This window comes from Leptosomus discolor, chromosome 2 (assembly GCF_034619465.1).
Source record: "Leptosomus discolor isolate bLepDis1 chromosome 2, bLepDis1.hap2, whole genome shotgun sequence".
NCBI lineage: Eukaryota > Metazoa > Chordata > Aves > Leptosomiformes > Leptosomidae > Leptosomus > Leptosomus discolor.
The window spans coordinates 237,043-381,221 of NC_141392.1; the positions used below are offsets into that span (position 1 = coordinate 237,043).

Sequence of the window (144,179 nt, forward strand, 5' to 3'; positions counted from 1 at the left end):
CCAAAGCCAGCTGCAGGGGCTCCCAGGCTTTCCATGCCAGAAAAAGGGCACACATCTTCATCTAAACCCCTGCTGAATCAAGTGACAAGCAGGCAGCTTGTAACCCCTTCCTGACTGTTTAACCCTGCCACAACAGGGTTTGCTGTTGTAAATGTTTTATTCCAGGGCTGGAGCAGACAGTTTTACACTCTTTCAGGTTTTTGAGTGCACAACACTTTTAAGGATTTGTTTTGTGCATCAGTACTTATAGCAACATTAGATAATTCTGCTAAACTTATTTAAAAATCAGGCTATGGAGTGCTATATGTGATGATTCTTTTTTTTTTAAAAAAAAAAAAAATAAAATAAAAAAATGGAAGCCTTTCTTCCTCAGAACAAGCCTGCACATACATTTTAGCTTTCAGAAATAATACTGACCAGAGGAAGACCGTTTAAGAGTTCACAACCTCTGAGAAGCTGCTATCAGATCTGAGTTTTCTCCACTCAGTGAAAGTATCAAGACAAGTGGGGAAGAATAACAGTGAAGATATGCAAAAGTGTTGTGTATTTTGGATGCTTAGAACTGAAAAACATGACGGTAAACAGTAAACTAATAAGGAAAAGAAGAGTTTTTTAAACAAAACCAATTCCTCAAAAGGTCAGATAAGCTGCAGGGTTGCAATCAGGAAGCAAGAAATAGCAGAGCAGAAAGGAGAAAAGCAAAAGGATTTATTTTCAAGGGTGCTTCAGATAAATGCCTTTCACAAGCAGGCTGCCTGCTGTACTATGGGTTTGTGAAGATGGAAGGTAATGTTGATTTGTTTCACTTAAAAACAAGAGTAAAATCTCAGTCTTTCAATCGCTATCCTGCAAATTTAAACATCATTTTCCTGGATGCTGGCTGTGCAAGGTCTATCTTAACAAGCTAAAGAACAGTGAAACGGATACTGGGCAGATCCACATACTATTATCACTCCAAATTTTACGGGGAAGCTGAGGCACAGAAAAGATTAAATGTCATTATGTCCAGAAACATAAACTTACACGGCACTCTTGTAACAATAGGTCCACCTTGTCTTCTGTTATTTTATCATTTTGTGGTGTCCTCATTTGTAAGAGTAGCACTTGACTCTCTGTACCTTATCCCACTGTTTCTGAGGGAAGTGTGGGTAGCAAAGTCTGTCCCGTAAGTCTCATAAAACTGCATTTAACTCATGTTGTTTTCACTTCCCTGGAGATAAGAGGAGGTTCTGAGAATGAACAAGATCCTTTCCCTTTCCTGAACTTCCAAACAAAATGTATAATTAATTCCTTTGGTAAAGACTTTAACACTGGGTTAAGACTCATACCAGAAATAAAAACACTCAAGTTTCAGACCTCAAGGTTAGTTTACTTGCCTGGCAGATAAAAGCACTTCCTTTCTGCTTGAAGACCTAGATAATTTGATGTGGAATCACTGAAATGATTTTTTAAAGAAATGTCACTAGGCTTTCTCTGTGGTTCCTTTCAAGGTTGAGCAAGTCAGCGTGTGGCCTCGGCACTGGACCCCACGTCTCCTTGCAGTCTTCTGCTGTAACTAACAGACTAACTACTCTCTCTTCCTCTCCTGCAGGACCAGAAGACCCATGACTGGTGGATATTCTTTCAATCTGGCTAAGGGAGGCTAGCTCAAATGAACTCTCCAAGCAGTGTAGGAGGCAGAGACCCATGCAACAAAATGTGGATCCCCTCTCCATCACAGGCCCCCATGCCTCAGTAGTGCTGCATCCCTGCACACTCAGCGCTGACTCGGTTGCCACGAATCACCTCATTTGTAGCTTCTTCCTCCACCTCCAATCTTCTCTCTGCCATGCCAGGGTATGTACAAACAGGGAGGTGTAAATATCCTACCTGCCTTTTTGCCTAATTTTCATAAAGCTTTCATGAGATCAGGCGCAGGAGCAGCCATGAACAAACTACAGCCTAGATAACATGATCACACATTCCTCGCCTAAAGAAAGGGCAAGACTTGGGCTCTACGTAAAATTGCAAGATGGCCTTTACATAACTGGTGGATTAAGTAGGAACCAAATCAGGTTCTGTCACTTTAAAACTTTCCTCCACCCTCCATCACCTCCATCCATCAGTGCCTGCAGCATGTATATTGAGGAATCGCGTGCAAACCTTACCATAACCCAAGGCTTAATATAAACTACACTCTTTCAGGTCATTGGCAAATAACAGGTATATCCGGTTGTGCCTTTGTACTTGCCTGCACGCAAATTAAAAGAGCATGTAAAGTTACAATAATCAAAGTCAGTCAGGGGGAAGGGGAGGAGAGCAGGGGGATAATAACCGGGGGATCAGGTTATTTATCTTCACAGGGAAGCCACAGAGAGGAGCCTGCTTGCATGCCATTTGCACCTCAAAAGACAGACACGGGCAAACCTGGCTTTTGGCCAAAGCCATCCCCCACAGCGCCCCAAGCTGTGCCTAATCCTGCCTTCCCCCTGCATCTGGTGAAGCACCCTCTTACCTCCACTGCTGCTACCTCTTCCTCACTTGCCGCACCTCATCCTTGACTGCAGGGTGAGTGCGTTTCTATGGGAGAGGACAGCAGCCAAGACGGACTTCGGGCTGTCTTCCTTGGGAGACCTTTGCTCTCATGGTCTCAGCTACCGCTGCTTTCACCTTTGCCATGAGTGTACACCTCCAGTGGGATGCTGCTTCTGCAGCTGCTTCATCCCCTATTCCCTGACAGAGCCAGCACCCCACAGGGTAAGCCCAGATCTGCCCGGCTGCCCTAGGGTGGGCACAGGCTCCTGCACTGCTCTCCCTTCCAGAGGCAGCCAGCAAGCTTTCGTGCAGCCACCCTGAGCCTGGGTGTGGGCTGCTTGGGAAAGGGAAGAATTTATGGCAATTTTTTCTGTCTTTCTCCCTTGGCGTGCCATGAGATGAACAGACATCAGCAAATGCCTCTTCCCAGAGTGCTGTGACAAGATGAAACCTGCCCTGACTGGCACCTGCAGTCTGTTTCTCACATGGTCTTTGATCTGCCATTGCTGAAGGTTAGAAGACCTGAATGGCTCAGAAACAGACACTTCCTTGGGTTTGCTTCCAAACGCCAGGAGCAATCTGTATGTGTCAAGAGTATTTTCTCTCCCCGACTTATTTACTGAGGCTAGAGGAAATCTTTATTATTTGTCTTACAAGAGAAGTCAACTGTCCTGATCAAGATTGCAGCCCTTACATGGAATGCTGTAAAAATCTCGTAAGCTCAATTTTCCATCATTGACCACAGACACCACAAAGGGAGTTTCCCTTATCCCTCTGGTTTGAATATACTTTCTCCAAGTCTTTCTTCAAATTAAAAAATGTGCAAATAAACAACTCCCATTTCCCATACCCCAGGGAAGAGCATGAATAATTTAATAGGCTAGAGTATCACCTGCATACATCCCAGTCCCTACTATTTGAGTCATTTCATTTACCACTGAAATGCAGTTACTGCTGGAGGCAAATACACCAAACCCTTGCACGTCAGAGCAGAGGAAGCCAAGAACACCCTGCTGCAGAGGGATGTGCAAATGTTTCCTCAGCTGAGCTTCAGTAGCCAAATCACTCAAAGTCTTGGTTTGAATTCATGCATTACCATCTGATGGGATACTTCAGTAAAGCAAACGTAGCCAGAACCACTCTTTCTGGTGGAAAATCTATCACTCTGCAGCTTCTTCACAAATACTATTCAACATTTTATTGACCTGCAGTAATGGAAGGGAGAAGGAGGGTGAGCATGATCCCTGGCTCATTTGTGCAGAGCTATCTAAGGGGTGACATTTACAAGCAACTCCCTGACTGACGTGAAATTGCTTCAGTCTGTGACATGAATCTTCTTTGGGAAATCCCAGCTAAAGGCCTGTCTCTTCATGATTAAAACCGAGGGAAAGCCCTCATGATGCACAAATTATTGTGTTCCTGCGTGGTTCAGCTGCCATCTCGACAATCAGTTTGCACCTAGCAGCACCTCCTCTCTCAGAGCACCTGAGAACCTGAAAGGGGCAGTACTAAGGATAATATTTTTTTAAAAAGCACTGAAAACTTCGCATTATAAAATTTCAATCTTTTGGACAAGAAATCACCTCAGACTCTATGGAGTCCATGCTTAACAGTGCAACTGAGTTTGGTATATCCACTTGAATGTGCAGGTAAGCAGAACAGGCTTTTGAGAAGCTAGAACTGAAGGTCAGAAAAGGGAGGCACACACTGCCAGCCCCCTGGAAACACCAGATGAGCACAGGTAGCCAAGACCTGACTTTTGCACTTGACTTTACGCTTCAGCAACAGTCCTAGTTTGACTCCAAAAGAGAAAGTATATATATATCCTTGTCAGTGCTAGGTTAATGGTTGGACTTGATGATCTTAAAGGTCTTTTCTAACCTAAATGGTTCTATGATTCTATGATATGTACACATACTATACTAAACACCTGGCATCACCTTCTGAGTACTCTTAGATGTTTGCAGCCCAGTCCAAGAACACCCTTAAGCAGCAAGATTGGCGGTATCATAGCAGGGGACAAAGTAATGCTCACAGCTCTGTGCAACTCCCTTACCTAGATCAGACCTGTATCCCTCACTACAAAACCAAGTTTATTTTCGGAAGGAAGCAGAATTCTGAAATTCAACTTGGATTGTTCTTCAAACTGCGCTGCCTATTTTAACGTTCTGACAAGTTGTTCTGCTGTCAAGGCACCAAAGAATGGTATACACCCAATACAAACCGAAGAACCCAGAAGACACATATTTGTATCATGGGAAATTACTCCTTGGGAACTGGTGAGCTGAACATTCACAGGCTGGGCTAGTCAATGGCTAGGACACCTATGACACAAGATAGGAAAACCCATTTCTCACCTAAGAACTCTAAGTTCCTTCATTCCATGTGTGCTTCACTATCTTCTCTCTCTGTGCAGAAGTCATGGTGTCTACTTGCACAGAGTTCCCTTAGCTGGAAATTCCAGGTCCTCCATTACTTACAACGTTGTCCAGCTTTAATCATCTGGTCTGAAATTTTCTATCCCCCAAAAAATCCATGTTTTACATTGTAATTATTAGAAATGTTCAGTCCAAACCCAGTTGAATCCATTTCATATCCATCTGGGTAATGTCTTTTCTCCCACATTTGTGCCTTCTGCCCTTCCCCTGACAATTCACTCAAATTTGGACAAATTTCCAAACTCTGAAAAATCATATTTTGCACATCTATAATAAAGACTTGTAGAACTTCCCAGGTAAATCTTTGAAACACTCACCCCTACAGAATACACTTCTGCCTGTGAGTGAAGTAGACTTTGCTTTCAGCTGTAGGCCAGGGCCGTTTTGAGCTAGCATCCATCACCACGCTCAGCATACAAGTGCACTGGCATTTTCTAAAATAGCAAATACTAAAATATTAGAGTTAATAAACTCTACACTTTGCATCTAATAAACACCATCTAATAAACACTACAAACTTTGCATCACCACTACTAATACAACACCCAACAAAGCCTGGAAAACAAATGAGAAATACTGTATTACTGCTTGTTAACATGTTAACAATATTGGCCCTAAGCAATGTTATAATTTCTAAGCTTTGGAGGGACCTAGCACATCATACAGGCTATAAGGTTTCTATACTTCAAGAAAAAGATAGACCTTGGCAGCACAGCTCTTGGTTCCACAAGCCTCAGAAGCAGTGCAAGGATGCAAAGCTGCCAGATGCCCCAGGGAGCTCCTTTGCTAAAGAGGAGAGTGAGCAGGCACAGCAGTTTGCCCACACATCGCATATTGAGGACAGATACAGCAATGCACATCTTGAGCAGTGTGTAAACTTTCCCAGTCACTCCGTCTGTATTCTTTAGAGTACTTCTTTCAGAGCATTTGTAATAAAGAGCATTTGTACAGTATAAATACAAAGACACACAAAAATGCCACAGATGAGTGCCCAACAGTGTGTAAATAGATTTTGCTCTTTTGCCTCATAGCAGAAGGCAGTGAAAAAAGGCTTCTCAAGTGGTAGCCACAAAGGGATCAGCTCTGTGTTTTCCTCTCAAGAAAGACTTACCTATGTGGTTCCATCTAATACTGTCAAGAAAAGACAGCAAACTTTGGAAAGAAATATTGTAGGAATTCGGCAATGCAAAATTAAACCAGTCTCATGATCAAGTTTGATGCCTGAATTAAGTACAATGCTATGTCCTCCTTTCTGTAACCATACCTGTGTGTTACCTGTGTGGAAGCAGACCACAAGGTACGCCTTTAATATGCAAATAACATGGAAAATGCAAACAGATGGAGAGGCTACAATTCAGGCTAGCACTGAGCTGAGCTGCAGCAAGTACTGGGAGGTTTCTTGCCTTCCCGCAGCAGCTGGGGAACCGGGCTCAGAATTAAGAGCCCAATTTAGGCTTTTCAATAGCAAGGGAGAATTGAAAATGTAAGCAGAGAAGTCAGTGTGAATGCAAGGAAAAGTGAAAGTCCAAAGAAATCTGCCAACAGCATCCTGGCCTGTGTCAGCCATGGTGTGGCCAGCAGGAGCAGGGAGGGGATCGTGCCCCTGGACTGGGCACTGGTGAGGCCGCCCCTCAAACCCCCTGGGCAGTTTTGGGCCCCTCGCTGCAAGAAGGACATGGAGGTGCTGGAGCGTGTCCAGAGAAGGGCAGCGGAGCTGGTGAAGGGTCTGGAGAACAGGTCTGGTGAGGAGCGGCTGAGGGACCTGGGGGTGTTTAGTCTGGAGAAGAGGAGGCTGAGGGGAGACCTTATGGCTCTACAGCTACCTGGAAGGAGGGTGTAGTGAGGTGGGGTTGGTCTCTTCTCCCCAGTAACAAGCGACAGGACAAGAGGAAATGGCTTCAAGTTGCACCAGGGAAGGTTTAGATTGGACATGAGGAAAAATTTCTTTGCTGAAAGAGTGGTCAAACATCGGAACAGGCTGCTCAGGGAGGTGGTGGAGTCACCGTCGCTGCAGATGTGCAAAAGATGTGTAGATGTGGCACTTTGGAACATGGTTTAGTGAGCATGGTGGTATTAGGTCAATGGTTGGACTCGACGATCTTAGAAGTCTTTTCCAACCTTAATGATACTATGATATCGTGATTCTTTAAGTTAATGAAGTTTAAGAATGTGATATGCAACCACAAATGTATAGGCTCTAAAAAGCGTACCACACATTTTATTTTAGGCCACAGTGAGTGACCTAAATAACTAACCCTGAATTGTGGAGCTGCCGGTGGCTCTTATGCATGCCTGGCACTCTGGGTAGCACTGAGGATGTGGCTCCTTGTATTTTGCTTACATCTCATGCTCAGCATGACAGGAAAGCTGCCAAACCAAGCAAAACCAGGAACCTGCATCAGACATGGTCTCATTACCATCCACACTTGTGGTGCCCCAGTCTCAGGTTAGTTTTAGCACTGAGCAGCTCAGTATCGTGTGGATAAGGCTGAGTAAGAAGGCACAGCCATATGATGCAGAGCAGCAAGCACAGATCGTGGCTGCGGAGCTGGCTGCCCTGGGGCGGCACTGTGTTTGGACTGAGTGGCTGGTGCAGATCTTCTGCTCCTGGATCTGAAACTACTTGAACCGTAGTGGTAACTCCGCATCGTGCTGGATTGCAGTGTAAACATAATCTGAGCAAGCTGTTGTAAACGTGGAGGCTTACAGGTTCTAACTCTGATTGTGATCTGATTGATTTAATGGTGATTTTCCTGACTTACAGCAGTACTACTGAGACTAGAGTCAAACTCCAGAGGTACATAAGAACGCCTGTACAATATTAAGCAGCCTCAAACAATAGGATATTGCATTTGTTTAAGTTTCCAAGTGATTTGTGTTTTACAGTTAGCTACTTGTTTCTTCATCTTATATAGTATTGTGCAACACTCAGAAACAGACAATCAGAAACAGTATTTCCAAGGCATTATTTAGTGAAGAATGGCTTGGATCACTCTATAAACTGTAAACAATTTGTACAAGCTCTGTACTGAAGCAATCCCAGGATAAAACATTGCTCAACTGTCATATAATCCACCTTGAGAGTTTGTAAAATTAAGAGAGGAGGAAAAGATACATAGTCCCAGGTATGGGAAAGAGACAGAGAAACCCAGTGTGGGAGGGCTCTCCATGGAAAGCTGCAAAAGCAAGAGGTAAGGAAAGAAAAAGGGACAAGGTCAAGTCCTTGAGAAATTCCAGTTGCTGCTCATAAGAATTTATGAGCACCTTGCCAGCATCCAAAAGGGAAGCCAACGGCTGCCATAGCTAGAAGAAAAACTGAGAACTGAGTCTGTAAACCCTTATTTAGGTAAGTAATTCTTAACACTTGTAAAAAATCTCTTAGCAGTTAAGAGGTTTTATTGGAAAAGGAAGGACTGTGGCAGAGAGATAAAAAATTTCCTCTTAAAGGGCAGGTGAAGACTCTCCAGGTTGTGTAATTCCTCCTTCTTTATCAAACTCTTACTTCCACAGCAAGGACTTTTGTCCACATATATAAAGCACTTTCATTCAGAGTCCCAGAGGTACTGATGTCCCCACAGACTCTGCCAGCCCCCTGCGTCTGGCATTACTGTCAAATCAATCAGGATTTTTAACAGATTAGGCCTGAATTCCTTTCCCTTAATCCCTAACCTACCCCCTTCTGCCCCTTCAACTCCTTTGTCTTTCACATCTTACATCAAGCAGGGTTTTCTAGGCCTCAGAAATAATTCACTTTAGGTGGCGTACATTTTCAGTGATTCAGTCTTCAATGCAAAACAAAACTAACTTTGACTGAGGAAACTGGGACTGGCTTCAGTAGGACCTGTGTCTGAACTAAGTCTCCAGAACTGGGGAAACAACAAACATGCATTATCTGAGAGAAATTCTGAACTTCTATGCTTCCAGAAACAAAAGAAGTCAGAAGAGTAAGCAAAGAGGTAGGCAGGAGGGCAGTTTGTGAAACATAACACAGACCAAGGGCTTGATCATCCATGGCCTGCATTTTGTACCACATGGATTCATTGGTGAGATAAAATGTTTCACCCAAACTATGCTTGATTGTCAAGGACTATTCAATGACACATAGAATCAGAGCCTAGAAAACTGGGTGAACATTCATTGCATACAGTCAAAATAATACTTAGGCTGTAACAGAAGCATTAGTAAGCCAAGCCTGTAAATACCCTGGTTGTACAGCATGTAGTACAGGGGAACCAACTGGTACTACCACAACAGAACAAAACATCTAAAACAGATTTTTTCTTTCTCTCCTGTCTAATAGCAACAGAACAACTGAAGACCAGAAAGAAGTGAAAAAAAATTTAATAAATTCATGTTTTCTTAAAGCATAAAAAATATGTACCAGGACTTGTAATTCCTGGGCTCATGCCTTAAACAGTGAACCTGCAGCTCACGTGAGGAAATGTGTTCCTTCCTCTGTACTGCCTGCTAGCAGCCAGGAAGCAACTCCACTTGCAGTATGGCGCTGAGAAAAATGTCAGCAGGATGCAAAATGTCGGACTCACGCTCACTCACTGAACAGGTGAGAAACAGTGAGGTGGGTGCAGGGCCACTTGCAGCAGGGGTAAGAAATGGCACAGTCACCTCCGGCAGTCCCAGGCTGAGGTGTTCTTCCTCTTGCCTATTGCAACAAGAGTTTGGCCAACTTAAGGACACTGCCTTTATAAATTCAGATTTACATGGGAGCTGGAATGGAATCTGTTCTGCTAGCTCCCAAGTAAATGGCAATCTCTCACTTTGACTGCAATACAACTAGCCTAAGTGCTGCATCGAAGAAGGGATTTAGGGACTTACTGATGAGAGCTGTAATGCCTGGGTTTTAGGCAACTGATTACCACAGTCATCAGGAAAAAGGCAAATTTACCTGCTGGCAATGGCAAATGCCCAGCGCTCTAATCCAGAGCTCAGGTAACCGATCCAAGTGAGTCCTTACCACCCAGATCCAGTACCAGAACACTTTTTGCAAGGAGAAGCCTGTATCTCTTCTTTGACACGTGACCAATGAAGGAGGGAAGGGTGGCCATCAGGGTAGGACAGGCCACTTCGCCACAGCTGAGTGGTTACAGCATGTGAAATTTGGTTTCACCCTTCTGATGGTGATGGAGAGATCAAACCACCTAGTCTCTCTCCAAGCTTGCCCTAACCTTATGCCATGGTGGTGGGTCTACCTTTGCTCCTCTTTGAAGCTGGGCCATGTGCTGGGCTGGACTGCAGGATTCTTCCAGTCCACCCCACAGATGGGGCTGGGAAGAGGGAAGCTCACTTTTTCTGTCACCACTTGGAAAAAGTGGTTTTGACACTGTCAGTGTCACTTGGCAACGGCAGGAAGAAGTACAGTGCGCTCTGAGGCACAGAGAGAGAGATGGCTGATGCCAGTCTGAGGAAGAGGTAGTATCGCTGACTGGAAGAGCCCGGGACAGTGACAGCAGCCAGGATTGAGCTTCTCAGCAAAGACAGAAGCAGCAGCCTGGCCAGGCCTGGGTTCACACCCTGAGCTGGGCTGACTGAGGAACGGTTTCCTTAATGCCTGGGGCTTTTGCAGCGCCGGTTCACCCGGGACTCCGGAAAGCCCGAGGGGGGTTTGGAGCGCCGCACCCGCACGCCCCTCGCCTGCCCTCCCGGGGCGAGCGGAGGTGCCAGACTGAAGAACAACAAAGTGTTGTTCTTCGCCGGGCGAGAAGGGAGCGCGGGGCGGGGGCGAGGTGGAGGGCAGCGGAGCCGGCCGGGGTGCGAGCTGCCCGGCGCTTCCCTGCCTCCTTCCCCCCTGAGCCGGCGTCAGGTATTGCGAGGAGGGGCAGGGGCCCGCGGAGGAGATGGCTGGAGGCTTTCCAGCCCCGGCTCACGCAATGCAAACTCCGCACGCAACGGGGAGGCGACAGGCGGAGGAGGGGAAGCTCTCCGGCTCCCTCAGCCCCCAAGATGCAGGCGAGACGTCGCCTCCCGGCAGAGAGGGCTGCGAGCCCGCCCGCCACTCCGCTCCCCTCCCGGCACCTCCTCCGCGAAAACTTTTGGCCCCGACCATAAAAGCCTCCGCGGCTCCGCTTGGCGAGAGCCCAAGGGCAGCTGGCAAATAGCTGCGACCCCTCAAGCCAGGGGAAGGGCCAAGGCAACGGCGATTTGTCAGCGGGGCTAACGGCGGCACGCCCGCACCGCGCCGCGCACCGCGGGTGCCGGCGGATTTAAAGCCGCGAGTACCGATGCCAGGCGCCCAGAGGCGGCTGCTCCGGCTCCGGCTCCGGCTCCACCTGGGGGCAGCGGGCCGTCCTCCCCGCGCCCTCTGAGCCGCTCGCCTTCACTCCCTGCAGCGGGCTGGGGTGGCCCCGTCCTGCCCCCACAGCCCAGCCGGCGGCAGCAGCCCCCTCGCCCCCGCTCCGCGGGGCTGCACCGGGCAGGTGGCCGCCAGCGGGGCGAGTTCCGAAGGGTTACAGCGCTGGGAAGGTGATAACCCTGCGCTGGGATCGGGTGCAACTGGCATTTGCCTGCACATGACCTGCCAAGCCCCGGGTGACAGCAACTGGGGCTCCTAATGAGTTTCCCAGAGGCTGGGATCTGAAAGCCGCCGTCGCCGCTCTCCTCCGGGGGCTGCCCGTTAGAGCCGCCGCCGGCTGACCGGCTCCTCTCCATCCTCCCCGAGGTCTCGGATGGAAGCAGCGTGCAACAGGTCAGTTCCGCTACAGGCGCCCGAGGCAGCCTGTCTGTTTCACCCCTTCTTCCCTCGCCGCTTCAGAAAGGCTGGAGCAAACGGTAGGAGCGGGTGGTCCCCGGGCACGGGGGTGGGAAGCAGGGCCAGTCAGATCTGCCGCGACAGGACCTCAGGAACCCTCCATAGCCCGTCCCCGGGGCCGCCGGCCGCCAGCCTGCGCTGCCGCGACGGGCACGAAGGTGCAGGGAGGGACGGGCTCGGGACGGTGGGGGCTCCGCGTCCGTGCGCGGAGGTTTCCTCTCCGGAGCAGCGGGGAGCTCCGACGGCGGAGCGGGGAGCCCGTTTTCCGCAGGGGCTCTTTGGGCGGCAGGAGCGACGTGCAGCGCCGGGGTGAACCTGTCTTTGGCGCACGGCGGCTGCCAGCATCTGCGGAGCCTCGTCAGGCTAGAGCATCCTCCTGCCTCCCTTCCCGCCTATCTCGGCCGTGACCTCCTGGGCCCCCCGCCGCAAACCTTCCCTGCCGGGGGGGGGGTGGGGGGAGAAAGCAGCGGCCCCGCCGCCCGATATGATTTTGACCCCTTGTCGAGCGCTTGCCAATTGGCTATCGGTTCGGTTATCCCCCGTTTTTCGCGCAGGATCCCGGCGGGCTTTCGGCACACGAGGAGCTCATAGCAATGACGCACCCCGGCTGGGAACGCCGAGCCGGCTGCCGACGGCTCCCCGTCCCCTCGCCTGCCCGGCCTTTCCGCGGGGCCGCCGCCCGCTGACCCTTTTCCCTCTCCCTTGCAGCATGGCCCTCGAGAGGCTCGGGGAAGCCCTGCGCGGCATACCCCCCTTGCAAAGCTCCCTCCTGCTCCTCCTCTGCCTGCTCGCCGCCATCCACCTGGGCAAGCTCCTCCTGCAGCGGCAGCGGCGGCGGCGGCAGGGCCAGCGCCGGGCTCCGCCGGGCCCCTTCCCCTGGCCCTTGATCGGCAACGCGGCGCAGCTGGGCAGCGCCCCGCACCTCTCCTTCGCCCGCCTGGCCAGCACCTACGGCGCCGTCTTCCAGCTGCGCCTGGGGCGCTGGCCCGTGGTGGTGCTGAACGGGGAGCGCGCCATCCGCCAGGCCCTCGTCCGCCAGGGGGCTGCCTTCGCCGGCCGCCCGCCCTTCCCCTCCTTCCGCCTGGTGTCGGGCGGGCGCAGCCTGGCCTTCGGCGGATACTCGGAGCTGTGGAAGCTGCGCCGCCGGGCGGCGCACGCCACGGTGCGCGCCTTCTCCACCGGCAGCCCCGCCACCCGCCGCCTGCTGGAGCGGCACCTGCTGGGCGAGGCGCGGGCGCTGGTGGCGCTGCTGGTGCGCGGCAGCGCCGGCGGCGCCTTCCTCGACCCGTCCCGCGTCCTGGTGGTGGCCGTGGCCAACGTGATGAGCGCCCTGTGCTTCGGCCGCCGCTACAGCCACGGCGACGGCGAGTTCCTGCGCCTGGTGGGGCGCAACGAGCAGTTCGGGCGGGCGGTGGGCGCCGGCAGCCTGGTGGACGCGCTGCCCTGGCTCCAACGCTTCCCCAGCCCCGTCCGCGCCGCCTACCGCGCTTTCCGCGACCTCAACCGCGACTTCTACGGCTTCGTCCGCGGCAAGTTCCTGCAGCACCAGCGCAGCCTGCGCCCGGGGGCCGCCCCCCGCGACATGATGGACGCCTTCATCCGCCTGCAGCGGGAGCAGCCGCGGCTGCAGCTCGAGCACGTGCCCGCCACCGTCACCGACATCTTCGGCGCCAGCCAGGACACCCTCTCCACCGCCCTGCAGTGGCTCCTCATCTTCCTCATCAGGTCGGTGCCGGCGGGGCGGGTGACCGGGGTGCCCCACCTGCCCTGGGGAGGGGCGCGAGAGCCGGCGCGGAGCGAGCGCCGGCCTTGGGAGGGTGGCGGGGGTGGGGGGATCCCCGTGGCCTGCGCGGGCAGAGTCGCCCAGGGGAAAAGCTCCCTCGGTGGTGGAAGCCGGCCCGAACCAGCGCCTGCACCGCCCGGTGCGGGCGGAGCCGGGGGAGCGGCGCCGCCGGGGCGGGGGTTCGAGGGACCGGCCAGCCCGGTGGTGCCGGGGCACCTCAGTGGCTTCCCCTTGACTAACACGGGAGCTCTAGGAAACCTGCCAGGAAAACATAAGAAAGGATAAAAAAAGCCCCAAACCCTGCTCCGGCGGCCGGGCAGTGGTTCGTTAAGGGAGGCTGGCAAAAAGGCAGCCGAATAAAACGCGAAAGTAACAGCTTTTACCAGATCAAGACCAAGGAGACCATAGGAACAGGATAACAACTGCTTAGGCGAGATAAAGAGTCCGCGCACCGGTTTACAAACCCGCTATTATGTCCATTTCCCAGTAGCGTGTGCCGCTGTCGCCACGGCGGGACTGCGGGAAAGGCAGACCCCCGGGGCGGCCGGCAGGGCGAGCGCACCCCTTCCTGCGCCGTGCCCTGGCACCAGCTCTGCGAGGGGGGAAATCTCAGCTAGGGGCAGTGGTTTAGCAGAAGGCGGCATAACGCTGATTTTCGTGCCTGTCCCGGCTTTTTCTGTCATCATCTGCACAACCTGTAGGCTCACGCAAACACTCCCTGCTCAGCCGCCTCCTGAAAAACGGGCAAATATTTAATGCTCAGAGCGAAGGGTATTGCCCAGTGTTCACATAACCTCTCCCCGTTTCTCACATTTGCTCAGCATTCGACACGTAGATCTGCTGTAGGAGCAACAGGCGAGGACAGAGAAGCCAAACTTGAGTATTTAAAGCAAATAAAGGCACCGGGGGGGAATGCGCGTTTTTAGACAAGGAGAAGAAAATAAGCAAAATTTATTAGTTTTTCGATCATTTGGTTACTGTGTAGTCTTCCAAACTATCCAGATTTCGAGACAGTCATCTTAAAATACATTATAAAGAAAACATATTTTGATATTAATTAGAAAAACTATGTGTAAACTAAGAGCGGGATGTGCATAAAGTTATTTTGACAATTATTAGCAGGGATTTTTTCCAGTTTAAAAGCCTGCAGACTTTCATACGTATACAGTGTGTCTAGTGATACCGAAGTCCATGCTAACTTTTAAAAATCACACAGAGCTGGAAAACCAAGTTCTTATTCCTGCGGAAAGCCCATTATTTAGAACAGACAAGCAATTTTACTTCTAGAATAAATTTTCAGAATTGGATCAGAGTATTCCGTTTCACCAGATTTTAAGTTAGTTTCATTTTTTATGCTGGGAATCAGTTACATGGGATACTAAAGTGAAAACTGAGCATATCTAAAATGACACCATTATTGCATGGGAAGTATAGATTTTTCTCTCATGAAGTTTTCCATCAAGGTCTACATGTTCCTGCAATATATTTAAACTTTGCTGAAACTGCATTATGTAGGGCAGGGGTAAGGTTTTGTGAGAAACGCTTACAGCGAGCATTATTTTTAAGAAAATCTTTCAAAAGCGTGATGTACATACATACATCTTACTTCAAATGACAGGTATCCGAATGTGCAGGCTAAAATGCAAGAAGAAGTGGACAGGATTGTTGGAAGAGACCGCCTGCCCTGTGCTGATGATCAGCCTCACTTGCCCTACATCATGGCTTTCCTGTATGAATCCATGCGTTTCAGCAGCTTTGTGCCTGTTACTATCCCGCACGCCACCACCACCAACACCTTCATAATGGGCTACCTCATCCCCAAGGACACAGTGATTTTTGTTAATCAGTGGTCAGTGAATCATGATCCAGCAAAATGGTCCAACCCAGAGGATTTTGATCCAACAAGATTCCTGGATGAGAATGGATTCATCAATAAAGATCTTACTAGTAGTGTGATGATTTTCTCATTGGGAAAACGTCGGTGTATTGGAGAGGAGTTATCCAAGGTGCAGCTGTTTCTCTTTACCTCCATACTGGTGCACCAGTGCAATTTTACTGCTAATCCAAATGAGGACCCCAAAATGGATTTTACCTATGGGTTGACCATTAAACCTAAGCCATTTACCTTGAATGTTACGCTTAGAGATTCTATGGATCTGCTCGATCAGGCTGTCCAAAGACTGCAAGCAGAAAAAGCAGCCAATGAAAATCAGCTGTCAGCAAACATCTGAGCAACAAACCTTGCATCTAAAGATAATCCCTCCCTCTCCTTCTCTTTTTAGACTTAAATATGTTATAGTTTGTTCTGGTGACCTTTTTGGAAAATAGCCGATATTACAAGTTACAAGAGCAGGAAGGAAAACTGCGCATGGTATAATTCAGTCCTCTTTTTAATTCTAGAAGGAGAGCCAGGGCAACAACTTAATATATTACATTGTAAAACATACACAATTTGAAAGTAAGCATTTTCTTTTCTAGCTTGTTCAGAGAAGTCGCCACTTTAAAGTGCTTTTTATCCACTGACTGGTTGGAGCATCTCCATGAACTGTTTGCACAGTCCTTCCCATGTCTCCATGCACTATGCCTTAACTCCAAATTTGCCTTCAGTGACTCCACATCCCAAAGGGAAATCTCTTATTTAAAAAAAAAAAAAAAAAAAGGGTTGCTCAGAATAGTGCAGCCTGCCTCTGAATTCACCTTATTGGAAGCTGCCATAGGCACATGGCAGCTCCTGTGTTGTGACCGCTGAGATGTACATTGATGCCTCAATAATAAATGTTCAAATGATTTTGGGTAAAATAACCATGTAAAGTCTTGCCTTTAGCATTCCAAAGTGTTTACATAAATGACTAAAAAGACTTATAAGCACATTTGAAAGTAAAATTCATGTTTTAGATGAGAATGTCCTAATATAGTACCTTTTTGTTAAGTTTTAAAAGATCATATTTGATATGTCACCAAATGGCAAGGGTGATACAAACCGTATGCTAATCTGTTCGCTAGCATATTCATGAACAAAATAGATATTTTAATTAGAAAATTTTATAAAGGTGTAGCTGAAATTTGTATTTCTTTAGTAAAGAATTAATATTCCTGTCCCTAGGCACATAGGTATGTCCAGTAAAATCCACATGGGCCCAGGTATTTAAAAGTGAGAATTCAGGGGTTTTAATATAAAACTTCCATGCTGCAAGCCTCAAGTGAAGGGTACAGCAAATACACCCCTGCTCCCTAGGCATTCTGTTAGGCTGAGTTAAATGGTTTATCCAAAAATCAACTATGTGCTTTTAGTACAATTTGCTTGGAACAAGGTCTCGGAAAACTAACATTACATGTCCTAATTAATGCACCCATTAACTGAAGAAAAAGTACTTTTAACATTTTTGTGAGGGAAAGGACGTAAAATTAAAAAGAAAATCCCCCAAACTGTATTTTTAAAGTAAAAATCACATGGCCTTGAACCTCTGGCTAATGTTTCTGTACACAAAGCTGCATGTGTTTCTCTAAAAAGCAAACAACCCTATTGAAAATGCCTGATTTTCAAGAGTGTTGGGCGCTTCTTTGGAGCTGCAGATCACCTTCAATTACATATGAAATCCATCAGAAGCGAGAGTACCTCGTGTGACTGGCTGTGTTCAGCCTAGTACTAAATAAAGTATTAGTAGAGCTAGAAAAATTAGGGTGAAATGCTACACAGCAAAGTACCCCTGCTGAGACCTAAGCCAGTAACGATTTGCACTGGGCCTTCCGATCGATGGCCAGGTGTGGTCATGCTGAGGTCATGCTGACAGCAGCAGCAGAACTCATACTGACATTGGGAAGAGCTGGGTTAACGGCACAGCCCTGATCTTAAGTAGAAGCTTCGCTGCTGATTTGAAAAACCTGAATCAAGCCTAAAAGTACTGCTCTGTAACCGCACATGGTAGTAATATACCTGTTTAAAGTCTCTGGCTTCGTATGGCATATATTTTCTGTTGTAGAGCTAAAAAAAGCTTTCTGTTACATACACAAGGAGTAACCTCAGGTGTTTTTCTGAATTATGTACAAGTTTGTGATATCCCAGAACTTAGCCTATACCTGTGAAAAGCTTTATAAGACACTCAGCATTTTCATATGGAGATCTACGTTAGATCAAATGCTAGCAAGACAGTTTTCCTTGTACCTTTGTAAGTATTGTTATTAAAAAACATATATAAAGGATGTAACCTACAATCGAATAGTTACTCTAATGCAAGGATCACCGATTTGTATTTTAATAACAACCGCTTTTGCAATTTTGTACTCTTCCAAAAGCTTTAACTATGCATTGGCTACTAATGCAACATCCATTCACACTGCTCATGTCTGTCAGGGGACCACCAATATCTAGCTGTGGGTCACATAATGCCTCATATAATCTGTGAAGTTACTCAAATTTAGTAGCACCCATTTAGAATGTATGCTGTTGTTCAGCGAGCTAACTTTTATGGTCACGTGTATCATTGTGTCACCAAAATACTAAATAAAATTGTTCTCACACTGCCTTTGCTTAGTTTATGTATAGCTTTCTAACATCAAGATAAACAAACTATTATTTCTGATTTGGAAAGCATTGTTATTTTAGATATTTGTTCATATACTTTTCAACTTCTTCCCCTTTCTGTATTTTAAGGTTTTTCTCCATTCTGCCCTCACAGATTCTCGGGTCTGCCTGCTTGTTTACACCTTGCCGTCTGTGTTCAATTTTCTCATGCTCCTTGCTAAGAATATTCCCTGCTGCTCATCTCAGCACTGATCTGAAGTCTCTCATGTCTTTTGCTTTCTTCTGATGCCTGTTCATCTCATCTCAGCCTGCACAATTGCCTATGCTATGTTCTTCCCTCTGGCATTTCAGTTTGCTTCCATCTCCCCTTATTTCAAACCCACAAACCGATTTTCCTTCCTCTTTTTTTCTCCTGTATCTAGTGCTGGCATCTATATACTCCTGATACTGGATCCCCACCACTGTCCTTGGAACCAATTGGTGCTGTTTTGGCCTTGGAGGGTGTATAGTCAGGATGCCAGGAAGGAAATCTCAGGGCCAAGTAGGCCTTAATGTGCCCTTGCAGTGCAGCCTCCCACAAAACCAGGCAATCCTGTGGTGAAGGGTGGCTCTTATTGCATGTATAAACCATTACCTCATGATCCAGCACCACCTCTACCCCCCTTTGTCGTCTTTTCCCCAGTCTGCTAGACAGGCCTGCTTACTTCAGAGCCATCTTAGAAAAGATCTTCACATTTTCCCTAACCCCAAGGAAGTGGAACAAAAGCTGGGTGGGACAGAAGCCTAGGCAGACTGACTAGCAGTAGTTCCCTCTTCATGTGGGATATTTTTAGCTGGAGTTTCTCCCAAGGGGACAGGATTCTAAGTACAGGCTGAGTTGGCGAAATCAGAAGGAGCGCAAACAGAAGACACAAAGACTCCCAAGAAGTAGTGTAGGACTTGTGGAGTACGTGTAGTGTCCAAAGATAGCCTGTGCTGTGCGTACCTGGCTGGGGCTGACCAGTGGGCCACAGCACAGACACGGAGCAGGTGTCCTCCCTGGGTAAAAGCCAAGAGCAACTTCATACAGTCAAGAGATGCTGCCACACTGTCCCTGCTTCCCGTTAATTTCTAGGCATTTTTCTTCTTTACCAGCTGTCTACAGCTGAAGTCTAGACTCCCTCTTTAGTGTTGACAGGCACGTTTTTATAGCAAAACCTGCTACCGTAGTGCTGAAAGATGTAGTGCTGATGCAGCCAGAAGTTGGCATGAAGAAGGCATTCTTTGAGAGATTCTTGGAGATGACTACAAATACTATTTATAGCAGTTGAGTAGGGAACCAAAAGTTTCTGATTGCCCACTGTAAGCCAGTACCAAGTGTTAAGGAAATAGAATAAGACTAATTCAGCAAATTGCCTTGATATATTTTTCTTTTTGAATTGTGTGTTTCCATTTTCCATCTGTCTCATTGGAACAGTTGGTAGAAAAACTGTAATTTTCAAAACTAGGCAAGGTCACATTTAACAGCAAGTCATGCACATCTCATGAGATTTTGTTTGTAGTGTCACTGCCTCCCTCACCAACCTGTGACTAGACGTCACCATATCAATAGTAGACAAATGCGTGTTGCTCTTCCTTCATGAAATAAAGCACAAAGTTAAGCAGCTGTATTCAGGACAAGATTTTTGCTTTAAAATCTTCATGCTCAGTTTGTGGTGATTTCAGTGGGTCAGGAAAGCCACATGGCTTCTCATGCTTTCTCTGTGAATGTGCACGTGCACACACTTGGTCCATCTCCCAGAATTTTAGTAACATCTTTCATTCAAGTTGAGATAAGGGATTAAAAAAAACCCCAAAACATCAAAACCCCCACAAATCAGTAAGTACAGGGAGAATTTAGGACAAGTGTACGTTTCTTGGCAAACCAGTAGCTGTCAGACCGCCCCACTCCGTAACAAGGAGGGGAAGCAAGTAGGCTGAGCTGGCAGAGTGGATGCGGAACACACTTATACTATTCAAGTGTACCATTACATTCCTTGTGAGGCCAATAGCTAAACTTGCTGGCTTCAGGGGGCGTCAGTTCAGAGCTGCTGAAATAAATAGCAATGATGTAACAATAAGGAACAAGGCTCATCAGAACCTGAGAAACAACGGCCGCTAGAAAGAGGAGAGGGGGGTCAGTCCAGGATCTGTGCAACAGCTACTGGTACCAGCACAGTCACGGCAATATGACTAAATGCAAATTCACCACAAATTCCAGCTCATTTTGCATCAGACCCAGTACGTTTCTGTGAGTGGCAGGGACTGACGTGCAGGTCTGTCTGTAGGAAACTGGTACAGATTTTTCCAGGCAAAGCAACCAGAGACTGGGAAACCGGAAGGTTACATTTTACCTAAGAAAAGTTGAGGAAATAGCTATGGAAAGTGAATAGTTAATATTTGCCTTTTCTGCATCTTTACCTTGGTTAAATTTTACTCATGTCTCGTTTGCTCACACGATGAATTCAACTTGAGATAACACTGAAGGTGGATCTGGCTTTTCCATGGGTGAAAAAGAGGGCTAGATTCTGAATGGTGCCATTATTTTGGCATAGAGCGCAATATATACAGCGACTCAGCTGAGTTTTTTCATGTTTCAGTCACTTGTACCCAGACCAGGCCAACTCACTTAATTGTCAGGTGAAAACAAGCTCGGTGTTAAGCACAAACAGCCTGGAGCATTTAAGATGGCTGTAATCAATGCTCTGATAGCTCTCCTTTGGGGCCTTCTGCCGACTCTTCAGACAGCTCCACTAACCAGAAAATCGTTCTGTTAGTGTTGCCTTGTCCTTCAATCCTTAGAGCAGATCTTGCTCCAGCCTGAAAGGACAAAGCTAGAGCTAACCAAAACAAACAAGAGACTCTCAGTTCCCTACACTCTTCATCTGTGCTGGATGTCTGGGGACACTGATCCATCAACACAGTAACCCAGAAGATACAGGATGCTGAGGTATTTCAGCTGCAAATGTGGGGAGGGGGGGGGGGAGGGAGCAAATGCACAGGGGACTTAGTAAAGGTGCATAAACTGACTGCTGGAGTGGCTGAGAGCTGGCAGAGGAAATCTTTGTGAAGTGTAGGAAGATTCTAGCTAGGGAGGAACTGTGCACAGAGTCTCTGATTTCCATGGAAAGGGAGGTGGTGATTTTACATTGCTTGTACAGACGGCGTATGAAGATTAGAGTGGTAAGAATCCACACAGTGTTAAAGAGGTTCACTCGCACCTGCAGTGGGGAACAGCAAACTGAGAGCATCTGGACCAAACCTTACCTTCACATCAGGCTGAAAGCAGAATGAGCAATTATTTTCCTGTAAACTTTGGACAAAGGATGTCCAAATATTAACTCCTCACTGTCTGTTAACTCAAGTAATAGATTGGAGAGGTAGCAAACATGGAAACGAGCTGAGGAACTAAACCTGAGGGATTGTGCTGTGCCATACAGGCTGCAAGATTTAATAACAAAGCCCATCTACAACAGAAAGCCATGGAAAGTCTGACGTTCTCCCCCTTGCCTCGGCATCCCCAGTGCCTGGGGACAACAGGGAGAAAAAGACAGCCCAACTGCACGAGTCTAAACACCTTGTGGGGAAATTTTCCTCTCGATATTGAGATAGAATGGTGGAAGGAGCTGGCACTACAACAGACAAAACCGCTACTGGTCTAGAGGATTTATTCAGAGCAGGTCAGTGTCATTTATTTAAGCAAGCTGAGCAGGGAGAGGTTTGTATCACAGTTGGCTATACAGTTATGTCTTCAGTTCTATCTAGGATTGCTCAAAGTCCCCTCAGGAAAGAACGGTGTGTATATTGCAGGATGCTCCAGAACTGCTTTTATCCTCTGATATTATTGGTATATTGTCAGTGATGGATCACCTTCTGTTGGCAAGGACAGTTCTACAAGAGTAGACTTTATTTCCACAATCTCCCTTCTCCTAACCTGAGCTCTGGTAAGAGCACAACAGTCATGATGCAGAAACAGGCTTCTAATCCTCTCATGATAACAAAAGGGATTTCACATCTTCATGTTTTCTGTGCTAAGAATAACAGAACACTTTCTATTCGACTCATGGTAATTGAAGTGGAGATGTGATGTGAGACACACTCCTTCCCAATAAGAAAGCACGGTATAAGACAAATTTTGACTTCACAAAGCAAGTATGATTTGCCATCATCTGCAGAACAGTATGAAGCAATATTCCATCCTTCTTTTATGCTTTGTGCTCTGTGAAAAACTTCCAAGCTGCAGTTCAAAAATTTAATTCTACTGTGTATCTTATAATTTTTAATTCTACTTTTTCACTCTACAGAAAAAAAACCTAAATTGTGAAGTTATTAATCTTTTGTGGTTCAGGAAATCTAAATAACTCTATTCAAGAAAAAAAAAAAGTGCCACCAGAAATTGAACTCAGACTTCACAATAATTACTCTAATGAAAAATGAGATTCCTAAATGAACCTTTGTCTCACTGGAACAAAACTCCTTTTCCTTCCCTTCTTTCATGTATATAGCTGCTGGGACACGGTGTCATGCTGCAACTTGTTCCAAGACCTAACTACATTTATCTTGCTGTTTCTGGCAGAAGCGAGGAAGAGCTGTGCCTCCTACACTCCAGAACAATACGCCCTGCAGGGAAGCTTTCTGGGCAGCCCTTCCAGGTGGCACAGGAACAGAAAGGAATTGTTTTCCATGAGCTTTCTCTGGATGAGCATTCTTTCTCTCAGGTGCCTAACATCCTGCCCAGCCTGCATTTTCCAAGTATGTGACAAGCAGTTGTGCCACAGTGAGCAGAGGGCAGATCAGCTGGTGGGCTTTGGTTAGAAACACCACAGAAAATGTTTAATAAAATTAAACAAGGATGAATTCCCATAAAGGAGGGGACAAAAAAAAATCTGGTTTAGATAAATATTTAAATTAAGAAGGTTCCCCAGACAATTACAAGGCAGATCCTCCAGTGACGTTATACTTGAACTGAAACCTTGTACAAAAAAATCCTACTCCTGGCTGGCACTAAGACTAGATACTTAGCATCTGTGCACGCAGATCTACAGCACACTGACAATACTGCCCTCAGCATTTCAAGAATAAAGTACTGATTTCCTTGGGGTCATCAGCAGAGCCAGAATTCAAAGTATTTGGCTGACAAGGCATTCACTGTACAACACTGTTTCAAATATCTTCATGCCTTACTGAAAGACAGAAAGACTCCTTTCTTATCTTCACAAGCTATCTCTTACCCTAATGGGATACTTTCTTGCTGGGGTAAATAGCTCTAACCTGTTCCCAGAGTTAAGCCCATACAGTAGTTTTCATCTGGTATAAAACCATAAAACTATACAACAGAACAGAAACCTTTAGGGAGGCTTCTGGAACAAACAGATGCCCCATCAATTGTCTGAATGGCTGAAATTGTGAAAGCAGAACAGATACATAAGGATCAGATACTAAAGATAAAGGTTGCTCTCAAGAGAACAGGTGCTTTCTTCTAGGGTTTATGAAAAGTCAATTAATGAAGCAACTGGACCTCTTTAGCCTTCCTTATAGCCCCAAACTCTATCCTGATTAGACTGCAACATTTTCCCTAGCAAAGATCCAGTTAGCATGGCTTTCTGCATCCTTACGTTCATATACAGTCAAGGTCTTCAAGCAATTATGAACAAGTTCCTCCTGAGGATTTGTCATCCCTCTCTTTTCTTCAAGTAAGGCCCTGAAATGCACACAACTTTAGCTGGCAAAAGAATTCTAGTCAGTTATTTCACTGAACTCAAGTCATATGCATTTATTTTTATTTTTCTAAATTGGTACCTTCCTGCCTTTGGGGGAAATCCAGCAAGGATTGAGCATACGCTAATAGAAGCAGTAGTTCTCCAGTCTCAATAGCAAAGAAAATTCTATACATATGGAAGAATCAGTATAGGGAAAATTGGGGCAGTTGAGAAGTGAGAGGGAGAACACAGCAGGGAGGGAGAAACATCAAAATAACAGGCCAGATAAAACAGAAATAAATGTTTCATCACATGGAGGAAAATGAAAATGAGGAAAAAGAATGTGAGCAGCTGCCACTGCTAGTTTGCCCCATCCCCAGGTACAATAGCTCCCCAGGGTACCCTAGGGACCACAGGCTGCAACTGGCCCTGCAGAGGGCAATTCATCCCACCTGTCCTTTTATCTCCACAGCTTATACTGAACATCTACTGTTTAGGTTATGGATGCACCATGTCCCTCCCTTACTACTCACCATATGCTAGAGACAGATATTTGGTTCTGTCCTACTTAGAAACAGACACATGAAGTTACAGAACATCTTCAGTGAGATGTGCAGTGAGATTAGCAAAAACAATACTTGTACGCTGGTGGGGAACTCCTTAGGCACTGAGGAAATAAGCCACACTGACGTACCCAGGCCATGTTGCAGAGTGTAACCCAATTTAACTACCTCGTATCACAGAATCACAGACTGGCTGAGATGGGAAGGGACCTCTGGAGGTAATCTAGTCCAACCCCCTGCGCAAACAGGGCCTTCTGGAGCCAGTCTAGTCATTCTACCTTCATAATAATAATAACTACCCACCACACTATAAGCTATTTCCTTCAAATTTTTTTACAGTGAACACATAGCAAATAATATGTTCACCACCGGTTCACTTTCCTTTCCTCTTGAAGATGAACCTGTGTGGGCATCACCCTGGGAAACCCACTGCTGTCCCTAGGAAGTGCTTTTCTTCAGCACTGCCCCACTCCCACTGGATGAGAAAAGCCTTCCCTTCACCTTCCGTTAGGAAGCATCCCCAGAGGCAGGAAGAGAGAAAGACCACGCAAGGCAGCCATTACTGCCCATCTCCTGCTGTTTTGAGCTGGATTTTATGTGATTTTATGTACACTTGCGCCCTGCTTCAGCATGTAATGGCGAGGATCTATCTGCCCAGAACAATCTGTCCCAGGCTTTTCTGCTGCTGAAGCAAGCCAGTAAAGCCTTTCACACCTTCCCTAGGTGTTTCTGTGTTCTGAACTAATAGGAACCGCACGTACTGCCGGCTCTCCCCGAAGACCCCGGCCGGCACAAACAGCGAGGGGGCGAATTCCACTCCAGGAACCAGGCGCTTGCTCACCTGCAGGAGCAGAGTTGGTTCAGGATACTTCACAAGTGGAGGCTCTAACAAAGAACCACTCCTGAACCACTGGGACAAACACACACCTGTATGACCCACTGGTGAAAATCCCCCACACCTTTCAAAGGTTTTAATACTTTTGAAGTTCTAAACAGTACTACAGGGTCTTTGATACCTGAAGTAACAATTAAGCACTACATGCAGCAACCTTACCTAGAGCAGTAAGTGAAGTAGCCATGCGATTTAAGACATGAGTAATCAACAGTGCCCTCTTTGCTCACAGAGTTCTAGCACAGAAGGTAGTGTTTATTGTAATGGTGATAAATCAAAGAATCCAAGCTTTCTCCTCAGTATTTTAAAATAAACTCCCTGAAAAGTACTGTCATCTAGTCTCATATGTTTCCAAATATCAAGACAACAATGGTAAATGCATGGAATGTCTTCATCCAAATTTTATGGCCAGGATTTAAGAGAGGGAAAGCTATACAGCAGTATGTTTGCAAACACCTAAGTCCCTGATCTGGTCATTACATTTTACTGCATGTTTTTTAATTTACTACATACTGAAAATCAAATTTTAAAGACAGGAAACAAATTAAAATTTATGTCAATTCAAATCTGGACAGGGGAATTCAGACCACTGAACCAAGCACTTCAAAAATAACTAGAAATTAGAACTCTACCTTTTTCTTTCCAGTGTTTGGTTCATGGGTTTGTTGGGTTTTTTCTTTGCTCTCTCATTCTTGCTCAGATATTGGTCAAAACCATTTGCAGAAGGCTTGTTTCCCCAGTCTCCAGAAACATTCTGTTCAGTTATCAAAAAGATGTATCAAAACTGTACTTCAGATTTTTAAGAGACTTCCTTTTTATCCAATGCACAGAAACATTTGTTTATAGATGTTCACTAAAACAAGCTTTATTAAACTGCGCCACAGAAACTGCCTCCAAATTTATTAGGAAGTACAACATCTTTTCAGCTTAAATTCATGTGGTTTATTGCCTTTTTAGTTTTGACTGCTAAATAACAGCACTGTTTGAAGACAGACTTCAGTGAAATACGACTCTTGGGGAAATAGGTTTCAGTAGTAGCATAGGCTTACATAGTCAACATTAAGAAAAAAGGCCCAATGTTCTTCTAGAGTATTTTTTTCATTTGTCCAGGTCTGGCCAGGCTAGATTTTTTATAATGCTTCTTTCAAGGGACTGGCCCTCAACCTGTGCTCAGTAACTAGCTTGCACTCCTGCAGAGTCCTATCAAGTTCTCTATTTAACTCCCAAGTCAGTCTGAGCCCATTCTTCACAAAAGCGCTCAGACACGATTAAATAACAAATTAGAGACAATCAGCACATCCCTGTACTGGTCTAAAAAATTAGACCACCCTCATTGTAAGTCTGCACTTGCAGTTGTCAACTTTCGACATACAACCCCAGGATCCTTTTATACACACTACCAGAAAACTTCTCTGCCAGTAGCCTGCAAGGCACAAAGCAGCCACTTATTTTGTCCAGGAACAAACTAAAACACGGGCTTAAAGTTCATAATTAACTAAAGTTCCATTCCAAGTCCAGTGATCTTGATGAATACCAGTAAATTTCAGAGATTGTCAGGTTACTTTCCCAGACAAGCAAAAGGGCTTCCAGGAGACAAAAAGAGCTTGATCTCTGCCTCCATGCCCCCGAGAATTATTATTATTTTTAATGAAACACATTGAGGGCCCACACTGCTGTCAGCTGTCTGCAACTTGGTTTATTTTTAGCTTGTAATATAGCTAATAAAAAACAGGTACAACGCCGTACTGCTTTAGAAGCACATCTTGGAAACTGGACAGCTCTGATAAAAGTCAGCATAGAACAAGATTTTAAGATGCATCAAGAGAGCCATAAACCAAACTGTTCTTAGTATGCCATGAAAGCATTGTTTATCCATGTGCATGCATTGAAACATCCGATGCTGCACTTTCCCAAACACAGGGAAAGCCAACCCTGCTCAGGGAGACCACACATTATGCCACATTTAGCACCTGTTCAGAAAGTTTCAATATGATTTTAATTATTTCCAAGCTCAGTAAACACCCTCTGCCTCCCTGCTGGAAGGGTTTATACCAATTAAAATGATGTATCACATAAACTGTTTAAGCCCCTAGAAAGCTTCAATTTGCACCTGAGCTGGCAAATTCACTCTCCAGCCACAGCCTTGGTCATGACAGAATATGAAGTGTAGTTTCACAGGTAGCATAACACCCAGAATTTCATCCAGAAGTCCCTATATTGCTGCCACTACCTGTGATGAATTGTTTGGGTTATCTATAGAGCTATCCTGCACTGACAGGGAAACCAAGCAAGAGCAGATGGGCTACTTGGCTGCAGTGACACGACTCCAGGCTCTTTCAGCATTTGTATCTAAAGAGTAAACAAATGTCTAGAGAAGCTTGGAACATGAACTTGGTATCTACATCGACAGCTGCGAATCTGCTGAGAAGCTTGCACATCCAAAACCAAACAGCTTCATTTATCTCAGGGTACCATCACCAGGAGCCAACATTACCTGGGATCCTGCCCACCTGAACCCCCAGGGAAGAGCACAGACAAGGAAGAGACAGGCACAGAGACTACACAGGAGGGAGCACCAATGTCTTTGGAATTGATATGGGCATATCAGTGGCAAGAGAGGCCTCACACTCCATCTTTGGCTCCAAGTTCAGTCAACCTTGAGACACTGACATATCATACCCTGTTAATCAAGGACCAAGGCACAGATGAAATATCTCCCCATATTCCCTACTCACAACATTAGAGCCTATGGGCGCTTTTTTTTTTCCCCCCCGAGCAGGAATACACAACCAGATGAAAAGCAATAACCCTGTAGTCATGCTTGCGCTTTCAGGTTTAAAAAGCCCAGCATTAGAGGTTTCCACATGCAGTCACCCCTGCAGAGGGAAAAATTGAGTCATAAACAGCAGAAGTAATTCTGCTGTTAAAAGCAAGTGTGGGGTTGGAGTCCACCAATTTGCCCCCTCACACCTTGCTAAGCCAGGAACAGAGGGCAGCAAAAGGCAGCTACAGGAATATATAATTAACAGTCTCTTGGTCTCCTTCCAAAGAGACCTCGGCATCTCCTAACAAAGGGCATTCTTTACCTGCAGTCAGACATCTCCCCGCTGTTCAATCTGGTTAGCAAGATGGAAGCTGAGAGCTCAATCTGTGGTCAATGAAAGCACCATTATATGTTTTCGTTATTAATAAGAGCATTCCAAGGAGTAGCAGAGTTTGTCCAGATAAGCTGGCTGGGAGAAAAACATTAAAGAACATTCTTGCATGTCATACTTCCCAGCTGGGATGCTCACTTATTCTGACAGAACTTGTTCTGGTGGCACAAGCTTTCTTCTTATTCATCAATTAAAAAAAAAAAAAAAAAAAAAAAAAGGAATAATAAGATTAACACTGTTCTTTTTCTATAGAGTTTTTTTCCTCAGCAGAAAAAAAAAAAGACCAGATTTATGTTCTATTTTACACTTCACTCCGTTTGGAAAAAAGACACACAGGTCTTACTAAGCAGCTTGCTGCTGCAGTGGAACTGAACGGTGCTGTCCCAGAACAAGCCACACACAGAGATTTTGATTCTACAGAAGCAGGTCATCTGAAGTTTCCTTAGTTCTGAATGTTTGCAAATAAGCCTAAGCTTCCTGGGAGCAGAGGAAGGGTATTTGTTAGCAAGGAAGTTCAACTGGTCCATATATTAACTGAAGATGGATTACACTAGGAGGGCAAAACTTCAGGATTATGCCCAAGCACAACAAATATCAGATGCTTCCAATATATTTCTGCTACAAGTCAGGGCGGAGTTCTCGAGTTTTCAAGACCATATCCCCTAGCAGTCATTTAGGCACCTAACTCCCCTGTACTCAAAAATGTGGATGTAAGTAACTTTGCAATTCTCCAGCACTTCTTAAGGGGAAAAAAATAAACAAACAAACAAAACCAAACCAACCAACCAAATACAACAACAAAACCCACCCAACCTGTCCATAATCTTTCTGTTAAAGTTCTCATATAAAGAGATACAAGTACTGTAGTTGAGTTTCATATTTTTGGAGGAAGAAGCTGAAAGAATTTGGACATAGGCCTGGCAATAATCATTCAACCACAAGGAGTTATCCCAGAAAAACATTATATTGCCAAACATCTTCCACACAGATGCATGTTTGTATTGTTCCTCCCTTGCATTTCAGGAAACAGTAAATAATGCTGCGGCCAACACACAAAATCAAGGTGATTTTAGTAGACCATCTTGTTTGGGACCAACCCACAGTCACCAACAGTTAAATACAATCCCTTCAACTACACACTATTGGTAACGTCCAACAAAATGCAAACACGTAAAACAGCTCAGGGTAGGACCCGTACACCTAAGCCAAGGGCAACAGCGGGATTTAGAGGCAGACAAGTCTCTTCATTCACTAATGGCAGCTATGTTGGTTTCTCCAGTAAATGGGCTTGTTGCCAGGGTTAGAGCACGGACCAAGAAAACATAACACCACAAGATGCAGACATACACGCTATGTGTTTTAACAGGGAAGGCTGAAGCCCCCTTGGAAAACCACACGTTGCTGCTATGCTGTGAGATGCCTTAATCTGCCCTGTTCATTGTAGGGGCTGGGATCCCAAGCAGGCTCATGGATTTCACTCCCCAACCTAGAAACAGAAAAGCTAATCGTAACAGCAGCACATCAACACGGTCAAGCCCTTCGCCAAAACTCTTGCTAGGGTTTCCTGTAACCATGAAACCTACGTGCACATTTCAAGCCACGGCCCTCACAGCAAGCCCACCCCTACCCTAAGGAAAGAGATGGGTGTTAAGGAGGAGATCCTAGGAAAGTGCTTTGCTAATCCAACTTTCAACTCCAGGAAAGCGTTCACGTCCCAGGGCAATCTTTTCATCAAAATTTGGTCTGAATGCCGAAAATTAAGGAAATGAAAAATGAGTAAATAGCAAATTAAAATCCCATAGCAATTAATTGTGGAATCAACAAAAAGCGGTGTTCCTGGAACAGACGCTGTGCCCCAGGCACCTCCCGACCCCTCAGCGTCCCTCTGTCCCAGCCGAACAGCAGCTGTGAACCGCCGAGAGTCAAAGCAGAAATCCCGGCACGCGTCAGGGTTTCTCATTTGTCTCTTTAAATGTTTGCACTGCTGTCTCCAATGTGACTAACGAGAGCTCCAACAACTGAAGCAATGGATGGGGCTTCCACAAAGTGGCACGTTGTCAGAGAGGGAACTGCACGGCTGCACAGCAGCCCAGCATCGCTGTTTCCCCAACATGTGTCCTTACAAGGTTATCTGCTTATTAGGGCAGAACTACGGACTGACGTGTGGCCTCTGTTCACAGGACGAATAGTCATGATGCATTTATATATTTTTTTTAAATTTAATTGATGGACATGTCTCTTTGCAAATCAATACCAGGGAAACATTGAAGCTATGTTCATCAAGGGAAAAAATGGATTAATCAATAAGAAAAATATAGTTCAGAGCTAACATATTCAATCTGGTTTTATTATGATTTTTGTAAGTTCTTTACTGAATTGTCACTGTAGTAACATTGCAGTGGAAACATACTGTTTTCTTTCCTACACCACAACACCCGCTGTTTCCTCCTATCCCTTAAGTTTACAGTCAGTTTAGAAATTGTGGCCTTTGTGATACGCAGTGTTCTCTGAACAGTTTCACTGGATGGCTTTATTTCAGGGCATTAATCTGTTGTCACTTTATCCTTTCAGGCAGCGACAAAAACCCTGAAGATAATTGCAGTTCATTTCATGGCATCCTACTCACTATCACATCTGAGAACGCATCACTTCAAATCAGCAGGAAAATCCCTACTGAACTCCAGGGCACCTGGATCCTTCTCCAGATCAGTTAGAGACTGGGTTGAAGGTTTTGTTGTTTGTTTTTAAACCTAGAACATGAAGGATGAGGAATGCAGAGCAATTTGCAAGTGGCGAGTGTCAACTATAGGAGAAATGTTTTAGAAGACTTATGCAATATTTCTCAAAATAGAAGAGATCGGGGAAATACTGTGTCTGAAAAGATTGCTTCAAAGGCTCAAGGCTCACAAACACTGGCGTAAAGTGCTTGACATGAAGCGATCCTCAGAGGGGTATCCTTTCCCACCAGAAGTCTTCTAAACTATTCTGCAAAATTTAACAGAGAATTCCATCCATGCTGAAAGACAACGCGTCTCTCTAAGGGTGCTCTGATGCCTGCAATATCAAGAATTAATCAGCCTGTCTCTGAACATGAGATATACCCTTTTGAAATCTGTCAATAACAACTGAAAAGTCTATTATGTCACTGGAAAAAAGAAAACATGAACTTGGGCAATTGGGCTGCTTCAGACCCAAGTTTCCACATCAGCTGCATTTTATCATAATTATATTGAGTGAAATACTACCTGACTGCAAAGTTTCACAGGTATCCAGTGCAAGAAATTTTTTTTTGGTAGCCTTTAGGAGACTCAGAAAAAAAGAGATGCTCCACTCAGTTGCAAAAGTTTATGCTAGAGATGAGACAGGACCCCGTCTGAGAGAATAGGTAAGTAATTATAAGTAGTTTGGTAAAATGATTGAGTAACTCAGTAAATACAGCGTTACATCCCCTCAGTTGTACATACTGTATGCAATAAGCATTAAATATATTGGAGCCAGTACGTAGTAATGATGATACCAATGCAGAAAGCAAATGCTGAACTAAGGTTCCAAACTTGTCTGTTTCTGATTGCCATGCGTCAGAAAAACTGGAATAAAAATCAAAGCCAAGTCCAGCGAGAAGGAGTCACACAAGATCAACGACAAACAGAGTCTGCCAAAACCCTTGGAAACTGAAGTCCTGGAGACGTACACAGCTCTGTTGAGGACTTAATTTTTATGGACACCTTCCCTTCTGGCTATGGGGCCCCAATTGTCTCAGGTCAAACTTACTGACAGGCCTGTGGTTCCTGCTGAATGCCCCGCCTGTCTGCTTGGCAGAAAAAGCACTTCACAGCCCCTGCAACACTGGCTGTAAAACTCACTGGTTTAAGGTTACATTTTGACTTCTTCTTACTTGGAGTACAACTGAAAATACCACTTGTTTTGGCAAGAAAACTAGAAGAGAATCAGTGTAATACGGGGGAGCGGACCAGCTATTAGCGTCTCAGCAGGACCCGTTCAGGGATATGCTTCAGTCTCCTCATACTTAATATCCAAGATTGCTTCAATATTGCCTGAAATTTCTCTCCCTTCCCACTCCCACAGGAGTTTACTTTTCAATGAATGAGTACTGAGTTCAGGAAATCAAAGAAAGTCAAACATACCACAGATGTGTATTAAGCAAGCCTCCTTGAGCATTTCTCTGCAAGCCATAATCATCACTTACAAAAAAGCACACTCAAAAGACAAAACCCCACCTCCAGACACACAAGGCTCTCCCCCCCTCATCCCTCACCTTCATCCACAGGCTCCCTAGACACAGCTATGATGGTTTGGGGATACTGATTACAACCCTGTTTCTCAGAGACAGGGATGACAGACTATGAGGTTGATTCCCATTGACTCAGTAAACCTTTAGAGTTCATAAGCTCACAGTTCAAGAAGCCAAGGCAAGGAAAGTGAATACATTTATTTACATCATCTTCTACCTTTTGCTTTACCACCTGCCTGCCCTGAGTCTAACACATAAGGAGCTTCCAACAGGAACTGATGGCTCTATATCAAGATGAGCCTGCAGTCTTGAGTAGAGTTATCACCTAGCACTCCCTCTCTAGCATACAAGGGGTCTAGTAACACTTTGTATTCAACACATATTTTTCCTGTTGTTCCTCTCAGAGGGAGGCCCAGTTAAGCGCTGAACTGGGGCAATTCCTTTCATTTTTAACTCTGCTCTTAGGATATAAAATGATGTGCAGGCAGAATCTTCCTCTCCGACTTCTTAAGTTTTCACTTCACACGTTATGGACAGAAATTTCAAAAGGTTAGGAAAGTAATTGAGTTGCTTATTGTATCTACAATACGCAGATCATATCTATTTTAATTCCTCTATTAAACTTAAAAATATACACTCATGCAAATAGTTCTATATGTATATACACACACACACAGAGAAGCTGTGGTCCCCATTCAATTTCTGCACATGTAATTACAGTCTGACATTCAAAATAAGACAGGATAAAATCCCAAATCCATATGAGATAGCCATATAAAAATAAATCCAGTGCAACAGACAGAAATCAGGATCTGCATTACAGATTAACCCAATCAGCCTGTTTGCCTTTATCTGATACCACTGTAGATATACTGAACATTTGCTTCTGTTGCCATTTGATGTAAGAAAAGCGCCTTCATTCAAGTTCCTTCTCTAGCCTAAACTTAAAGATTACTTTTCAACAACCCCCCAAAAATTTAAGAAAAGCACAGCACCCCTTAGCTTTCATTTAAGGCTGCCAATTGACAAAGCTGCTGGAATCTCAGCTGCTGGGAATCAGCATTAACTCCCCTTGCAGAGCTCTGTGATGGAGCCCAGCTCATTCACAGCAGCTGCTGACTGCCTCACACCCACCGCAAGGCTTCCATGCAGGTCAGTCAGGGAGGATTTTAACTGAGTGCTGTAAACAGTTATGGAGGAAACTGAATAAAATACTGGCAGTTAAAATATATCCCACAAAACCAACCTACAGCAATGTTGCTCTACCTTCATTTTAGCACTCGTTTGCTCACCAGTGACAAGCTCTTCCTACAAGAAGATGGCGGGTCGTAGGCAAGAAGAAGGAGGCAGAAGAAGGGTGTGGAGCGTCCCCCCAAGTCTCACTGCAGGGGAGTCAAAGCCCTGCCCAGAGCAGTCTTGCATGTAGGTAGTTAGAGGCTCAAGACTTAACATACCTGCTTGCCAGAAGTCACCAAACCCTGCCTCCCTTTGGTTAACTTTCCCAGGAACAGCTTCCAGGCTTTCTCCTTTAACTGAACACCAGCAGATGCCACAAGCAGACAGGCAGGCTTGTGAAATGCCCACCATTACTGTACCCATCGCGCGTGCCACACACCCTCTCTTTCCAGTACAGACACAGCACAGTAAAGCACGTACTCACCCCTCCTTCACCCCCAGGCCAGCAGCAGCCAGAGCCTCAGCCCATCTTCCAGCAAACTCCCGCAGCAACACAGCTCCCGAGTGACCAGCACGCAGCCCCCAGCGGCGGGAAGCAGCCAGATTCGTGAGCCCGACACCATCCACAAGCTCTCTGGGAAGCTTCAGTCTGACCACGGGCACTGAACTGTCGACTTTCCACCGGCAGAGCCCATCTGAACCCCAGCTCCCAGCCCGCCCTGCTCGACCAGGTGTGCCCGCCTCTGCCCAGCCTCGCTAGGCCGCGGCCCTCAGCTGCGGGGAGAGCTGCTGCAGCCCCGCCGCTCACCAGCTGGGGCAGCCGCTCCTGCAGGTAGGCCTCTGCAGCTGGGTGGAGAGCTGTGTCGCCGACAGCTCCTCAGGGGCTGATGCAAAGAGTAAAAGAGGCCTGAAGAGCGAAGCCTATTTTACTGCTTACTGCTGTGTGTTACTCCAACCAGTTTACCTCGGCTGAGCCTTGGCTTGGCTCTAGCAGTTACCGAAAAACCACAGGTCGGCCTTCCCCTTTTGCAAGGCCGGCCCGGCAATGGGGGCGCTGCTGCCAGCTGCAGTGGGGAGCAGATGGTCCGTTCAACCACTGCGACGGCCTCCACTGGGGAGAACTGCGCCTTGCTGCCTGGCATGTTTTCCTTCAAATTGTCCGCATGGGTGAAAGAAGCACTATCAGCCCCATTTTTTTCAGATGGGGAAGTAAGTCGGGGAGGGGCAAATAAATATTACCATGTAAAGGCTGGAGAAAAATTCTGTGGTGTGCAATAGGCTAAACTGGTCATAAAACTCTCCCTCTTAGAAAATAAACTAATGCCTTTTACAGAAATCATGGCTGGTGGACAACTCGTTAAAAGTATTGCTCAAATGACCATACAGGTCCAGGCCCAGTTGTTTAGGTTTTTTTCCCCCCTAATCTATTGTTCTGACTGTATTCCGTGACAGCTGAAGAGACCTACCTGCCTTCTCATTTCCTGAAGCAACATGTTTGGTCATGTAGGAATGGCTGCAACAGTGGCTGAAAGCAGCGTGCTGCTGGAACAAACTGAACCAAGTATCAGGATATACAGAAGCAAATGTCACACAAGGCCAAGCAGGTGCTTTTAAAAAATCTCATCCTAGCACAAAGCCTGAGTCTCACAGATGTCCAGAGGCTGCTTTGCCATGTTCTCAATGGCACAAAAATGTCACAGGTAGGTTTTACAGGGACAAACAAAGTGAAATTACTCTTTAGTAAGACAAACACTTCTAAAACAAAGAAGATGTCAAATGACTGTGGGGTCACACACTCAATTATGGTGTCAGTGCCAGTGTGCACTGGTAATTCTTGCTCAGGGATTCAGGATGAACACTGTTTTGCTTCAAACTGCCAACACCCATATACTGGTGGTATCAAAACCACCACACAGACCGGCAAAGCTTCTGTATGAACCCCTTGCTGCACTTAAAGCTCTGCTGTAGAAGCATTCTTCTCTTTTATTTTGAAAAATGTACATTTTATTACTGCTTGAAGACTTCATATACAATTTTATAGGGCACTATATAAGCTGCCCGTGCATTCCGAAAAACAGCAATCCTTAACCCAGAGCCACAGTCAGGAGCTTTATAAATTGTCTTCATAAATTATCCTCTTCCAAGACTGGGAAAACACAAGTAAATAGCTGAATCCACTTTGCTGATTTGCCACATTTTTCTGCACAACCCACAAGAACATTTCTCTCACCTGGGGGCTAAAATTTCAGCAGCCATTTGATTATCTTTATCCATGAATTAGAAGCCTGAACTTGAGTTTGGTAGGTTAAAAAGTACATCCACTCATGCCCATATCCTTAGGACATGTTTAGGTTACAGTATTCCCAGTCAATATTGTGTGTCTGCTTTTTTGGCTCATACGGGTAGGCAACTCAAACCAGCTCATAGTCTTAATAAACAAGGTACATGAGGAGTGGATACACTGTGTTTGCAAGCGTGTAACCTGCGTATGTAGCTAAGTAGCTTACCCTAGTCACATCCATAGGTCAGTAGCATCACCGAGCACAGAACTCAGATTGTTCATATTCAAGTTCACACTGGAAACTGCTCCCACAGACACTGCTAGAATGACTGGTTGTTTATTTTAATGAAATGAGTAAAGTATTTCCTCAAAAAAAAAATTATTAACATTTCACATTCTTAGTTCTAGTGCTCCATTTACCAGTGTCACACATGCATGGGTTACACAAACATAGATGGGGTCAGAAAAGCTTACTTCTTTTTGTATTGTCAAGACAGTTTGATTTGTTTCTTCTCCAAGGAACTTGGGAGTCTGTAAGAAGGAAAAGTGCTGTAAAAGAAGAATATAACCTTATGTACAGAAGGGGAAAAAAAAAAAGCAAACAATAATGTTGGCCCTTCAGTCAGAATTACTCCTTCTTGAGTTTGCACTGGGTGAATGCTGCAATACAATTCTAATTGTCACATTACTGCAGGATTTTCTGAGTAGGAGTAACGTATACATCAAGATTATTGTGCCTACTGAAAGAAAACACTACAAGACTACCCCCCCTGCCAGGGTGTCCAGGAAAATCCCCGAAAACCCATGGACCTTGCTGGAATCCACAGTACCTCCCTACAGTTCTAGGTGCTTCAGGTGGAAAGCCTTCAGATAGTGATGGCTGAAGATAAGTAGATCCAGATAAGCTGATGTGTTTGGGCTGAACATAGTGGGATCTCTGGTAGCCACTTTGTTGTGGGTTTGTTGTTGTTGGGGCTGTGGTTTGTTTTTTTTTCTTTTCTTTCTTTTTTTTTTTTTTTTTTTTCATTAGTTCAGGCTTTTACTATTATAACACGGTTGCAGGCATGGATTAACTTGTGGGTTTTTTATGTAACTGGACACATGAATTGTCACTTTCCTTCCTAAATCGTCAGCTACTCGCCACTGTTGGACATAGGAAGTTGTCCAGCATTCATTCCAGAAGTTAGTTTATTGATATTACTACATAAAGATGAGTAAATCACCCTAAGACTCTGCAAAAGGAAAGCCAGTACTTTAAACAAAGTAATATAAGAGTGTATCACTGTAACAGTTTCCAAAATGTGCTGGTGGCAAATTGCCTCCAAAAAATATATAACTGAGTTCATGATTACCTGCCATTTCAGGAGGACAATCCCAAAGCGATCAGGATCCCATGACAGAGTGCTTAGCTTCACCCCAAGAAATAAAATTATCTCAATTATCCAGGAAGGCAGAACTAGTAATTTCAACTGTAATGAAGCACAAGAATCCTAGTAGAAGATCAAGGCCCCCTGAACTCAACCTTTTGCAAACATGTAAAGAGAAAAATTCCCCTGGAGAATTTACAGGGTAGGCACTGGAGCCAAGACCAAACAAGTGATGCCACAGTGGAAGAGCTGAAGGAGCTAGAGGCCAAGGCACAGTGGCTTCAGGCAGCCTGCAGCCCCATATGGCTTGAAGGCCCGCAGGGGTTAATACAGTTAACTTCTAGCTCCTCCACGGAGACAAAACTACGGAAGTGAATGTCTGCTTGCGGATATTTTAAACAAAAAAGAAAACATATGGCCCTCTGGAACTATGTTTGCTGTTTCTCCTGCTGATATGACACAGAGAGCAGATAGCCTAGGCCTAGAACTAAATGCAAAAGCTTTATTCCAAGGAGCAACTAGAAAACAATTCAGCGAACATGCTTCAATTTTAAAAATTCTCAGATTAGCAAAGCAGAAACACAAAAAAGTTGTGCCAGGTACACTAACTAGTAAAAAATGTGAAAAGCACAAATATCTTAGCTGTATAAACCAGCAGTTTCCTACCCATGTGAGGAATACTTCTGCGAACTATGAAAGACAACTTAGAATGAATAATTAAAACCAGCCTTTTCTCTCCTAGATCTTATTTTGTGATTCTACCCATAGACTAGTAATGAGAAAAAATTAAAACAGAAGAATGGGCTTAATCCAGAAGGCTGAAAAGAAGATGAGTAGTTTCATTTATCAAAACAGAAATTTAATTTAAAAACATAATCACCTGGATTAAAACCACAGGTGTGATAAATAAACAGTTGAGGACAGCCATGATGTGCATGTTTAAATGCATGCCTTCAAACATGCTGGTAAACACTTCACAGAACAAATTCATTAGGGAGTTTGGGCCCGAAGGCAGAGCCAGTGTGTGCAGACACCATCCTGCCGACCATGGCAACCCAGCAGGAGCACCCGTGGCTCGTAAGGGGCTGGAATTGTGCACTCCCCAGGGACAGCAAGGCCTGGAGGGATCTTAGGAAGTTATCTAGTCCAACCTCTGCCAGAGGATGAACTGTGCCTTAAACGCTGCCAATGTTTAAAGTCATCTTTGTTTTTCACTTCAAAACTTGTGTAAATGATTTTATAATGTTCTCAGGAAATGTATTGCAGGGCTTTGCAAAATTAACATCAGGATTATTCTCTCCTAATGCCTAATCTAAAGTTAGGCAATTACTACTTGTCCTATGAACAGAGGATTTTGAGAACAAGGTTTTGGGTATTTTTTTTGCTGTCTTCTCTGCAATAGCTTTTTACGAATGTGAGTACTCCTTTAGTCGTTGCTCCTGCAGACTAAACAAACCAAATTCTTTCAGTTTTTACACACAAAATGATGTTGCCTAGCACTCTCATCTTTCTTGTCTCTCTCCGCTGGACTCTTTCCAATTAGCCCCCAACCTTCTTGAAGTGTGGTGCCTGAAACTGGATATAGTATTCCAGCTCAGACCTCATTAGACGTTATTAAGCCTAATTAGAGTAAAAGGTTATTTCATGTGAATTTAATGGGGAATGCTTATTTATTCAGTCTAGTATGAAATTTGCTTTTTCACAAAAACACAACATTATTGACCCATGGTTATCTTGCCATTCACTGGAATCTGCATGACCTTTTCCACAGAGTTACTACAACTAGCCAGTTCTCCTCCATCCTCTGTTACTTATTTGCCCTTAATGAAGAATTCTACTTACTTCACCTAATTTCAGCAATTAATTTAAGTAACTTCTTGTTCTAATCTATTCCTCTGATACACTTTCAGCCTTTATTGGCAATAATTGCTTGTAAATTAAATATTATTGCATAATCCAATCTATTCTATAAAATATATCAATTAGCACAAAATTCATCTAACTAAAGGCCTCCTTATTACACCCTCCCAGGCGACAGTGAATTGCTAACAACTCAACACAAATTCCTTTTGTAGATCCATTTAAATGATGCTTCCTGCAACCGGCTGTGAAAACATCAAAACCAGCCTTTATCAAAAGCCCCTTACCAAAACCAAGATGCATCACTTTTGCAGCTTCTCTGTTCACAAGTCAGTGCTTCTGTCACAGAAGGAATTATTTGATAGGATTTATCTCACGTGGTGTTTCCCCTTTTCTCTGAAATTGTATGTGAAAGAAAGAGAACTCTGGAATTGACAAAGTAGTATAGGAGCTATTTTCCCTCAGAACAAATATTATAAACAACTAAAATGCGTATTTTGATTTGTGAGGATCTTCAGGATAACGAAAAATAGGAGGATAACAGCAAGAACTCAGAACCAGTTCTCAACTTACACATTTTGTTCAGGGATATCACACAGTAACGCCTGCATGTCTGAAAACATATTTTCAAAGAAAATATTTGAAAAAATGGACAGCCCTACTTTACAAAAAGAAGTCTCCGTACTTGATGAGGAGTCAGGCTGAATTCAAATGTAACTCCACACATTTGCCTTCTTCCAGGCTACTGCATCTATTGCCTTCTGTTGTTAGTAGTTAAAGCTAACTTTTACTATGAGACGCTGCAGTCATATCTATACCTACTCCTTCACACCTGTCCAATTTCTAAATCTTTGTTGAAGTGACTGTAGTTCCCACTTGCCTATAAGCTAACGTCACTGTCCCCCATTGTCCAAAATCCCCCAACAGTTAGTTCAAGATATTGGTGCCACGTGAGTCTTCCTTGTCGTAGCCATAAACTGGTCCATGTTATCTTACACATCAAGTCAGCCAAGGGAACGTGCAGTTGTCCTTATCCAATTGTATTTCCTTTAACAGAAATGCTTACTTCTTCCAGACACACTCCCTGCATGTAGATTAAGATCCTACATTGAAAGCAAATGAAAACTGTCCGTTATTTTTCTACAGACTTTGGTGAATTCTGGATCAGTCCATTGGTGAACAAAATTCTTTCCCTACCTGCTACATTTTATTGAAAACATTGCTGTCCTATACACTCAGACAGAAGTAGTAGGTCTTTAGTTAGTCTATTTTTACTTACAGGTTATGTTATATATAAAAGGTTAGTGATGGCCACATGCTGGACTAGGTTCTCCAAAGATGCCACACTGTTGCCACCATGCTAGGCAACTGTTCAAAGAGAAAGAGCCAAGATTCACAAACTTGACGGAGGTCCTGTAACAAATCCATTAAACATCACAGCTGTAACAGATTAATCTAAACCACTTAATTTAATTGGTCTGATTTTTAATATTGTACTTGATGTTACAAATAAAATATAACTTTAATATTTCATTTATAAATTTTTCACATCTCCATGTAAAACCAACAACAGGCTTGAAGTAAAAAGAGCTTTCTGGAGGCAACAGCTTTTTCTTTAACTTCAACGAGATTCTAATTTTATAAGAGTAAATGTGTAAACATAAACATTAATGATTTTCTTTTGTACACAACTGTGCAAAGTAGTTGATGCAAATATAATTTACTATAGAAACATTTTGTTTGTTTGTTTTTGCTACACCCAGTTCTGTGCTGGCATCACATACTAGTCAACTAATCTTTCAAAGATGGAGATTTATGCATTTCACGTTCTAACTCCCAGGATGTCCAGGGATGTCCAGGATCTTCCTGTTTAGAGATCAGACTCACAGCGTCAGCAATCTAAAATTAAACTTCAGTACAAGATTATAAATAATCAAAAATTAATGCATCATTTTAATATCATAATTGCCAGACGCTTAAAGGCCACGATCCAAGCCAAGCAAAATCAATGACAGTTTTCCCACTGACTTAGCTGGAATTCACACGCAGTTCCCAGTCGCTATAGATTTTCATTTTAGTTTTGCAGTTTTATCACAGCATGAAGAGTTAAAAAGTGCATAGTATCACAGCTTCAGTGTAAGAAGTAAAGCCTCTAAGTCTTTCTGGGCCTCTTTATCCTGAAAGAAACAGACAATCATGCATCAACTTCGATAGGATAAATCTCTTCATTTGCCTAATACGTGCCGATCTGCATTTCTTTACTAACAACAGACATAACACACAACTGCAACAGCCCCAGAACGTACAAGACTGCAGGGTAAGTTCATTTATCAGTGGTCGCAAAAATAAAGTTTGAAGTGAAAACAAGAGCCAGATGGCAGCCCTCCCTTCACAGCTCTGTTCAAGCACTTACAACGTTAGCCACAAGCAGCCTGCTCAGCAGACCAGCAAGCCTTTCGGCTTAGGCCCTAACTTCTGTTGGTGTGCTTTGCATGAAGTGCTCCTTGCCTTATCCATCACGTAACCTCGCAACCTGACTGCACGCAGTCTTTCTAAAGAAATTTCCATGATGTTTGCTAATGATTTATCATGCAATTAACGAAAAAAACATTAGGAAATTTAATTAATGACATGGTTAGATTGGGGTTTCGGTGCATACAGCCATACCTACCTGTAATAACCACCATGGACTGACTACACCCTTGGTATCTTCCGTACTGGTGTGGGCGGGCTCTGCCTATGCTACTGGGCTCATAGCAGAGTGGAGCCAACGGGGGAGCAAGAGGCAAACAATCTGCTATGCTCAGAGCCAACACTATATAATACCTCCTAGGACAGAAGGAAAAGGCTCCTTTTAGGACAACGTATAAGTGTGCAGTTTGCACAGGGCTTCAAACCAAACCCAGCCCACAGACTCTTTCACAGGTAACCAGTGACATATGTTTTGGCTATTCCACCTAGAGTCTGTTTGGAAAGGGGTACAGGCACATGACCGTGTAACCACAGTACAAAACCTCCATTATTCTACTTATTTTTGAAATGTCTCCTGGATATAATCCACTTGCTTTACTTGCCACTGCAAAACTTCTAGCTTGCAAAACGCACCTTGGTTTAAAACCACGTTTCTAGAAAGTCAGCACCTCATATCTGCAGGCTGGAAAGGGTCCAAACGCCAAACACATGCACCCACGTGTACTTAGCAGTGCAAGTGAAAAGCACTTGCATATCACAAATTTTGTGCGAGCATTTCTAATGACAGAGACCAGTATTTTTTTCCCAGATAATGCCACAGGCAATTCTGAAAAAAAATACTGTAGACAGACAGTGAAGTAATCACTGAATTTCAGGATCACTTCATTATCCAATCAACCAAAGAGCTGGAACAAAATACAGGACATTTTAAAATAAATTTTATAAGTGAAGAAATTTCTGCTTCTCTTTATTTTGGTTAGTTGTCTATAATGTCATGGAGGAACAGAGAAGAATATTGAGATGATAGAAACCACATGCCAGACATGTCAAACTGCATTATATTATTGGTCTGGATTAAGGCATTAATACATTAGCTGGACACTTCTCTTGGAGTCGTTGCCTTGCTCCCACTGGCAAGAACAGGCTAAACTATCTGCCTAATCATTTATCAGAGGCCTTAAAAGGCACGCACTGCAAAGCCAGTAAGCTCTTGCCAAAATACTCTAACAGAAGGAAACATCACACTGAATCCAGCACCCCTTAAACTCCATGTCACTACAGGCTGCCTGCAGCACCAGCCCGTGGCTTTCAATAAAAATTGGAAAACTCAAAATTTGTGCCAGTATGTTGATTAATTCAGGGAAAATACACCCTTTTCTGTACTCACTGTAGTCAACTTGTGAAAATTATTCTAAACTCCATTAAAAAAGTAAAAAGCCAGATACTGTCCTGTTATTAAGAAAATTTCATTGTATCTGGTCCTACTCTTTTCACACTTTTCTAAGCCCAAAATGATAAAGATGCAAGTTTTCTCATATCTGAATGGTGCTCAGCATTTCATGGGATTCTTTACTCACTTTGCAGGATACAGCATTTTAAAAATATATCTCCAAATCACTTCGTATGATCGTCTCTCCTTAGAAGCAAAGGATTATATTGGGCAATGAGCTTGAAGGAGTTGCAAAAACATTGGGCAGTCTTCCCTGAAACTTCCTCTGGGCTTAGGAAAAAGGACGAAACAAACCCATGATTGTTCTAAGAACTAGCTGGAGAAGAAACTGCAAACGTGCTAAGCGTCCTACCTCTGGTTCCCAGTTCTAAACAAGACTATACCAGTAAAAGCAGGAGTTATTATTGGTGCAAACTACTTAACCGGCTATGTTAATTGAGCCAGTGGCTTCTTGTCAATAACAAGAACTCAGATGGCAAAAGCACTGAAAAAAATCAGTAATGGCATTAAAAACAAAGCTGAGGATGGTCAGTGAAGGGAACTATTATGTCACCTTTGGATAGAGTCCTTCCAGATCAAGAGGTATATTACGCTAAATGGAGAGAGAAGCCACAACTCTGTTCAGTGTACCAGGCTCCAGTTTTAAGGCTGAAAACTTCATTAATGCCCAAAGCTTGACTGTTAAGGAGAAGACAAAGCCATAAATCCTGTATTTGGCCAACTCTCTTCCTCATTGATTTCTGGTCTGTGGCTTTCTAAAAACAAACAATAAGGTCAGCTCCCCCACCACCAGCCCTCCCCGAAGTCAGGAAGGCTTTGATCTCCCTTTAGAGCACAGCAGGGAAAGGAAGAGGTGCTGGTTGCAGGAGGAATGCAATGTATTTGTGTCAGTCCCATTTGTTCACCCTGAGGCTTAGTTCAGGGCTGACTGAACACACAGCCATTTTCAACCTTGACTTTCTACTGTCAAGGCTTACATTTATTAAACACTTCTCATATCATTTGCAGAGTTGAATATGAGTTCAAAATGTTCTGCAAACTGCTACACAAAAGGTATTCAAGTATTCAAGTTACAGGGTCAGTGACTGTATTTTCCCCTCTTCCTACTCAGTTGCTTTTCTTTTCTGTTTCACCATCCACAGGGGATATGCACAGGAAAAAAAAGACCTGGGAGGCCAGTGACTGAACAAGGGAAGAGAGGGAGTTGAAAACAAGAGCAAGATGGAAAAGAGAGCTGGTGGGAAAAAGGGAATGTTGGCTTAACTGGAGGTAGTCCACATTTTGACAGTTAATTTCTGTTGAAAAATTTTACTGATAAATACATATATACACACATGCAGACATACACATATAAATGTGCATGTAAAAATTAAATGGCAATTAAAGCAGAGACAGAAAGACAATGATTTTACCTTCCATCTCTGATAATTATTTCCTTATGCACTAAACACACTCAACCCAGGCACTGCACATGTGTGCACTTGTTGACAAAGTTCCGATGTCAACAGAGAATGATACACCCCCATGACCACAACCAAAACGGTTACACCAGCCAACTATAACATAACTGAGTGCAACCACTGCCAAATCACAAGCTGACATGCATCCTGTAGGATTTCATTGAAGTCAGCGGGGCTGCATGGCGTATGGAATGAGCGGAGCGGCAAGGGTGGTCCGAAACTGTACTCTGACATGCAGTAACAGCAATGAGGTGCTGAGAGCCACTCCTGCTTTTGGGTACAGCTGTGTCATTCCTTCACAGCTCCAGGAGAAGTCCTGGGCTGTAACAGAAGGGACTCCCAAACATGCACAAGGATCATTAATTAGAGAGCAATAGCTCTTGTGGACAATACAAATCTATTTGCTAGCTATATGCTATCCCTTCTCAGTTTCACGATAAGACTCTCACTGATGGTATGACTGTAGTAGGCGTTAATTTGCATACAACTGTTTTTCCCCTTAGATATTTCAATAAACCAATGCAATCATCCACTTGCAACCTTCTACATGACTGCTATATGTCACAAGTTAAGGCACTTGACATTCTTTCCTATTTTTAGTATCTTCCTCTGGGGATGAACCATGACTTCTCAAGGCTTTTAGGATCAAGGCAAGCACAACTTTAACATACATAGCTGAAAACAATTCCACATTTTCTGATTATATTTCAAGTGGCGGGAAAAACACCCTTTCACACTCAGAAGACTGTGAATAAGCAGTTCAGCTAGTTCGAGGACTGCTGTTGAAAAACTACTAAATGGCAGAATTCAATTTAGAATGATTAAGTCAAGTAAAATTCTTACCCATCAGTTCTTTCCTAACTTAAAAGACCAAGCGTCACCTGTAATCTGCTTTCCTTTTACTATTGTACACAACACTGAGCTTTTGGTGTTCAAGATGTGCCCCTCTCTCTATCCAGCTGCTGCCCCCACATGACAGGACCTGCAGCACTTCTTTCTGTGCAGTCATCACTGAAACAGCGTGAACACAATCACACCAAGTTACAGCCTCTTCAGAAAAGACGCCTGTGGAGGCTTTCCTTCACCCTGTATATTGACTCTGAGACAATATATTTCAAACTCCTGGAAGCTTGACTTCCCCCGGCCACTCTACAAAACCAATTGCGAACCTCTTCAGCCCGCAGTGCACCGTCACCACCTCCATGAACGCTTCTCCCTCTCTGTCCCTGCCTCGTCAGCACGCCAGCCGAGGAGACAGGCTCCACGCTTTGAGGAATCATCTGTTGATCACTCTTGCTGCACTAATAACTATGCTAAAGCTTTGGTAGGATGTTGAAATGAATACTTGGTGATAAACTAGTCCATTTAATCATAAATATAATAAGCTCAGTATTTATCAGGACAGACTTTATCCTTATGTATGAAACTACTACACTACAAAAAATATCTTCACCAATCTTTGGAATCATTTTTGGAGGGGGAAAAAGAATAAGCAGACAATGCAAACAAACCTTTTGGCAAGAACTTCAAAAACATGCAGATGGCAAATCAGTCTGATCACTTGGAGCAAACAGACTGTATTCTCTGAAGTGCAAAATGTAAAATATAGGAGGTCTCAAAGCCTTTTAGCAGCTCTTTTACGAATAATCTCATTTTTACCAGCATTTTACAGTTTGAAATCTGATCTCTGTAATGAGTTTTTAAAAGGCCCATTCCCTGAGCTTGAAGCATTCATATTCAGTGCAATTGAGGAATAGTTTTTAAAAGTATACTCAAAAGATACTTTCATTTCGGGTTGGTGATAACTATTAGGTAATTCTTGTTCTACTCCACAAACAGTATTAGCAGGAAAGCCATAGTGTAGAATTCAGAATGAACACAAATCTGAATACTTCCATTATTTTGTAATTGAAACAACATGGATTTTTGCTCGGGATATGTAGAACAAATCTAAAGGAACAAACACCCTCTGAAAACAATGAGATTTCGTATTGATAATGTTGAGAAAAGAAAATATTCTGTTTGATGAGAAAACAAAAACATTTTTTGTAAGGCTAACCCAAATTATTCACCATTTCAACGGGTAGTTTTTTCACAAACAGGTCATAATTTGTACCCTTCACTTTAAAAGCAAAAGTAAATTACTTTTTTCTCCTCGAAATCTTACTTAGAAGGACGGATTACCACAGCAGCTTCAAATGAGATCTCAGCAAGGTCTGCTACATATGACCAATCTATGGTGGCTGGAGTAGGCATTTCTTGGAAAAGTGGTTGTGGAAAATTCAAGATACACAAATGGGTCTGTTGTAACAGGGACAACTGATGGGCGCTGAAGTTTATGCTCTGCCCTCTCCTCCATTCCTCTGTAATTCCCATTCCTTTCCTTACACACAATATTGAAATAGAAAATTAATGACCAAGGAGATCAATTATGGTGATGTAAAAAAATGTAAGAAAATCTTATGGGCATGATTTCTCTGCAGCAGCTGCATTCTTGTGTAAACATTCAGCCATGGCTCCTGTCAATCACTGCATTTACCTCCTCCTCCACATGGGCTTTTCTAGAGTTTCAAATGTCACTGAGGCCGAAGGCAGAGTCTTTAACAAGTCTCTGCTTCCTCCCGTTCTACACCTGTAAGAAGTGAACGCCATAACGATCAATTTCTGTAACATCTAAATCTCTCTTACTTGTTAATCTCAACTCTGAATTGCCTTCATTTGCCATTGCTGGGAAGGAGGGAGTGGTTTAAAAATTTAGATAATTTTTTTTTTTTTTAATCACCAATAATATTGTAAAATACATTCTCGGCTTCAGGGAAGTTTTTATCTGCATTTTAAGTAAGACTTTCAGGAACTCTCAGTGCAAATAGATTTGCTTTGCATTATTCCTGCTTTGCTGTCTTCAGCTCTTCCAAGACTACATTTTTTGTTATGTTAACTGCTACTTTCTCAATTAATTTTCAAAAAAGTCATAGAGATCAGAACCTCATTCTCTGCTAGGTTGTTAATCCCTTTGTGGTGAGCTTACCAGTCCTACAAGCACAGAGTTCACTCTAACACCCATGCTCATCTCCAGATATAAGAAAAAATAATTTCTTTACTATTATACTTCATAATCCTACATCGAAACTTTAATTTTCTACAAGTTCCAGCCTTGAAAATACCCAACAATCTTCGTTATAAACAAGAAATTAGCGTCTTATTGTCCTTACAGGCAAAGCACTATGTGTTTCATCAAGCACACTCCTTTTGTCTTTCTATATGCAAGACAAATGCTCATGTTTGTAAATTTAAATTACATTTTTCTCCTCAAATTTTACTAAATAATTTTCTTCCATCACAGTAGTCCACCACATCTGGTTTCAACAGCCCTTCATGTAGTCACACTCAGCCAGGCTTTGAGCGCACTACAAAGTAATGACTCTCAGCAAGGGTAATGCAACATCTACCAGATAAACAGAGCAGCTGTTATGCACTGTACAATAACTCACAGCAGCCCTCGGCATCAGGATCTCTTTTCCTGAAGGGGTGAATGTTTCCCAGGCCCCTGAGGTTATCCACCTGGACAGCAACCAGAGAAAAGCAGGACAACTTAATGTCCTGTGCACCTCCAGCAGTGACATGCCACTCTACAGTATGACAGTATTTATGGCCAAGGAAGGACCGTGTGATGCATTGGGGGTTTTTGTTTAGAGTAGAGAGGATAAAAAGAAAGGTCTCTAAAGTAGTACTGTAACATCAGTTTTGTTTTCCAGATGTAACTTGCACCAAATCTCCTGTATTTCCTTTTAAAATTTAAAAAAAAAAAAAAAATGCAGAGACTGATTAGTTAAAAATATGCCAAACTATTTTTAAAATCTGGTATTAGGACTCACGGGAGTCTTTCAATCAGAACTTGTCTCTTCTTTTACGATTTCTTTGGTATCCTTTTTTAGGTTCATAATACGGTTGAAACTGGCCATCTGATTATTTTTTTTCTTTAACAAGAATTAACTCTGTTTGGAAGTCCCTCTACTCGTTGAATTAAAAACATACTCTGTAAGTGGTAGAACGATACACAGAAGGGATATTTGGATGTGATACAACATTCAAGACAAAAATCGTCTCACTTAACTTGAAATGTTACATGAAATGAATCCTAGACAAAGTGTCAAAGAAGTGCCCTGAGTTAGACCAGCTGAGAATTTGACCCGAGCATTAAAATGAGCTATGGGCTATTTTACTGATGCTCAGCATCTCTGGTTCCCACTGAAGCCACTGGAAACTGTGGATGCTCAGAAGAAATAAAAAGTAAACCATTGTCTACTATTATTTTTCATACTTATGCTGCAGGATGATTTCTATCACGAAATAATATACATTTCCTCATGTGGCACCTTTCCAGCAGCTTTATCTCTCAGTCTGCTCCTGATTTTATGCCTTTATACATATATATGTTTCTCAGTAGAAGCCAACATTTAAAAATAATAAAGGAATTACCCTGCCTAAAGAAAGAGAAAACTCACATGAGAAACTATGATTACACTTGGGAATGATGGATTTCACATGACTGTGACAACATCCCATGCTGCTGACAACCTTGAAATCCTGTGCTGTGGCAAACTGAAAGAAATCATCAGGCTGCTGCTGACCTATGTTTTCTTTTTCAGACCATGAACCCCACCTTTTACAGGCCTGGAGTCAATTCAGGCACTTCATCAGCATCCGTTTTATTACTGTCTCCCCAGCGTCTCTCTAGTCTCATTACAGTCTCTTCTCTCCCTTACACTAACCTGACTAAATATTATTACTATGTACAGCTCCACGCCCTGAACCACTTCAGTTCCAACATGTTGCCCCCCAAAATCAGTAATAGTCTTTCTCTAACACAACAACCAAAACAACAAGTAATATTCTAACTCAGATGGGACTTGAGGTAACAGTTAGCATCAGCAGAGTTTGTGTTCCAGATCTCCATTTTATAGTAATTCCTTTCAGCATGCACTTGGTTTTACCTTGTGCTGACTCCTTTTTTTTCTTCCCCCCCTTTTTTATTTGTTTAAATTGAATTACACACTATTGCCCCAATGCCATATTTCCCTGGACTTTTTTCCTAAACTTAACCCAAAACATATCACAAGTAAACAAGACTAAGCAGACAAACCTGTGATATCTAGAGAACTAGACAAAACAGAAGAGGACAAATCATCCTGTCCTCTTCAGATGGACAGAAGATTTTTGGGGCCCATTTGTTGCTCTTTCTTCTGTTCACAAACCAGTATCATTCGTATTCTCATCAACACCCTACTGCCAGAGTACACCTACCCACCCCTCAGATTGCTCCCAAATTCCTGCTCTCACCTCAGGGTGCCCCCTCCTCAGGAATGTGATGGGGCGTTCCTTTTACCAGGGACTAAGCCCCTTCAGGTGGCCCCGGATGTTCTGAACTCCAGCTCACGTTTAGACTGATGACACCGGACTTTAGAGGCAGTCTTCGCCTCTCATTAACTGCACAGTCTAGGAGTCAGGTGTCCTACACCTATCTTTGCATCTAGCCATCAGGGGACAGAGAGAGGCAGGACCCCGGGGTACCTGGGTGCTCTGTCTCTCTCCACTGAGTGTAGAGGAAGCCTCAGCAACTACCTTCGGTCACCAAAATTTTGTCCAGCTATTGTCATCAAAGGTGAATCCCAGTCTACGTTATCTCTGTACTTTTTCAGGGAGTATTTATGAATATGTTGAATGACTCCCATTTCTGCCCACCAGAAATTTCTGTGATATATGCTTGTTTGCAATTTTACCAGATAGCTTCAGAGTTCATTCCAAGATTACCTGGCCTATAGTAAGTTGCATACAGGGGAAAACAAACAAACAAACAAAAAATCACCAGCACAGTCAGTGCAGATATATACAAAACAGGCTGAGTTCAAGCAATTTCAGCTGTACGCTCTCTCCCTTACACCACTGGTCCTACTTTTTATACAAAGACGTAAGGTACCAAATAACGGAAAATTTATAGCAGTCTTTCCTACGTTCTGTAATATGCAAGCTGAAGGTACATTTCAACAGTAAGCAAAGAATAAAGCAGAGTTAAGAGATTATTAATGTCACTATCTGTATCAACGTGTATTTAAAAAAACACTGAAGGTAAGCAATGACTGCTTAATTTATGATTGGCACATACCGTAATGGGTCAAAAATAAAGGCCACCCAGGAGCAGCTGCTGGTGAGGCACGCAGTGGTCTTTCGTCCCAGCAGGAACACTTACATAAACATGTTAGTGCTCCACACACAGCACATATTGTCCATCAAGTTACAGAGCTATCTAAGGGTCTTTTTCCTTAACTTCAAAGTATTAAATGGGATAGGGCCGATTCGTCCCTGGAATCACCTCTCTCCCTACCACATCTGTTGTGCTCAAACAGGGTCCCTTCGGGTGACAAAGCTCAGGTTTGAACTTGTCACACTCTAGGATGGTAAGACGTTTCCAGTAATAGGTTGGTAATTATGGAACTTGCTTCTACATGGGATCAGGGAGAGTGAACCTTCTTGCCATAACTTGGTTTATATTTGAGAAATTACATAACTTAAAATCTCTCAAATATCTGTAGAAATTTTTGTATCCATACACTAAAAATACTCTAAAGGGCCTAAAAGGGAATCTAACAGTCACTTAGAATAAACTACGTTCCAGCAGATTCAACTGGAAGAACTGTGCCTCCTTAACCGCACTGTGGCCGAAGACAAAGGCAATCCTTAATAACTCGTCTACCTCTGCTATAGCTGGAGGCTTTTAAAAGAATCACAAACCAGAGGCTTTCAGGAGCAAACACAGAGGCTGTGGGACAAAAATCCAGAATGCTTTCAACTGAGAAAAAGTAGGTCTGGGGCAAAATTTCAGCACAGCTAGAGTGACACACTCAGCTTACGCTTAAGATAGTCTAATGAAATGGGTTGAATTACAAAGAGTGCAATTCAATTTCTGACAGCCTCTGACACAGACAAGTCCTTGACAGTTCCCCAAACAAAGATTATTTATTTTTTTTAAAGCTGTTGATACAGACAACTGTAATACGCTAACTTTGAGCTAAGGAAAAAGGAAGGTTCTGTGTTCAGAGGAAAAAGTGAAACATTATGTTATTACCAACAGTGCCATAATGGGTGCCAAAGACAAAGACAACAGTCGCAAGAGAACAAGTTATCACTCTCAATACCCACCTCATTAGTAACTGAGAGAATCGACAGTGCAGAATCACAGTACTTCAGTGCATTGTTTTTCTGGCCAAGATCTTTATAACACTGAGAAGAAAAAACATTTTGTTTCCAATCAGACCACTGTAAGAATACCAGAGTCTACAAATCATTATTTTTAAAATAACATGGTTACCTTTGCCAAATAAACATAATTGTATTTGGAATATCCTGGACGCATTTCTTCTGCCTAAATAATAAAAAACAGGAAAGAAAATAGATACAAAACTTGTACGATGAGATTTATGTGGTCTGCATAACATTTTTAGTAATGCACTAAGCTTCCTCAAACATCAGACTGAATCATCCCTACTGTGTGCACTGCAATCTGCTTAGCACTTCAAAAAACCTCAAGAAAACAAGAAAAACCCCAAACTCAAACCGTAACCCAGGCACATGAGGTGCTGATACTGAACACACAAAAATGTTCTGACCTGCTTGCTCTCCCCTCTCCCTAAGTGCTTTGCAAAGATATCAGATTATTCTATAAAAAATCTATCGGATTCATTCACTTACACAGTGGGTTGGAAGACACTGCTCTCTCTAAATTATTAATATTAATTTCCTCATCAAGGAAATAAACAAGCAACCAACCATTCACACTTTGTGAAATGGGAGATGAACTGTATTCATTAACTTAATAATTATTTTCTTTCACAGACCCATCTCTTCTAGCTCTGGGTTCACCTTTCTTTTCACATTACCATCTTCTGAAAAGTTCAGGTTGTTAAAAAAGTTCAAGATTGTCTTCCCTTTAAAACACATCAAGGATGTAGAAGCTTTAAAGACGAGTAAAAACCTTACTAATTATCTACTAACCAAGAAAGTGCTTTAATCAACAAACAGCTTTTGGGAGAGAAGAATTACATCAGTGAAATTTATAGTAGCTATAACCCTTGGAAGAAAACAATGCTGCTTTCACCACAACCGTGTACCATCAAACAATTGAAAAAGAAACCCAAACAGTTGTCTTTTAGACAGTAATTTCATTTTTGTTGCAGAAGATTACTTAAAACCACCACAAAATGCCCTGAAGCCAAAGCGAACATTTCAAAATATTTCTACCAGCTTTGGAGTTTGACCTTAAAGATAAAATCTCTTAAACTGGGAAGATGGCAACGTATTGTATTGTCCAAAATTCAGAGACTATTCCATCTTTGGATAGACTAAGAACACAGAAAACAAGCAGCTTTTGTTAGTGAAGGAAATATGCTTGTCCAATTCCTCTGAGAAACTGTCTGAAAGTAATTGTAATGATGGAAGTTTATGCTTTCAATTTCGTCAAGTGAAACACTTGTATTTTTCAGCTCCAGAAGTAGAAATGATTCATATAAGACACTGAAAGATAGGTTTATTTTATTCATGCGGTGGTTTTTCAAGTAGAATGCCCAGGAACATGGACCTATAGGACAGAGCTTTCCTTTCTACTTCACTACAAAGGTAATTTCATCTCCACAAACAAGAAAGGCTTCTACTCAAATTCATACTGAGTTTCAATAATGAGAAGAGCTTCAGATCAGAAAAAGGGAGGTGTCACAACATCAAGGTTTTCCTTGCCTATGTTAACCCTCTGTCAGAAACGGGCAAATCATTAGTTATCGTTATGGTTGATTTGTTTCAGTGGCATATATAACTAATCTGTACCCATCTCACATTAAATCCAGTAACTATTAACCACGGCAAGTCATTGAACAATTCCCTAAAACTAAAGAAAGAGAATAAAGATGTTAGCCACTCATCTCCAAACTTATTTTAAAATAGAAAAAAAATCTTAGTAGAGAGCTCTGTGGTATTTAGAAGAGCCCTGGATTTACAGCTACTGAACATAATGTGTTGAGCTGACATCTTGACACCAGTCACATATAGCAGCTGGTAAAGTGTCACAGAGGAAAACCCTTCGATAGGACTTACCTTAAGGAAATTCTGCAGCGCTTCTTCTACTGTTGAAGTTGGTGGAGTCCCAAAGAGAGCAGCAGCTACCTTCTTTTCAATCCAAGACAACTGAGCTATCTATAATAATAAAAAAAAAAAAAAAAAAAAAGCAAAAGTCTTTAGGGTTGCTTCTCGGTTGTGGAGTAAATACTGCCCCATGCCACTGTTCTACCAATACAACCTATTTTGCAAAAGAATCTGTAAAGGAATGTTTTATACCGTTGTTTTGCGAGCTCAAACCTTTGGGATTTTCGATACACCAACATCATTGGTATGAGATTATTCCAATGTACAAATCTTAAAGTACAGTTCAGGTTTCATAAGACCTTGACACTTTTTAAAACCTAAGGCTACAAATAGTGCTTTAAACCTGTTAAGGTTTTCATGAGACAGACAGCTTAGCACGATAGTCCGTGTACTTGACTACTTTTCAACATTACGAAAACCTGTTGCTACAGTCAACATGTGAGTGCTTTTGGCACTTTATTCATTTATTATTGGTACTTTTGCTCATTTATTACACAGAAGGTGGTGACAACCACTGTCAGGAAATAGGCTTCAATTTTTCCTCTTCAAATCTGACAAAGAACACTTGTGAAAGACCCCTTCTCATTTCAGGAAGATGGGCTGCTGCAAAAGGACTTTACAGAACTGCCACATTGCCACATAATGTACATGACTTCCTCCCTTACATATCCTGACACCTGACAGAAACTGCTCTGGTTACTGCCATAAGGTATTTGGCTCCATCACCTAACCTGGCGAAACATATCACACCTCTCTGACGAAGGATGGAGCTGCTAAGAAATGCAATGTTCAAATGGAGCCTGTTTAAATGGAGAAGTGAAGCCACCCCCCTTTGGACACTTCTACTACATCTGTGAAGAAAAGTCAGGACTTTATTCCTTCACATCAGTATTTCAACCACAGCACTGATGGCTCCCATCACAGAGTACAGCTGAGTTTAAAAATGGTAAAAAACAAGGTTCTGTGTTTTCCTAGCAGTTTCTGGCCTGATCTATGCAGAGGCATCACAGAGAAGGGATACACACAAGTAAAGAAAGAGAGCCTTTCACCAGGGACCTGGAGGTGAAATATGAGTCACATAGGGTCATACCTTTTTCAGAGGGGGCTGCAATTCAAATAACAGAGTTGAGCCTTGAACTCAAGTCTGTCCTACTGCTGTAAAAATTAAAATTATTTTGGATAGCTTTAGATTATTCCCACCTCATTCCCCAGCTTCCCAGTCCCTTCAGAGCTGTTGCTTCTCCAGCTAAATCGAGCAATTATTCAGTAGATGTCAGTTAATTATGGTAAAACATCAGAATCCATCCACACCTAATTATCCACAGCCATCAGCCTTCTCTTTTGAACAGACATCAAGCTCTGTGCATTTCTTGTTGCAAACTGCCCCAAAAGACCATTGCAAAGAGCACAGATACAGGCCAGCATGCAACAGGAAAACGCATAGGACCACATTTTCTCATCTGGCCCCAATGACTCTACATACACAAGAGAAACATTGCCCGGAGACAGAAGACATCACGGTCAAGTCTTGCTGGTTGGCTGGCAGGGTCTAATGCCTTCTTTGTTAAATGCCATCAGTAAGTCTTTCACACAAACCCATTAAAAATTATATTCCAGAGAGAAACAATATGAAGAAAATAAACCTTTTTCCATTCTCTCTCGCTCACATATCCCACTCCTGAAGCCCCTTCTAAGGGGATAAAGTGTTTTTTTACAAAACCTCTTCAGCAATCCCAGAGTTCTTATTCACTGAGGCAACAAGATGTTTCCCCTCTCTGCACTGCAGTGCTTTTACACTGTGTTCAAACCGCAGCATGCGGGTTAAAACTTCAAATTGTAGGTATGTATATCATTCCCTCACATACTTCATTTCCCCAGCTACTCTAGTTTCCGAGACATATTCTGTGAGAGATACCAAAAGGATTTTGGCAAAAGTATTGTTTTCTTCACGCCAGTCTACTGCTGCAACGTTCTCTGCTCTTTTGGAAGGGGAAGGGGTTTTCTATATTTCTAGGTCCATCACATCAAGACAGAAGTAGCCTCCTAGACAGAGGAAGAGAGGTGAACAAATGAAGGGAATGTATACGCTTGCTCTCTGCAAGACCACACAATACCCTGGAGACACACAAACACTGCACCGATACGATTACCACACACACTTCTGTTGTTACACAACAGCAAGGAAACTGAATTGCAGTTTTTCCATGTAGAGTTATAATTACCTATTGAAAACACGAGTTCTTCTGGCAGTTGTTTTAGTTTCTTAAAAGATTTAATCAGAACTGATTCAGTGAGGTTTTAGTCCTTATTTTGTCTGGCTTGGATGCTGCTTTGCACTATTCAAACTTTAAAAAGCCCGAACACATGCACTTGGCCATTTTTATATTAAAAAAACCACCAACCTAAACCAATGTTTAAAAGTGAAATGCATGTCTGCACAAAAGTGAGTTTTCTTTAACGTGCACTGGCTCCAGCGTTGTACTTTGTGACTGTTACACAGATAATCTGAGAGCTCTGCAATGTTTTGAGCAGTCAGACTTACATGCCACTGGCCTGATGAATTCATCGCAGCTAACTCTAGCCATCCATAAACAAAGTGCCTAGTTTATACGAGCCGTCCAGGTTTGTGGCATGGCCAATACAGAAAGACGCACTTCCACTAGGCAATCCCACTTCACCTACATCAGCCTGAGATGAACACTCCTCTCTTTCTCTTCTTTCTTTCCTTCAACTACAAAAGGAGCACAGACAGTTATACCCTGTGGATGGATAAAGACAGGCGAGGTGAATGCCATCACAACAGCTTAACCACACCCCACCCGAGTCAGTCAGCACCTCCCTATGACTGAGGGGGGACAAACAGAAAAGATCTGTCTTATGTGAGACACAAAACTGTGTCCCGGAGAAATAATGATGAATGGGAAATTATACCCTTCCCCTAAACACAAACAAACACAGTCTTTAATTTGCAATAACTTTATTAGAATAAATCTTATGCCATGTTCAGTGAAATGGAAACATCATTCCTACTATACCAACTAACTTTATTAGGCATTCTCTGTGTGTGAGCTAGCACAGGCAACAGAAACCCTGGTGTAGCATGCTCTAGTGTAGTGCAAATTTGACTTCTACAGTGAAGGTTATTCCAAATAGCTCAAAGCATATCCGGAGGTCCACACAAAATCAAGTACAAAGAGACTGTAACTGTCATCAGCTTCAGTGGAACCAGGATTTCACTTAATGCATGTTCCAAGAATGGTATAGGACAGCAGGAAATAGTAAGAAAAACAGCTACAGCAGCAAGTAATAGCTACAACAACAACAAAATTGAAGAACTAAGATTGCCCTTGCCCTACAGACCATTTCCAAACCTTAAGTGAGTTGTGGTTTTCTGTGTCTCCCAAGCCCTGACATCAGTCCCCCCAGCAGCCTGAAAATTCACAAAAGCACTGCAAGGAGCACTGTGTATTCCACAGAATACCAGGTTTTAATGGACTGGGTCACTCCAGGAACATCACTCCCCAGCTGCCATACATGAGGAGAGCTAGTCCCACTAACTCAAGAGGACCATCAGCCAACTCCTGAACTTGCCTAGGGCTAGGAGGGAGTAGGTCACCATGACAGCCTGGCCTCTGCCAAGGAGAGGAGGCCACTCTTTAGTACCCCAAAGCTAACAGAGACTGTCTCCTGTAGATCTGTTGAACAGCAACCTCTCATCCATTTATTCTACCCAAATCTCTACTAGTACTGGAGATGGAAGAAAGCCACCCACAGAGCTAAACTGCAGCTGACCGTAAAGTTCGCACCCAGCACACTCCTACCAGGCCTCTTGTTCCTCTGAAGACCAAGACAGAAAATGTGGTTCTCCCCTAAATGCTGGGAGAAGGGATTTCCTAACATCCCTTTCTCTTCCTTAACCTAGGATCAGCAAAAAACACACATGGACTAAAAGACTGGCTGGAGTTTGTGGGTTTTTTTTGGTTTTGTCTTCCATTTGTTTTTTTATGAGATGCAAACCCTGCCCATTGACAGCTCTTCTCACATTCCAGGATGTTGGTACCAAGGAGACTAGCCCACTGGGATTGAAAATCCAGCCAGGATTGACTCGTGGCCCTGAAGGATTTCCTGCTCCGATATTCCCTTGCTAATAGCTCACTGAAGACAGATCACACAATTGTCTTCTGTAAAGCAAAATCATCCCATTGATCCAGCTTCAGTAAAATATTAATGGCACCTACTTAAATATCCCCAGAGAGTTTCTTTTTCTTTTTTATTACAACGCATCAATGCAAAATTGCATTAAACAATTTTGCAATGTTTTGACTTCTGGAAGAGATTAAGTAACTGGACAGCGATTTTAAAACACTGGCTTCCAACACAAATATTCTCTTTCTTGCCAGCTGAGGAACCAGGACAGTCTGCACAGGCATTTAGGCATTTATCCAACTTGAACTCCCTGGGCTTTTCACTTTCCGGTAAGGGGAGCAGACTTACAGAGCACACAGACAAAGGAACTGGGTCAATTTGTTCCCTGATGTAACCCAAACAGATCCTGGGATACACCAGAGATGAATTCTACACATGGCATGTAAGCTGCAAAAAGAAAACCCCAGGAGATCTGATTTTTAACACCCCACTAACATTCACCAGAGGCTCCAATGCAGTTTCACAAGCACACGCTTACTGTTCTGTCAGCCCTGTAACAGCAAGTAGCTGTAAGACTTAACTAGACACGTACTCCATTTTAAAAGGTATTCTAAACATTAAAATACTAAAAAATCCCACAAACATACAATTGCAAAGGATTATCGGATAACTGCACCCAAAACTCTAAGGAAAGAAAACCAATTCCTAAGCATTATGCACCATGGATCAATTCACTTCCAATAAATACTTCTTGCTGATCTGAAGAGCAAAGTAGTTTTCACCTTCCCTTTACAAAAACAAAGCTGAAACTTGAAAGGCTCTAACACTGCACTTATTTTAAATCATGTGAACTAACCCAAGCACATACTTAAAACATTAAACCTTGCCTAAAAGATAAATATGTAACAAAGCCTGTTTTTGTCACAGAAGGCCGAGAAGAAAAAGTTTCATCCATCACTAAAGACATTTTAAATTAAAATTATTTTGCTGCTGTTTTTCTTTGGAATAAGTAACATCGCTTTTACATACTAAACACTGGTTTGCTTTGCTTACTAGGTATTTTAAGTATCTTCATTACAATTATACGGCAATCATCTTTTCCTAGCATTATCACTAAAGCTAGCCTGGAAAAAATTACCCCTATGTAGAAGTTCTTATCAGCTCTGAAAAAAGGAATATTAAAATAACATTTGGTAGGGTTCTGCAGTTATCCATTACTAGTGGTGTTCAATTATTTTTGCTCAACGCATAAATAAATAGCTTGGGGGGGGGTTTACCCCTTGTCACCTCTGCGAAACAAAAATGGAACATTAGAGCTATACGTGGCTTCTGGTACACACAGCAGGTCTCACAGGCAAGATTTTGCCCATCAGGACACCTATGAAATGATTGGTGAAAATCTTGCCTATCCGATTGTGATACCAGAAGTAATTTTCTAACAAGCTGAGATGATACACACATCAGAACAGAATCTTCCTCTTTTGTGTAGATCCACTGGCTTTATAATGGTAAGAGAAATAAAAAACGGCAAAAATTGATTTTTAGACAAAGTGGCATACAACTGTCACTGGCTCTGCATCAGAGATGAACCCCCACTGCTGCAAGGCAGTGAAAACCCAGCTCAGCCCCCCTGCTCAAAGGTGCTGTGACACTTCACATCAGCTTCAGATCTGGCCCAGTGAGAATAATTGCTGAGTAAGAAACTTGGCATTGCCGTACCATTGCTCTTTGCAAACGACTGTGCTACACTGAGGAAGGTAAGAAATGGCACTCAGAGCCGAATTCTGGCAAAACTTAACAAATCAGATAGTTTTTACCAGTGCAGCATGCAGTCTCTGGATACAGATTTCAGCCTTCAGTAAATCTTCTCCATTTGCTTACTCTATTCTTTTTACCTAAAAGTCTGTTCAACTGATTGCCATTTTTGAAAATGAACTGGAATCCTGAGTTACAATACTTGAAGCACCCCCTTTTAGTTTTTTATGCTATACCTGTCTTTTTCAGTCTGTCAGGCCCCAAAACAGTGCTAGAAGACAGTCCTAAGATCCCCCAACATTAAATGAGTGAATTGGAAATGTCTGACTATACGAGGAAGACTTAAGTACATCAGGTTTCCCAAAAACATTACCAAAGCCTAGAAAGTATCGAACACCAGTTATCTTTTTTTAGCTACACTGCTTCAGTAAAAGAACATACGACTAAAACTGCACAAAAGCAGCCCTGGAAGCAACACTTATGAAAGAACAAATATTGTGTCCAATCCTAACTTGACCCCAAAGTCAGCTAGGCTACGTGTAAAAACTAACCTTCTTTCCTCAGTCATCCCTTCTTTAATTTCCTCGCATTGGACAACACAGCCTGCCCAGCTTCAGCCTCAGCTAGACTAAACAGAAAAAACAGAGGGTCTAAGAGGAGCATTATCACACTGTCAACAGGTACCAGTACAGAAAAGGAGTGATAAATGAATTTTTCAAGCACCCTATCATAATCCCTACGCTGCAGAAGTATTTGAAACCAATGCCACTGCCAACAGCCTGCTTTTGGGATAATTACTGCAGCGTGAAACATCACAGTCTGCAGAGCAGGACCAAGGAATTTGCCAGATGTTCCACAAGCTCCTACAGCTATCCACGTCACGTGCACGGCCAAAACCTGTGTTAGTGGCTCAGCACAGAAACCTACTCACACACTATAATGAGGCTATCACCAACTTCACTGGGCTAGAATTCAGACCTAGCTTCCATAGTAGAGCCTCAAAACTAATGCTCCCAAATGACGGCCTCATCCTGCTGCTGAACATGTGCAAATGACAGTGAGTTTTTAAGAGCTGACAGCCCCAGAAATTGAACCAAAATGTTATTCGGTCCTATACTTGCGTTTATTTGTACTACGAAAATCTGTTCTAAGTGTTTCAGATTACTATTTTGTCATGGCAGTCACAGAAGGCAAGAATTATCTAAACAAAAAGATAAATCAATCCTTAAGTATTTTAGTGGCTACATCTGTTTAGATGGATCGTTTCATTAAAATGCAGGTCAGGTCATACCCTAAAGCAAATGCTAATCTGTGGCTTCAATGTTCACTAAGGAAGCCCTGCATAGACGCTGAAAGTGTGGAACAAGTTCGTAACGATACAGAGCAACAAACCACGTGTATTAGTCAGTCAGGAAGTGGTGACTGTCAGTAAAACGCAACAAGAGTGAAAAAACAGTGCAATAAGAACAAAGTGAGGTATACTGAGATTACATGTAAAGCTTCCAAAAGCGATAGCTTGAGTTAGAAATAAGCCATGACAAACATCGGGGAGTGTTTGACACAAATGGAAGCTACAGTCAGCTGTTGGACACAGCCCGGTACAAAGTGCTTAAGGAACGACTGGTGAGAGAGATGCTCTTCAAAGGCAGGACAGCAAGCATACCACAGGACAGTCTTCAGCAACTCAGCACTGCACAGCTAATGCTGATATTCAAGAACACAGAGTGATGAAAAGCAAAATGAAAAGCTCTTTGAAAAAGTTGGGTGTCATTCCTTATTCAAATCAACTGAAAAAAATGTAGCTGCTGAAAGCTCTTTGAAAGTTAGAGATCTGAAAAAGCTGCTGAAAGATTACTTTGCATGAAGTCTTGCTGCAGATCAAGACAATGTCAAAGGCTACAATGTATGGCAGCAACTCCTTCGTTCCAGTTTGTAGGCACTGCATAGTCACTAGCATTGGCAGCAACTGGAGAAAAAAAGCAGGGCTGGAATTCACTGCATATTAGCAGTTGTTATTTGGAGAAGCTTCCCAGCGACCTTTAACAGCATAGACTATGCAGGAACATTATCTTCTGATGAAAGATTCCCCACAGCACTAAAGATGAAGCAATAAGGATAGCCATCTGAGCCATCAAAGACGTGGGCTTCGGAATAAGACAACTCCCATGTTACAAGCACTATTTTTCTAAAAAAAAATTAAAATTAATCAACAGCTAAGCTTGTAAAACAATTGCTTTATTTTTTCATATGTAAGTACCTATCACTATGTCATTAACACAATATTTAAAAGCACCTGTTGTGTTGGCATCACACAAATTGTATCTCTTGCAAAACTTTTTGGTGAATGACAGATTTTTATGTCTGCATCTTTACTGTGACTAGAATTTACCAAGCTGGTACGGTAGCCCTGCTGCCACAGGCGTACTCCCGCAGCATATAAATGCCTTTAACTTCAGTCATGGATGGGGAATAAAGTCACCAAAAGGCCATGCTACCAGCCCAAGGTCACCCAGAAAGTTTGTGGCAGAATAAAGAACCGAAATCAAGGCTTACAATACCAGAGGTCACCCTTCCTCCCTTCCAAATATCAGTTACTTTTCATTCATACATTCAGATAAGAAACCTGAACACAACAACGAGGGACATACAAGCACAGCTTAATTAATGTACACAACAAACGGTGAGCAGTTAGCATCATACATTCAGGAAATGTGAATGTACAGCTTCATTTAGCTCAAAACTTCCACTTCGAAAAACACCTACCTTGTCCTAAGTCCCACTATTTCATTTCAAATGCATTATCATTTTTCGGTATACTCAATTCATACGTTAGATAAAAAAACAACTTACTGAATAGCACCATCTTCCATTTAGGTAATATAAAAAAGGGTCTTGAGGCTTAAGTTCAATTGCTTTGTCTAGGTGCTCCTATTAGAAAGAAAATCGGTGTCACTTTAGATGTTTGTTTGACAAGCGTGTTAACATTCTAAGAAGTTTGCTGCAAAGCATAAACAAATTCAGAAATCCTCTTCTGCTGCAATTCTTTTCTAACATCCTAAAAATATTTTATCTAGCAAACCCCTTCCTCATGGAGGAAAACCATAAACAATATTATTCAGCAACTTTGCACACAATGGAAGAAGGCATGCTGTATTAGAACATGACTCAGCCGCTCTGAAGTTCAATCAAAGAACTCAAGAACTTCTGTCTTAAAAAGGCAACAACTTCCATTAAACTCCTTTTATTTACAGTTAGTATTAGAAAACTGTCACACACCAGATCAGTGAGAAAGCAACCAACTCTCTTTGACAGGTCCTACATGCCAGCACCCACCACTGAAGCATAGTCTCTTCCACCCTGGAACGTGACTGCCCGAATGAAGAGGTGCACAACACAACCAACTGTTACTATAATGTGAAATTCAGAAAATAAAATGGTTCTGTTTATAGTGAAACCATAAAACCTAGAAAGCACCTAATGAGGTGCTTTTTCCAAAACTGTTTTCATTACAGGTCATGAGTATCTTTTTTCACTCTTTAATTTACTAAAGAAAGTTCTTACTGCTCAACCCAAATGAAGATAAAAGAAATATGTTATTTCAGTCCTAACTACCATTTACCTCCCAAAATAAACTTCACTTCTAAGGTTTCCTTTTTTTCCCCTCAGATATCTATTTTTCTGATTAAGCTAGTCACTAAAATATCCAAGTTATAAAGATCTAAGATCTATCATTTTGTCCACAAACTATTCAGATAGGAGCTATGTTTTCATGCTGCTTTTTTCCCAAATCCTTGCACTTCCAAACTATTCACCTGTATTTCAGTAATTACTTCTGAAGATTAAAACCTCCCCGAAAAGGCTACTGCTAACCCTGCGGGCTCTTTTTAAACTCCATCCGTAAACAACTACAGCACTTGTGTTACTGGTCATTTTCCGTTCATTCCAAGCTTGTCCCAGCGCTCGGGGCTTAGCTCGCTTGGCAGAGCTCCGATGTCAGTAATGCTCTCTCACAGGAAACCTCCGCGACACTCCAAGCCCTCACATGGACATGATGTGGTGGAGACCCATCCCAGGCACCCCCCGGGAAGTGGAACACGTCTGCTGCCTCTCACTGACACCCCGAAATAGAGGACATCAGCTCAGAGGGCAAGGGATGGAAAGCACCTAAGCGAGGCCGAGGACAAGGAGGGGGAAGAGTACCACATGTAACATAAACCGCTAACTTTAAAAAACACGTTTACCTCTGAAGGGACAATGTTAAAACAAGTGTTACTTCTTAGGGGTGGCATGAAGGATGATTGCAGAACTGTGTTAGTTCATCACTTCATAATTTATGGTTTTATTTTCTAAACAGAATTGTTAGTCCCTTTTCCTTCCCCCTTTGACTGCAGAATAAAACTGAAATCTTAATGCTCTTCCCAGAATCCTACCTCCGTTCTTATATTTTGTAAGCACATCCTCTATTTGCCTATATAAAAAATAACTTTTTCACTTTAACATCGGCACCGAAATAGATCTCTGAGGCAGAATTACTGTGTTGGAAAAAATCTGTCTTAGACACTATATAAGGAAATAATTTAAAGGAATAGCTTAAAAAAAAAACAAAAAACAAAACCCTACAAAAACATACCTTAAAGAGATAACCATTCCTGATTTTGTTTTGTACACTTTCAAACTGAGACATATAGCCACACATAATTGCAAACCTGAGAGGGGAAAAGAAAAACACACACATACTTTTCATGATTTAAATACACCTTTGAATCAAATTACAAAATATTTCAATACCTAATTCACAGATTAACACCTGGTTTTCTTCCATTTTGATGGCTGGATAGAAGTTTGGCATGAGCTGTACATATTCAGGAGCAGAAAACAAAACAAAACAAAACAAAATAATGGAAACAATAAGTTTAAATGACACTGTTTGGGCTGTCAGTGAAGTGAAAAAACAGGGATCTCTCCTCCAAAATTTCCACCATTTAGATCAGAGTGTGACACTTCCAGACTCACTCCAGCACTGACAGCAGTTTAACTGGACACACTGCTCTGCACTGCCAGGCACTGGGAACATGAACACCAGCAGCCGTGGTACCTCATCCGGGAAGGCAAACCCGTGGGGTGTGCTCAGCAGGGAGCTGTGCAGACCTCAAAAATCATTCACAGTTGTCTTCTACCCTTTTCAAGCACCTTGGCCCACTCTGGCACATCTATCATTCTTTTAATATCTTTAACATTATTTAAAAACATGCACACATATTCTGCTCTAACAGCATCACTACTGCTACTACTAGCTGCCTATTGCTAAGATTATTATCACTATTATTTTTACAAATTGGGGACACTGACGGCAATAAAAGAAATATGACATCATTTCCATTAAAAAAATTGGATTGTTAAGCAAGTATAACTGAAAATCGTTTCAGAGGTCCCTACGGATCAAGGTTCAATTTCCCAAGCAACACTACTGCCTTACTGACACTCCACCTAAACTTCTGTTGCTTTTTCCTTATTACTTCAACAGCTATAGAGCCTACTGAGCATAAGAAATCTCTTGCACATATGTCAATTGTACTTCCCCCGGCCCTATTTCCATCAGTATTAAGACAACTTTGCATTTCTGTATGAAACTAACAGAACCACCAAAGATATATTTAAGCAGCATAAACTAATACAGACAATTTCTCTAAATTTTTCAGAATTTTACTTTTGTATTAAAATTTCTACAATGCAATATCAAATTAAAACAAGAATTAATCCTAAAAGAGGGAAATCAAGTTGAAGTCCAGAGTTATGCAAGAAACTTAGAGTTAATTACTGTAACACGCCAGCAATCTGTATGGCACGTCCAGTTTTTAAGCATTACTAAACCTCGGGTTTCTTGAATTTCTTTATATAACGTACTTATTCAAGCTCCAGTGAATCCTCATTAAAATGTCACTGCTAACATGACTAAAAAAAATACTTTATTGCTTAGAGCCCATGGTTTTAAGTTCGAAATACCCACGCCACAGGTTGCTGCCTTTCCAGTCAGTCAGTGTTCCCAGGTCAGCCCAACAGCGGCAGCTGAGCTCGCAGGAGCTCCAGCCCCGCTGTCAAACGCGGCTGAGCTGGATGTGTGCTGGGACCAGCGTGCACCGAGCAGAGCCCGGCTCAAGGCACGGCCACCCCGACGGCTGCGGCTGCGGGGGGAGCGCATTTCCTACGGACCGAGCGGCAGCGGAGGGAAAAGCAAGGGGTGGGGGTCAGGAAAGTTCAGGTATTTAGCAAGAGGGGGAAGGTACTGAAAACTTTATTAGGCTTAAGTAACTCAGGCAACATTTCCCCTATTCCCTTCACTCATTAAGTGCTAATCAGATAAACTCAGCATACCATAGCTAAACGGATTGCTGCTACAAAAGAAAACAATGAAAAGCGAACAAGCTAATCCAGCATCTTGCAGTATTTCCCTGTCTGTGCGTGACAAGAAAGAGGGCCTTAGTTTAAATCAGTTCAAAGGAAACACTTCTACTTACAGCTAAAATCTTTGGTGAAGGAAATCCCAGTAAAATTTTCAACAAAGGAAAAATAAGCTAATTTACTAACTTTAAATACATTTTACTTTTTCAAGGAAAAAATAAGAATATCTTTCACGTATCAGCCTATCTTTTGTTCTATTTTATACTTTCGAACTGGGCTAGGCAGGCAATTGGCATAAATCAATTATTGAATTTTTGGAGTTCTATGGCCATTCAGATTTTTTTTCATTTCTTAAAAAAAGGGATGTCTTTTTTTCCAGAAAAGAATTTTTAGGCGTTTCAATAATTTTCGAAGAGTTTAAAAAACAAAACGAACTTTATTTTCACTGATGCAGAGGGTAATCTTAAGCCAAAGGTCAGGGAAAACGACGGAGGAACCCACCAGACCCGCCGCCTGCCGGCCCGAGGCCAGGCTCCGCTCGCCCGCAGGCCCGGCCTCGCCTCCCCCGCCTTGTCCCCGGCCCCATCTCGCGGTGGCAGCGGGCACGGCAGGCGGCCCCGGGGCCTTGCACCGGTGGCATTCTACATTGCCACCTTCCACGTGGTTATAAAAATCAGGGGCGGGGGGGGGTGGGGTGTAAAAAAAAAAAATAATTAAAAAAAAAAATCACACAATAACGGGCAAAGATCCTGTGAAATGGGTAAAAAGCCCATCTCTTTTGTTAGAGCAAGTGACAGTGCTGTTCCTCACAACCACGGCCTTCCTTACGCCCTTTGAACACCAAGATTAAAACACCCATCGCTGCACCTTTGGAGAAAAATAAAAAGTGCTGCAAGGACATGACCTAACTGCTGAGCTAATGCTGCTCCTGGGCAATGTGAAAAACCAGCCCCAGGCATGTTCATCTAAACAAACAGAATGACATCAAGCTCATTAAGACAGACACAGTACTCCTGTTAACATACAAAACTGTTATTTCCAGGTGGAAGAAAAGTTGCTGAAAACAGCGTAGAAGCATAGAGATTCATTATCCACAATTAATACTCCTCTTCTAAGCACAAACACACTCAAACTAACTCAGTAATAAGTCAGCACCGCGTCCCTTTGCTACAAACGATGTCAGTGAAACTCAGACACACGAGACACCACAGCTGTCAGAGACGGATGCCAAGGGCCTACATGGCCCTCACACAGACGGGTCCAGACCAAGGTGAATTAACTTTTCCCCTGCTGGTGTTCCAGAATTTCTACATGTACTCTGACCAAGTAAAGCTGAGAGGGACATACCTTACCTGCTGCAAAAGGAAGAACAGCAAGTTGATGCAGTGAGTTTTACCACGCATGTTCACAAGCAACCTGAATTTTAATACCAAAAAAGTAGAGAGAGATGCTCCCAACACTAAGCCTCTGGGCAATCACAGCTTATCCCATACGAGACACATTTACAGAAAAGATTTAAAGTGCCAAATCAAGATTACCCACATTAGGACACTCAAATACAGCAAGTTTTACCTTTTCCCTGATATATTTCACATGGCCAAAATCAGAAATAACATGCATGTTCCTCGGTTTGTTCCTCCCTCTTCTATATCCCCTTCCATGTACCCCAACACCAAAAAAGCCTCTTATTTCATGTAGACTTTGGAAATGCGCGGGTGCAGGGCTTACATTTAGCAGTCTAGGTTCTCCCTTTTAGCAGCCTAGTATCGACACAAAGTTTTTCTTAACTGTAATTGAGATGACTTTGTGAACGCGAGGAGAGTTTGTGATATTTACTAGTACCAAAGAATTTCATTCATCTGTTTCATACCTATTTTTCACTCCCTCCTCTCCACCTGAGATCATCTGACATGTAACGTAGTGTGAGTAAAGGCTAATGTGTGGGTAACACAAGAGGCCCAGCGAAAAGCAAGTTCATCATTTCCATCCCAGTTCTAAATGCGTTCTTGTGACTCCCCATCTCCGCACAGCTCAGTCTTGCGCATCCCATCTTATTTCTTAAGCCATCGACTCCCACTCTCAGCAGTTTCACACACTTCAGTATTCTGATCGTTTCTGCCACGCAGCCAGACTCTCGGGCTCTCTTTCCTCTGACTTCAATGACATCCCAATTCCTATGCAGGGAGATTTTGCAATTTGTGTTACTGTTTATGACCACTGTTGCAGTACCTGTCCAGAGATCACAGTTCTGCATACTTAAATTCAGTCACTTTCCTACCATGGTATTTCATCTATAAAGATGCATCTGATACCAAGTTTCCATGGAAAAGTAAAGTATCAGCTTGATATCACCTTCCTCAGGGTGGTAAGGGTATGAAAGCAGTGTCTAGGAATGTGAAGGACTGCCAATATACAAAGTAAAATGTGCCAAGGTACAAAGTGGAGTGTTTAAGTGGGGCTTTGTTTAGGCTTTTGTTTGTTTGTTTGGGTTTTGTTTTCTTTTTGTTTTCTCCTCCCTTATTCTTGGAATACAACTGAGTCTACATTGTAGGAATTGGCAGAAATACAGTTTTTATATTAAAAATTCACCAGAGCACTGAAGCTGAGCTCCAAGGAAACATCAGATGTAGCACACACTTGCGTAGGTGATGCTTGCAAAAACATGGGAAACAAACCCAGATTTTGGTAAAAAAATCCTGGAAGTAAGGACATTTAAGAATTCTGGCTTAATAATTTATTGCAACACATATAATATACCAAAACAAGAAAAAATGTTGCTATTAATACAGAGTCACAAAAGTTCACCAAAACATATGGATGCCATGTTGTGCATTTCTGAGGCTGTGGAACGCACAACTGCGTTAAATTTCTGTGTTCCAGAAATTTAACTTTTATTTTTATAACAGACATTTTTAGTTGTTATAGCTGCAAACACAATCTTTAAGAAGTTAGCAGGATATAGTCTCCACAAATGTGGAAACAAAGTAAAACAATCGCTTTCACAGACAGTAACACAATCCTCCTTGATAGAAATGTAACAGGGATCACTAGGTTGCCAGTATTATTTCCTCTGTGACCATTCTGGCGAAAAGCTTGTGGTAAATAGATCTTCTCACATTTCAAAGCTACCTCCTTTCCACTTGCGTGAGGATGCCACAGTGTTTCACCAAGGTACTGCTATTTCAAGAACCTTTTCCCAGGGGTCCATCATACTCCTCCTCACAGGCTGGACTACAGACCTGAGCTCAGTCCCTTGCAAAGGGCCACTGTCATGCAAGTGCCAACATCTGCTGCCTCCCTTCAGCAGGGAGGGAACATGCGCCCAACAAGATCAACAGGTGGAGAACTCGGAGAAGGGACCACAAATGCCCTGAGGCATCTCAAGAACACTTCTGAACTAAAATACTCCGTTGACCTGCCCTGTGGAAATGAAAAAGGACACAAAACCCAGCCCCCCACTAGACTGTGATTTCTTTTTTTTTTTTTTTGCACACACAGTGACTTTTATCAGATCTAATCACAAAGCTCACCCTGCAACCACAGTCCTAACCCGTGACCTTCCACCATTCTCTCATTTAAATGCTCTTTAACCAGAAATACACAAGAAGCTACGCATCCCTCTGATCCACTTACTACAAAACAAGTTACGGCTTTTCAGAATTTGCCTTTCTGTATTCAAAATTTCACATTATTTTTGCCAAAATAATAAGTAATTTAAAAATAATTGACCAAGATTAAGCATAATTAACCACAAAGGTTGATGTAAAACTTTTTAGGTCATCCAACAAATCAAATACAGGGCAAATAACTACTAACCTGAAAGTCTGTTGACTGAAAGCAGTTATTTCTGGACATGGTATCAATCCCCGAAAAATAAGACTGTATGATAGAAGCAGGATGCTTCTAGCTTGTAAGATAGCTGTCTCTTCTAAGTCTACATAAGGGATAATTAAGGGCAGAAGGTTACAAGAATTTAGTTAGAAACATGAATTTAATTTTAAAAGTTGTCAATAATACGATAATATCTTACAACCTATTTATAATTTTGGAGAGTTTTGTTTCACTAGAGAAATATTTTTTATGCCACTGCACCCTACAAAATCTGACAAATTACCTGTTCTAATTCTGCTACTGAGTACATGCCATTCACTTTTTTGCAGGAAGTTTGTGGAAAACCCCTTTGCATGTACACATCACCTAACATAAAAGTTATCCTTCCATAAGAACTACATTTTTCCTGCTTCTGCACAGCTTCCCACATTTCTGCAAAATAACTAAGTTATATGGGTTTAAGAACTTGACTTTATCACGCTGGGTAGTAGTATCACTTAATCTTAAGAAGTTAATCCAGGAGAAACTTAATCCTGGTTGGGTCAAAATAGTAGCTGACTTCCTTAGGAACCATCTTCTGAGCAGTTCTTTATCCTATATCCTATTATGAGTGATATTACCATCCTTTGTTCACAAGACACAAGTGTTAGAAGTTTCTACATTTCTGCATACCTTCTTTGTGTAGAAACACAACTTTCTACATTTCTGAATACTTCGTACCTCTCAAGTTATACAAAACACCTTCTGGCTAGATGCTCCACTGTAACATACAAGCCTCTTGGTATCTTTGCAATCTCTGGACTTTCTTACTGAAATATGTTCTACCTGGGACTATCACTTCTTTCATTTTTTGTACACCAAGTACAGCAAGCCCACTCAGAAGCACAAGTCATACTAGTACATCAAAGATTCCCTAAGCATCAGTTCTAGCACAGGCACAAGCTTAGCACAAAATTATATGTGAACATAAGGGTCAACGTTTTGAATTAGTCCTGGAAGCGAATAACAAATCTCCACAACTAACAAAAGCTAATACAATTTCCATTACTTTATCCTTCTCCATTTTCTGGCTTACTAATACAGGTCAGCCAAAACACCAAGCAAGTGGTAATTATCCATGCCCTCTATCTAGTTAATCCATTCTCTTCCATAGTGTTCCCTCTCAGTGAGAGACTGTCAGCTCTGGAACCCACTTCTATGGACAACCCAGGGCTTGTGAAACTTGTTTCTGTGCTTCCAAGTAACTCACATATATGCCACAGAGAAAAGTCTTGGGGCAGCTGTGGTTCAGGGGGAGTCTTCAATTAAAATTACTAGGTTTTCGCTTGATACCTTGACTCTAAATGAGACAAATCCTGTATGACTCCTATCAGCAGGAAAGTTCTACAGACTAACCCAAACTTAACAGCAGCACTAAGTTTGTTCGTGGCAAACCAACCAAAGCTCAATGCAAAGAATGATATTTCTACGGAAATGTCATGAACACTGGCCACATCTAGTAACCCTTCTGTTCTTCGCAAAGCCTGTAACAAGTTCTCCTCAGCAAAAAAAGGAGGTGCGGGGTTCTGGGCAACAGTGGAGTCCTTCTGGACCTCTTCCAAACTCTGGAAGAAAACACTGCCACAAAACACGCACAAACATAAAACTCACTTGTTTTGTGAAAGAACTTAAAAGTCATTGCTCAGTTTTAAACAAAAGCATTATTAACATGCCTCTACATTTAGTGTTTTCCGTCATCGTAAAGTTGTAAAGCGGTGCCATCTGAAGCATCTGTAGCACGGAGTTGTTTGTACAGCACTTCCAGTAAAAATCTGGATGCCAAAGACGCTCCATGGTCCAAGACAAGGTGTGAAGATTCACAGCTGTCATTTGGGAATCACTGACCCACAAAAAGGTTTTGTTTGAGGCTTGGGAACATCAAGAAGACCTGCAACTGGCTGATGCCAAGTTTTGCACGTGAGCGCCTTCACAACTTGAATAATACACCGGCTGAACAAAGCAAGAAGTCACTTACAATATTTATTCCGCCTCTCTTTAGGGTGGTCATACAAACAATAAAAGGTTACAACTACATTAAGTATGATCACGTGTTTTCAAAAATCTGGATTCAGGTATGAAAATTATTCGCAGCTTGCAGAAGTTCATTACCAAAACTGACTGACTACTTCAAGACATTTTGCTCTCTTCTTTCTGCATATGTTTTATCAAATGTAACTTGAGGAGGAATATTGGTTACTTGTCAGTGTCTCGATCAGTAAGTTGGTCAGTTTTATTGTTCATGTATTTTACGATACAGTTTTATCCACTAAGACAACATACAGCATTTTTTTGTTCTTAACTAAAGTAAACATGAAACGTAAGGCAAGACAGCTGAACTCTAGGCCTACATTAGCAAGAGTTCGCTCATGAGACCGTTTCACTAATTCCCCTGGTGGAGACAAAAGACACATTCTATTTCCCAGACAGCTTACAACACTTCTGCAAAACAGGAAGAACCCTGCTCTGGAGAAAGGGTGTTTTTGCCAGTGTAACTCCATCTACACCAGGGCTTTCCTGAAACTAAGGTTTCCTGGAACCTTATGTCAGTCAGGGTGTGACAAAACCATATTCATGCGGTAAAGAGAGCTTTCAAGCAGCAGGGATAAGCTTCCAAAAGAAACTTTCAGAGAGGCCTATAGCGCTAACCATTGCTTGACAGGCATGGTGTACATTTCTAACGAAGAAAGCCAAACCATAAAAGTGTGCCATGTTATAAAAAGTTCTGTAGAAGAATTATTAAGAGACACTATTCAAAAGCACAGCAGCAAATGACCCTTTTTGATGCAGAGGAAAGGAAGGACATGGTTTTATAGACTAATTCAGCTCCAGTGAGGTGTTCTCTATTGACTGAAAAATCCGAAAGTAATTGACCCTAAAAGTGAAAATAAGAACACACAGCTAAGCTCGGGATATCGGATGGTGCTAAAGATATATATATATCAGAACTGGGTGGCATATTTAAAGATACAGATATAGATAGATAGATAGATGGATAGATAGATATCAGAAATGCTAAATACAAACTGAATTGCAACTCCTAAGAGATGTACGAGGCAGTAAGAAGAGGTTCCATAAATACAGCAGAAGGAAAAGAAACAAATTAAAGTACAGAACAATTAGCAATGAGGAAATAATAACAAAACGTGAAACCAACAGGGCTGTATTAAACTTTTTCTTTGCTTACATTTCCCCCCTACCCACCAGGTATTAGCTGTAAGTAGAGAGCAAGGAACAGGACCAGGAAAAGAATAGGCCGAACATTTAATCCCCACTCATTTAGTAAGCCATAATATATTAAACAGCTTGAGAGAACATTAGAAATAAAGCATGAGTGGACAATATAGATAGTAGCTATACCAAACATGAGTTAAAAGCTCAGTTGTGCTGACAGGAAATATCAAAACCCCTCAGAAATAAGAAAGTACAGAGTAGTAAGAAATCAACCACAACTTTCCTTAGTCAAGGTCAGAAAGCCTCATCAGTAGCTAACACAGAATGAGATAACCTCACATGAAAAATGAGAAAACTGTCTAACAAAGAGATAGGCTTATCTTACACAGGCTGAGATTATTTACCTTACACAGCTTAAGTCAATTTTGTGCTGGCAGTGAGATGAAAAGGAAGGATTTTGGTCTGAGGCAGCATTGCTTTCCCATTGAGCGTGCATTCATGCTGAGCGTCTCATCTGTGTATCTAATCTCCTGTTACGGTCAATGGAGACCCTGTCCAATCCACAGGATCCCTGCCTGGCCACAGGTGCCTACTGCCACTGGAGATGCTGTAGGGTTTCCCACCACTTTCAGCTGCCAGCCTGGAAGGGTACAGACCCCTAAAGGGCCTGTGTGATACCTGCCATACCATGCAAATATCCTGGCATGTCAAACGGCACGTGTGGCCTACCAACTCTCCATCCCCTACAAGTGGAGGACAAGTGCCTCACTCAACCGTAGGCATACATAATGGAGATAGTACGTTTAGGTGTCAATCTGAAGTTGGGTACCGCCCTTCACCTCTGAACCTCGGTAAAACTGGTATGCCATTCTTCCCTAAGTGACCACTTGCGAGTGATCTTAGTATTTTGTGTGAATTCTTGTTCCATTTTTTTCTTCTAAGTTTTGTTTTCTCTGTTATTATGCTTTTAACCTACGGATTTCATATTACTTTCACATATTATTTCTTCATGCCTTAATTGTATTTATGGCCCAGAGGAGGCTACGAAGATGATCAGGGGGCTGGAGCACCTCCCCTAGGAGGACAGGCTGAGAGAGTTGGGGTTGTTCAGCCTGGAGAAGAGAAGGCTCCGGGGAGACCTTAGAGAAGCTTCCAGTGCTGAAAGGGGGCCTGTAAGAAAGATGCGGGCAATCTTTTTAGCAGTGTCTGTTGTGACAGGACAATGAGTAATGGTTTTAAACTAACGGAAGGCAGATTGAGACTTAATATAAAGGAAGAAACTTTTCACAATCACAGAATCACAGAATGTCAGGGGTTGGAAGGGACCTTGAAAGATCACCTGGTCCAACCCCCCTGCCAGAGCAGGACCACCCAGAGCAGGTCACACAGGAACACATCCAGGCGAGTTTTGAATGTCTCCAGAGAAGGAGACTCCACCAGCTCTCTGGGCAGCCTGTTCCAGTGCTCTGTCACCCTCACAGGGAAAAAGCTTTTCCTCGTGTTAATGTGGAACCTCCTGTGCTCCAGCTTGCACAATGAAGGTAGTGAGACATTGGAACACGCTGCCCAGAGAGGTGGTAGAAGCCCCATCCCTGGAAACATTCAAGGTCAGGTTGGACGGGGCTCTGAGCAACCTGATCTGGCTAAAGATGTCCCTGCTCGCTGCAGGGGGGTTGGACTAGATGGCCTCTAAAGGTCCCTTCCAACCGACACTATTCTATGATTGCACTGTTTTCTGTTCACACAGTCTTATCTATTTGTGATTTTAGGCAAAATTCTTTTTGCATACAACTTGGACAGCACAGTTTCTACAGGGGAGATTCCCTGAAGTCTTATTTTCTGTTCATGGGGATTAATATGTGAAATAATATTTAGATAAATTAGATAAATCTGCATTAGCCAGACTCAGACAATCCAGATCTGACATATAGCTGCCTACCAAAATCTCCTGGGTAATACAGAAAGTCCCAGCAGAAAAGAAAAAGGCAAACATAGTTGCTATCTACAAAAAAAAAAAAAAAAAAAAAAAGGAAAGGACAGAGATTACAGACACACCAGCCTAACCTGAAAACATTCCAGGGTAAATTATTCTGTAAGCGCAGAAGCATACAAAACAGTTAACACAAGTTTGTCATGAACAAACAGCACCAAACAAAAATATTTTTATTTTCTGACAGATACACAAGCCTGGAATATTAGAGGAATGCAACAAATGGGATATAGCTTGACCTTTACGTGGCCTTTGACTTTGTCCTATCTGATGTTCCTCAAAATCTAACCATGGAAATACCGTTTAGATTAAATCACCCGTAGAGAAGGTTGCAGAACCAGGTTCATGTGGACCTGAGCATCATTATAGGTGTTCCACAAAGTTTTGTGCTGTGTCTGTTATTTCTCAGTAATTTCATTAATGAAGTCAATTATTTAAAAAAACCCGCAAAACAACAAGCAACTTTTAAAATAAAATTGTAATCTGGGAGGTGGTGCAAGCATTTACAAACTTAAATAGCCTCAATAACCTGAGAAATGGTCTGAAACCAACACAAAATCAATGAAATGTGTGTAAATTACCAAGGACAAAAAAAAAATGCAGAGTTACAAAACAAGTCCCTCTGGTTAAGCAGCAGCAAGGTAGGAAAGGAGCTACTGGGACCACAGACTGAACAACAGTTGGCAGGCTAGACAAAGAGGCACAAATGCCTGTCTGGAGCACGGAAGTCCATTCTGCCCAGTATTCAGAGCCTCAGTTGGAGTAGCATAACCAGCATGGGGCATCACACTTTAAAAACTATGCATCAAATCAGAAAGACTTCAGAAAAGAAAGACAAGCAGAAAAGGTATTAAGAAAAAAATATTGTATTGAACTATTCAAATCTGTGGTGCCCATCTACACCACTAGAAAGCCACCAGTTCACCAGTAACTGATAAAAAGCTCACATTCACTTGCAATCCAGATAGAAAAAGGATGAAAACTGTAAACCGTACAGAAATCCATTGCCTGTTAAAAGAAGCAGTAGCTTACAAAACGTAAGATTTTCCTCTTAAACTTCTCAACAGGCTTTCTGAGCTAACCTCTGGAACACATCTCCTTACACTCATAATTCTCCCCTTGCTAGATGTGCCTGCCAGTACAGGATCTCACATCTGAGGTCCAGCAGACCACCTACATCTCCCCAAACAACATGTAAGCTTTTACCAGTGTAGTCTCTGCCAGAGGAGTTGTATTTACACTAGGAGATGTTGTCAGTCTCTTGGGCTGGGGAGGAAGGGACTTCTGCTTGCATGTGATTTTGTGGTTGTTCATACACACATCTCTAGCCGAGAGGGGTACGCCAGCACTACCCTGAAGAAGTGGCCACGGCCACGGACAGGCAAACAGCAGGAACGGCTGCAAACTGCTTTCAGCAGGTGTTCAAGCTATGGGCTTCAAATCACCTTGCACTGAGGAGTGATGCTTTGATGAGCCTCTTCTGTTAGTTTTGCTGCCACAGTGGTGACCTCCAGACGATAGGTATTAACAAACAGCTGGGTGAGGCCAAAAGCAACGGCTCCTATGTTAAACTGCCACGTTACAGCCACCTGGGGGCTAGACTGCACCTCCAGGAAGCATCACCATTACTTCCAGGGCACGAGAAAGAGCGAACGCAAATCTCTGCGACAGTGAAGCCTAGTCAAGATTCCCAACAGCACATCACTTCTAGCATCCCATTGTTACACAGTCGGTGTTTGGATCACTGGTTGTTATACTCGGAAGGAAAAAAAGAATCATAGAAATACGGCAACGCTCACAGGAACACAGTGTGGAACAACAACATAGCCCTCTTTGAAGTTTAGGAGAGAGAGACCAAGCCAGAGTCACCTAATTAAATTAAAGCATCTGTGTCTACTCAAGTATCTAAACCTGAGCTAGCTGACTTGTGCTCCCTTTATGGGCAACAGAGATGTTGTCAACTGAACCTCAGGAGAAATTCAGCTCACCCTAATGCAGATGGGCAAAATGGACACAGATGAACTCCACTCCAGAAGTTGCTACTTCTTTTTAGATTGTGAAGGGAGCCTGGGATAAAAGGATTTGGTTTAGAGATGTAAAAGTTAAGTGAAATCCCACCCTACACGTGTAATGACAAAATTAATGAAGAATATAGAAACCGAAATGGAAAGGAAAAGTTAATAGTATTAGAAAAGAAACCAGGAGCTCAGCAAAATTGACCAATAAAATAGTGAGGTAAGGAACTACCAGCTAGAACTCAGCAGAATTATCTTTTACCCGATAACGTCGATTTGATAAAAAATATTTACATTTGCAAGAAGTTTGATAGTTCTGGCAAGGTCTACAAATTAATCCAAGTGCCAAGCTTGGAGGAAAATTATATGATAAAACAAAAATTGAGAAGTTAGTTGAAACTTATTTTTAATTATTAAAATTTAGATTATTTCAGGTAAAAGAAAGGATAAATATGAGTTCCAATGACATAATTTTGCAAAGTGTTGAAAGAGAAGGTAAATGGAAAACTATGGCTTCTCTGAGCAATAGTATACTGGTTTAAGCAAATACTCACTTCTACATTTCATGCTATGCACTTAAGTATGGTTATTGAGTTGTTTCACATGCTATAGTAAATGCTTCACAGAATACTTCAACATAATTTTTAGCTGCAACTGATGATAAAGGAGTTCCATAAAATATGAAAAGATATTAATGAATAATTTATGAAATTGATGTCAAACTGCAGCATGAGAAATGTAACTTGTGGGCACTGTTTAAAGCCAAAGACAGCTGGGTTTTTTGTTGGATTTGATAAATACATATAAGTTTGCAAAAATGCACACTTTCTCAAACTTACCACTGGTGACTCTCAGCACTCCTGGCATCCAGCTGAACAGCCTTTTCAGCTTTAATCTTTCCTGTAAATGGAATACAATATATTATAGGATTTATTGTACTCTTCCACATTTTAGGCAACTCCCAAGAACGAAGCAACCTGATATACTCCTAGCTGCAAAAAAGAAATTGCTTCCTGTTCTTGTAAACATTTAGATGGACAATGTGGCATCTTGGCTTTACATCACTTACATACCCATACATACATATATACATAGAATGGTTTGGGTCGGAAGGGACCTTAAAGACCATCCAGTTCCCACCCCCTGCCATGGGCAGGGACACCTCCCGGTATAGACCAGGTTGCTCCAAGCCCCATCCAGCCTAGCCTTGAGCACTGCCAGGGAGGGGGCAGCCACAGCTGCTCTGGGCAGTCTGTGCCGGTGCCTCACCACCCTTGCTGTGAAGAACTTCATCCTTACATCTAATCTAGATCTACCCATTTTCAGTTTGAAACCGCTACCCCTTGTCCTATCACCACACTCGCTGATCCAGAGTCCCTCCCCACCTCACCTGCAGCCCCCTTTCAGCACTGGAAGAGCACTGTAAGGTCTCCCCGGAGCCTTCTTCTCTCCAGGCCGAACACCCCCAACTCTCTCAGCCTGTCCTCCCAGGGGAGCTGCTCCAGCCCCTGAGCATCTTCCTCAGATGAAGATTTCCCTCCTCTGGACCTCCTCGAGCAGGTCCGTGTTCTTCTTATGCTGGGGGCCCCAGAGCTGAATGCAGTACTGCAAGGGGGGGGCCTCACCAGAGAAGAGTAGAGGGGGAGAATCACATATAAATACATGCATATATATATATATATAAGTGCAATTTTAGTATTTTCTCTTAATATTCAATTCAGATGCAGCTAAATCAGGAAAGGGTTGGACTGGGCTGCCAAAGGAGGCTGTGTTGTCTATAAGACTGAAGACCCTTAAAAGCAGGTCGGAGGAGAAGCACCTGTCAGAAGAATCAGCAAAGCTGTTTCCTGCCTTGGGTACAGGAATGACCTAGCTGAAGTTCCTTTCCAGCACAAAGACTTACATTAAGTTCCACTTTCAACTGAATAAAGATGACAGTAGGTGATTTGATCAAACCCATGCTCCCAGTAAGAAGTTCAGATGAGATGCTTGCTGTTTGCAAAGTCTCAGCTGCAACCAATTAAGCCACACTGACATCTCTGTATTGCAAGTTAACTTCGTAAAAACAAAGAACCACATACGCAGTCCTCCAGCCCACAAAACTACTGCCAGCTCCCCCACAGTCTCAATCTCTCTGCACCATTTCCAAAAACTGAGATGAAAAAGCCTGCCGCCACCCACCACTTCATAAGAATGAGACAAACCAGGCTGGTTACTCAACACCTAAGACCCAATTTCGTTCCATCATTCTTTATTTCTCCCTGTCTTTTGCTATGCCATTATCTTTCATCAGCTGAGGCTACGCGTAGTCACTGCTAAAAGCAAACGATCCAACAACAGAGTTTACTGTTGTAACTTAGTTTGTGTCATCATCCTCGCTGCACTGTGTGATTTCCATACAAAGAAGCCAAGTTACTGCTAAAGCAAAGCAACATCGATTAAGTAGCTAGGACAGTGCATGTCCTCATGACTATTCAGATAACAAAAGGATAGGGACAAGGACCTTGGACAAGCTGAGGTTGGCTATGGAATATGTAATGACAGCACAAAGGCATGACACTGCCTGTAATGATAACAAAGGGCAGCCAGAACTGCTTTGTCAGTTGTCAGCGCTGACAGAACAAAGAGTAGAAAACAGAAAAAGAAGTCACAAAAGACAAAATAACCCGAATTTGGAATACACTTACAATACCTGAATTTGGTGCAGCAAAAAAGGGAGAGGCAATGGAGAAACAAAGGAGAGAGAAAAGTATTCCCAGATACAGGCAAAAAGGATTACTGCAAGAACAGTGTGTTGACTGGAAGAGAGTGACACAGGTAAAAGAAATGTGGGTGTTATTGTAATAAAGAGAAGAAGTCCCGAAACAAGAAGGGAAATGTAAACTGTACCTCTAGCCAATATGCATCCAGTGAAAGAAAGTGCAATGCTTTTAAAAGCAACAAAGAAAAAGTGCTGCAAAGTAGAAAATCAGAACCTTGTTGAGGTTAAGCTGTCAAAAAGGACACGTGGAGAGAGATGCCTGGAAGCAACATCAATAGTCACACATGACTTCTGTTTCTGGTCAACAGTTTTTCCCAGATTCACAACGTTTCATCCCCACCATCGCCTCAAAAGAGGCTGCTGACATGCAGGAGAGCTCCTTCGCCCAGGAAAGCAGAAAAACAAACCTTGACTTTGCCTTGTCATTTATTTATTTCTCTCACTCTCCCAAAGACGTAATTAAGAAACTGTGCTGACAGCGTCTGTCCTTTTCCAGATTCTGTATCCACCTGATTCTCAACAAAACACAGGATTTCAAGGCACCATCCAGAGTCAACAGCCTTCATCTATAACCCACAATACTTCTCTCCACCAATTTTGGATCTCTCCAAGGAGGAAAGAATGGACTGAAGTTGTATACTGTGGCAGTTTATTGCACAAAATGTTATTATTACAGCAGAAATGCCCCCATTTATTGGACTGGAAATTCCTTGGATTGGAAAACTTAACCAAAGTTCAAAGCATGTTTCACTATATTCAGATGGCATTCTACATAAACATTTTTCCTCTGCTTACCATCAGTAACATATTTCCTCTTCTCCTCAGCATCAGTAGTCATCTCAAACAGATCTCCATAAGCACGTGCAAATCTCCAAAGAAAGTCCACACAGTTCTCATACTGAAAGGAGATGACAGATGGGTAATTAAACTGACCAGAATGCGATTTAAACAGTTTCATAATGCTTAAAGCAGGTTATCAGAACATGGCATACATCTTTGGTCATTTTGCATCCTTCTGTACTACTTTTAGTTCATGTGAGCAGCAGATGATCAATTTTTCATGACCAAAGGAGAACACAGCTTTTGGATATACCTTGGGCTGTCTAAAGAGGTTTTATTTCATAAATCAGTTTTAAAGTTCTTCTAATATAAAAAAATAAAAAGGTAATCCAGTAAAGCATAACAGAACCTTGAATGATGAGATGTTTATTTTCATTAGGGATGCCATAAGCACCACACTCACTCACAATTAGTATCTCATCTATCTTACTGGGTACTTCAATATGTATATGAAAATATAATCAGAACTAACGTTTGCCAAATCAGAAGAAACTGATAATACCGAATTAAGCACTGCACATGAAACCACTTTGAAATTTTATCTGGACTTACATATGTGCACAGTAAAGTTAAAGGAAAAATTCACAAGAAGGTATAAGCAGACTACAGGCTCACAGTTTGATTTCTTGAGAACACTTGGTCTAGTTACTACTTAATTCCACAGGACTTTCTCACACAGACCATTCTAAAACCAGCAAAATTAAGCACCATTTACATAGCAAAAAAAAAAAGCCCGTGATCTTTCTTTGTTGCATGCAAGAATACATCCATCAAACAAAGCCTCAAAGTTACTGAACCTGGATGGGATACAAAATCATAAAACTTCAACAGTCACCCAACACGAATATTGACACCACCCTGAAACATTTCTTTTTCACTGTATTTTAAAAATACGCATGAAACGTCATCTTCTGTTCCTGCATGCATTTTAACACTTGCATTAAGAAAGTTATCAAAAGCAGTGCAAAGCACAAGTTACAAGCAACGTAATATTCAATTTACCCATTAATACCTTGTCATCCTTCTCGAGCAGCAGTCTGAAGCCCTCCTTTTTATCATCCTCTGAACCCTTGTGCAAATTGTCCACCTGCTGTAAAAAATTAAGTAATTCTTCTTCTGATTTCACAAAGGCATCGGGTGATTGCATACATCCCTTTTCTTCCTCGGAGTCTCCTTCAGAATCAGTATGAGCTGTAAGATAACTAAAAATCACAGAAAATAATAACCATCCTTCCTAAAAATATTGCTAAAATATAGTTAAATTCAAATGCAAAAATTTCAGAGCACAATTTCTTCCAGTTGTCCAACCTTAAAGGAGTTTTTATTCATGGTATCAAGTTGTTTATTATTATTATTATTATTATTATTATTATTATTATTATTACAAACCCTTTATCTTCAAAGGGACAGCACAATCATATTCCAAACATAACAGGCAAGTAATTACACTGTCTTGCTGCCTAATACTGCACTTAAAAAATGCAGATACATATTAGAAACACATGTATCCTTGTGTTTCAAATGCAGAACACTTTAAATCATTAATGTGTGTTAAGACATGCTCTGCAACCCTGAATTGCCCTCTTCAACTCTTTACCTCAATTCCTCTATTTTTTGAAATAAGAATGAGCTTACTAACCAAAATGTAAGTGCTAGAACAGTGACTTACACAACGTTCTGTTAGGCACTTGTAACTTCTAAATATAAGCAGTAACACCACTGTTATCAATTCCTCTACTTAATTCTTTTCAACATTCTTAAGGTCAGAATACCTGAAACTGGGAAACCGCTTTATGCTTGGTGCACAAGGCAGTCAAGGACAAAGAAATACTTACAAAAGCCATGAACACCATGCAGAGACAAGCAGGTGGCCTTACCGTCCAAAGTAAGCCTAATACTGAGCACGTATTAGGGTGCTCCAATTTCATATACGAGCCACTGGATGGCATTATTTTGAAAAAAGTAGCTTTTTGGTTATGAACTAAAAGTGGACGGAAAAGCCTAATCTGCATTTCCACTTTTGAAATAATAATGCAAAAGCATTAGCTGCCAGGTTCAGAGATTTTTTAAATGGTAACTGTGAGCAGAAAAAGCCTGAAATGCGCTATACACACTAAGCAACTGAATAATCAAAGTAGGCCGTGACAGGCAAAATACATACACTCTTTTTTTTTTCTTCCAGAAATATAACCAGTACAGAATGTTAGCAATATATAAATGGTTAATAATCATGGTTAATAATCATGGCTTTTAAATACTCTGTTTGCAATACATTGCTTTCAGAAGTGACCAGAACTAAAACGCGAGCAGATACACTTACAGCCTGTAAATGAAAAAGTACAGCTGCTTATCGAGCTGCAGACGTGCTAGGTGTGGCATGACAGTTTCACTGCAAAATTAACCTGGTAATATGGGAAAGAGGAGTGAAAAAGACGTTTGGATAAAACAATACATACATAAACCACGTATAGCTGTTCAAATCAAAAACCAACATGGAGCACAGCTGAGATGGGACACTTCATGGATTCCTACAGATTTGTTTTACATAATCTTGATGATGCTGAAGTTGATGACACATCCTACGTTGTGCAGAGTCGTTATTTGTAAGTCACTGAACATTTATTTTGGTTTCCTGAAGCATCTTTGAAAACACAGCATCTTGTTCTTCCATAGTTATTCCGAAGTGGGGGCAGAGCAGCAGCATACATAGGCTGCATTTGCAAGAGCACTAGCATGACCAGAAGTGCAAGGGATTTGGTGGCAGGGGGACAGTCTTTTAGCCCCAATACATCATCCTATGATGTGAAGGATGTTTGGAAAGCATCTTTCCTCACATTGTGCGGATGCCCCAGCCCCCCAATTAAAAGATAAATGCACTGAGGGTTTGCGCAATTACCGACCTAAAATAAGGGCACTAGATAACATGAAATAGCAACAACTAAGCAGTAAAGGCAATTTCAAATTTCCATAGAATACTGCAATTGTAACACTCCTTAGTTACAGGAGTTTGGCCACTGCATCAAATGCTACCTAAGCAGGTAGATATGAAAGTAAGGAATCAGCGTTTGGAAGTCAATGTTGATGTCATCTTTATCTTTGCTGCACAAACACCTGCTAATATTTCTATGATCACTACTGTTCCAATGTCAGAAAACAGACACAAGTGATTATTAGAAAATGCTACTCTCCCAGCAAAAATATAAAGGCCAATGTTGAGCTGTCAGCCAAGCCCTGTCACTCCAAACAAGCCCAGCAGAAATTTCCAGCAGCACTGTATCAAAGCGTCATGGCCAAACATCAAATTCATGAGACATCAGATACCTCATATGAGAATACTCATTGAGAGACTCAAAGAGGAAAAGTGTGAAGTAGGTCACTACCTAACACATTATGTGAACCCACAAGGAGCTAATTATAAAATACCACGGAAGAATAATCTTTTAAGATCAGACCATACTACATCAAGTCTTTCCTCATCCCACTTCTTCTACAGAAACATGATCTCCAGGCCACATTTGTGCTGAGAAACAGCAGAGAGGATAGGTAATTTCTTCCCCTCTCCCTCTCGCCTCCACTGTCCTGCGAAATTCTCTCCTGCCTCCTCTATTTATCTGCTTTATTAATGCTCAAAAACTTTAAATGTGGAGAAGACCATCTTAAAAATTGATGAGAATGCCATGAATTTCAATTTAGTTGTTGATTGCATGCTCTAAAGAAGGCAAAACAATATAAAACATGTGGGAAGTGACAAACACAGCAGTGAATACATTTTTCCAGTGTCAGGCAATGCCAGTAATTCCTAGGGACTGCAAGAAACCACACAACCCTGTGCCTGCTGACACAGATGAGAAGACACTGAGCTACACTAAGGGGCAGGAGTTTCTACACAACCAACAGAGAAGAACGTCATTCTCAAACAAAAGAAACAAAATGTTTAAAATCTTCTCCAAGTTTGTTTTGAAGCGAATAGTGTTTTTCATAAGAAGGCCAGAAATTAAATGTCCTGATACCAAAATGTCCAAGGGAGCGCAAACAATTGCTAGTGCTTAAGATTTGGCATGCTAGTTACCCCCAAGATGCACCAGCATTCCTCTAAAGTTTCCCTTCCTTTCCTCAGAAAAATAACTTCATAGTGCCTTCAGAGGGTCCTCTGTTCCTTGTCTCTTCTTCATTGGCTCCAGAGCTGACACTGCTGCCTCCCAGCATTTCCCACAGGACAAGCACAAGGTGACAGCCAAGGGCTTCATGACTTATCTGTGGCGAGTTCCCACCTCACTAGTCATGCACCCCAGGCAAACTTCTACACTGCTCAGGGGTCATGGAGGTAAAATGACACCAAGGTAATTTAATCAAGTATAAAACATTAAATATCACTTCAACCATTCTGGCAAACTAGGCACAAAGAACATTCTTCCGTTTTGTTTCTGATGACATTCATTTTCTCACTAACACTCTGTTCGATCCTCATCATAGCTGAAGTGTTTTAAGCATGAAAACGTTAACGTGTTAAGAAGTCAATACAGACTTAAAAAAAATCAACAGCTAGGATTTTTCGTAACACCCTGAAGCTGTACGTCACCAATTTGAACCGAAGCCAGTTTTATTACAAGACAGGAAGTCCTTCCAGCTACTTAAGGACAAAATAAGAGTGTAACAGATAATACTGATACAAAACTACGATGAGAAGAGCGTGATATCTAACTTCAAGAGAGCAGCTAGCAGGCTTATACAGCTCCTTATTTTAGAAAATCATGTTAAGAAAAGCAATACTATAAAAAAAAGGAAAAAAAAATCAGTGCTAACACAAACAGAAGTGAGAATTCTTTTTAACACAGCTTAAAAACTCCAAGAGTCTAAGGGCTGATGACAGTAATCCAAAAGAGAAATGAACAAAAAATAAGGAAGAGTGTCAAAGGGTTGAGTCATTATGGTTTGTTTTAAAAATATTTCATATAACACCACTGACAGCTGTAATTTTACCTGGTATTTTCCTGCAAGAGGTTTTGTCGGATGACAAATAGAAAAGTGAGTATTTACATGTGATTGACACACTGACCAATATTTGAGAAAACAGAAGAACTGATCTAGTGGATGATGTGCCTGCCCATGGCAGGGGGGTTGGAACTAGATGATCTTTAAAAATGTCTACAGTCAGGGCCAACTTGGCCTCACCTTTACTACCAATAGATTTTATTTGAAAGAGAAAAACAGTGGTAAGAATGCAAGGAGCAATGATCAACCAACAGGACTCAGATGGATCACAAAGGGCTGTTCAAAGTTCAAAGAACAAATGGAAACTGTGCTCGAGATACGCCACACTGTGGTTAAGCTGTTCAGTAAATCCAGGCACCTAGTACGAGACTTAAAAAAACCCTGAGCTACACGGTATAAACTGACTTTGCTCGTTCAAAAACTGTGTTGGATTGCCTGTAAATTGGCAGACACTGGGCCCAAGCAGGTACCATCTGTTCCCAACACTTCAGCTTTTAGACAGATTAAATATCATCTGTTGTTTCCCTGCCAACTCAAAAAAATCACGAGCTGACACAAACACCATCTCATCCGCTCCAGCTAATTCAGTAGAATGGTGATTACGTGTCACAGACTGATCTGGATCAAATTTGCACCGTACGACCCAGCAGAGCGCATACCCATCAGTGATGATAAGCAGCCTTCGAGGAACAGTTTGGCAAACCAGATTCTTAGGTCAGCTGAGCGTTGCACTGAAAACAAACGGGCAGCAAAAATAAACGAAGAAATGATAAGTGACACGATGCTCAGAAACAGGCAAGGGAAGTGTTTCTTCCTGCTGAATATTTAAACTATTTCAAGGAAAAATGATAAATAAAACATCTGTAGGAAAAGGATTTACTGTGGTGAATCTTCCTGGCGACGGATGCCAAATGTAATTCAAAAGGCTTGGATGGCACGCCAGCTGAAGGCCGGTGCCAAACGTGACACTGATGTCAAGGGTTCACCACTGCTGTATCGGGGAGGAAACAGCTTAAAATCACAAAGAGGAGAATTACGACTCGACACTCTCCATCCCAGGTGATCACTGAGACACCATTTCTTGTATTGGTAAATGAATGAGTGCTCGTTAACACATTCGTAAATGTTAAAGATTGAGGTTTTTGCTGTAAGTGATGGAAACTGGAGCAAGCTATTAAGAATAGAATACAGAAAAGCACAGACTAGAAACCACAGCTCTTTAGCAGTCAATGTCCCATCCATTCAATGCAGCTTCTATTCAGGCTATCTGTTATTATGTAAAAATACACCTTATTTAATAAAAAGGATGTGATACTTTTCCACTTACAGAAAGATATAATTTTTGAAAGGCAAAACAGAAAGCTTCTCTTCCCATGGTGTTGAATACCAACAGTGACATTAAGAACGTGATCAGAGCAGATCAAAGCAGTGAGGACCATATCAGAGACTGACAGCTTTGAATATTTTATGGAAAAAGGGTAGTATTAAAAGCTTTTCTATAAGAAGTTTACAAATCTGAAACTAATGCAGTCATCCAGCACGTGTCCATAAAACCCTTCAGATTACTTCACGTGTCAATTCTCAGCACCTACCCATTTGTCAGTTAAAACCAGAAGTGCTCAACACAAGCAAAATCCTGTCTTCTAGAGCATGAGTATACTGCTGAGGCAGTGAAACGTGTTTTATGTTCTTTCGACAGAGTACAGAAAGTGAAAAAATGTTTCATCTCTGTTAACAAAGAGAAAACCTTTCTCTAGCACACAAACTAGCAACTGAGTGCTGTGTGTGGAACCCACCACAGAACAGTATATAACAGCGCACATGGTGTTACACCTGCAGCACATTAACTGGAAAAAAAAACGTGTGTTGTTACTGCCTCTCATGGCAAACTCTCACAGAACACACACATCATTCAAGTTACAGAAGACCTCAAAGAAAGCTGTACCTATAGACAACTGTACAGACATTATGATTACCAACCTATTTCCATTTGCGAGAGGAAGAAAAAAAGGAAGTTACTTAAATGAAACAAAATTTTCTTAAATTTAGAGAAGATATGCAAAACAAGCACATCAACAACAAGGTGTTAATAAGAAAAAAACACCTCTCTTCAAAATGGATTAAAAACTAGCGTTGGAAAAGCACATACCCAAACGACCAACATTATCTATAACCTTGAGTTATCTTCCTTCCTTCTGACCGTAACACAAACACTTGTCAGAGAAGGCCTCTCTTAAGGACACATGCAAAGCTCTTGAACACTATGATCACGTGTATTGGATCATCTCATCAGCCTCTTCGTCACGCAGAAGAACCTGAACAGACAAGTTTCGGTGGCTAGTTCTCCAACAGCAACACATCTCTCCTGACCAGAAAACAGGATCTTCTCAAACACCAGGTGTCAAATAACCCCTATACAGCATCTGTGAACCTGATGATTCATAAACTGGTCCTTTAGCCTTATCCTCATCTCCAAATATTTTATGCACAACAAAGGCCTCTGCAAACCAACCAATGGATAAAACAATGTGAGAAGCTAATAGAACTGAAATGTCTCTACACCGTATGAAGGAGGAATGTCTTTGAATACTCCTGCCGATACTGAATACTTTATAAAGAACTGGTTCATAATAGAACTGACAGATCTCAAAATATGGTATCAAAACAGATGACTTGTGAAGCATGTGGGCTGGGATGTAACTCAACAAGGAATTCTGCCCACAGGAACTGAAAATAAATTTGGAGAAACTCTTTAAAAATAGAATTTCATTAATTATTATATGCAGCACGTTGCTGTCCTTAGAATATTACAGTTAATTAATGTATCTTTAAAGAAAAAAAGTGACTTTACAGACACAGTGCTGCCTACACAGTTACGTATAAGACACTGAGAAGATGGTTCAAAAACCTCCATTGCTATAAACCAACCTTTATCAAATTGCATAAAGTATCTAATCTGATTATATCCAAATAAAGTTGCAATTACAGGAGAGTAATGTCACCCCCGTTTTTACATTACTACTGGAGGGTAAGTTAGGTAACAGATGAAAAGACAAAATATAGTCCCTCTCCTGGACTCCAGGTGTATCTGGTCCTTCAGCACATTCCTCAACTCGCACGTACAAAAGATCCCATTAACCACAAAGGGACAAGGTGTGATCCAATCTAGGAACTTTCTACCTTACCCAGTCAGTACCCTAAATGCCTCACGATTACTTCTGAAGCCACCAGAAGCGTATACAACAGCAAACACACATCAACACACCGCCCTTTCAGACGCGTCGCATTCGGACCCAGCTTTCATAGCATGGAACACCTTTAGGCAGAACACCTTAGTAACTTGTCTTTACGGCCCACGTACGACAATTATCATGAAGAGCACAAGAGCATTCATACAGTTTGAACACACTGTGCCAGAGACACAAGATTACCTTCTTACTAGAAGCGCTTTTAAAATTACACCATTATTGTGAACTTTGCCTCTCATTGCACAGCTATGTAGCAATACTGCACCAGACTGTTACCGAATGCACCCTCAAAAACCTGTATTGTGCTTGGCATCAAGCCGACCTCAGCCCTAGTGCAGATTCAGAGACGGTCGCCCCAAGATTTCTCCGATCTAGAAATTACTAATCTGAATTTGGGGTTGTTTTTTCTTCCCCCTGAATACAGAGAAATATAAAATATATATAAAACTTTAAAAGGGCTCCTGCTTACAAAACAGTTTCACACGGGTAATGATGCAGTTTGCCCTGCATGTGTGCTGTAATATATACAGGTGTTATTGACTCACCCTCCTTCACTTTCCGCCTCCTCAGAGCTGGTAGTTTCTCTTGCCCCAGAAGCTGTCTCAGCTTTTCTCCGCTTCATTGCTCGGTGTGAGGGGCTAACTCTCTGAACATCTCCCTTCCCTTGAAGCTCATTTCGAACAAGCTCTTCAAGCTTTGGAATAGCTTCTTTCAGAAATTTCACCTCTCTCTTCAGTTCGTCCACACTCACTAGCAAGCCATCCAGTTTTTCTAGGATCTGTAGTTGCCTTCCGTGTAAGACCATTACTGCTCCTTGCTCATCAAGAGCTTCATCTTGCAAGCCCCCAGAATTAAGCCTGTTACCTATGTCTAGGAACGCAGGTATACGCACAGCTGCACCAGGTTTTCGGCTCTTATGGTACCAAATCAGCATCAGGCTTATTCCAGCAGTCCCTGCCATTACGCCCAGTATTAATCCTTTATTTTCGAAGGAAGACATTTCTGCACTCTCCTAAAATTGTAAGAGAACAACAGTCGGAGTTAAGGATGTTTTTCCTACTCTACCCAAACGACCTCGCTCTCCAGTCACAGCAGCGCCAGGCGCAAACACGGCCGCACGCTCGGCACGAAGTTACGACAGGAACTCCCGCAGGTTCTGCCCTGAAAGGCCAAGCGCTGACAGCGGGAGGGGGGGGGGGGGCTGCGGGCGCACAGTGCTGCTCCGACGCGGGGCAGGACCGCAGCCCTCACTGTAACCTGCTCCACACCTGGGAAGCTTCGTGTTTGAACGCGAAAAACACAAAATCGGATCTTCCGCAACCGCCGAGTGGTGGGGGCGCAGCCGCCAGGCCGCGGCGCAGCCCCGCCGCCCGGAGGGGTGTCTCGCCGCAGCCCCGCCGTCACCGGCCGTCACCACCCGCCCCGCGACCCGCCCCGGCAGGGGTCGCCGACGACAACGGCGCCAGCCCCGTGCCCGACGCCGCCCCCGTACGTACCGGCGGGCCGGTCGGGAGCGGGAGCGGCTCCGGCCCAGGCGCGGCGCCGCGCGGCCCCGCAGCTCTCCCGCCGCGGCACAGGGGGCGGGGGCGGCGGCGGTGCCGCCCCGGGGCGCGGTACCCGGATCGAGGGGGGGCGGGCCTCCGCCGCGGACCGCCGGCCCGGCCGCCCGGGTGGCCAGCGCGGCTGTGTGGAGGGGGGGGGGCCTGTGCTGTGGCCCTGGCAGCCCCAGAGCGGGCGGACCTGCGGCCTGGCCGGCGCCGGGGCCTCTAGCTCTGAGCCGGGGGCGGGCCGCAGTTCTGGGGTCCCGCCGGGCCGTGCTGCTGCGGGGCGGCTGCTGCACCTGCTTCAGTACCTCGAATACGCTGTTCAGGTGCAAATTCACCTGTTTGTGTGTCCCTCTTCAGTTTGTTGGCTACTTGTTTTCCCCAACTTAACCTCTGCTACTTCTAGGCTCTAGAGAATCTGTATTTTCTCTGCATTAGTGGGGACCTGAAGCTGCAAAATCAGGGAGAACGCCCGCCCAGTTGCCAGGAAGAGGAGCAGTCCTGGCACAAAGGCTTCGTTGCGGTTTTAGTCATCTGAGGGAGGGCCCAAAGCTGACTCCACCGAAGTCCATTATAGATTGCCCAAGTCACAGAGGAACTTGGGTTTGACAGGGTGCAGGGAGTATTGCTCCTGTGTCTCATCTGAGACATCACTTTTGTGGGTGACGCTCACAAGAGTCTTCATTTTCCTCTATGAGAGTTATTTCTTTCTGGATCTGCCTCCTGTGCCACCTGTTTCTGGCCTTGAATGGAAGCAGGATCACCACAGAGAACCTGCTGTGCCCATTCATCTTCCGGAAGGCTTCTGGAAGGTGCCAGTGCACAACATCCTGCCAAAATTTAAAAGCATAAAACTCATGTTCTTCTGTGTGAGGGCTCAAGGAAACCATTATGGAAACCACTGTATCTGCGATGAAAGAAACTGCTCTTCAGCAGTTGGCATTTTGCTCCGCCATATCACTCGGAAACAAAGGAACACAATATAGTTCTTAAAAAACATACCAATTAGCTTTAAAAAGTGAACAAAGTGCTGCTAAAATAAATAAAAAAAAAGTATCTTAAACAGGTCCAGAGAACTCAAAGAGAGTCTTACTTCAAATTAGCAAATGTAAATCAGTCTAATGTCTGTTTATCTTCAAAGACTTTCTTTAAAATAACTACTGCTGCTAACTAATTCTCTGTTAAGAACCTGAGGGTGAAACTAGCCTTAGGTGAGACCAAACTACAACCTGAGAGAAAGGTAGAAATTTGTTAAGATGGAAAAATGAATACTGTTTCAGTATTCTACAGTATTCCTAGTTACAAAAGAAAGTATAATCTGTTATCATATGTTTCTAATTTGAGATTTTTAAACTTGGAAATCCCTTCAATTTTATGGAAATTTTACTAAAAATTATTTTAAAGGACAAATTTCATGATAAGTAATTATTTTAAGTTACACTATCCATCAGTGTTTTAAAATGGAACAGGACTACATGAATTTCCATGCTGATGGTATTTCAAATGCTCAGGAATAATAATAAAAATTTGTTGGGAAACCTTTATTTTTATTTTCTTTTTCAACACCATATGCCAGAAATCTTTTCTATAAGCCAATTAAAATAGGAAAGGATTTTAAAAAGGTAATTAATCAGAGGGCAAACACAGCACAAAGCTGAAACAAAAGATTATGAATGCGTAAACCTAAATGAGTTTTTTCAAATATTTTCCAAAATGGCTGACTGCGGCTGCAGGCCTTAGACAAGGGGGCCTGTTTTCACAAATAATGACCCAGGAGAACTGCCATCTACAGCTGCCTGGATGTGGAGCCACTGTGAAAACCAGGTCACCTGTCTGGCCTCAGACTCCTTATTTGCTTTTCACCTGTGGCCATTTTACCCAGGCAGAACAGCGCGAAAGCACAGAAGTTGTTGCATGCATGTAGAAACCTGCCAGAACACAACAGCTTTCCAAGCTGGGGAACTAAACATTAATTTACCTAGGTTTGGCACAAGCAAATTGGCCTAAATCTGACAAATGTTCTAAAAAACCTGAAAGGAACTGTTTTTAGAAAAGTGCTGTTCTTCTGCATGTGGTTTTTTTCCTAGTTCAAAAGAAACACTGTACCTGAAGTCCAAAAAACCATGCAAGTCCAGACCACCATCTGTTATGAAATGGTTAGCCCCCTGTATTTTTAGTGTATTTTTAGCCTTACTTCCTAAGAAGACAAAACTTATGTCCCCAGGTTGTCCATGTGCTGACCTTGTGTCAGGCAATACCGTAACATTTTCTCCACCCAGTAACTCCTGAACCGGTAGCTTAATTTCAGCCCATTTTAACAGAAGAAAGATGCCAAGATACTGAAGTTCCAACAAGTTTCATGAAGGAGTGCGAAGACCCTGTGAACATCCTGCCTCCCTCCACCACTGGCCCCAGGCATATGTTTGGGGACGAGCTCAGCACATTGGAGCTGAAACGCTGACACACCTGCATAGGGCACCAGCCTTCTTACAGCACTATGGTGTAACACCAGGCCGGGTAGTTTAACCGGGTTTTTGGGAAATTTTTAACTTGGACACTACTTTTGTGTCATAATAGAAAAGTTAGCTTATTATTGAGTACTCGTGGTCAATGGATGAGAGAACCATTACGATTGTAACTGATGCATGCTTTTTCCAACCAAGATGTAGCTTAATTTACCGGTGTTTTCATTTCTCTACAGAAGGCATCTGTACTTTACAACTGACATAAAAATCTTGAGCTGTAATTCTTCTGTAACTTTTCTTTTGTGCTATGCTGTTCTTTCTGAAAGCCCCCCCCCCCCCACTTAATCTACTGCTTGTAATGAATACAGAAACTTTTAATGTGTTTATAACACTTCATACTTATTACTTCAGCAGTTGTCTTGTAAGCGTAAAATCAAACCTTGTTAATAAATCACCAAATATTGTGAAAGCTGAAATACCTTTGACCAGACTTGAAACTGGCCTGACAGAAATCCTCCTGTTCAGTCAAGTTGTATTGAATTCTCCCAAACCTTTCACTATAAAAATAAATAAAATTACATCTTACCTCAAAGGGAAGCATTCACTGTCAGACTCATCAATATTCTCTGCTGCTCTTGTCCTGAACAATTGTCCAGTGTCCTTAATGAAAAATTAATAAATTGGATTTAAAAGGAGATGGGTAATAGAACAGTGATCTTTTCTGTTTTCTTCGAGTAAAGATACACCGCTCAGCATAGTTCCCAGAGGAGATGAGTTACTGTGACTGCTGCTGTCTTTATGTCTATGTGTGCGCAAGTACTTCTGTACCTCTGCATCCTCTCCTGTATTTTTGAATCTTTGGCCAATCTCAATCAAATTCAACAGAGAAATTAACTTCTGACAAGGTTCTTTGAATTAGATAATCTTTTAAAGGTGAAAGCTCTGAATTGGTGTCCCCACTATGGGGAAGATTGGGCACCCCTTGTGCACAACTGAAAATCCACACAGGAGAAAAGCATTTTGCAGAGGCAGGAAGAGCTAAAGCAGAGCTCACATTTTATTAGATATGAGGGAACTGAACTACAAGATATAGCCTGATAGCAAGCCTGGCTTCATTAGTCAAACTGTACACACACAGCCCTGTTTATTTATTGACCGTGTTGATAGGATCCAGTGCTGCTATTTCAGCTAGGTACAAACGGTCACTGATGCCATGGCATTTAAAAAAGAAAAAAAAATATGTACACACTGTTCCTGCTTCTTTGTGTTTGCCTTCATCTCACCAGGAAGCTCAAGGACATTATCAAAATACATTTATGCAAGCTATGTTATTTTTTTAGGCCAAGGTACACAGTTCAGTTTCCTTGATGTAAGAGACCAGAGCTGGCAGTCCAAAAGAGTTTGTGCACGTTGAGTTGACAACAATTGGAATAAATACTCAAGGTTACATTAGACGTCATTCCATAGCACTGCTTGATTCCTTCACAAAGATAAGTGGTCCTGGGAGTGCCTGGGTATACTCCAAAGAGGAAAAAATTATGCATAGTCATAAAAACCGTAAGAGTACGTGTGTATAAGTGTACATTTTACATATATGTGTATATATTCCTTGGGAATCAACACTGAAAAAGAGTCAAACTCTTTATAAATATACGTGTGTGTGTACATATGCATTCCACATCACCCAATGTATTTTCTTCTATTTAATAAGTGTCTTTTTTTTTCAGCTTCCCTATCAGTACGCTATTTCAGAGCACATTAACATATTTAAGAGTTTTACCATTTCTACCTGCAAATGGCAGAGTGCCCCTCCCTGAACGCCACAGCTCGGTCCCTCCAGTAAATACCGCCTAATACCTGGCCCTAGGATGCCTGTGGTTTCCCATCAAAAAACACCTTCATCCAGGTGATGTGGTGTGTTCTTCCATCATTTCCGCCCCGGTTCTGTACCAGCACTTGTGAGCTTATAAAAAATTTCCCGGCTGATTTTAACTTCCCCGCTAGGCCACTAAGGCTACGTGCGCATTAGCAAGCAGTGGGCACCGACAGGCGCATGTCTGTAGGCCACGCAGAGATGCCGAGGCTGTGACATCCATCTGTGCCCCAGGCTAACGTCTGACGAGCTCCAGCCTGGTCGCGGGGGCTTCCGCAAATGGATCTTCCCAAAGTGCAACCCGGGTCCCCCGAGCCTGGTCCGTGGGGTGAAGCAAAGCTTGCCACGCTGGGACAAGTGGGAGATTTGCCTCTGAAGTGTGCACCTAGCGCATCCCAAATCACTACTCTATATGTACATATTTACACGAGGAGGTTTTGGTGTGGGTTATGCAATTATTCGGGTAGGACAGTGATTGCAGGGTGGGAGGTCACCTACGCCCGGCAGTTACTGTGTGTTGGCAGAGGGGTTCCTCCTTCACTGTAGGATCACTTTTGGACAATGACAATTGATAAATGCAGCAAAAAGCATGAGGAAAAGTGATGAAACCAGAAGAGTTACGGGGAAGCAGAAAGAAACTCCTCATTGGTTACAGGATTTTTGCTATCTATAATAACGAGACAGGATTTCTACTGTAGTCAACGCACACACACACATATATTTACATATACAGCATTTCAGTTTTGCAGGTTGTTTCAAGTCTCCTGATGTGCTTTTTCAGCAGGAGACCTATCTGTTAAAGTAAAATGTCAATGTAGATTTTATTATTTTAATTGCTGTTTGCACCCAGTCCTGGTCCTTAAGAAGCTTTTCCTCTGATTCCAAGTTGCAGATTCCTGAAGACTAACAATTAAATAAACCAGGCAGCCTTTCTGAATTTTGCTGAGATGGGCTCACAAGCCTCTTGCTCATTTATAGTTCTAGTGCTGCAGCCTCGTGGGCAAAAAAGGCTGCAGCAACTTCAACACCAAGTCAGCCCTCTTGCAAAAGAGGGTATTAAGACCAATTGTCAAGAATGGTATTGTGGCCTTTTAAATGTTTGCATGTTTTCATTGTGGTTTTGGGGGCTTTTTTGGTGGTATTTTTTTTCCAATTTAGAAATATTTCACCTAGCCTGTGATAGTGGGGAATCATCACTCAGTGCGGCCCAGACTGAGATTTGGGCTCTTTGACTGCCTAGAATTTTGTACTGTATGTTAGGAGCAGTAACAAAATCCCTCCCAGTACGTTCTGGAGTATAAGCAGTACTGCCGTCTGTGAAAGCAAAGTGTTTCTTCTATTCCCATTCCTTACAGACGTTATTTAAAGCTACTGCATGGTTACTCAATATGCAGTTTCAAAAATCCAAATCTAATGAACAGCAGAAAAGCATCTTAAGCAACATTACACTAGTTCTCTTAAACAGGCAGAGTTTTGGTCAGAGTAGTTGTTTTAGAAGGATTTTCATTGGCATATGCTTTTATATTCAAACTGAAATACCAGCTGTTTCTGAGAACAACGGAGTAAGATTCCAGCTTTAAGAAAAAATTGTACCAATAATTGAAATACGTTTTTCTGTGTTTTTTTGTTTTGTTTTCCAATTTTCAAATGCAAATACAGATTGGTGTGTCAACAGGCACATACAATACTTGATGCACTTCTATTGCATACAGATATAATCCAGTTTAGCAAGTTACTAAGCAGTTTTTCAAGATCATCCGTGTTCAGAGAAGAGGTACTTTGTGTTTGACTCAATAGCCTTGAATTGGGAAAGCGGGACTTAAGCAAGTGAAACACCTAGAAAAGTCAAAGACAGAAATGGAAGAGCTTGCCCCAGAGCTGGCAAAATTTATGTCAAAGCAGTTGGATTAAGTTGTTTTCATTCCAATGGGATTATGTCTGCCACTTTTTAAATAGAATGGGGGTGTAAAGGTTGGTTTGTCTTAGAGTTATTTCAAAGGCAAGAAAACAATTTCCAGAAGTATTAAAATGGCAAAATACAGTGTATCTTCCAGATGTAAAACAATCCTCTGACACTTCTATTAAAAAAAAAAAAAAAAAAAAGAATTTAAAATGCTTCTAAAGGAGTCTGTAGATGTGCATTCCTCACACAACTGAAAGTCCTACTGAGGAAGAAGTTTGAAGTAAGCATAAAATCTAGCACTACACTCTGATCAAGTCTGATACACATCAGGAGTTACTCTGAAGAGCCAACAGTGTGTGAGACAGAAAATGATGTAGTCAAGGTATTGATTTCACTATTTTGCATCAGATCCTGATTCAAAAATGAAGAAAGAATGGTAAAAAATGTGCTTATTTTTTACCTTACTGCAGCGTTCTCCAAAATAAGGGTGCAAATCAAATTTGTAAAAGTGCAGACCAGGAAATCTGTTTGAACTCTCTACTCATTTGTGTTAGGTAGCAAACTAATGCTGGGCAATAACATTTAAATCCTCCTTGAAATTTTTATCAAGACCAGCATCCTGTCAGTATTAAGTGTCATGATGCAATTATGCCTTTGGACCATGATGTTTGGAACTGCAGATGAGGGATTGCAAGTGGGAGTTTGGAGAGCAAGGTGGGACCATGCAGCGATGAGCAGCACCGGGCTAGGAGGGGCAGGGTGCCAGTCAGGTACTCGTTGGCCCCAAGGCAAGGCATGAACCAAAAGGCCCCCCACAGCCAGCCTTCCCTCCATCCTTGACAGTGAACCTTGTGCAGGGGTATTTCCCTGAGGCCACACGCTGTCCTGGGGATGACACCTGTCTCACAGCCACACCGCACCTTGCTGCTTGCTACCGTCTCCTCACCCCGAACCACCACCAAAATGAGCCAACAGCCACCCCGACTAAGGGGTGCCAGCACCAGAGGCCTGGCTGGTGAGCCAAGCACCGGCGGCCAGGCTGCAACCCGCATGCCGTGGGGGAGGCAGGCAGAAGGGGTACCCGTGCTGTAGCACCCACTTGGCACAAAAGCAAACTGGTGCAGCCAGAGCCTGCCAACCAGACCCATCAGGGGAGCTGGGCTGTTGAACAGCCTCGCCGTGAAGTGTGACACTGCCTGGTTTTCAGAGCGGGTGTGACCCGTGTGGGAGCAGAGGCCGGCAAGGTGCCTCCCTGAGACAGCCGGGGACAGGGGCCCGTGGCCCTCGGGTCCCTTTGCAGTTCTGCACCATGGCTTGTGCCACAGTACGTGCTTCCAGGTCAGGAGGAGCGCGGAGCCCCCCGCGCTTACCCAGGCGCCCGAGTCTCTCCCCACACACAGCAGGCTCTCGGAAGCGCCCTGGGCCCGGGCAGGGACTCACCCCCTCCCGCCCAGGAGCGACACGTCTTGCTGCCGCCTCGGAGCCACCCCCCGCCCGCCGCCCCTCGGGGCCGTGAGGCCGCGGCCGCGCCGCGACGGCCCCGCTGGGTGGCGCGCGAGCGCCGCTGCCCAACGGCTCCTGGGAGGGGGAGGCCGGGAGGGCGGCGGGAGCGGGCGCCCTCAGGCAGCCCGGCGGGAGCCCGGGACCGCCCGCGGGGAGCAGCTCCGGCCGGCGGGCGAGCGGGCAGGCGGTGTCCCAGGGCCTAAGGGCAGCCCCGCGGCCTGCGCGCTGCCCTGCAGGCTGCTGGCGGCTCCCGCCGAGGCCGGCCCGAGCAGCCTCGCCGTGCGGCGCAGTCTTAATAAAACGCGGAGCGGGGGGGGGGGGGGGGGGGGGGGCTCCGTTCTTCTGAGGGCGAGAAGGGCCGGTGATGTCCCTGGAAACGAGCCTTTTCATACTGAAGGAAAAGTCCGCGCACACATACCCTCTGCCCGGTGTGCCTCACTTGACCGGGTGCTTCCGGCGCATTTCGGGGGGCAGCGGAGTGGCGGCGTGCCTCGGGCTCCTCTGCCCCGGCCGTACACGGGAGGCGTCACGCCAGACCCTGACCCTCCCCCCCCACCCCCCCCCCCCCGGGTGAGATCCCCGGCCAAACCCGACGGGGCTGGGCTGAGATGCGCATTTGTGGTGGTTTGTGGACGGCTGCAGGCCGGGCTGTGAAACCTTCCCGCAGGAGCGGGGGGGGGGGGGGGGGCTGGGGGCCAGGCTGTAGCCGCTGGTCGCCTTGGGAGCAGCTCGGGTGAATCTGGGAGCCTGGCTTTTAAAATGTCGGCCTCAGGGGACTGAGATAGGGACAAACAGCCATGTTAGTCATTGCGTGTCACTAGTTTTACCTAAGAGGTAAGGGCAGAGAGAAGATAGACGGTGTGAAGTCTGGAGAAAGGAAAACACAGAGGAAAGAATGGTCAGTGGGAAACGGAGCTGCTTGGACAACAGCTTGCTGCCATCCAAAGCAGGTGCTTTTACACCCGCCCTTGCACCAAATCCAGGGTTCACTAGGTTGCTCAACTCACTGACTTGGCTGAAAACCACTTTTTTGTTTAGTTTTGTGCCAGACTGGTGGGTTGAATCAGCTCAAGGCAAAGCCCGGTGTAAGAAAAAAGGCAGAAGCACATGGCCAAGAGCTGAAGGAAAAAGGTGACTGATTTGACTCATCTCATGGAAGTGCCCCTTGAGGGTGCAGCACTAATTGGGGCTGTTGTAGTAGGAAGGATACAAGATAGAAATGGAAAAAGACAACACTTAACTGCTTGTATCCTGTACCTGTACCAGGGGGAAGAGTAACAGATACCTCAGGACTAGTTAAGAGAGCAGCAGAGATCTTTGTGGTGTTTATTCTTGTTTCTACTGTAGATCTGAATGAAAGTAATTCTCATAGTGTGGCTCTGTGTAAGTTGACCCTTATGAGAAAGATTCAGCTCAGAGCATTGTGTCCTTCGAGTCTTAGGAAAAAAAAATCAAAGTGAAATGGTAGCAGTCTCTGAGCAGATGCTCAGAAGAAAAGTGGAGTAATCACAAAAAGGTGAAAGCAAATAAGCAAGAAGTAAAGGAAGGTGGAGAAAGTCTGTAAAATTTTAAATGCTGAGAGTGCTTATCTCTGCAACAAAGGTGATCATGACCTGGATTCCTTCCTACTGAATTTAAGAGTGTAAGCAGGGTATGTAGGTATAGGCTTCCTGTAACTTCTGTGGAGAGAAAGGCCCATTCAAAGGGGAACAGATCTTCAAATTGGGTATCAGTAGTTGTCCATCTGCTTCAGGCTGTAGACTGCTGAGACTTGCTTTTACATGCCTAGGGTACCAACCTCTGCCTATTGCAAGATAGCACTGTCACGAAAATTATTGGAGACAGATACTTGATGGCGTTATATGGGAGGCCAGCCCATGTGATCATCGTTGTCTCTTTGGTCTTAAAAAGGGTGACTTTAGTTTCAACCTTTGGCAAGATGTCCTGCAATCTATTTTGAATTGAAACAGAAGGATGAGCAGAAAATCATGAAGCTGTGATAGCTTCCCTGCTTCTCTTGGCTGCCTTCTCCTGAAGAGTTGTACTGAACAGCAGTCTGGTGCAGCAAAGAAGCTTGACCAGTATTTCTAAACAAATATGGGTTTCTCAGTGCATTTTTTTTCTTATCTGCATTTTTTTACGTATATACTTTAATCTCTTTGAGGCAATGGCAGTCTTTATCTGTGATGGTTCTAAGAATATAATCAGTGTTTAACAGTAAAGCATGCTAAAAATTAGCTCAAACCGAGCTGGAAAACAGCATCGTTGTGGGCACTTTAGTTTAAAAAGTCGAGTTACTACTTAGATTCTAGTTCATTTTCTTTGTAATATCTGCTTCTAAATACCTGAGAAGGCGACAAACATGCACTAAGCACAAGCTTCATATTTTCATCATGTTTCACTTCCTGATATATATGGAAAAGAGTAGTACATGGAGAGTTGCAATGTAAAAAAATAACATGATAATTGATTTGTTGCTTAATCTGAGCCAGCAAAGTCACAGTAACACTTGAACGATACTAGTCATCAGGATCAATCTCCTGAGTCATTTTAAGAGCGCAGCTTCAGTAGCAGCAGTTTTGGACCCAGTGATTTTGGTAGTTCTGCATGCTTCAAATAGACGCCATTGTCTATCTTGGCTGTAAATGCAGTTCAGTCAGCTAAGGTAACAAGTGCAAGTTATTAAACAACTGGGTGTTTAATTAAAAAAAAAAAAAAAAAGCATATACCTCTTTGTGGAAAAAAACAGCGTGAGAATTCACTTTCCTCTTAAATTCAAAGAATATTGACCGGGATGAGGCCTCTAATAAGAAGCAGAACGTTTTTATCAGAGGACTACAGTGTTGCATAAACCCCTTTATTTAAAGTCCCTGGCAAGGCACTTGCACTGTTTTGGCAGTCACACTAGAGTGAATACACATACCGAATTCTGGAGGGAATATCTGGCATTTCGGAAGTGTATCTGCGGTTGGGCTGTGGCAGCCAGGACTGCAGACCCGCCGTAATGCCAGGTCTCCCAGGGCCCTGCGCCTTCATTGTGTGAGGCTCTCTGCGCCGTTTTGGCTTTCTTATTTGGAGCAGCAGTAGCAACACAGAGCAAAGCTGGCTGGAAATTTCTGACAGAAAATTTCTCCATTGGGAAAAAAACCCCAAACTGTAATTGACAGGTTTCTGAGCAGCACATGGGCTGTGACAGAAGCCAGGCAGGATCCCAAGCTGCCTGCTTCCCCTGCAGGCTTCCTTGGCTTTCTCTGTCAGCAGTTTGCATGCTTTCTGGGCTTCGTGACAGTTCAACAGGGAAGCTACCACGGGTCAGGGAGCCTGGGAACCTGAGAGGTGGGACCAGGATCAAGCCCACATTTCTGCTGTAACCCCACTTCGGACAGACAGTCTTTTCCAGAAATGTGGGAGGGAAATTCTGCTTCTCCAGGGCTCCAATGAAGGAAAGAGCAGTTGTTCTCCTATTCCAGAGCACCTCAGGCAATGCCAGCAGCAGAAAGAGCATCCATCCTTCTCCAGCCCAGGAACAGCAGCAGGGATGAGATGCTCTAAGGAAAAAGAGGCATCCTCTGTTCCCTGCAGCAGGAGGGACCCATCAACCTTTAGTCACTCCATCAGCTACCTGGGACTATTGCTGCTATGCTTTTCTGCCTGGCATATAACATTTTCCATGGGGATACAGTTAAGGGACATTTAACCTAGACCAGTGAGTGAGGGAAGAAAACACGGAGGGCAATTAATAGTTCTCAATTACTGTTCTCAGGCTGAGAAAGGCACTAGTGCACCCTGGCCACCAGCTCAGCGACGCTTAGGTCCTGTTTGAAACTCCTTTATAACTGCTAGGCATCTAGTTTTTAAGCAAGCAATGAAACTCTCAGCAGCTGTTTGGCATGAGTATTTTTAGGCTCTGTACCTGTTAATAGCCATTCTTCAATACAGCTCTGAGAATGTGTATGTCCTTTACAATAAATGCAACGTAATAGATTAGCCGGACAATCCATGGTGATTCTGCTTCTCTTCAGCGTAGTAGGTTAAACCATTGTACAGTGAATCTCGCTTAAGCTCAGAACACCCTGTGTCATGTAGACTTCAGAACAGCTCAAATCCTGAAGTCTTCCTTCAGGCCCTGATTAAACAAACTGCAGAAGCATAAATCTAACATCATGGCTTGCTGGATGTAAGTCCCAAGTCTTGCTCAAGCAAACTATTCAGGGAAGTTAAAGCTGGGCTGCAGCTTTTAATCTGTTGTTTCAAGTCAGAAACTTTACACCTGTGAATAAAGCCTAATACCACTTTCTCTTTTCATACCTTTTAGTTCTCTTCAGTTTTTCAGTCATCTGTATTTGTAGAAGAAAACAGAGCAGGACAGCCTTGTAAGGCATCTGGTCAAGAGGCAGAATTAAACTTGTCACAACTAAGTGATTTGCCATAAAATAGTGAAAAACACATTAATCTTTCACTGGTTCCATTTTAGGATGTGAGAAGAGGTGTGAATGTTTTTTTTTTAAATATGTCTTCTATACGCAAAACAAGAAGGTTAAATGTGTATTTTCTTCTTTGTAAGCAAGTCCAAGCTCTGGCTACAGTCCAGCAGACATTTTTCTTTGTCCATTAAGGCAATCTCCTACACAGTTTACCAGGGGAGGATGAAATTCCTCAACTGTGTTGCAAACATTCATCACTGAAATCACGGTCCTAATAACAAGAACAGCAGACAAAATTTAAGACAGCTCTACATTGGGTGTGCTTTACAGACAGAGACTGTAGAATCAGGAGTGAACCAGTAAAGCCAAGTAAGCCAATGTGAAAAGATTAAACAAGACAATTTTCCATCACTAGGAGTTTTGAGGCTCTGTGAAAGTAGGAAAACCCTGATTCTGTCACTCCAAACATAAGACAAAGTAATACTTAGATGTCAAAGGAAAGAGTCTGAGAAAGGATCTTTTTTTCTTTCTCTTTTGAAAAGTCTTGGTTCTTCTCTGTAGCAGTATTTGACAACCTGCAAGTACTTCAAAGCCCTATACTCTATATTTTCCTCCCTGGACAACTTTTTTAAGAGCTCTGAGGAATCTCCTGTTGTTCCTCTGTCTTTCTCTGGCTCAAGTTCATTCCTCTTGAATGAAGTCTGTAGAGATGACAGCTGAAATCAGGGTCCTGTCGAGACCACAGCACTCGATGGGCAGCACTGCGTTTAACTGGGCCTGCAGTTCACCATGGGACTGAAATTGGGCAGCTCGACAGCAGCACCCGCAGGCTTCTGCTCAGGGAGACTGTCTTTATCAGCCCACCTTCCCATCTTCCTTTTCGGCTGCAGTTTACTCCCTTCTCTGCCAGTCTCCCTAATTAGTGCAGAGGATTTTTTTGTCTATAGCCCTAATAAATTGTAATCACCTTAGATATAGCGCTTCCCCAGGCTCTGACCTTTTGCTCTCCAACCACGTCCTGTGCCAAGTACTGGGTGGGAGGATTGGGCAAAGATTTCCTATGTACTGCCATCACCAGCAAGGGGAACTCAGACTTCCCTTCCTCATTTAGGCCTGTGCTAAGGGCTAACACCATCAATGAATTATTTCCTTTATGAAAGCTTTTCACAAAATTCAGTCGGGATAAAGCCAGAAGGTGATTGGAAACCTCAACAAATCACTACAGAACTTCTAAAGCATTTTAAAAGAAAATGAGAATTTCCTTGGGTATGTGTTTTTGTGACAAAACCTGTGCAACTCCATGAAAGGCACATTTTTCTAGAAAAATAACCATTTATAGGAGACTCCAGAAAGGTTTCTTAAAATGCTGACAGCAAAAGGCCGATGGGGTGGTATTGTCTGGACATACTTCGAGGGTACGAATTCCAGCCTCTCAACCACTGCAGGCTGCGACTGGTTTTCAGGGAGTTACATTCTCTGCAGCACTGCCGGCAGGTTTCTGGTGTGTGACTCTAGCGAATCTGGGAGCTCCACCGGCCTGTAACTTATGCAGAAGGCTGCACTGAGTCCTGGCAAGCCCAGGCCTCTGGAATTTAACGGTGCAATAGAAGGAAACATGCCAAACCATCTACCTGAACTACTGTTCCCTCAACACATTCCTCTGCGGTGTTTCTTGGCTGGATGCTTGATCCCTCAGCTCTAGAACAGAAAAAAAAAATAGTGCTTGAGGTTATATTTCTCATAATCCTTTACATAGCATATGTGGGAAAAATACCCCAGAATACTATCAAAGTTCCATTTTCCAAAACCAAGCAAAACCTGAGAAATAATTGTCTTTTCCTAGTATCATTAGGTTGGTGTGTATTTACTTAAGAGTAGCAGATGGGTGCTCATGAATTTAGAAATAAATATGTGAAAATCAGAAGTGCATCTTTAGACATTTAGATTTGCAATTTTTGTTTTGAGTAAGATATTGCAAAATTAAGACTTTGAATAGGTTGCCTTTTAAAGCAGTCTTAATTAGAAAAGTCTTTTTAGACAAATGCTACAAATCTAAACCCACAAATTTATCTTGTTTTATCATAACCACTCGCCATTCTTTCTTCACTGTGGATGATTTGGTTAACATCCCATCAACTGCAACGGTCTCCTCCTCCCCAGTGGATCTCTATTTATGTGGCTGTTTAAAACAGATGATACACAACTAGCGTGAAATTGTGGTCCTCCAGAAACAGAGGAGCTTAGCACAGGAACAGATCCAACATACAACTAGCAAAGTATTATGGAGGTTATTTAATTTGTGTTTTCATAGTTTACATATGTAGGCGATTACAATCTCTGCTACAGAAAGCAGGGAGGTTTCTGTGTTTGCCTGCTTGCCCTGCCACAACAAAACAGTCTGGGTTAGCTGGGACATGAAAGTTGGTCATGGCAGTCAAGGGGAACCTGCAGGACAGATTTACTGGAAATGAGGGAACTAATATTTTTGAAAATTGTGAACTATTTCAAATTCAAAGTGTATGGAATTCTTCTGTATTTGTAATTCTTTTAGTGACTATCATAAACATTGCCGGTTGCTTCCAACAAAAGTAATGTTTAGCATGAGTATTTCGTAGCTCTATGCTAGCTGTATACTGAGCAGCAAGGTCTCACAGGGTAGCGGTCACAGCCCGGTGGGTGGTACGCACAACATGCTGCTGTACCTATTGCACAGACCGTGTAAGCATCAGCTCAGCAAGGAAAGAGGAATTCAGAAGTAATTGTGCCCTGTATATTTGTGAGCTCTTTCCATATGTCTTGGCCAGACAAACTAAAGGAAGGAATCCTATTACTACTCCATTAATGATTGCCACTGGTAACTTATACTATCCCACAGATTTATGTCAAGATAGTTTCACATGTATAAAACTCCAGCTCTCTGTTGTCTTGTCCATAAAGTAGGTGTTCCTTTCAAATGTCCTGTGTCCAAATGACTGTAATATGTCATAAAATTTGAGTCACAGTTCCCTGTATTTCATGGTGCTATTGGATGTAGCAAAATCCTTAGACTGTTGGAGTGAAAAGAGCCCTTTCACTGCCTTCAACAAGCCTTGGATCAGACTCTGGCTTCCTTAGCTCATTTTTTTGGGAAGTCAGTGACTCTCTTAGACTTCACCTTCTCTTCCTTTTGGAAAACTAGTTAGTTTATAGGCCTTTAGAATCTCAACTATTGTCTGAGGAGAGATTTGGGGGTAGGGGGTGGTTGTTTGTTTTAAATCCTGGCATTGGAATATGGGTTGTTCATAGACTAAGAAGACCCTCGTGTTTATAGGCCTCTTGAGAAAATGGAATCACAAATCTTCAGTAAAATCTAATCAGCATTTTAAATTACTCACAGATAGAACGAGTTTAACTAAACACAGAAAATACCCTGGTGTGTTCCACCCCACAGGGTCTTATCGCGGTCAGCTTGGCTTCTATACTACAAAAATATCCTCAACTCTTCAAATATGCCAATAAACTTCCCCTGAGAGGCAGACTGCAGCAAATAAAGCCCTCCACTCATGCTACATCACCAATGTTTGCTTGTTAGACTTTGGATGAAAGAGTCAAAAATTTCTCCACTGAGCCAACAAGCTGCTGGAGGAGCTTAAACTGCTGTAAGCACGGGAAAGCAGAGCAGCTGAAACCATAGAGATAGGGCTTGGGACAAGGTGATGCCACGGCCCAGCATCCAACATTTTTTATTACGCAAACAGGAAAACATTCAAACTCCAGAGTCCTTCTAGCAGCCAAGCAGTTCTGCTGGAACATGGATGTCACCAGGGAGTTTTTTAACAGACATGTTACACTGAGCCAAGCTGCGGTCTTCAGGGAGTTACGGGAGAAGTGGAATATGCACGTCTGGGAACTAAACCAAACCAATACCGACACTTTAATTGTACAAGGCTTTCACGTGCTACCACATATAAAGGAGGTTGTACATTGGTTTAATTCTTTTTAAAAGTTCCCACTGACTCTCCGGACAGTTGTATTACACATGGATATATACAGAATGAAAATCTTCACTGATGGATATCAGATGATAGCATCAGTAACCAGAATAAAAGAAAGTTCATCCCTAAAGTAATATATTATTATTCTTTGAATAAGTGTAAGCTCAAGAAAGTAGTATGTTACTAGCCCCTCCTTCTGAGGTGATAAAAAGGTGATTGAATACATCCACAGTGTAATGATGTTCAGATGGGATACTGGGAAACAGAACTGGTCAGGAATGAGCAACTAGTTCAAAGTAAGGAAACATAAAAATGAGGTTAGAAACATAGAGAACATTTTAAAAACTCTATTTGTTTTCTATAAAAAATTATCTTGAGAAAAAAAATATTTTCTTTTTTAAAGCAATTTATTTGGAATTGTCTAATAAAGCAATAGTTCAGTCTAAGGACAGCAGCTATTAAGTTTCCAACAAAGGTGTAATAGCAAATGCATATCTGTTATTAGATGCTAAGAAAAATAAATATATGGCAATAACAACAAACTAATTAATGTTTTTGGGGAGGGAGAGCTCTGGGGGCCCCTTGGGAACTCAGAGAACTTCTGATGTAGAGATACGCTGTGCCTGGCACTCTCTCCTTTCCACTTGCACCCTGTGCTGGCCATGACAATAGTGACATTCTGCCATTATTCCTTGTTTATAAATGATCAAAAAATTGTTTGAAAATTCCATCCATTTCACCTTTGGTTTAGAACTGCAGATATGTTTGCTACTTATCTCCGGAGAAGATGATTTGAGGGATTAGTGAGCACATAGCTTATGGCATTTGGCTTTCAAATTTGAATCCTTTTACTTGTGGTCTTTGAAGGTCTTAACCGACCTAAGTCTTTCTATAATTCTATGAAAATTTCTAATTATCAATAAAATTTGAGGAATGTCTGTACAACTTATCAATGGTCATTACATTTACAAAGCTGTTGAACGATGGAAGGCCTTGGGATTTGTGCTATTCCGCTTTTGTTAGTAGCACGTACCATGTGTCCCTGGACTTGCTGAATCCATTTGTACCTAGAACCAAGCTTTGTGCCTTCGTGTGGTCTCCTTGCTACTTCAGCCCACAGCTGACTCGATACTCTGGAGCGGACCGTGGCCCAGGCAGCCGGCACTCGCCTGGACGCCCGGACTGTCAGGGTAATTTCCAGCCACAGGCAAATCTGGGTCCTTCATGCACCACGCAAAAATGCTCAGTCAGGAGAATTTAGTGGTAACTCATTTAGGTGGAAGCAGGTTTAGACAAGCATTTAACAGAAGTCTTTCTGACTTAACACTTTGCAGGGGGGCTGGTGTTGGCAGAAGGGAAAAAATCCAACAAATTGAGAAAAAAACCTAATGCATGGTTTCTTCTGCTGCTAGCTTTTACAAACCAGAGCCAAAGACTGCCACAGTGATGAGAAAACTGGATCAGGAAAATACATCTCGTGTTCAGTATTTTGGGGACTAGCTGAAGTCTGAATGTGCTCCACGCTGCTGTGTAAGCACTTGGGGAGCTCATGCACACTTGGGTGCAGTGGCAGAGCTGAATAAACCTGCCCCTAAAGGTTGTGCTGGGACACTGCTTCCTGGGCCTGTGGCAATGTCTGCGTTGCCGGAATCACAAAGACTTGTAACGGTGGCTTTTTTTCACTAACAGCACAATTTCTCCTTCACACATGCAGAAAAATTTCAGTTCCCAACTCCATATTTAGCAAATCACGAGAAGATCAGTCCCCAAAGGGCCTGAGTCCCCCACTTGCCACTTCAGCTACCTGAATTCAGCCCTCAGATCCCCAAGTAGCTTTTCCAAGGCACCTGCCTGGAGAGACACCTGTATAAATTACTGCCTGTCAGGATGTCTGACTACTGAGGTCTGGATATGTCCATACTGTTACATGTTTAAGCCCTTCTTGAACAAGCTATTAGCAGATCTACGTTGGCTGCAGGTCTGCTTCTACAGGCATTTTTTGTTTGTGCTGTCACAGGGTCTGACACCCAGCGTTCCTGGCAAAGGTGTTTCCTCCTGATTCATCTAACTAGTGCAAGCTTGGGAAGGTAGGAGAGTCTGTCCCCTCAAAAAAGGGATGTTCAGGATATGTAGAATAACCAGCACCCTTCTCATGAGAGGAAAAGAAAGACAGAACCCTCTTCTCATGAAAAGGGGCGGACTTACTTTTAGTACCCGTGCTGAGGAAAAGGCACGTGGTGATGAATATTGAGATGTAAATGCATCCAGCCAGCACGGAGTTCGGTCCCCACCTGCCCTGGAGCCTTGCCCTGCCCCTTGGCACCTTCCACTGGCTTCACAAGCAGTGTTTCAACTTCCAGGAGACTCCCAGGACTCCTTACACAGTGTCTGACAAGGCATCCAGGTGCTAATTGGGAGCAGTGGTTTCCCTCTGTGCTGTCAGCTGTTCGTGTGGAACACAAGGGGAAATGTGGGCAGGGAGAGCTGCGGGAGCACAGAGCACCCCTCCCAGCCTGTCTGACAGAGTGAGTGAGAAATCTGGAATGCAGGCTTTGCAAGAGACAGGTTTTCTTCCTGCAGAGCTGGAATAAAGACCTCTTTAGAAAGGATTGCGTTTAATGCAAGTACTTTGCTAAGGCTGTGGTGCATACACCGTAATGAGCAAACACAGCCTTTGGTGTGCACATGTGCATGGTAGTTGTCCAAGTGCACGGTGGCTGAGCCTCAATAAGGGTCCGCTGCAGTTCCCTTAACCCAGGTGAAGTTGTGACAGCCAGCATTAATAGAGAATTTCCCTACGCTTGTTTTCCCAGGCAGCAACAGACAGAGGCAGCATATCACTACTCTTCTGTCATGAAAGAAAATACTTCTGTTTTTCAAGTCAAAATCAGGACTTCCTTTCCTTCTCCTCTATCTTCTTTAGGAACAGACTCATGCAAAGAAGTTCTTGAGATGTTTGGATCCTGGAGGCTGGTTCAGGCCCATTGTGGGGCATCCTGAGAGGAGTTTCTCTTCAGCTTCTCATAAAAATCTTATCAAGCTTAGAGGGTATGCGGATGAGTTTCCCGTCTCAGCTGAATTCCCCTCTCTCCTCTTCTCCATTCTGGCGTTACAGCGTATTTCCTAAAAAGATGCTGTTTGCTTTACTTTTTAAGTGGTCTGCATCATGTGTGACGTGTTGTGTACAACGCTTGGGACTAACCTGCAAGTCAGGTGCCCCCAGGTAGTTGTGCAAATACTGACCCCATTTACACCTGGAGAATATTTTTACACTCAAGACAGACACGTGTGTTTCGAAAAACCTGGCCTTTCATCTTTTCCAAACTATTGGTAATAAGCATCAAAAGATTTTAACCTACATTCACTGAGCCACTATCCCACAAATGATTTGTAGGTCAGTCTGTGCACTGTCCACACAGTTGCAGGGCTTTCTAGGTGGAAGAAACCCCGGCCTTGTCAATGGGTGTTGCATGACATGATGGGTTTGTGATGTTGGGTTAACCTTCAAAGAAACTACTGAAATCATGTAACTGTTTTCATTACAGCTTCCACCTGGATTGACATCACAGTCTCACATAATAAACAAGAGCCCTGTCCAGTAAACCCTTTCAAGCTTTATGTTTTAATGAAGTTTTCAGTTTACGAACAGATTTTTGGTGAAAATCCACTTTGAAAAAATTACACTATGACTGCCTTTATGTCTGTGAGTTTCCCTTTCCCTTGATCGTATTTTATTTTGTTCGGTTTTCTTTACTAATTTTGCCAAAACTAACTTATGCAGACTTTGGTTTGCTTTACTCCCAGGTTTCTACTTCCAACGTTTGATTTTTAAAGGCTTTAAAATTTGGACTCAAGAACAAATGTCTCAGGTTTTCAAAGCCAGAGTAATTTGCTTTAGCCTGCTGGTGTCTTGCACCTGTATCAGCTTAGTGGCACAACACTTCTTCAGGGAATTTTTCATTAGAGATTTTTCATTTTATTTTCATTCAGGCATCAGAATGAGTACCTAGCCAAGAACTGAAAAGACTGATTAAACTTTAAAGAGTTTTACTAATAATACAGAGGAGAAATGGGCTGCATAAAGGATTTGCTTGGTGTGCACTTGGCCGGTGTGAATGCTTGACCGTTATTACCAAAATTCTTCATACTTGTGTTCAGCACTTTTAGTGTGTGCAAAAACATAAAGTATCAGAAGTTCTAGCCGATAAGGCATGGGTTCAAACTATGACCTGAGGGAAAGCATGCCACTTTATCAAAGCTGTAGAACTGGCTCACATGTCTGAGAATCATGATTACCAGCGTTTTAAACCCAGCCATATCTGGCGATACATGCTGATACCCTTATGTGCTATGATGATGAACCATATGCAGTATTTTGCGTGCCCGGCATCAGAGATGCGTCCTGCTCACTGCACTTGGTATTTTACCTCATGACCTCAGTGTGGTTTCATATAGGCAAAACTTGAGATTTGTCCTGTCGCTTTTACAATTATGTGTCGATGTCTGTAATGCACAAAGTAAGTGAAATCAGCTTAATTACATTGTATTTGCCTGGTTTGACTGGGCCCTTTGCCTGATGAAATGATCTGTCATGTAGGAAGGGCTTTTCACTCTGAACCTCTTGTTTCTCCACACAAGCTGCTCTGCCAACAGCTTCTACTTGTATTAGGAAGGCAAAACAGGACGGCAAACAGAGTGTGCAGTGGTGAGAGAAACTAATGAACCAGGTCCGTATTTGACAGCTTAATGTGCTGAAGCCAGTCAACACATGAAGTCACCTTCTAACGCCAGTTACAGGCATGTCTGTGGCCTGAATCTGGGGCATTTACAAGGAAGATGCAGGTCTAGAAAATGTGCTCACAGCCTGTCAGAGTCAGGCTCCTGGCAGAGCAGCAAAGCAATTCCTCCATCCTGACTGTAAGCAAGGCAAACGTGCCTCCCTGATGGAGGAATATAGCTCTTAGCTGCAGGCTCAGTCCACTGCTAATTAGGCTGGAAGCTGAAGACACCCTGGTCTTTGGTGGAGCAATATCTCACTCTGTTCTTTAAGCTACCACATGGGAAGGTCATGCAGGCAGTGTGTATTAACCCTTTCTCCAGACCTTTGTGGCATTATTTTCTGGCTCAAGGACCCAAAACAGACAAGGGAGATGGATTTGCTTCAGCCCATCCTTCTGCCATCCTTATGCTGGGTAGTGCTTTCCAAAGCTATCCTTGCTGTACTGCCTGAGGAGTATCTAAGTCATTTTGTCATGATTGGTAGGAATTGGATGATCAGCTAAAGCCAGTTGGGAGGAAAAGTGAGAGAAGTAGGTGATGACCAGAGCCAAGTGAGAAAGCACTCATGCCAGACCCATGCCTGTTCTCAAGCTGAAGCTCAGCAACCATCAGGGCTGGACACAACCCTGTACTCATTCAAGAGTACGAAGAGGACTGAGGCACAATGGGAGCCAGCCACATCCCTACCAGCTACGGTGCCAGCATGTAACCCTTCTCCAAACAGCCTGCTGAGACTCCACCTGCACTTCTTTTCTCTCATTCCAGAACCCATGATTTTCCTCACCAACTGCCTCCTGGTTCAGCCATCTGTAGTGTCTGGTGGAGGAAACCTCAGAGTACTCCTTCAACTGTTTGGTCCCTGCTATATCAGCTCTCCAGTCACCTCCAGAGCACCGTTCAGCAGCATCTCCTTGCTTTTTGGGTGCATTCAGAAATAAGGTATTCAGAGGTGCCCTGCAAAATATTCCCCTTCTCATCCTTCACTGTGAATTGCCAATCATTTAATCTTCAGCCTGTCATTATTGTGGTTTTTAATTTTACACAATCACAGAATAGTTGATGTTGGAAGGGACCTCTCATGATCATCAAGTCCAATCCCCCCCTTGCTCAAAGCAGAGTCAGCTAAAGCAGGTGGCTCAGGACATTGTTCAGTTGGCTTTTGAATGTTGCCAAGGTGGGGAGACTCCACAACCTCTCTGGGAAACCTGTGCCAGTGTTTGATCATCCTTAGAGTAATTATTTTTTCTTATGTTTAAATGGAATTTCTTGTATTTCAGTGTGTGCCTGTGGCCTCTTGTCCTTTCAGTGGGGCTTATGGCCAACTTCTAGTCCGCCAGGATCCCCAGGGCCTGCTTTCCAGCTCGTCAGTGTTCAGCAAGTGCAGACCTTTCTCATGGACAGGACCTTGCATTTTCCTTTTTTGAACTTCTTAAGTTTCCTGTTGGCTGATGTCTCCAGCCTGTCAAGGTCCCTTAGAACGGCACCAAAACCATCTGGTCTATCAACCACTCCTCCTGGTATTGTACCATCTGCAACTTGCTGATGGTGCAGTCTGCCTCATTATCTAGGTCATTAATGAAGAACAGTCAGGTATTTCAAATGCTGCTAGCTTTTATCCACTTGGAAGCTCATTTTCTCATTTAAGCTTTTTGTTTATGAATATCCTATTTGTAGAAAGTAAACCCACATGATTCTCGACCATTCACGTTTGTGTTTTAGGTACAACATAAAGCTGTGGGCTTATTAAATGAATCATAATCAAATAAAATTTGTAACAGAATATTTGCAAGAAAGTAGTTTTGTTTTCAGGATGAATCTCATGGAACAACATTTAGAAGAACACTAGGAGTTATTTTTGACTAAAGTTTCTCTACAGAAACAGTCTGTTTTCTAAAGAGGGTTTGTGGCTAAAACACAGAACATACAAAAAAAGAACAAAGGATACGTTAAAGGATACTCCCAAATCCTGAAGTAAAACCTAGAAATGCTGGAAATAGGATATTCCTGCATGAAGAAATGCATGCACACACACACACACATATAAAATGTATGTACATAAAAATGAAAGAAGTTATATTTTAATTTCCATCCAGCACGAGCATAGCCTCGCTGTGGCAACTGTTGCATATTGTACATGTTTTCGTGCTAGTATAGCTTCATTCTGTTGAGGCAAACATGCGTGCAAATGACAAGAGATGGATCTAAGGTGGGGTAGTTGCAGTTCCGTACACAGACGAGCTTGTAAAACTCTCCCGTTTAAGAGGCAGAACAGCAGCTACAGTTTGCACAAGGCCAAGAGCTCCTAGCAATAAACAAGGCCCCAAAATGTCTCTGATAATGTTGGTCTTTTCTGTCTCTTTTTTTTGTCCTGTGCTTTGTCATTCTCATTACTGTTCTCAATCCTGAGCGAGAATGGGGCAAAACATAACTCTTGTTTGTTCCTTTTTGCCTTCCCAGGCTGTGTTCCTGTTTGATTAGTGGTGTTTCCTTTTTCCTGTCCTTTGTTTATTACTATAACACATTTCCTGTTTATCAGTTTATAGTAATCAGACAAAAATAATGTTGTTTAGAACTTAGAGAGACCTCTCTCTTGGAAGTGCTGGAAGTTCAACACCACAAAGCATTTGAGTCTTACGCTCCTTCCTGATATCTCAGCTTCCCTCTCCTCTCCATTTCCCACACACACTTCCCAGTTCTGCTCCCTTTGTCATCACACACCCCATCTTTGCTTTTCACTCAACCCAAAACCCTTCAGTCACCCCATCTTCTTATTTCTGGTGGTAGAAACTTAGTGAGCAAGAAGGAGGGAAAGAACCACAAAAAGGGAGCATAGTGTAGCCAGTGTAAACATAAGCTTCGTGGTACAAACGCTCTCCCTGCAGCATCACTAGTAAGAGAAACAAAGGTGGACACTGCTCTCCAGTGACAGGACGTGTGCAGGGAAAGCCAAACAACTGAGTAAAACTGAGCCCATTGCTGGGCATCCACCAAAAGCTGGATTCAAAATTCTAGATCTAAAAAACCAGAAATACTGCTTTTGCTTCCTCATGGTTTGAGGCCATTTAGGGTTTTCATTTTCAAGCTTCTCATTATCATATTGAAGACTGTTGTTTTTAAATTACTCTTTCCTTTTTTAACAAAAGCTCACATTCACAGGTAGCAGCCTGACAACAGCACCTGGAGCTTTAAAAAAGCAGGACAATACAAATACCACCCCAAATACCAGAGGGCTCTACCAGCAGAGAGCCCTGTCTGCCTGTAGCACAGTGGGATGACACTGTTGACTCTGTGCCTGCAATTGCCATGAATTTGCTAGAAGTTTGGAAGCAAGTTATCCTGGTTTCTTCATACATCGGGTTCTTCATTTGCATTCAGCCACACTAGCATCCCCCAAATGTGCAGAAGCGAAGAAATGGGATTTTCTTTCGGTCTGCTGGAGTATTGCATACAAATACTCGGGGCACAGCTGCTTTAAGAATTAATGTAAATGTACAGATTACATCTTCATACCTAGCCCCAACAGGACAGTGCATTATAGGGAAATAAATGCATCTCTTCATGCCCAGCATGAAGGTTATTCCTTCCATCCACAGACAGTTACACCGTGGGGTGCAGAGCCACAGACCAGCAAGCTGTGGCCTCCTGTCATCAGGAGCTCTTTGGTGACCACTGAAGTAGCTGCTTGCTACTGCTTTTCTGGCCCTGGCCCCTATAGGCTGCTTCCCACCGCTGCAGAGTCCTGGAGAGCTGCCTTCAGTATACTGCTGCTGCTCCTCCTTCACTCCTGGCTGCATCCTGACAGCAGAGTCCTGTCTGGTCTGGAGGGATTACTGGAGGATTGTGCAGCCTGGAGGTAGGAACTGGAGGGTAACGTAACATTTATTAATGAACCTGACTGTTCATTGCAACAAATGAGACCTCATAACCAGAAGCCTCTAGCTTGTAAAGGAATGGCAAGAGCCATAATTTTCATTTTTGGTGGCTGTAAAAATAGCTCTCCTTGCTAACCACTTACAGGCTGTATAAACAATCTTATTAGCAGCTTAGAGCATTATTGAGAAAGAGTTATATCTGTCCAAAAGATGAAGAAGGTGCCCTAAAGACAGAATTTAGATCAGGTGAGACAAGGAAGGACTATACCAAAGAAAACAGACATACCCTTCCATGATGGCTTTTGTTATTCCAACATTCAAGGAAATACTCAAAAGAGAGCTTGGAGAAGCTAAGCGCTTGGAACCGATGTTGCTGCAGGTCTATAATGGATAAAAGTCACAGCAGAGTGCCAAAAACTGTTTCTTAATTCATAACCTGACTCAACCATGTGGAGTTTTACAGTGACAAAAAACAGCTGAACGTGCAAGGTCATGTAACAAGTCAAGTTTTACATCCCTCCAGCTGAAGCAACTAAAGGCACAGGAAGGTTATAGACAGCGTTGTCAAGCTTTGGTATTTGTAAGTCACCTAAACAAGCAACTTCAGTTAACTTTTCTAAAGAAGTTTTCTGTTCACGTGCTTATTAGTTAAGATCATGAGGCTAACTATTTAGGTGCTTAATTATAAACTTCAGTGTCTACCTTGAGGTGTAAAATGCTGTCCTAAGTTCCTTGTCAGTGCTTATAGTCAAGCACTGAAAGAAGGGTGATCCAGAGCACTGCATTCCTATCACTTGACTGGATATTCAAGAATACAATAAAAAATATAATTGTAGGGTAATAAATTCTTGCCTTGAGTGTTTTCATTTTCATAGGCATTCTTGTCTTGAGTGTTTTCACAGGCATTGATTTCCCTCAGGTGAAAATATATGCACCAGAGTCACATTTACATTTTTGTCTAAGTGTTGGCATCCTCTCTTCCAATAAGGTTTTATGCCTTTGTTTAACGATATGTAATTTGTAGCAAGTTTTATGCTTCAAAAGAAACACATCAAATTCTGTTTATTATCCCATTCTTTATTTGTCACTGAGTTCATCTTGTCCCACCATGGCACTGAGTAGTCATTTGCTAACAACTTAGACAGTAGATAATCACCAGTTTAATCTCCAAGACTTAAAATAGTTCAGGGTGGTGCTTGTGAGTTTTTGCATGTACATGCGTATCCTTCCCCTGCCCCCCACAAGCCACAGTTAACCACAGACAAATCTCCACATATCTAAGTACTATTTTTCCTTGCACAGCAGTGGGAACATGTCCCGAGTCACCCCAGCACACTTTTTTTCTTTGGAACCGTACAATTAGCATCTGTTTTTAGTACTTAGCGTTCAGATAGAAGGGGATACAGAGAAGTCCCTGTTGTGAGTTGCTGCTATGGACTAGTGGGTAGCAGCGTGCAAAACTGTAGCCAGCAGAAAGAACTACAGGGATCACTCCTCCAAATACATCCCCACCTTTTAACCTATTAGCCTCCTTTTCCCTAGGCAGAAATAAAGCGTTTTGGAGACAGAGAATTAAGAGTCCCAGTAGAGGGCCAAGCAGTGTCTGTCTATAGGCTGTGGACGGAGGGGAGAATGGAGAAGGTATAAGATGACACCATATTTGTATGTCATATCCCTGCATGATTAGTTATTATAAACTCAGGGCTTGGGTCCACAGAAGAAGAAGGGAACCCATCACCTCCACCCCAGCACTGAGGAACACATTCCACGGAAAGACTTGGGTTTCTTTCTTACAAGTTTCCTCTCCATTCCCACTCGTAAAGCACCTGAGCATCGCGGCAGGCAGGGCACCACAAGCACTCTAAGCTGGTAATATTTTGCCGCTTAGTTTTTGAAACTCAAAAAGAGTAGTTTATGGAGCTGCACAAAAGACAAGGAGAAGGATGAGGAGAAAAGTGACATCTTAGGAAAAGGACACATCTCAACCCTTTTTAAGGTCAATAATTTCATGTTACTGCAAAGAATTCAAAAGTAAGATACAGCTCTGACACTGCATCCAATTATCACCTAAAGCTCAAGTCTGATCGTGCTAGTTATGAATTGCAAAAATAGGTTAACCAACTCCTACCACCATTCACTGGTTTCCAGATAGGTTCTTTGAACAAGTACAGCTCAGGTTGCTGAGGCATTTGTGTACTTTTCTCTAACAAATCAAGCACATTATGCAAGCGTTTCAGTATGGAGATGCAGTTACACACATTCTGCAATCCAGTGCACCCCAGCTCAACAGGAGGTTCGTCCTGAGAGAAGTGGACAGTGAGTCATGCCCAGAAGTAATGTGTGTGCGTGTCTGTGAAAGAGAAGATATAGTCGGGGAGTGGGGAGTGGGGAGCCAGGCGCTGCTCTCTGCCAGGGGTCCCTGGTGCTGCAGGCGGCCATAGAGACATTTCAGGCATTTCAGCCTTGACGCTGACAGGTCCTGGAGAACAAACTGGGTGTATGGATTGGTGAAAAGCTGGCTGAATCTGTAGGCAGTTCATATGCTTAAAATGGGACACAATCTTATGATTCTGCAATGTTTGCTAAGCAACAGGGAGGATCATTCTTAAAAGTACGACATCTTTCCCTTCACAACATGGAATGCAGTAGTTTTCAACTGTGCAACCACCAGGACCTTAACAATGCACTGGTGATGGCTGGGTTTACATTTTTTCTACTCTTCCAGTCAGATATAGCCACGGCTTCATTGTAGCATTTTGCATAATGATCGAGTGAATTATGATTTTACTTTACATATGCTCTTACATACAGTACCACAGTTGTGCAAGTAATGACACATGAACATAGTGACCCAGTTCTCTCCAGCTGTTGTAAGGTAAGCCTAGACCACAGATGCCCATATCTTCAAAATGTTTGCAGTTCCTGTGTATATTGCTTTGATTCCTCTCTCACCATTTAGTCAGACATTTTGTCACTGGCTGCAAGCTTTGTATGTGAAGCAAAGTTTTCCCCACTCTATTCCTGTCAAAGCAGCCAGAGAGGCAATGAAAACCAGCCCAACATGTTACACACATTTTCATGAACAGAGAGCCAAATTGGCTTATATTATACCAAGCATCTGTTGTATCAAGATAGGAGGAAGTGTTTGTGTATTTGACTACACATCTTTTTCAAGAGAATGAGCTATTTTGGTGTCAAACCTTCTTAGCACTTAGACAAGATGGCACGTCCATGATTTTCTGAACATTCAGCCCTGAAAATTGTGAAACAGCAATTCTAATCCTAATTACTTTGGGCCATAGTGGGCCTATCTCGAACATATGTGCAAATTCACATAGACTAGTCTTCTGCATGTCTTGTGGCATGGAGAGACATAATCACAGACCCTGAACTTCTAATGCCTACTGCTGTGTGAAAAGTAGGAGAAATTGAGGTAATTTCCCACTAGTTCAGTAGACTCCCTCCATAGAGCTTACTATGACTTGACTTGAAAAAACAGTGCATGGTTATATCATGTCAACAAGAAAGATGTTGCCTCTAAATTTTATGACCCACAATTAAATTACAGGTGTAACTTGTTCCAGTTTGCTGCTGAATTCCAAAGAATTGGAATCAGAAACTGCACCCTGGAGACTAGTGAGACCCAGCCCTAGCCTATACTGTGTGTCCAGGGTTTTACTCTTGCTGTATGGTTCGGTGCTAGGCTTTAGGGTTTGCCTGTTCTGGACCTGAGAACAGCTTCAGGGTCTGATACGGCACTCCATTATGGGTCCAGTCACGTGGGCATCAGAAGGACTCTACAGTTTATCCAGTGAGTTCAATGAAAATTTTTCAATCCAGCCAGTAGCGCATGACTGAAATGCAGCTTAACAGAAGTGTTTCAGCAGTCTTGGAGCCTGTAATGTGGTGGCTTTCATGTTGCAGATGGACCATGGCACAGCAGATAGATACCCATGTCGCAAGCAGTGATTGCAATCTCGATTGCAGTACCAGCGATCTCAGTATGATTTGAACTCATTTCGTTTAGGATTTCAAAGGACTTAAAGGTCTTCATGGCCATCAATAAAATGGATCCTCTGTCTACTACAGACATGCCCTAACTTCAAAACTGTTTATATTAAGGTGATTTTGTTATCCCATTTATCTGAAGAACCCTTCCCAGAGAAGCTTAGCATAGCAAAACTACAAGCAACTATCTATTATTTGAGTGGTTCAGAAGAGCACTGTTACCAAGAAAAAGCTTAGTGGTGACTCTGCTAATTAATAGCCATCTTTCTAAAGATCAAAGAATGGAACCTGATCAGGAACAGATGCTGTTATTTACATTTTCCTGTCTGATGTCCTAACATGCTTTTAATGATTTATCTCCCTTCTGCAAAGAGTAATTCCACGGTTTTATGAAAGAAAATGGATGTGTCTGTTCTTGGCAGATGACTGCATACCTAAGATTGTGCTGGCCTTGATCCGTACGTGGAATTTTCTCCAGTGTGAATGGGAATTTCATACAACATATATGACCACAGTCCAGGAAGAGAAAAATCCTGCTGTCTTCTGGGATCTTTTGCTGTGGAGCAATGGGACACCAGTGATACTCCACTGGGCAAAAGGGCTGCAGGACTCAGGCATAAAGACTGGAGAACACTTGTAACACAGAGGCTTCCATCTTTCCCCTCCTGCAAGGGTTAAGTTGTGGACATTAGCATGGCATGTCCCTACTCTCCACATTGGGGTCTCTGCAGAGAAATCTAGTATTCCAGATGCTTCGAGACAGTAGGTGCTGTTGGTAACTCAGGCTGGATAGATGACATGCCCAAGCCGTAAGTCAGAACCTCTTATCACTGTGTTTATGTCAGTAATCCAAGTTCAGACCCCCATCTCCATTAAGGAAAAGTAAACTCTACTTAAACAAAAACTGGACAAAAACCCTGTGTTGCTGAACTCTAACGGTACTGAGCTCAATTTCCATTTAGAGAAACTGAAAATAATGATCACAAACTTATTTTTAAAAAATATGGAAATTGATACACAAATAGCTCAGAGAGAAGGCAGAAAGATGACAGAAGCTATGGCAGGGGAGTAGGTGGGAGGGAACAGATGGCAAGAAACGAAAAATATCTTACTCTAAGCTAGATTTTCTGTGCATGCATATCGTGTATATAGGTCACCCACCCGTGACACATGGATTTTGGAAGGGTGTTATTCTACCCCTTATACATAGCACTGGCTTTCCCTGTAACTAGGAAAACATTTATTTTAAAAATTGAATCAACCCTGACTAAAACATGGGTTTCAGTTACAGGAAGAATAGGTTCATGAACTCCAGCTAGATTTCTGAACCCTGCCATCTTAAAAAAAAACCCACATGACTGCAAAACTCTCAGGCTCCAGACAGCTTACCTATCTCTGGATCACCGTGCAAACTACTCAGTAAGGGGTTTCAAACTCCATATGAGGCAAAATAGCGACTAATACAAACTATTCACCAATAGAAAAAGAAGAAAAAAAGGGAAAACAGGTACTGTGACTATCCCAGGTGCTAGAACTACATCATTCTTCTGCACTAAGGCGGTAGTTATAAGCATGGCATCCAAAAACTTACGGTATTCTAGACAACTATTAGTGCTAAACTGGGATGTGTTCAAGTCTTGCAGAGGGGACTAAGCAAGATCTTCCATTCCTTCCGTTCCTTTGCAATCCCTAAGGGTTGAGCTTCGTAGTCTTGGTGGAGGTACCTCTCCCTTCTTCCCCATAAATATAAGATTTTGCCAGCCAACACAACCTCACTGGCCTCTGCTGAATACCTGCAGCAGCTAGGGCATGGTATGAGCTCATGCGATGCTTGGGGAGGAATTCTGCCCCTTCAAGAGCTGTTGGTGGTTCTACCCTGGCAGGGCAAACAATGTTAACAAACAGACTCCAGATAAGTAAGTGGGCATACGTCTTCCTCATGGGTATCCATGACCTTGTCAGTACTCTTTTCCACACCATTGCTTGCAGAGTGCAGCTTACGTTTTCCCTATTGAGTGTAGCTATTTTAGCGACATGCTCTTGCTTCTACACATATACATGGAAGTTCTCAGAATGGAGTAGTCGCCGGTTCATGAGGGAGGAAGGCTTAGTGCGTAGAAACTTTTACCTCTGCTGAATGTTTTGCAGCTTTCTGAAGACCCATATCTACATAGCCAACTGCTATTAAACATTGTATGGGTTTAGTTTCAATACAAACCAAAACCAAACCTCATTTCAGTCTCATGCCAGTTTTACATCACACAGCCTCACACTTCAAAGCACTGAGTGACTCGAGCTGTAAATAGAATCAAACCTGATGCTTCCAGTCTATATAAATTAAAAGATAGGGTTAATAACTCTGATTTTCATGCAATTCATTTGGATTGCACCTGAGAATAAGAAAGAATAAGAAGTCTTGCTCACTACATCTGGAACTTTAATTTGTCATAAAGGTTTTTTTTTTTCGCTTTCCCCCAAACTTTTGACAGCTCATTTCTTCTACCTCTGACCTGCCTAGAGTCATTCGGTGCACATGTATTTGACAATATATTGGTTTGACCAGGACATGAGCAAGCAAGAGTTCAACTGGTCGCATCTGAGAACATCTGGCACTTGGGATGCAGCTTTCAGTATTATTTGTGCCTATGAATTCAAACATACCACTGTGAATTCAGCAGCTGCAGTTTCCCTGCATAGGGAGACCCATCTCCTGCATATATAGAAGGACCTCGGGAGGTTTGCCACGTTCAAGAGCAAGGCTGTTCAGTCTGTTGTGGATGTTTACATGACCAGATATACTCTGCTGAACAGTACTTGAAAAATATCTGTGGCATGTGCTTCATCCCAACCACTCATTCCCTTTCCTTGACCTGCCCTTTGTGGAGAGCATGGAATGTTAAACATTTCTTGTTGGTCTGCCCAGCCTCTGCTTTATTTACACTTATTCTCCCATTCCCTTATGCTGGGGCACCTTTCAGGATATTTTCTTTCCTGCTCAATGTAATGGCGTGCTGGTAGGACCAGGTTTGTCAGCAGTAAGGCAGTGGACCTTGGCTGTTAAAGCTGGAGTCTGTACCACTGAAGATGCATGTAGTGTCAGAGGTGAAGAGTAGTAAATAAAATGAAGAATTAAATAATGCTTTGTGACTTGCTGAGCAACACATCCCTTTTTCTGTTGCTTTGAGAAGAAGTATTTTTAAAACAGTTGGTAAAAATCAGTTCTGCTGAAACATTTCTGCTCAGTGTAAAAAGTTTTGGGCTCTTGAAACCCACTATTTCAGTAATCGCAGAACCATCTCTGCTGTATTTAGCAGAGATTACATAGCAAAGAACAATCCTTGCAGCAGAACAGCCAAGAGCCTGCACTTTCAGTCAAACTAGTTTACAGATTTTATTTTCAACTATTATAGCGAAACTAAACTGTCTGGACACTTACTTAAAGGTCAGCCAGGTTTATTCCTGCTTCAGTAAGACCTCTCAGAAGCTGCTTTAAAATAAAGCAAAAGAACACAAAACTCTGTGCCACTTTTTGCATCAAATTTGTGTGTAGATAATCTCATAAATATGTGACATAGATAAAGAATCAGGGGGAAGCTGATGGACAGGGAACAGTGCAGTCTCCGTCACCCAGAAATTCCCAGTCAAATAAGGAATTAGCTCTTCCCGCAGACTTCAGCTATTGCCTTAGAATTCACCTACTTTCAAAGCTGAATGTCACCTGATGTCACCTCTTTGTGAAGTGTTGTAATGCTAGAGCTGCTATATATGTTATTTATTTCCAGTTTCAAATGCTATGTATTTTAAAAGACTCTACTATCTTTCCTTCTTCTGAATTATGCTTTGCATTAGGAGCAAAGGAAAGAGGAAAGTTGTTTTCAGCCATAAGGTTGCAATAGGACAGTAATTTTAAAGGGGAATCCATAGAAAATTGTGGAGAAGCTTCCAAAACTTTTAAAAAGCACTTTTCTCATCATAAGTCATGTTAGATGTGAGCTCCGGTAAGCCCACCATGATGGTGTCTCATATCTAATGTACAAGATCAAAAACATTGGTGCTGCATGGATCATAATCACACCTTAATTACATTTGAAAGTTCATGCTCTTGAGTCTAGAAGACTATTAATACATTGCGACTAGTGCATTAGTTCCTGTTATCTTTATTTATTTTGAATAGAGCTTGCAGACCAAAGCAACCCTATTGGAAGTAAATAGCCAGCTGACATGGGAGCAGGGGTAGAAACAGGGCCTCATTTTGTCTCCGCTGAGTACAACTTAAGAACATGAAGTATTAAGAAGCCTTCAGCCCAGCCCGTTGTCTGTATTAAACGTTATGTGTACCACTAACTTTACAGTGGGTCAAACATTACTTTCTCAAAATGAGACCCTAGCTCAAATTTTGAAAAGCACGTAGTACGTACAGATGCCTCTCAAGGACCCAATTTACAGGACCTGTTGAATCATAGAATCAGAATCTTTAGGTTGGAAAAGACCTTCAAGATCATTGGGTCCAACTGTTAGCACTGCCAAGCCCACCACTAAACCACGTCCCTAAGCACCACATCTACACGTCTTTTGCACACCTCCAGGGACGGTGACTCCACCACTTCCCTGGGCAGCCTGTTCCGATGCTTGACCACTCTTTCGGTGAAGAAATTTTTCCTCATGTCCAAACTAAACCTTCCCTGGTGCAACTTGAAGCCATTTCCTCTTGTCCTGTTGCTTGTTACTGGGAAGAAGAGACCAACCCCACCTCACTACACCCCCCTTCCAGGCAGCTGTAGAGCCATAAGGTCTCCCCTCAGCCTCCTCTTCTCCAGACTAAACACCCCCAGGTCCCTCAGCCGCTCCTCACCAGACCTGTTCTCCAGACCCTTCACCAGCTCCGCTGCCCTTCTCTGGACACGCTCCAGCACCTCCATGTCCTTCTTGCAGCGAGGGGCCCAAAACTGCCCACAGCGTTCGAGGGGCGGCCTCACCAGTGCCCAGTCCAGGGGCACGATCCCCTCCCTGCTCCTGCGGGCCACACCATGGCTGACACAGGCCAGGATGCTGCTGGCCTTCTTGCCCACCTGGGCACACGGCTGGCTCGTGTCCAGCCGGCTCTCAACCAGCACCCCCAGGGCCTTTCCCGCCGGGCACTTCCCCGCCACTCCTCCCCAGCCTGTAGCGCTGCGTGGGGTTGGTGTGACCCAAGGGCAGGACCCGGCCCTTGGCCTGGTTGAACCTCACAGCACTGGCCTCGGCCCATCGATCCAGCCTGTCCAGGTCCCTCTGCAGAGCCTTCCTGCCCTCCAGCAGATCAACACTCCCACCCAATTTGTCTGCAAACTTACTGGGGAGCACTCGATCCCCTCGTCCAGATCACCAATAAAGATGTTAAACAGAACGGGCCCCAATACTGAGCCCCTGGGGACACCGCTTGTGACCGGCGACCAACTGGATTGAACTCCGTTCACCACCACGCTTTGGGCCCGGCCATCCAGCCAGATTTTTACCCACTGAGGAGTACCCCCATACAAGCCATATACTCCTAAATGCTAACCTTCCAATCACAATAGGGAGACTAGTTCAATATCCAGAGTTGCAGCTTTTGCAAGTGTGGTGTTTAGCTGCAGAATTTAAAATCCAGCTCAAGACCTAAGATTCACAGTTGTATTTACTAGCTTGGTGACAATCACACCAAAAAGAGGCACACATGCCAGTGCCACAGTAGCTTGGTATGTTCAGGGCTAAAATACTGCCTGTCTGCCTCAAGTGGTCATGAAGTTCAGATCCAGGTGCTGACTGCCTGCTGAGCTCTGACCTGAGCTTGAACAGAGTGAGTCTGTGCCTTAAATCTTAACCGAGCCTTGGTGTGTTTCTTGGTCATAAAGGGGATATTTGCCTCCAGTGAGAGATGCAAAGCAAATCCACAGATTCCTCGTCCTTTCATCTGCAGAGCAGGATAAGAAGGATCTTGGCAGTGGCAAAGGCCTGCACAGTCAATTCATTCATGTGTGCCAGATGGAAGCCTGAAGGTTTCATGGTGAGGAAAAAGAATGTCTGAAAGATCTGGCCAAAAAACAGTGCCATAGTATTTTTCCTTGCTGCTGAACAGGTGACTGACAACATTTCTCATCAATAAAGCTGCTATTCATGATCTCAGCAATCTGATGAAAAGACTCTTTGGGGACATCTGAAAATAACTTTGTTTCCAAGGATTTATCAGTGGAGAGGGTAGGAATTCCACGCAAAGCCTATATTCAAAGCACTCAGATTCCTTGTGGTTTCTCATCTTCCTGAAGGTAAACTTATAGGAGAAAAATGTGTACCAGCTTTTATGTCATTGCACAAGAGTACTGTAAGATGATTGGAGAGATTGACTCACTAAATGCCAAGAAGTTTATTTAAGGTAAGGCTGTGCCCTGCATGGAGGTACATGAAGCAATGGTGGTGTTGTGGGGAAGAGCACCCGTTACATGAGTAAGGCATAAGAGCAGCCCCAGCACCACTTCCTTCCCAGCAGTAATGTGGACACAGAAGAGGGGGAAATCACCAAGCAGATTATGGAAGCAACCTAGGATGTAGGAATTAGGGGTTTAAGCCCCCAACATGCCATTGGCTTCTCCAGCCATCAGGGCTAGTGGTGGAAGTCAGGGTAATGCCACCTCCACACCCAAAAGAGTGAGTAAATGGATTAGGACTCCAAAGGTAGCCCTAATCGGGGCAGCAGGAGAGCAGAGTCAAACAGCAACACAGAAAGCAATGCTGAGTGGAGAAAAACAAAGTCACTTGCTGCCCACCTCAGGCATGAGGTGGTGTCCCCCCAGCAGGGTGGCTCCTAAACCAGCCTTGGAGTCACTTTGTCCCAACAGCTCCATGCAGCAAGACAATGTCTTTTGGACCCACAGCCAGAAGGGAAAGAGCAACTTAAAGATGGATGAGGTAATGAAAGAGGATAGAGATTTAATTGTCATTATCATGTGTGAGGTTTCTCACACCTCCTGTTGTCCATGCTGAGAGCCTGGGAGAAGAGTGTTTTCAATTGCATAGCTGATGAAAGAAACTAAAATAAGAACTGGAGGGTGGAGGAGAAAAATCCGGACAGATCCAATTCTCCCTACTCCTGTCTAAATCAGGAAACAGACGGAGGCTCGTATGGAAGGGGGAGCCCTGCTGTTTATATCATGGTCTCTCTCTCTCTCTTTTTGTTATCTGCAGACTGAAGTTTTTGGAAGCCAGTGATTAGAAAGCTACAGTGACAGGAATGGGGCAGTCACCTTAGCTGGGAGCCAATGTAACTTTTGCAATTGCTTTGATAATAAGCCTTGGAAAAGGACCCTGAATAATCCAAATACAAATGACAAAGTATCCATATAGTCAACATGAAATTCACATTGTAAATACAGCATTAAACAAAAAAAATAAGAAAAAAAAAAAAGAAAGGAAGAAAGAAAGCAAAACAAACCTATAGCTTTGGCATTTTGTATTTGTCTGATAAACAGTTCTTGAAGTGCAGCTTGTCTCTTCGGTACTAACAGGGTTTGCACTTTAGTTGAAAGGCTGCATCTGAAGCAGTCATGTGAAATCTGAGATACAGCCCTCTGCGTGCAGAACAATACAGTTCTGATAAACCACTTCCATGTCACCACATGCCTGCCCTTTGCGCCAATAGTTTTTCAGTATTGGCCATAATAACCAGCTTCAAGGAATGGATTTGATCTGTACTGTGTACAATTATTATTCTTTTTCTCCAGATAGCAACAAACTGTATGAATACACCGATGCCCAGTTCAGCCCTTACCCCCAAGAGCCCATAAATCGTTCTCCAGACTTTTGTAGCTAAGTTTATCTGCTGCAAGGCCTGGTGCAGTCTTCTGAGATATTTCCTTCAACTTTGCTTACTTGTACCGCTGCACTTGCACAAGCAGCCTGTCATTCTCCATTATAGAAGCTTAAGCTTCACAGCAAAAATAGCAATACCTGTTCTTTGTCTTTGCAGATCTGACACTTCCCTAGAACATTTGCAAAGACATTGATCCAAACACGAATGTACAAAGGAGGGGCTAAGGAGAGAACACACAAATCTAGTCCTTCCTTCGGGACTGATAGGGGCTTGGCCTCAAGACAAGAACTTTCCTGAGCTACAGCGATCCACATCAGGAAAGTATCACACTGATTTACTTCTAGCCATGGTTTTATTTACTAACTCCTATTAATTGCAGTTAAAACAAAGCAAACCTTACATTACACTAAAAAAGAAAAAGATTCGCAGGCATGCGCTACTCCCGTTTAAAATTAAGAATAATATCAAAACTGCTGTAATTAAATGGTCAGACCACTGTGGAGCATATAATAGAAGCATACTTGTCATTATCACTTTGAGGTGAACTAGAACAAGGAATATAAAATTCTGATCACTTTGAAACATCCGAAATTCAAAGACTAGTGACAGCTACACAACTGTTTCATAGGAGAGTATTTCACTTTGTGATTAGCCATTTCACAATTTCTTTTTGAATCATCAGATACCAGATGGATGTGAGCAGTCTAGTATGGTTATTTCTTAGCAATCCTATACACAAAATTAACACAGTCCTACCTGTCTTCCTGTGCTTACTGAAATTAAAATACAAAACAAAACAAAACTACCTTTTCAGATAAAGAAGATTTAGGAAGTAAAGATGAAGTGATTAGATGTCTAGTTTTAGAGTTTCTCTAATCTCGTACACCAGTCAGATTGGTAGGCACACACTCCAGAGAAGTGTGGAAATATACTGCAAGTCATTCATAGAAAAAAAATCAAGTGATTTAATCTGATTCAGGGTACACAGTTCAATGTGCTCATTTTCAGAGCTGCTGGGGTTTTAATTATTCTCAACAATTTAAAACCACATCAGTAAGACAGAGAAAATGTTTTGTCTCTCAGACCTTCACTTTTCCCATTTGTAAAATATATAACTTTGTAAAATTTCAAAATACGTAAAATCATGATAGCAGCCTATCAAAAGACAGGCTTTTTGCTCAGGGAATGGTGTCCCATCAAAAGGTGAAACAAGAGCTGCCTCTGAAAAAGGGTGTTTGTTATTGAATGCATTTGAACGTAATTTCCAAGATTAACAACCTTTTCCCTCCATAAACAGAATCAGGAGTTAATCAAAGAATTTCCAAGTTAAATTCTCAATTTTCCATATCAATCAGAGAAATTCTTCCTAACCCACAAGCTCTGTATTTTCACTTTGCATTGAAAGAGTGAAACTGGTAACCAACCTCAGTATGCTACACATTCAACAGAATAGCATCCGTTACATGGGTAATAAATTGCCTCCGGAGGAAGAATTGTCCAGCTCAAATGAGCTTCCAACAGCAAAGTGCAGGTGTCTAAAACACTCCTTGGTTTAGTTGTGGTGAGAGAATTTTACAGATGGTAAATCATGATTCTTGCTTTAAAACAACTATCTCGTTTTTATTTCTAAATTACCCGTTCGCGTTACACCTCCTCATGTCTGTGTACTCAGTCTGAAATACGCCTTTCATTTATGAACAGCACCGGCCACCCAGCGATTACAGAGAGTGTGTTCTGAGACAGAGATACAGCGAAAGAGTGTGGGAGTGCACAGCTGCCCGCTGCCGAAACGAGCACCTGTGATTCATTTTCCAGAGTATGGCAGTCAGTTCAGATAACTGTCAAAATGAAATGCAAATCCATTTCCCTCTTTGAGATATCTGAATTTGCATATCTAAATATTCTCACTGTGATACTAGCATCACAGCAAAATGAGGGAGTGTAACTGGAGGCTGTGCTGGCAGCTGTGGGCTAGCATCAGCAGGCAAGGACAGAAGACAGCCAAGAAGAATCAGTGGCTTGGTTTTTGGGACATGCTAGAAAGCAAAATACATGGCCAGGATTCTTGGAGAGTTTTTAGCATAGTTTCTGGCATGTGCTAGTATGTTGGACTTTTGAGACTTCATTATTATTGTCACCCATGTTACTGGATTTTGCTGCCAAGGTAGACCTACCTGTATAACAACAACACTTTTCTTTTCCTGCATAGATATACCAGAAACTGTCATCACCAATTCCTTGAAGTGGAACTTAGGATCTTACTTTGAACATCTCAATCACATTCTTTAACTTCTGTGAGGTTTCCTGGCATTAACAGATGCCACAATGTTTGGAAGGAAATTTTTGTGGCACCTTGTTGCTGAGTCGGCACTTCAGGTCAAGTTATGCTCTGAACCTTATTTTTCTGCAAGAAAATGAGCCTCTATCTACACTTCTGCTACCTTAGATTCCACATGTCTTGTCAAATTACCTTCAAATTCACACACTGGAATCGTTCAGGTCTCTAAGGTGTAATAATAGCTCAGTAAGAGCAAAAATTTGTTCAGATGACTGCCCTTTGAGTTCCCAGACCAGAAAGAAAAACAGTTAAAATCAGCACTTTTAAAATGTACACAAATATATGTTTAGTTTAAAGAGAAAATACGTTCACCCTGTGTGAAGTTTTTCAACATGCAAGTTTGAAATGAACTTTTCCTCCTCTCCAGCACATCTGCAGTTCACCACATTCAGACACACAACGTACGTTTTTGTTGAAAAAGAAAAATGCAGTAAAATAATATGAGAGAAATCATAGCCACAAATGGCTTCTGTGGAGTCACTGAGCTGTTTGAATATAGCACTTTAAGTTTTTTTCTTCTGGGCAATTTTTGTTGTCTCCCACAAAGACGGCCGCCAAAGCCCTGACACTAACAAGCAGTCCTGCTCAGAAAGCTGAGCTGCTGTTTGATGTGCTGGATAATCATGATCCAGTTCCACGTGTTTGTTGATGAACGTTTCACAGATATACTTTGGGTTTATTGTTCCCTGGTATAGATCTCTTCTGAGACCTTGTGTGACACCAAGCCACCCTTTGCTGGAGCTCAGCTTTTAACTCTTCCAGATGCTTGTGCATCAGCCCAGGGTCAGCCAAGCACCACGCTTTTCACCCGACTGCCATGAAAGTGCGAGGCAGTGGCGCACAAAATTTGTTAATCCAGCTACAGGCCTGCTCAGCAGGAGGAGGTGCATTCAGTTTTAAGCAGACAATATGACACTCCAATCTTCTCTCTAACATGCATACTTGAAACCATCAGTTGCTACATTGCACAGGACAACTTTCTAGGCTACCCCTACATTTCCTGCACTACTTCTCTACTGCCCCTTCAATGAGAGCAACTCCCAGCCTCTGAATAGGGGAGAGACCTTGCCGTAAGCACTAATCTCCCACAGCATCTCATTCTCCCAGCCTTTTCTTTAATAGAAATCCATTTTTTTCTAGTTACTGCTGCATGCAGCACTGCAGTTTCCCTGTCTTTACAGAGCTGTGCCATGCCCCTGTTCCCAATTGCCTTCAGCCTGTGCCTGCTCTCACCAGGTGCTCCACAGGACGCTGACTCCACTGTGCTGCTCAGAAGCTACAGAAAACAGCCCTTTGGAGACACTGTTGTGATTTTTGCCCATAAAAGCCCCTGTCCAAAAGCACCTTTTAAGAGCAAAACTTTTGGAAAAAAACAGAGAAAGTCAGAGCATCTGCTTAGGATGCAGGGGATGACTGCTGTAGCTGGGAGAGTGCCTTTAGGTGAAATAGAGAGGACACCTTGACTTTAAAAATGCACTAGTCTCTCTCCTTCCCCCAGGTAGTAGGGTGACAGATACACCTGGCACAGCTGGAAAACTTGCCTGTACCCTTCTGGTTTGCAGTGTATGTCCAGTCCTCACAGCCTCTATCAGAGTACCTCACCAGTTATATTCCTAGCCTGCAACTGCAACTGCAACTGCAACTGCTCAGGTTTCTTTGTTTCCTGTCTCAAGGAAGGCAGCCTTTTAACTGGCTTTTAGCTCTCCAGTCTGCATTTGAGATACATGGACCATATAAAAAGTTATTTTCTCAGATAAAACGATGATATGCACAGAAGTGGCCAAGAGTTGACTTTTTCTTTTTCCTTTTTCCAGTGAAAAATAGCTTCCTTCTGACTGAATTTTTCAACCATTACCATTTTTGTTACTGGTTTGTTTCAGGACCCTTGTCATTGGTTTGCAGACTGGCCATCTACATGTTACCTTGGTGAATAACCAGTCAAGAGCATATTCTAGCCATGTATTCTGTAAGTTTTAATTAAATGACCTCAGTATGCCCACTCTTTGAAGTTGAATCTATCCAACATCATTAAAACTTACTCACATGCTCTTACTTGGGTATTAAAATCTACTGAATACCTCTGAAAGGTATTCATGCTTAGCAAGAATTGTAATTACCTTACTATAATAAAGGATAAACAACATAGTCTGCTGAAATTACTTACCCATCCCAGCAGGGTAGCTCCCACTATGACGCACATTTTTCCAGGTCTCTAGAAATATGACAAAATGAAAAACTGTATTCTTGAGAATGCTCAGTAGAGCCATGTAATTAACATGAAAATTTTTTGCTTCTGACAATTTAGATAGTCCAATTCTTGGACTTTGCAGTAGTGTTGTCAGACAAAGCAATACTAGTTTGATTGTTTTTTTCCTAGGATAATATTTTAATTTGATTTTAGTGCTTAGTAAATGTTGGATTGTCATCCCTTTGAGACTTAGAGTTCTGATTCATGGTTAATGAAACATAGGCAATAAAGCTGCTATTCATAGCTAATGAAACAGTCAAAATCAAGGCAAAAAGCCAATCTTTACAGGTAGCTAGGAAATAAAAGCAAAACAAAACATTCCTTAAATTCGGAATTCTTTGAAATCACCTTGACCAGTTGCTATGATACAGTAGTGTTGGTGTTCCCTTAGCTGTACATTGGATAGCATGCTTGAATGCTCAAGCAAAAGTTTCAGCTGAGTTGGTGGTTCTTAAGCATAACTTCTTCAGCTAAGCCTACAGGCTCATTTTATATAGGTCTCCTGTAACTCTCAGTCATCATCAGCCTGAAACAGGCTCAAATACCTGTTCTAGGTGTTATAAGCAGTACTGCACTGAGCACTGGTGTCCTGTACCCTATTGCCATTACTGCAGGTAATTTTTATGCAAGTACAATAATCTGTACTCTTCATTTCCACAAATGGATTATTCCTTGTGAATCACTTCTCCTCTGTTCCCCCAAATATTGTTCTAAGTAAATGAAACAGTTGCAGGTGAAACAAAACTTCCATTAGGTATCTTATTTTATAGTTCTATTGTGTATGTCATACGCAGGAGAGATACTTGCCATCATTGTATACTGTGACTAAATTACATGCTACAGCACAGTTGCAATGACTGTAAGAGACTCAATTTTCTTTGTGACTGTGAACAGTCCTCTGGGGTAAAATGATCTGTTCATTAAAATGTAAATAGGTAATGCTATTGAATATTCTCCAGCTTCATAAAATCGCACTTGCTATCACTGTTGGTTGAAGTAGGCATTGCGTACACTTTTTACTGACTCCTCTCTCCCCGCAGAGCCCCAAATGGCATTCCTGTGGGCTCCTTTGCCTCGGAGAGGGAGGGCATGTGGGCCTGTTGAAAACTGAGAGGCAGATTTGCAGACTAACAGAAGGATATATCACCGTGTGGAACAACAAAATTGTTAGTTAAAATTCAATAAATACTAGTTTATTGAATTCTGGCTAGTAAAGATTATAGAACACTCTAGAAGTAGTCCAGACAGCCTTTTACCCACCACTCAAAATACAAATTTCCAACTTTACTTTCTTCCCAGAGGCAGTATTTTTCATGTTCCCCCAACAGAGTCTCCTCAACAACTCTCTTATTAATGCTGTTTACTAGAAAACTGGTCCAGCTGCTGCTATATCCTGTCTACCTACAACAAAATGCATTGTCACTAGGACACAGCTGTAATTGCTGTACATCATTAAGCACTGTTCAGGTACCTGGCAGCAAGACAGTGTAGTTGAATTACCCCAAAACTTGGACTTTGCTGGGCTTCTGCAAACAGGTGACTGGATGCTTGGTTCTACTAATTTCCTCTGGAGAGTCATCCACTGTTCTCCATTTAAAACAGAGCTGAAGTGATGCAGGATACAGCTACTAGCACAGTGACCTCACTGCTATAACAACACAGCTTGCTTACCGAGCTGTTTGACCCTCCCTATCGGCAGAGTCTTCTCTCAGGGTTCCCCGTCCATCTGTTCAGTGGCCGCTCCAGCAGTGGCAGCAGCTTTCACTATGGCTGCGGTATCTTCACCACTGATGGTACATGAGCTCCTCTGAAGGGATGCCTGGAGCAGGCTCTGAGACCGGCACCCTGGTGGTTGTGAACTGCAGCTACTTGCTTGGGGGTGCAGGCTGGGGCAGGAGGGCACACCCTCCATGCAGGCCTTACCACAGGGCAGCTGAGGAGGTGGGGAGACCCTGGGCTGGCTGGGCCCCTGGCACGGGGCAAGGACTGGCTAGGCGTCCTCTTCCTTCTGTGTATGCCTCCTCTGGGTGCACAGATGTCCCCACGCAAACTGGAGGTAGGAGTCTCAGCACTGGATTATTTATAAAGACTCTTTGCCGTGAGTTCTTGGCCTTATTAACAGGAAGTCACATTCCTTTCATTGTAGTTCTTGGACAAGTTTGTTGATACACATGGAAAAATCCTGTCCCTCATGTGTGCATGTGGGAGGCACGTTTTACTCTTCCTTAATTTTATTCTGCCCTTTGCAACTCTGCACTTGCATACAGAACATATAACGCTAGTACCAGCAAAAGATGCTTCTGTGCCATGTGTAAAGAACTGAACGGGCAAGGAGTAGGAGCTAAAATCTGTTACTACCACAGGCCATCTGCTCAGGTATTAACTCTCAGAGTCCTCCAAAATTATCTTTGATTACCCTCAGAACAAGGGATAATACCTTCCTTTAATGTCAGGTTTTGACTTGTCCCTGGAGGTTGGAAGACATGGTAGTTTTGAATCAGCACTTTGAATTGCACTTGTAGACCGAATTGTAACTCTGACTGACACACTGAGTTGCAGCCCTTACAAGGAGACGTGATTATCATTACATCTGCCAGTCCCAGCCAAATTCCAGCTCCAGCACTCCAGTTGTGGGCTCTCACTGTTTTGTGTTTCTACCCCTAAGTTGTAGGATTTGTTCTGCCTCAGCTGTAGATACTACTAGGAAACTCTTTGGCGCACATTCTACTGTCTGTCATCCAAGAAACATACTTGTCAAGGCTTTAATTTCTTATAAACGGGAACAAGCAGTTTGTGTTTTGCCAGAAGTGTGATGCTATCAACATCTTGCAAAATCTACAAGCAACTCACTTGCCCATATGTTCACCAAACGCTCTTCAGCTCTATCTGGGCATCTTGGATCTGTCTAAAAGCCATCTGGAATAGTACGTTGCCAACTTCTGATCTTCAGTTTAAGTACAGTAGCAACTTTCTGAGCTCATAGTTGCTAAAATGACTAAATTTGGAAACATCATAAAATTGCACTGCAATGGAGGAGCCTGTTGGGTGTTTTATATCCCCAAAAGTGTACTCCAGTGTTTAAGTACTGTTAAAGAAGTATATAAGTAGTAGACAGCTTGACCTGCACCAATTCCTGAATAACTTTTGGAGACAATTTTTACTTTCTCTGAATCTGCCTTTGCCAATTCTTTATCAGTTGCCTTTTCGAAAAATGTGACCAGCATTTGTCACTTCAAGACTTTATCTCATTAACCTGTTGTCATCCAGTCTTGCTTTACCCAAGGTCTGTTCATCCACTGACTTCTCCTATATTAAACTGTTGCCCACACATACGGCCATTTCTATCAGAGCTGGAGTCATTAACTTTGGAAGACGTCTCAGGTCCTTGTATTTCCTTTGGAATAAGATCTTCCCAAAAGATTTACAAAACTCACAACCCCGTAGATGTCATGGGGAACTACAGCTTGCTAGAATCCCCAGCTACAGCTAGTTACTGATTTATCCTGTCTTTAGCAACTGGAGGCATTTGTGTTTGCAACAACAGCATAAGCAAGCACTGATGCTAAATGAGATTTTGCCTAAATTTTGTTCTCATGAGGCCAAGCTGACAACTTAGAAACATCTTTCAGCAGGTGTTGCAGTCAAAATAGATACTGCAAAATTTTACTGATGTGGCAATTAAGTATAATGTTAATTAGAAAGTTTTTAAGAAGAAAAGGTTGTGAATAGAAGGTTGTTATAGAAGTCTTTTATCAATGAATTTTTATTGGACTAGATGACTTTGGACTAGTTGACTGAGGTCAACTTCCATGCTGAGGAGAATATACTTTTCTCTCTGTACTGCTTCACTGACCTGTTATAAAACTGTGAAGACAGAGCTGAAGACAAACAAAATCAAAAAAACTTAAACAGGCTTAATGAGTATTTATCCCAATGTGTCAGTATCACATTCTGTTATGCCATTTTTCTCTGTTCGTATTTCATGTTCAGAAACATCAGGAAGAGCTCATTCATGGCTATTTGGAATGCCTTGGCACACCATTTTCTGTCAATTAAATGAGTACTGAAAATTGGCTCTGAACACTATTCAGCTTACTGAATATATTCTGGGGCTCACTCGGTGGCTATGCTTCAATTTGGGTTTACTCCACTGGCAGAAAAGGCATCAGAGGGAACGGTTCCCCCACTGCAGCAAATCAGTAAGTGCTTTTATGCCAATGAGTTGCACTGATTTACAGTGTCTACATGATATGCTCCAAATTTTGTTTTCCTTTTTGTTTCACGTCACTATTTCTGAAGACAATAGAGACTGTCAATAAACCCAGCACGAGATCTGTCCCACTGAAGGAGTACGTAGAGCTGCTCTAGTCAGAGGGGTCAGCGATTGTTTATCCAAAGTCTTCTTGAAAAACAGAGTTATCCCCCCCTCTTAATAGTTTTTCTATTTAAACAGGAGTATTGCAAAATTTGAGAATAACAGTCCAAGCCTGTTCAGGAATGCCATTCCTAAAGCCCAGATCTCAGGAAATGCACACTGTCTGCAGTCTCTGCTTCCAAAATCTCTTTTCCAGGTTAATATCTTCTTACATTTCCTGTAGATTTTTTCCCTACCCAGATAACCTCATCTTGTGTTTTCATCACCTCATGAGTTTTGTTTTGCTCTGGGTTGTCTTTTCGTCCCTGGCCTCCATTATGCTTTTGTTAGGGCACGTGTACGACCATTAGCTTGGTTGCACAGCTTCGAAGTTGACTGATTTGTACTATGTTTCTTATAAGAATCAAAATCTACTTAAGTACCAATTCAGCCAGGCTGGTCTTTAGGTGTACCGTGATGGGCAGTCTTGGAGGATTTTGTTTTCTTTGTTCCTGACTATGTCTCAAGGGCTATAGGTGATGCAATGCCCAAGTGGTGGATAGGGAAAGTGCCAGTAGATGGTGCTGAAGAACATGCAGCATGTTCCTGAGTTTTGGTTGTTGCTCCCAGCAAGCGGCTGCTGTGTAGAGCACACAGCTAAGGAAAAAAGCAATCTGGATTTTCATCTTGTTAGCGTAGATCAAAAATCGTGCTATTTTCTTGCACTATTGCATGAAGAACTTTCAGCTAAAAGGGAGAACAACTTTGTAATCAAAGACATGCTATTCCCTCCATTGCAGGCCTTACGTTAGAACATCCTCCAAACTCTTCTTGCTTTAAAAAAATCCACATTTTCATATCCTGTCATGTTCTTCACTCAGCCTTCCTTTTTATTTCTTTATGTCTCATTCCAGGATATGAGACTGCTAAGCACAGGGCAGCCACTGTGCACAAAATCATTTTGAGAGATTGACTTCTACCAAGCAGTCAGGAAATACAAGTCCATATCAGTCAGATTTGCCTGCCTGTGTCTGTTTTTATCCCAGTCCAAATCATTCTGAAATGAAGGAAGCCAGAAATGCTGCCAATAAAATATTCATCTCCATGAGACCTTCCTGTTGTCATTTAGGACATGGTCTCATTTGGCTAATTTAGATCAGTTAATTTCAGAAAAGTCCTCTATGCCCGTCTGCCAGAGCTGGTTCTCCCACCAGGGAGAGAGCACAAGGGAAAGCGTGTCATCACCTCCCTGACCACTCACGCACTGGCTCAGTAGCACAACTCCCTTTTCACCAGCAGTTTAACACAGTACCCAGGTTTATGCCGTACTGCAGCTGAGACCAAGGCACATGTTTATTTCTGCTCCAGGGGTGACAATATCTGGCAAATTCCCCAAAATCTGTCTTTGTAGTATAAAGATCTCAAAGGGTTGACAGTTCCTACACAGTTTTCTGTTCTGCTTTCATTTCAGAAGACACGTTCAGCTGTAGGAGGGAGGATTAAGAGGACAGACACACAGCCAAGGAAACCTCTTGTTTAACTTCTCCGTATGAGAAGAGCCAGCTCCACCAGCTCCTGCCTGCTGGGCGCAGGGCTGTGCACAGCTGCCCTCCTGCTCCAGCACCTGTGCTGAGCATGCCATGGAGTACAGAGACATCTTAGTTGAGCCTCAGAGACGCATCTGCGCTGTTCTGCTAGAGGATTACCGGGTGCCAGGGCAGTGAGGGTACCTAACATTGAAAAGCTCTATTTCAGCATTCAGCCATAAGGTCTTGGGGTATCTCTGGAGTGCTTGGGGATGTAGCAGCACTGCTCCTAGTGCTGTTGGGAATGGCACATTTCCCAGCCCAGAGCTTACAGCCCTCCTGGAAAGGCTCCTCTAATGCTTGACAGTGATTTGTCTGCACCACCCACATCTGGCAACCCTTCTCTGTAGTTCTGCAGCGTTCATACTGTTATCCTTCATCTTAGAGTCAAAAGGAGGGGAGGACTCTTACAGGCCAAAGACCAGATCTGCAGACTAACAGCCTCCCACATTCCTCCCAGTTTTGCAACTGCTAAAATGCCTTGGATTATAAAAAAAAAAATATTTAATTTATGCTTTGAAGGGAAGAAATCTGTATTTCAGCTTTTATCTAATGAAAGTGAGTTAACTTATTCCAGCAAAAGTAGTCCTGTGGATGTATGAAATTTTCTGTTTCTGTCCATTTTATAGCGCATAGTTTGTAAGAATAATCTGCAGTGGCAAAAAGCATGGTCTTGTCCAGAAGCTCAGCCCATTAATAACGCACAAAGATGCACTGTATTCTGCCAGGCAAAAACACCAGGCAAGCTGGAAGCCAATATGGAAATATTTAATGAATTTTTCAGTAGAAGCGCCAGCTACTGTATTCCATTAAAAGGGAGGAGGATTTTATACTAAATAATACATAGGTTTTGTAAAATGTGGGTATCATAATGAAAATAAGTTGGGTTTGGGTCACTGTAGTCACTGAAGCTAAGCTGTTATTGAAAAAATGAACTCATTTTCATATATGGTGGCTCAGAAAAATGTTTCTGGAGAAAGCTCAATATATAATTTTTCTTAAATATATATACATGTGCTCTGATCATGTTCTCATTTTATAATTTCCATAAAAACTCAGGTAAAAACATGGGGAAGTTTGGTATTATTAAGGAGGAAAGGGTGTTTTTGTTAGAGTTTTCCTTCCTTGAATGGATTTCAGAAGATACTGCACTTTAGCTAGGAAGATCTGCTGAGAGCTTTTCTGATCTTTGGCGGTAACAAGAGATACAGAGAAAGGGAGCCCATACTGTAACTGTGAGTTACAACAGTAATCTGAGTCATGGTATAGACTGTACTGCATTGTATGTATTGCCATCAAAGACATACTGTTCAGAATAGCAGAGACAAAACCTGCGGGAATTCCCTGGTTTGATCAGATCCCTGGGTAATCACAGAATCATAGAACAGTTTTGGTTGGAAGAGATCTTCAAGATCATCTAGTCCAACCTTTGTCCTAGCCATCAGTAGGAAGTGATGACAAAATACTACCAAGCCAAAAGAGTCGTGTTTCATATCTGCTTTCCACCACTGGAAGGGACCAGATGATGGAGCACAGTGGCTGTTGGAGGTACAGAGCCAGACAGGTTTCAATTTCAGAGCATTTAGGACATGTCTTTAAAACTTGATCTCCAAATTCCACCTGCACTTCTCCATGTACATCTACAAATATACCTTAAAACATGCTTGTACAAGCAGTCATATATCCCCATAGGAAAGACTTCTCAGTAATATGTGGAATGATGCTGGCTGCATGATTTGGCTTAAGTCATATAGCCAAGTGGTCTATCATGACATTGAAAAATAACCCCTATACTTTTCTTACTGGAGGCAAGTATGTCTAAAATAGAGGATAATTATATTTTCATGGATTTAGTGGTATCATACCTGTTATGGTGCAAGCTGAGTGTACCTTTTAGTTTTAATGTGCATTCTTCTGTTATGTCTCAGGTATACTTCTGGGTTCCAAATATGAGCGTGATCCTCCTGAAGATTATTTTAGTCCCTCTTCATTTCTCTCAGCACGTTTATCATACGTTTTGCTCTTTGGGAAAAACCACTCTTGAAAACCATCTGAAAGGCAAAAGTTGTAGTTCCAAGTCAACATGTGTCAAACTGATTTGTCTGCAAAAATGCAATAGGCATATGGAGTAAAGGAAGAGGATTTCCAGGCAACCAAGTGTCATGATAACTGAGTGACTTATAGTGTTACACAATCTTAGGGACATTAATGCACTGGCAAGATAAAATCCCACCCTTCACAAGTCTCAGGAAATGCATACTATATGTGCTTCACAGTCTCTGTCTGATTTACTGGTGATATTGTAAAGTGCTCTGTAATCTACATCCAGGCTCCAACTGTACTTCAGGCGTACCGTCAAGGAAATTAGCATTAATTAGATAGAGGAAAGATGAAAGACTCTAGGAAGCGTTTAGGACCCAGTAATCATGTTTCCTAAAGAGAGAGACTGAGTGCGGTCAAATAAAGCTGCTGAGTGATTAGGTCAGAGGTTCCTGCTTTGCAAGGGCCAAATGCGGTGAAAAACGCTGAGCAGTCAGAGATGAGAGGGGAGGGCAGCTCCACACTCAGTATTTCCATCTGAACCTGTTCCCTCTTCTACCCCTTACTGTCCTTACCACAGTCACAGCCACGGGCTTTGAATTGGAGGCACCCTTTCTGGCCCAGCTTGGTGTTCCTCAGAGAAATGCCTTGGTCTTAATCTCTGAGGTGTCCAAAACCTGGAAAGTAAAGAGCAGAAGTGCTGAAATAATTGCTTTTACTGGGGTTGTGTTCTAACGGTTTAAACTGCAGTATTTGTCTGTACTCAGTCCAGCTGCAGCTACAGAACGGTGAACAAACTGAGCAGCAGTTCCCCAGAGCCGTGGCTGCGGCAAGAGGGGAAGTATACCCGCACATGAAACAAGGCTTTTGTCAACACTTAGTTCTGTGATTGTGCCTGCAGAGGTGTACAAGCTCTTCTGTCACCACAGAAATTATCAGCAAGCTGGATGTATCCTGCAGAAAGGACTCTAAGGTTTAACAGGGTCAAAGGGGTGCAGTAGCGCAGAAGTAATGTTGAGAGCAGGAGAAAGGAGAAGAAGTATTTACAGACTTTGAGGTGGCTTGTGGGAAGCATCTCCTACTCAATGTAGGTGACCTAAGCTGGAGATTTGTCTGAGCAAAAGGAAGAGGTAAGGGTTTGGCTTTCAGGGCTCTGCCTTGGCATCGGTTCCCAAAGTGTCCCCAAGCCATCTGAAAACCTAGAGCATTTCTGACGTGTGGTGTCACCATTCCAGAAAGGCAAAGGTAGGATTGTGCTGTAGGGCTGATGTGTGCCTTGCTTTCATATTCTTTGGTTTTCAGAGTTTACGTTTGGAGCAAGGCAATGTACGCCATCTGCCTTACTGTGTGAGGTGCATGAAGGCACGGCAGCCTGAGATTAGAGTATGAGGATTCATGTCCAGAGACCCACACCACTTGTGGAACCACTTCCACTTGTCTGGAAGTGCACAGTGAATGTAAAATGCTGCACTTGTGACTTGGAAGCAATTTATCTTCACCTCCTCTTGGTGGAAGCAAACACGTAAACTCTGAGAAAATCCAGGCTGCAGACTTCAGGGTCAGATAGATCAAATTCAGTCAGTAGTTGATTAATTTAAAATTATCCTTTATAATGCAGGGTGGCTACTGAAACACTTTGTTCACATTTACTCAGTTCTTTAAATTTATGGAATTATTAATTGCCAGTGGGAAGACAGTGTGCTCAGAAATTTGAAGTCTGATCTTCACTGCATCATTGAATCAGCATCTGGTGTTAGGTGAATCTGATACACCCAAATTACTCCATGCATAAAATGGAAGTCACTGCTATTCAGAAAGGAAAAATTAGTAGATAATTAGTTGATAATCAAGTGTGCTTTAAATCAAAAAATGCCAAGTACTATTATCAGTATTTACCTCTGCAGTAGGATATGACTCAGCCTTCAATTTCTAACAGTTCACATAACTATATAATTTGATTTAAATATTTTAATAGAATTTTCATTCTAATTTTATTAGACAAAATTTAAAGAGCCCTCTAGTGGACATAGTTTTGTCAAACAAGAATGTGACCAACTTCAGCACCAATCTTTAGAAATTAAACAAACTTTTTTACAATTTTAAAATCTAATTCCCCCCACCCTGTGTGCGAGTTAAATGAAAATACTGAGGCTGAGGTTGGGCACACATCTGGGGCAATGCCTCTTTTTCTGAGTGGATTTGGGGGCATTCAATGGGGCTCAGCTGAGGAATGGGGTTTTAGGGGTACTTTAGCTATTTGTGGGCTTGCAATTTCAGATCTGTATGAATGGCTGTGACATGCTGGGTGACACGTGCGTACCAGTGCCAGCATAGAGTCCTCTCCAAATCCATAGCAGTCAACCAACCTACATGGCTCCTTGCAGGACTTGCCAATGAACAGTAGATCTGAGGGACAGGCTGTTTTGTACTTTTCTGGTTTACTCAGTATGTCTTCTGCAACATATTGATGTCCAAGGCAGTAGTTCGACAAAATTCAGCCAGCAGAAATGGGCATCAGCTGTTGCTGGAGGAAGCAATCTTGTCCTGGCCTTAGCTGCTCATGCCCTTGCCTGGATTATCTCCTGCTTGGTGCCAACACAAGTACTCGGGCAGCCACGGGGTGAGCTGGAGAACTGGTCTGGCTGAAAAGGAATGATACTGGCATAAGAGAAGCACCTCCACCCCCTAGAGGTGGGGACGTGAATCTGGGGTGGGCATGGGGGAAAGACAGCAGCAGCAACTTAAAACATTTGTCCATCTAGAGCTGAAAAGATCTGGTTCAAATATGGGAAGTAGCTCAGCTGCAGTTATCACAGAGCTCTTTGAAAGCCCATTTATCCTGCTGAGAACATTATTAGACAACTTCAGGCAGAAGACATGTTTTGCTTATTATCAGAACCCCTTCACTGAATTAGGAAGTACAGAATAAATGTGCCTTGTGCCAGAGGGGCAAAGTTTGGTTTGGGAGTTCTGCAAATATCAGGTGCTCCTAAATCACAAATGCTGATTTCAGGGGGCTAACAACAAAGGACTAAACAAATTGTATATTACTGCTGTTTAAAGACCCTTGAAATATACATGTACGTATGTATATGTACCTGTGTACACATACGTGTGTGTGTGCAGATGTGTGTAAAAACACTTTATATGGTTAAAGGGTTTTAATAATATGTGTACAGGGTCAAGATTAAGAAAAGAAGAAAACTATTGCAAGGAGAAAGAATTTCTCAATATGATAATAAAACTCATTTCTGCTAATTCCATAAGTCTGTATCTCCACAGGGAAAAGAGGAGTGTCTAATGTGGATTTGAATTATTTGTCTAGGTACTGCCAATGTAATGCAAGTCTTGCTGAAGTACGGAAATCCTTGATTTGGCTTCAGTCAGCCTTGCCTCGAGTCCTGAATTTTCGTGGGGGAATAGGGGACTGAGGACACAACTCATTGCGATTGCTGCTAATGCTGAAACTTGCACTCATTTTGATCTGTCAGAAGAAGAATGTAGCCAGATGTTTCCCAATGTATTTGTTCATATTTCACATGAAATATGCCTGAAATGGGGAGACCATAATAATGTACCACTTATGTTCCATATTGCATTGGTTTCATGTATAGAGTTGATTGGAAAGTAGCAGACTGGGCAGTAGTGTTCACATCTATTCTTGAGTTACTGCATTTTTCAAACTCGAGTGGTGTACCAATGTTTTGTACATAACATAAAGACACTACACACCCTTTTGTTTTTGTACATAACATAAAGACACTACACACACTTGCATTTCTGGACTCTGCACAGTATTAGAAATCCTAGCTTACTCCTCTGCCTATTTCCATGCTAAACATGGTGTATATGTCATTCTAGATACGATGAGCTGGAAATTTAAAATATGTCATTTTGCTTTTTAATCCTTCGTTCAGTCCACTATTCATTCTTCATTTAGATTTCCTCACTATGTTTTTAAGTACATGACAAAATGTGAGATCTCTGTTTAAAACGACAAACTTCTTTTTGCAAACTAGACACTGGTTTGCAACAGCTTCTCAAGCCCTTTGTAGCCAGACCACTATCTCTTTCCCCCTACATCTTCAATATCCTTATATATATATAGGCTGCAGGGGAGGAAAGCAGGAAAATTTTAAATGATGTTACAATGGCAGTACAGCTGCCAACATAGGCTTTCACTCCAAGTCCTATGGTATTTACTATGTTTCATGAAAAAAACCTAGTGCCTGTAATTCTGTGATGCAAAAAGCATGAACACACGGTACTATTAAATAAGTTATAAAGACACACAAAAAAAGGAAGAGTACAACATTTATTTCTTTTTTAATACTCTGATTTGTAGGCTGACCTCAAGGCTTGACTCCTGTTTTGCAAAATGTTGGGACTGGCAAGACAAAAT

At 42.8% G+C, this 144,179-nt stretch overlaps 2 protein-coding genes across 2 annotated transcripts; one reads left to right on the forward strand and one right to left on the reverse strand.

Annotated features, from left to right (window-relative positions):
• The first annotated feature begins 11,632 nt into the window (after window positions 1-11,632).
• CYP1B1 (cytochrome P450 family 1 subfamily B member 1) lies at window positions 11,633-15,729 on the forward strand. Its single transcript, XM_086461848.1, has 3 exons — window positions 11,633-11,652; window positions 12,424-13,440; window positions 15,117-15,729. Exons 1-3 carry the CDS (start codon window positions 11,633-11,635, stop codon window positions 15,727-15,729), a joined length of 1,650 nt encoding a protein of 549 aa, XP_086317974.1.
• A 9,217-nt stretch (window positions 15,730-24,946) lies between these two features.
• RMDN2 (regulator of microtubule dynamics 2) lies at window positions 24,947-90,002 on the reverse strand. The gene is made up of 8 exons (XM_086461849.1): window positions 89,587-90,002; window positions 81,814-82,003; window positions 80,757-80,859; window positions 78,040-78,100; window positions 64,386-64,461; window positions 53,807-53,905; window positions 52,032-52,085; window positions 24,947-25,141 (listed from the first exon to the last, which is right to left on the reverse strand). The coding sequence occupies exons 1-8, from the start codon at window positions 90,000-90,002 to the stop codon at window positions 24,947-24,949; spliced, it is 1,194 nt and encodes a 397-aa protein (XP_086317975.1).
• Window positions 90,003-144,179: the final 54,177 nt, after the last annotated feature.

Coding starts and splice junctions, on each gene's coding strand:
- RMDN2 (XM_086461849.1), bottom strand. CDS start 90,002: ATGGCAGGGACTGCTGGAATAAGCCTGATGCTGATTTGGTACCATAAG. Junction 64,462..78,039: donor AGTGCTGAGAGTCACCAGTG/GTAAGTTTGAGA, acceptor TTCCCCTCTCAG/GTTTGCAATTATGTGTGGCT. Junction 53,906..64,385: donor GGAATGGTTATCTCTTTAAG/GTATGTTTTTGT, acceptor TTATTATTATAG/ATAGCTCAGTTGTCTTGGAT.
- CYP1B1 (XM_086461848.1), top strand. CDS start 11,633: ATGGAAGCAGCGTGCAACAG. Junction 11,653..12,423: donor ATGGAAGCAGCGTGCAACAG/GTCAGTTCCGCT, acceptor TCTCCCTTGCAG/CATGGCCCTCGAGAGGCTCG. Junction 13,441..15,116: donor CTCCTCATCTTCCTCATCAG/GTCGGTGCCGGC, acceptor TTCAAATGACAG/GTATCCGAATGTGCAGGCTA.